This window comes from Ziziphus jujuba, chromosome 4 (assembly GCF_031755915.1).
Source record: "Ziziphus jujuba cultivar Dongzao chromosome 4, ASM3175591v1".
In the NCBI taxonomy this organism is placed as follows: domain Eukaryota; kingdom Viridiplantae; phylum Streptophyta; class Magnoliopsida; order Rosales; family Rhamnaceae; genus Ziziphus; species Ziziphus jujuba.
In genome coordinates this window covers 4,890,401-4,997,388 of record NC_083382.1, presented here as the reverse complement: position 1 = coordinate 4,997,388, position 106,988 = coordinate 4,890,401, and the positions used below count along the sequence as shown (strand labels likewise).

Genomic DNA, 106,988 nt, shown 5'->3' with positions numbered 1-106,988 from the left:
TGTATATTGCATGTTGCCCGGAGCAATTGCAAGCCTGAGGGGTTATGCAGTGAGAGAAGCATCAGCACTCGTTTTTCTTGCAACATATTTTTGCTCTTGCACATTTCTACAAATGGTTTACCTGGAAATATTGTACTTTTAGAAATGGGGTTAGTAAAGTTTTTTAATAAATTGAGAAAGGAGATTTCATTACTAAACCTTAAATCCAGGATACGATATATGGGTTGGTAAAACTTGAATAAAAAACAAAATTTGACCAAAGTTTGGTTTCTCGAATGGAATTTAGAAATTTGCCAGAAATAATTGGTGCAAATCAACAAAAATCAGACAAAATTTTTCAGTTAAAAACATCTGTGATCATCTAACTTTTCTATATATGATGCCAAAATTTACAAACTGAAGTTTAACAATCTATAAAAACAAGATGGATTGCTGGGAGGTTAATCATGTGCCTTAAAGCTATTCATTGGGTTGTTAAAATTGCTCGAAGCAAAAATCTTTTATCTGGATGGGATATTGTTTTACCTAATGTTTTTAAAATCAATATCTAAATCTCATTTAAAAAAAAAAAAAAAAAGGTCCAAACCTTTTTTGAAATCGGGACCATCTGACTTTTTTAAAATCAATATCTAAATCTTACCTCTTTATTTTTTACATTTGATTTTAGTATTTTGTATTTAAAGTCATAATTTAAAATCTCATTTTATAAAAAAGGTCCAAACCTAGCGCTAACTGAAAAAACAAGAAAAAAATTGGGCTGTTTCATAAGTTGGATCCTATTAGATAGACCTTTGGGCTTGAAAACAAAATTACAAACAAAATAAATAAATAAAAATAAAAAACGCGTAAAACCTGAAATTCGAAAAATAAGGGTAGAGCGGGAACGCTAACGGCAAACCGCGTAATAAAGAGGACGGAATTCAGAGCCCAAAAAAAGGGCATTCTATCAGATACTCTTCTCTCTCTGATTCTCTCTCTCTCTCTCTCTCGCTCTTAAATCTTCATTCTAAAAAAAAAAAAAAAAAGGGAAAAAAATGTGTTCCACAAAAATGTGTTTTCCTTCTGAGACATTAAAGAGAATTTTGGTGCTAATTTCTGAGAAGCAAGCAATTAGCTGCGGAGGCGTAGATTATTACGTTCCAAGGGAGAGAATTCTTCTCCACTACATCGATTCCATGCAGAAGATCGTGATCAAAGAGTTGCAAGGCCTCTAGAAAACTCCCTCCGCCATCGCCGCCGAGAGACGCAGAAAGATTCCCAATCTTATGTCCATGCGCTAGTTTCCATCATCCATGGCGGTGATTTGAAATCAGACATGCGCATAGATAAGCAACGCCGTTTTGTTTCTCAGTAACTTGCTGATGAAGAAATCGCACTTACGCGTATTAAAATTCGCCTTTCTTCTTCTTCCAATCGAAGAAGCAATCCCAAACCTTAATATATATATTTTTTTGTTCGTTTAAATCTCTAGTTTTTTTTTTTTTTTTTTGAATTGTTTCTTGTTGATGCAGGGTTGTGAAAGGGTTAAAAGATATGCAAGAAGATTAAGACTCCATTAATGGAAACTAATTAAGGAAGCGGGCCATTAAAACCCCAATATTTTAACGGCAGAGAATTTCTATTCATGCCCTTCAGGCACCGACACGTCTATTTCTTTGAACCTTGCTCAAGATCCTTATTCAATATGATCCTTATTCAATTCCCCATCAACAAAGCCCTCTTTTTTTATTATTATTATTATTTTTGGTTTTATGATTATTATTATTATTTTATTTGCAAGCTTTAGGGAATCAAACACATCATATTGACTGATTAATTAAAAATTCGTAATTACAGGCATTAAAATCCAACTGTGCAAACTTCAACAAAGTTTTGCTGTGGGAATTTTCTTTGAGATAGAAAGAGAGATAAAGTCTTATCTCTGACCTCGGTATGTTTTTACGGATGGACCGGTTGAGAGCGAAGGTGACCTTTCTAGCGAGGTCGGAGTTCATATTACTCAGCTTTGGCTGAATATGAGTGATGGTGAAAACTAGGGCTTCATTAAGAATTTCTTCCCCATGCATGCGAAGGTGTGCTGTAACACCCCGTCCCAAACCATATCGGAATTCGTGCACGTTAACCGAGGTTGACCGTTGATCGAGTGGGTCAAAAGTTGACTTTTTGTTCCAGTTGAAATTTCTAGTTGACCATGGTACCGTGGCGAAGTGCATGGTGCCCCGAGTTCGTAGACTAGTAGCACGTCAAAAACGGAGCTACGGTTTGAAAGTTATGGGCAAAACAAGTCGAGGTACAAACTGTCCAAAAGGTGCCGGGAGTTGACTTTTTATAGTTGTATAATTTTGTTTTGACTTTGTATGGTTGTAAAGCACTCGTCGATATGAGTTCATAGACTAGTGGCACGCTTAAATTGGACATCTGGTTAAAAAGTTATGAACGTATGAAGTTTTCCGAATACCGTAATATTTTATTATATCTGGCTCAAATGCACAGTAACGCCACATGTCGACACCTGATTGGTCCACGTGGGTGAACAGTGTCACCCACAGTGGCTTTTATTTGGCAAAAACGACGGGGGAGGAGAGAGAAAGAGAGAGAGGAGAGAGAGAGGGAGAGAGAGAATTGCCAGCCATCGGAGTTGTCAAAATTTTCGGCCGATTCTTGCTACACGCGCCGGCCAGACGGGAGCGCCTCCTCATTCCCGGCTGAACCCCAAAATCTCACGGCCAACCAACTGGCGACGCGCCCGGATCGGGGCTTTTTCAGGCGGCACCGCCGAATCCTTCAACCGCCGAGATCTCCACATTCCAACCTCCGTTCTTGTCATCGCCAGTACCGTTGGAACCCTCTCCCTTCAAGCTACAAAACCTCCAAAAATCACAGCCATCAACCACTGCACGCGCCGGCTGCTGCGACGATTGCCCGTGACCGCCACGGCTCGCCGGAGAAATCCCTGTTCCAGCTAGTACCCAGTCCTGTCTCCGGTCCCTCTCCACTAATTTCGACCCCCTGAATCCAAATCTGGCGTCTTTTTCCTCCAATTTACGATGGTTTGAGAGAATCGAAGAGTTGAATACCGAAAGCTTTCCGGCGAGATTTCGGCCACCTCGGGTCCGATCTCCGGGAAATGAGACCGGATTTGTAATCCTCGTCATTCAAGCTTCGATTCGGTATATTACTCGTAATTTTTGGTTGTCGTTTGTGTTCGCTCCCCGAGTACCCAATTGGGAGTTACCCGATTAAAATATTAATATATTTGGTTTGGTGTATTGTGGATGTTTTAAGTGCACGTAAGGGTAGTGGAGTTGATCCTGCGGAGGATCTTAGCTGATATACGTGCTTAAGGTGAGTGATCCACCTTTAAAAATATTTTGGGGTAATTAATTATATTTATTTGGTGTTTAATTGGTATCTGCAATTATGCTCATGTGGTGAAATTTAATTATAATTATGGAAAAATATTATTTTATAAATACGTGTATGTTTATTGGTGCTAAATGGAATTTTAGGTTATTCAGAAACCCCGATTTTTATTATGGTGATTTAATTTTATTTATTACGCATGAGCAAGGTATTTTCAGTAATAAATCGTGTGTGGTTTTAATATTATTTTTGGGCCTAATTCGTTTAAATATTTTAAGGAAATTATTTGTTTAAATTGGTGGTTGAAATTTTATAATTATGCCCGTGGAATATTATTTGTTGGACCTCGTGTTACGAGAAAAATTATTTTTATATTGTTATCGATGTTTTCGTACCAGGTATGTTAAAGGAAAATGTGGGATGGTGAAATTGAAAACTGGTATATTTTCCACAGTGATTTTTGGAAAATAGGTATGGTAATAATTAAATTAATAATTATTTTAAACGCACTCATGCAGTATTGGTGTTCCGGTGTATATGTGGTTAGCGCGCAAGTTATTATGTCTCCCGTGAGTTGCCATTGGACCGAGGGCAGGCAAGTTTTATATAGTGCACATAGCCGCCCCCCTCCTTGGCCGGGATGAAGGTTTCAGCAGCGGTACTGTCGGGACGCCGAAGTGCCATATGCAAGTTTCTCTCTTTAATCTCCCGCCAGTCGGTGCTCGGGACGTTGGGTATCGGAGGGCATCACTGGTATATGGTACGGTGCGTCAAGTATAAATTTTTGGATGGAAATTTCAAACCCTAAAGTGTTCAAAAATTATTTATTATATTTTATTACATTTTATTTATATTTGGGGTATTTATTTATTGTTTATTAAATTATTTGATCCCTTGGTTTTCGGGAAATACGAATATCGGATTTTGTGAAAATGTTTTAAAAAGGGAACATTTCCAACGGAGTGAATAGTGAGAGTTTTGAGAGAAATTATTATTTTCAATTGTTTATTATTTATTTATTTATTTAATTGTTGGTATTAATTAAATTCCTTTATTCGTTATATTATTAATATTAAAAGTGTTTAGTAGATAGGGTCACTCACTGAGATTATTAGCATCTCACGTTTTTAAATTCCGTTCCCTTAGGTGCAAGGGGTGGTAGACGTTCTTCCGGAGCGAACCAAATCTCCGTCGCTGTCTTAGTTCGAGAAGTACCTTTTGTCTTCGTTTATTTCAATTGTAATATTTCTTTCCTCCTTGTTGTATTCTATGTTTAATAGTATTTCATGAAGCTCTGTATACTGTTCTGGACACTTATGTATTATTTATGCACTGGATTACTGTTATTCATGTGAAGTGCTGTAAATTTGTGGAATCAATTTGTAGTATTGTGGGAGAAATAAGGGGATGGTAGAAGTGTGTTTTCAGTGCAGAAAATTTGTGGTAAGTCCGACCCTTAGGGGAGGTTCTGCCGGATTTTCCATTAGAGGGTCCGGTAGGGTTTTCCTGGGATCAGGGCTTGTCTAGGATTCCGGTGGGGAATTTTGGACGGGTCCTGACAGTTGGTATCAGAGCATATGTTCTTATAATCCTAAGGGACTGTGTATTGCTGTACAGCCCATCCGTAAATTTCTCCTTTTTTTTTGTAATCGTGTTTGTTTCTAAACTCTTGTTCGTAGGCGGGATGCACGTAGTACTCGGGAACACTCGGCTGAGAGTTTCGAGAGTCGATCGAGCCTTAGGCAACTTGTCTCTCAACTAACTCGAGCTTTAAGGGGTTCAAGCTCTAGTAATCAATCCGTGGATCAGGCTTGATGATTGGGAGCCGTGAATTTCGATGGAAGCCAAGGCCCAGCTGCGGCCATGAATTGGCTATCCAACATGGAGAAAATCCTAGAAGAGGGGATGCAGTGCCCCGACGAGGATATGGTGAGAATCTCTGGTTTCATGTTAGAAGGAGACGCCCGGAAGTGGTGGAAAGTAGAAAAGACTTGCAGAAGGCATACATGGGATCAGTTTAAGGTTGCCTTCACTACCGAATATTGTCCTCCTGCCTACCGTGAGGCAAGAAGGAGAGAGGTCGAGGAACTGCGACAGGGGAACATGACTGTGTCCGAGTACGAGAGAAGATTTCGGGAACTATCCGAATTCTGCATGCACATGATTCCCGACGATCATACGAAGAAGGTGAGGTTCATAGATGGCTTGAACGAAAACATAGCCCTCACCCTTGCTGGATCAGTACATCCCACTTATCAGTCCGCCAGGGATGCAGCGCTGGAACTAGAGAGACAGGTGGAGATGCGCAAACCCTCGAGACGTAGATCATTCGAAGGTTCATATAGTGGAGCACCTAGTCAAGGAGCATCCAAGAAGAGCCATAGTTCAGGCTCATCGGGTTGTGGTGGATCGAGCCCACGAGGCAGATTTCAGCGGAGAGGCAGTTATCGTATGCCTCAGACAGCTCGCCATTCGATCAGTGGGGATACAAGCTCGTATCAGCAGTCACACTTTGGTTCTACGCGGATTTGTCCAATTTGTAAGAGGAAGCATTCCGGGCAGTGTCAGATGGATGGTTTATGTTTTCAGTGTGGGCAGCCAGGCCACATAAGGAGGGAGTGCCCTTATGGTAGTGGCAGTATGCCAGGGGCAGGTCGGCGAGCACAGCATACTGGTGTATTTCAGGGTCAAAGTTCCCAGGGGAGTCAAGCAGTAGGAGGTTCTTCGGGATCGGCCCAACTATCTGCAGGATCGAGTCGAGGTATAGGAAGGAAGCCCCAACAGACAGGTCAAGGTCGAGTGTTTGCTATGACGCAGCAGGAAGCCCGGGCCACACCTGACGTTGTTACAGGTACTTTGAATATTTTTGGTAATGACGCACGTATGCTTATAGACCCGGGAGCAACACATTCGTTCATCTCAAGGGAATTTGTCACTCGGGTCGGTATGACCCCTACTCCTTTAGAATGTCTATTAGAAATAGCCACTCCTGCAGGAGAATCCTTGTGGCCCAGCCAGTTGATCATGGAGTGTTTCTTCTGCATCGAAGATTAAGTGATGGAAGCGGACTTGATCCTGTTAGATCTATCCGGACTTGATGTAATCTTGGGCATGGATTGGTTGGCAAGGAACCATGCATCTGTAGATTGTTTTAGCAAAAAAGTTACATTCAGGAGGCCAGGTTTGCCTGAAGTGGTATTCCGTGGGGAAGTTAGGAGGCCTTTCTCGAGATTGATATCTACCCTCATCGCCAAGAAGCTACTGAATAAGGGTTGTCAAGGGTATTTAGCTCATGTGATAGATACCCGAGTAAGTGGGGTCAGGTTGGAAGACATGCCCGTTATGAGGGATTTTTCGGATGTGTTTCCTGAGGAGTTACCGGGATTGCCTCCGAAAAGAGAAGTTGACTTTCCCATTGAATTAATTTCGGGTACCGTGCCTATTTCTCTACCACCGTATCGGATGGCTCCAGCGGAGTTAAGGGAGCTAAAGGTCCAATTGCAAGATTTGCTAGATAAGGGGTTTATTAGACCAACATATCGCCATGGGGAGCTCCAGTGATGTTTGTGAAGAAGAAAGATGGTAGTCTAAGACTGTGCATCGACTACCGACAACTTAATAAGGTAACCATCCCTAATCGCTATCCGTTGCCAAGGATAGATGATCTATTTGACCAACTCCAAGGTGCCAAAGTGTTTTCCAAGATCGACTTGAGATCTGGATATCATCAGTTAAGGATCCGAGAGTTGGATATTCCTAAGACTGCCTTTAGGACGAGGTACGGACATTATGAATTCCTAGTGATGTCGTTCGGACTCACCAATGCCCCAGCAGCTTTTATGGATTTGATGAACCGGGTGTTTCGTCCGTACTTGGATCGTTTTGTCATTGTATTTATAGATGACATCCTGATCTATTCTAGGAGCCAAGACGAGCACGTGAGGCATTTGAAGAGAGTGCTCCAAACTCTAAGGCAGCATCAGCTATATGCTAAATTCGACAAGTGCGAGTTCTGGTTAAATCAAATGGGTTTTCTCAGACGTATCGTGTCAGCCGAAGGCATCTATGTGGATCCTGATAAGGTGAAGGTAGTGTTGAATTGGGAGCGCCCTACCACTGTGAGGGAAGTACGAAGTTTTCTTGGATTAGCGGGATATTACCGTCGTTTTATAGAAGGGTTTTCGAGAATTGCTGGACCGCTTCATAACTTAACCCGGAAGAAGGTTGAATTTAGCTGGACGGACAGGTGTGAGCAGAGTTTTCAGGAATTGAGGCAAAGGTTAACATCCGCACCTGTCTTAACTTTACCTAGTGGGAATGAAGGTTTTGAAGTCTATTGTGATGCATCCCATCAAGGGTTGGGTTGCGTGCTAATGCAGAATCAAAGGGTGGTAGCGTACGCATCACGGCAATTGACGCAGCACGAACAAAATTACCCTACGCATGACTCAGAATTGGCGGCGGTAGTCTTTGCTCTAAAGAAGTGGAGACACTACTTGTATGGGGCCACATGCCAAATTTATACCGACCACAAAAGCCTCAAGTACATTTTCACTCAAAAGGAATTAAATATGAGGCAAAGGAGATGGATGGAGTTCTTGAAGGATTATGACTGTGTGATTGATTATCACCCAGGCAAGGCGAATGTAGTGGTAGATGCTTTGAGTAGGAAGGCTATTGGATCTTTTGCTCACATCCAAGCCATCCAACTACCTCTCATGGTGGAGTTGAAGAAGATGGGGGTGTTAATGCATATGCATCCCTTGGGAGTTCTTATGGCTAGTTTTCAGGTGCGACCGGTGTTAGTGGATCGTATATTGGAGACTCAAATGGAAGATCCTAAATTGAGAACAATTAAGAGCAAGGTACAAGAAGGTCTTGATCCGGAGTTTTCCATAAGGAGGGATGGAGCCCTCGTGTATAAAGGACGACTTTGCGTTCCTGATATCCCAGAACTTAAGAAGGAGATCTTTGAAGAGGCACATAGCTCGATGTATGCGATGCATCCTGGAAGTACCAAAATGTACCGAATGCTTGTTAAGTATTATTGGTGGATTGGCATGAAGAGAGAAGTGGTAGATTTTGTATCAAAATGCTTAATTTGTCAACAAGTAAAGGCAGAAAGACAGAAGCCTTCAGGACTACTCCAATCCTTACCTATTCCCGTGTGGAAGTGGGAGGAACTCAATATGGATTTTGTGTTCAAGCTTCCCTCTATGCCCAGGAGATATGATGGTGTTTGGGTGATCATTGATCGTCTTACCAAGTCGGCACACTTCTTATCGGTACGAGAACATTTTTCACCCGAGAAGTTAGCCCAGTTGTTCGTGCAGCGTATTGTGAGTCTTCATGGAGTACCGCTAGCTATCGTATCGGATCGAGATCCACGTTTTACTTCACGACTATGGCGGAAGTTGGCTGATGCATTAGGAGCAAGACTTAACTACAGCACCGCCTTTCATCTGCAATCTGATGGACAAGCTGAGCGCACAATTTAGACATTAGAAGACATGCTAAGGTCTTGTGTTATGCAATTTCGTGGTAGCTGGGATGAACAATTTCCATTAATAAAATTTGTCTATAACAACAGTTATCAGGCGAGTATTGGGATGTCCCCGTATGAGGCTTTATATGGGAGGTAATGTCGGACACCTTTGTGCTGGAATGAAGTAGGAGAAGAGAGACTCCTTGCAACGAATAATGCAGTTGGATCTGAGTATTTACGGATGACCTTGGACAAGGTGAAGATCATTAAGGATCGGTTGAAGGTTACCCAAGATCGACAGAAGAGTTACGCCGATGTGCGTATGAAGGATTTGGAATTCGAAGTAGGAGATTGGGTATTCCTAAAGTTATCTCCATGGAAAGGAGTGGTACGCTTTGGTCGACGAGGCAATTTGGGTCCTCGTTCTATCGGGCCTTACAAGATTACGGAGAAGATTGGCCCCGTGGCTTATAGATTGGCATTACCGGAAGAGCTAGCCCGAGTGCACAACGTATTTCATGTTTCGATGCTACAGAAATATATTGCAGACCCATCACACGTACTCGAGACTCCTGACATAGAATTAAGGGAAGATCTTTCATATGCAGAGCAACCAGTGCAGATTTTGGATTGCGAGGAACGGGTGCTACGTAACAAGACTATTCCTTTAGTTAAAGTTTTATGGCGGAATCATTTAATCGAGGAAGCAACGTGGGAGCCCGAAGTGCAGATGCGTGATCAGTATCCCTATCTGTTCCAGTGACGTGCAGAATTTCGAGGACGAAATTCTTATAAGGGGGGAAGGTTGTAACACCCCGTCCCAAACCACATTGGAATTCGTGCATGTTAACCGAGGTTGACCGTTGACCGAGTGGGTCAAAAGTTGACTTTTTGTTCCAGTTTAAATTTCTAGTTGACCATGGTACCGTGGCGAAGTGCATGATGCCCCGAGTTCGTAGACTAGTAGCACATCGAAAACGGAGCTACGGTTTGAAAGTTATGGGCAAAACAAGTCGAGGTGCAAACTGTCCAAAAGGTGCCGGGAGTTGACTTTTTATAGTTGTATAATTTTGTTTTGACTTTTGTATGGTTGTAAAGTACTCGTCGATACGAGTTCATAGACTAGCGGCACGCTTAAATTGGACATCTGGTTAAAATGTTATGGACGTGTAAAGTTTTCCGGATACCGTAATATTTTATTATATCTGGCTTAAGTGCACAGTAACGCCACATGTCGACACCTGATTGGTCCATGTGGGTGAACAGTGTCACCCACAGTGGCTTTTATTTGGTAAAAACGATGGGGGAGGAGAGAGAAAGAGAAAGAGGAGAGAGAGAGGGAAAGAGAGAATCGCCGACCACCGGAGTTGTCAAAATTTCCGGCCGATCCCCAAAATCTCCGGCCAACCAACCGGCGACGCGCCCGGATCGGGGCTTTTTCCGGCGGCGGCCCCGAATCCTTCAACCGCCGAGATCTCCACATTCCGGCCTCCGTTCTTGTCACCGCCAGTACCGTTGGAACCCTCTCCCTTCAACCTACAAAACCTCCAAAAATCACGGCCATCAACCACCGCATGCGCCGGCGGCGGCGACGGTTGCCGGTGACCGCGACTGCTCGCCGGAGAAATCCATGTTCCGGCAAGTACCCAGTCCTGTCTCCGGTCCCTCTCCACTAATTCCGACCCCTTGAATCCAAATCCGGCGTTTTTTTCCTCCAATTCGCGACGGTTTGAGAGAATCGAAGAGTTGAATCCCGAAAGCTTTCCGGCGAGATTCCGGCCACCTCGGGTTCGATCTCCCGGAAGTGAGACCCGATTTGTAATCCTCGTCATTCAAGCTTCGATTCAGTATATTACTCGTAATTTTTGGTTGTCGTTTGTGTTCGCTCCCCGGGTACCCATTTGTGAGTTACCCGATTAAAATATTAATATATTTGGTTTGGTGTATTGTGGATATTTTAGGTGCACGTGTGGGTAGTGGAGTTGATCCTGCGGAGGATCTTAGCTGATATACGTGCTTAAGGTGAGTGACCCATCTTTAAAAATATTTTGGGGTAATTAATTATATTTATTTGGTGTTTAATTGGTATCTGCAATTATGCTCATGTGGTGAAATTTAATTATAATTATGGAAAAAAAATTATTTTATAAGTACGTGTATGTTTATTGGTGCTAAATGGAATTTTGGGTTATTCAGAAACCCCAATTTTTATTATGGTGATTTAATTTTATTTATTACGCATGAGCAAGGTATTTTCAGTAATAAATCGTGTGTGGTTTTAATATTATTTTTGGGCCTAATTCGTTTAAATATTTTAAGGAAATTATTTGTTTAAATTGGTGGTTGAAATTTTATAATTATGCCCGTGGAATATTATTTGTTGGACCTCGTGTTACGAGAAAAATTATTTTTGTATTGTTATCGATGTTTTCGTACCGGGTATGTTAAAGGAAAATGTGGGATGGTGAAATTGGAAACTGGTATATTTCCCACGGTGATTTTTGGAAAATCGGTACGGTAATAATTAAATTAATAATTATTTTAGACGCACTCATACAGTATTGGTGTTCCGGTGTATATGTGGTTAGCGCGCAAGTTATTATGTCTCCCGTGAGTTGCCATTGGACCGAGGGCAGGCAAGTTTTATATAGTGCACATAGCCGCCCCCCTCCTTGGGCTGGATGACGGTTTCAGCAGTGGTACTGTCGGGACGCCGAAGTGTCGTATGGAAGTTTCTCTCTTTAATCTCCCGCCAGTCGGTGCTCGGGACGCTGGGTATCGGAGGGCATCACTGGTATATGGTGTGGTGCGTCAAGTATAAATTTTTGGATGGAAATTTCAAACCCTAAAGTGTTCAAAAATTATTTATTATATTTTATTACATTTTATTTATATTTGGGGTATTTATTTATTGTTTATTAAATTATTTGATCCCTTGGTTTTCGGAAAATACGAATGTCGGGTTTTGTGAAAATGTTTTAAAAAGGGAACATTTCCAACGGAGTGAATAGTGAGAGTTTTGAGAGAAATTATTATTTTCAATTGTTTATTATTTATTTATTTATTTAATTGTTGGTATTAATTAAATTCCTTTATTCGTTATATTATTAATATTAAAAGTGTTTAGTAGATAGGGTCACTCACTGAGATGATTAGCGTCTCACGTTTTTAAATTCCGTTCCCTTAGGTGCAAGGGGTGGTAGACGTTCTTCCAGAGCGAACCAAATCTCTGTCGCTGTCTTAGTTCGAGAAGTACCTTTTGTCTTCGTTTATTTCAATTGTAATATTTCTTTCCTCCTTGTTGTATTCTATATTTAATAGTATTTCATAAAGCTCTGTATACTGTTCTGGATACTTATGTATTATTTATGCACTGGATTACTGTTATTCATGTGAAGTGCTGTAAATTTGTGGAATCAATTTGTAGTATTGTGGAAGGAATAAGGGGATGGATATAGAAGTGTGTTTTCAGTGCAGGAAATTTGTGGTAAGTCCAACCCTTAGGGGAGGTTCTGCCGGATTTTCCATTGGAGGGTCCGGTGGGGAATTTTGGACGGGTCCTGACATGTGCTGCCTCATTCAGACTTAGCATGGAAGGAATATCAACAGTTAAGGATGCCTTAAACTCACCATTTCCGTCCTTGAACTTCTTAAATGCATCTTTTACAAAATAAACAACCAAAAATCCAATTGATCTTAAGATGGTAGACCAACCAAAAACAATTTATATATAAACTTTCAAAAGCTCAATAGAAAACGGTAGTTTTGATTATATGAAAATATATAATTAAAAACTGGTTTAAAAATAATAATAAAAAAGATAAGAAGGCAATATGAAAATCATCGTAGTTTGGTTGATAGGTAAAATACAGAAAGTAATTTAGTTTGGGAGTAAAATGATATTAGTCTAATTATATCTTTAGATAGTAACAATTAGATATATATATATATATATATACATATATAAATACAACCTTATGGGAGGTAATGTCATTCATCAATCTGCCAATAAGTGAAGCAGCTTTAATGATTTTTGGTTTATTAGAGGCCCAAATGAATGCTTCTTCTGTTGCAATTGTAACAACCCGTCCCGAATAACATCGGAATTTTCTTCATGTTGACTGGGTTTGACCGTCGTTGACCGAGAGGGGTCAAAATTTGACTTTTTGATTTGGATGGAATTTCTCTTTGACCGGGGTATCGTTGCAAAGTATGCATTGATCCAAATCCATAGACTAGTTGCACATTGAAAACGGAGCTGCAGTTTGAAAGTTACGAGCAAGACAAGTTGAGGTCCGAACTATCAAATGGGTGCCGGAGTTGACTTTTTGTTCGTGTAAAGTTGAGCTTTGAATCATGCATGGTTGTGAAGTACTCGTCGATATGAGTTCATAGACTAGTGGCACACCCGAAACGAATATGTAGTTTAAAAGTTCTGGATCTGCAAAGTTTTCTAATATATCATTATTTTATTATTATTATTTTATTTTACATTATTTTATTAATTTCTTTTGCTTTTCTTTTTTTTTTCTTTTTCTTTTTCTTTTTCCTTTATTTTTCTTTCTTTTTCTTTTCTTTCCGGAACATGAAGGAAAAAAAGGGGGAAAAAGGGGAAACACTATTCATCATCCTTTCCCTCTCTCTCTCTCTCCTTCTCCTTCTCCCTCTCGGGCCTTCCCGTTTCTGTTTTCTCCGGCCATCGAAATGAGGCACGCTCCGGCAAGCGTGACCACCCAGCCATGGGCGACTTTGGCAGCCAAGTTTATGGCCAAATGGCTGGCGGACGCTCAGGGATCGGCGCCTCAAAGTTGGCGGCCGACGGTTCTCCAGTCGGCCATTTTTCGGCTGTTCTTGGCCGTGAGACCAGTCCATCCCCCTAGATTTCAACCCCCTGGTTCCAAAAATAACCTCCATTTGCCCAAATTATGAGCCGTTTGTGAAATAGAAGAAGGGAAAGTTCGGTCGAAACCTTCTGTCCACTTTTTGATCACCTCCGATCGAGTTGAGTCTAACAAAGATCGATAACGTATTCCTCGTCCCCTTAGCTTTCCGTTGATACGTTATTTGCAAATTTTGGACACCGTTTGTGTTAAACCCCCTCCCCCCCACGGGTACCGGGTATTATTTATCCGAATAAAATATTAATTTATTTGACACTATGTAATATTGTTATTCTAAGAGCACATGTAAGTCATAGAATTAATCCTATGAATGATCTTGGTTGGATTGCGTGCTCAAGGTGAGTGACCCACCTTCAATATTATTTTCAGGTGGTAAATTATATTTATTTTGTGATAATTAAATGTTTGGATTTAATATTTAGTAAATTTTTATTTGAAATTTTGATGGCACAATTTGAATAAATTGAAATGTATACGTGCATTAAAGCATATTTTGATTTTGATAAATTATGGAGATTTTATTTTTATGAAATCCAATTTTAAAGAAATTTTGAATTTAATTTTATTTGAATTGTTGTTGAATTTAATTGTGAATTTATTTGTGTTTAATAAAAATGTATTTGTCTATTTATGAATTGTGGAATTTAATTATATTTTGAATTTTGAGGAATTGAAGGAATATTTATTTTTGATTATTGTTAATTTCATTGATAGATTTATTATGTGTTTGAAAATGTATATTTATGAGAATTTTGATTATTGTGGATTTTATGAGGTTTAAATGACATATTTGATTCAAATTGGTTTTACGAATATTTGAGAAAGAAATATTAATTTAAATTATTATGTTAAAAAAAAATATTTATACCATTGGAAAATTGTATATTAAAATTGATGAATTGAGAGTTGATGGATTTGAAATTGATGGAATTTATGCACATGTGGATTTCTATGCGGATTTCAATTCGGTTTTATTTGTATTAAATTTGGAGGATGTGAAGAAAATATTTATTTAAATGTTCTCACGCATTGAAACAATGGTAGGAAAATTATTTTATGGTATTAAAAAATATTGGATATATATATACCATTAGATATTAAGATGATGGATTATTTGATGACTTGAAGTCATGGGTGTTATCCCTTGTTTTATAAAAATTGGGAATTGGTATATATACATATATATATATATATATATGGTTTTTAGACGCACTCATACAATACCGGTATTCTGTAGTTGTGGATGTGATTAGCGTGCTGGTGGAGTGTGATGAGTGCGTAGGTTTATACTCTCCCATGGTTGCCATCGGACCAAGGGCAGGCAAATTTAATATTGGTCATAGTCGCCCCCCTCCATGGCCGGGATTGAGTTTTTAGCATCGGCGCTGCTAGGACGCCAGGGGGGCCTAGATGCATGTTTTCTCTTTATAACCTCTCCGCCAGACGGTGCCTTGGGACACTGGGAACTGTAGGGCAGCACTGGTATATAGTATGGTGCATCAAGTTATTTTTCTCCCACCTGATTATCAAAGTTAAATGTTTTTCAAAATGGTAATTGAAATAAAAAGTGTATATTGTGTTAAATCTTGCTTGGTTAATTTGATTGTGTTGAATTTTTCTAATATGAAATTTGTTATTTATTTATTTAGATGTGATCTTATTTATCTTATGGTAATTATTGTTATTAATATATTCTCAAGGTAAATTTCAATTCTTAATGTTTGTTGCTGTTTGCATTTATTCATTTATGATGTCCATACATTTCGGGGTATATAAATGTTGGGTTTTGTGAAATGCTTTAAAAGGGAAACTTTTTCAACTGAGTGAGTTGTGAGAATTTTGAGAGCAACATCATCTTCAAATAATTACTATTATTATTATTTTAGCATTATTAATATTATGGGATAGTAGATCAGATCACTCATTGAGATAATTAGCATCTCACGTTTTTAAATTCGTTCCCCTAGGCCCAGGTAAGTAGACGTTGACGTCCGAGGCGAGCTCGACATCTTTTTGTTGCGGATAATTCGAGGAGTTCTGTCTTTCTTCATTTTCCTATTCCCTATCTTGTAATATTTCTTTCTTTTCTCTGTTGTCACAACTTTTATTTTCATGTTGTAACTCAAATGCTTTGTATACTGTATTGGACATTATTAAATAGTGTATTGCACGGATCCCCTGTTTATTATTTATGAAGTGCTGTAAATTGGTAGAATGAATTGTAGTAAGGTGGGAGAAATAAGGGGACATCTTTAGAAGTGCGTTTTTTGTACAGGGAATTTTGTAGTAAGTCCAACTCTTAGGGGAGATGCTGCCAGATTTTTTTTGGAAGGTTCGGTAAGGTTTCCCTGGGATCAGGACTTGTCTAGGGTTCCGGTGAGAAATTTCTGACGGGTCCTCACAGTAATCCCCTCACCCATGAATAGAAAGGAGGCCATTATGAGAGCATAATAAGTAGCACTTACTTCCCCATTGGATATGTAATCCTCCACCCTTGGAGTGTACTTATTATGAAACCAACCAACTTCTACAAAATAGGCTTGGACTAATTCTTTCATCTAAACTCATAAAAAAAAAAAATTATATAGTAAAAAAATAACATTTGTGGTATATAAGCATAACAGAACATGAAAATCATCGTAAACAAATAAATTTTGCTCAAATAAACAAAGGTTTATTTTTATCCCTTTAAGAAGTTATAAGAATATTTTTTTCTTTAATCTCCCTCTTCCATTTAAAGATCTTGATTATTAAATAATTTAAATAAAAAAGAAAAAAGATAAACTCAAGATTAATTGGGCTTATTGCTTATTTTGCATAAGCTAAACCATAGGATCTTCCTTCCTTGTCAATATGCTCCTCCAATTGACTATAAGTATCCAAAATTTTCTGATATATCAATTTCATGTAATCTGGAAGAACATCTTTGGCATTAATATCCCACATGAGAATCATTAATTAACAAAATATAACATCTTATCATATTTAAAGATCATAATTTTTACTAAAATGAATAAATAAATTGAAGATGATGGATTGGAAAAAAAAAAATACTACATCAACAAAATTCTAACCAATTCATATATGGGCTAAAAGAATAAGTTAAATCTAATTATATTACCTTATGACTGCTTCCGTAAAGAGTTTGATTTCCTTGTATGTACCATGAGCGTCAAAGGTATCATCTATGATGGAAACCATGGCTATTACTTTGGTAACTAACTCTCTTGCAAGGGAATATTTGGGTTCAAAAACATTGCACAAATCCAAAAGTATAATTCTACCAGTCTGTCTCTTGCATAAGGCAACTTCCTTTTAAAGTCCAAGTTTTTCCACCACCTAATTAAATCACGTATATAACACAACCATAATAATTTTCAGTAACATAAATATTTATAATATATAATAGCTATTTTGAATTAAATATACTAATTAAGTGGCAACATTAAAAACTCAATCTCTCTATAATATTGTCCTGGTCACATCTGAAGGATTTTATAAACAAAATACTAGAGATACTTTCAATTTGCTTTAGACATGCCTTGAAAGGTTGGCTACTTCCTTTTGAAGCAATGCTTGTAAAACATTAAAATCCAACTGTGCCAACTTCAACAAAGTTTCGCTGTGGGAATTTTCTTTAGGATAGAAAGAGATGTAATGTCTTGTCTCTGACCTCGGTATGTTTTTACGGATGGACTAGTTAAAGGCGAAGATGACCTTTCTAACAAGGTCGAAGTTCATATTACTCAGCTCTGACTGAAGATGAGTGGTGGTGAAAGTAGGGCTTCATCAAGAATTTCTTCCCCATGCATGCGAAGGTGTGCTGCCTCATACAAACTTAGCATGGAAGGAATATCAACAGTTAAGGATGCCTTAAACTCGCCATCTCCATCCTTGAACTTGTTAAATACATCTTTCATAAAATAAACAACAAAAAATCCAATTGATCTTAAGATGGTAAACCAACCAAAACCAATTTATATATAAACTTTCAAAAGCTCAATAGAAAATAGTAGTTTTGATTATGTGAAAATATATAATTAATTATATATAGGTAGTTTGTCTATGTTTTTTTTTTATGTCTAAATCTTGTTTTTATCCTCTTTTTTCTTTTTATCATTGCTTTAATCCTCCATAAAAAAAAAAAAATTACTTACGCCAAAAAAAAAAACAATAATAATGATGATGATGATAATAACAATAATAAATCTAAGCACATATAAAAAAAAAATTTAAAAAAAAAACATGAATTGAAGTGTATAGAGACAAAAACATACCACACGAAATATAATAACCATGTTGCCTAAACCAAAGTGAAATAGTGTAAAGGCCATCATCCTCTTCATCATGAAATCCATAAGAGTTATAGATCTTTTCTAATACTTCACTAATCTCCCTCTCAAAATGGTAAGACACACCTAAACGTTGGATTGCATCAATCAACTCCAACTTTTGCAAAGGTTTTTTCTGAGAATATTTCATTACCAACCCTTTAACTTCTTCCTTCAGTTCTTCAATCTGTTGCTGCATTTTTTCGATGTGCTCCTTTTGCTGCAAGGGCATATACATATTGGTTAATTATTATTATGGGTACCAAGCTGTGTAACTTGTTTATAACATATTATTATTTTATTGGTTTATATTGAGTTACACGTATCTCTTTTAACTTTTATTTATATTTGGATTATATTAGTTTTCAACTTATCAAATAATATAAACATGTTTTTTATTTTTTAATGAATGTATAACAAGAAATGCATTTTAATCATCTCATATGGTAAACAGGTAGATGGCTACAGCACTACTAGTTATTATTTATCACAATTGACGAAATATATATATGTGTGTGTGTGTGTGTGTGTGTGTGTGTGTGTGTGTGTGTGTTAGTAATTTAATTGTCCGACTCGAGTTATGTCTATAAACAAGTAAATCTATAAAGGGTTATTAAGAGTCAATTATTTTTATGGGATGAAATAATCACCCCAAATGGTGGGATGAAAATCTGCAGAGGGACGGTTTTTATTTTGGTTAAAGGCTTCAGGAGCTGCTGAAGCTTGGATCGACATTTTGTTTTAAACGATGTGGAAAATGAGTTGCCTATCTGCTTAATTAGCGTGTGATTATAATGCTTATTTAGGTAAAGATTTTATAGCGGGAGTTGAGTGCATGTGTGACATCATGTGCATGACATCATGTGCATGCATGATTCCAAGTGGGACCTGTAAGGAGTTGTGGTAGAATAACGGTAGCATGTGGGACCCGTGAGGAGTTATTGTAGAATGAGGGACATGTAGTATGTGACCTGTGAGGACTTTTTGTAGAATGAGGGTAGCATGTAGTATGTGACCTGTGAGGAGTCGCCGTAGAACGAGGGTAGCATGTGGGACCCGTGAGGACTATTTGTAGAATTAGGGAAGAATGAGGGACATGTAGTGTGTGAGACAGTGCGTAGTTGTTGTAGAATTGAATTCTTCTACCGTGTTGTGATCTGACAAGACAGGAGGAGTACTCTTCAAAGACGCTGCTAAGGACAGCAAAATGTGGACTGGACCATCGTGGCTTAGCGTGCAGAGAAGAAATTTGATGGAACAGGGAGCTACAGTTAGAGTGACCAGATTTAATAGTTTTTGAAATGTGGGATCCGGTTGAATAAGCAAAAAAAATGGTAATTTTCATTAAAAATTACATTTGGGATGATATAAATTTTATCCATGATTGAACTTAAATATTTATATTCTTTATGAGATGAATTATATTCAATAAAAATATATCGTTCAGAATGAAAATTAATTTTTTTTTTATTTCTATAGGATCTAAAGAAAAAAAAAAACACTCATAGCCAAAATTTTTTTAAAAAAATTTAATTTTTTTTGAATAATTTTTCAAAAAGAGATTGAAAATTTAATAATTTAGTAGGAAATCTATTAATTAAAATTAATAAAGTTGCAGTAGAGCAAGCATTCCAATAGTGGGTAAAAGGCATTAAATTTTGTGTGGGCAAAGTTAGAGTAGTTTCAGTAATATGACAGTATTTTCTTTCCACTTTTCCATTCTGATTGTGACTATGAAGATAAAGATTTTGAAAAATTATACCAAAATTATGTAGAATTGCTTTGAGGGATCGATATTCACCTCCCCAGTCTGCTTGAAAGACTCTAATTCTTTTATGAGTTAAATTTTCAACCAATGCAAAAATATTGTTAATACGTCTAATCTTAATCTCATGGGATATATCCAAGAAAAATGTGTATAATTATCCACGAATAACAAATAGTACTTCTATCCAGTGTTAAAAATATCGGTATCAATGGAAATGTCGAAGGTATGATTTTATAGAAATATCGATGGAAATATCTATAGAGGTGAAAATATCGATAAAATTACGAAAACTGTAAATATTTAATTTAGAATATAAATTTTTATATATGAAATAATTAATATAATTAAATAATATAAAAATACAATAATTAGAATATAATGATAATAACATAAATAAGAAATTTATAATTTATATTGTAATATGTGTTGATTGTTGATAAAAAAAAAAATGTAGCATTAAAATTCTATACTTCCTAACATGCTTACAAGTTTTAAACATAAATACATAACTTATTTTGAAATTTTTAGAATCTATTTTAACGAGTATCTATTTTTTTCTTTATTTATTAATTTGATTTTATCATTTTTTAAAATGATATTGGTACGTTTATACTTATTATATTTAAACTTATTTATATATTTTTGTTACCAAATTAATTTATATAGTTTAAAATTTTACAATATTGAAACCTTTTTAAAAGTACTAAATCTATTAATAATGCATTATTCACAACATAAGCTTTATATAATAACAAAAAAAATGATAACTTTATAATATATAGGAATACCGATGATAAAGATGACCAAGTAAATTTAATAGATACTTAAAAAAAAAAAAAAACACATTAACTATAGATATAAAACCATATTTTCTTTTAAATTATAATGTATCGAAAAGTTTAAATATAAATAGTAAGTATTGCAATATAATTGAGATAACAGGAGTTAATTAAATATTATTGAGTGGTTAATTATTTATTTGGTTTGCTAATTTATGTGTATAATTTTATTAGTCATTATTCATTTGTTTTATCATCGTTCATCCTTTTTTCAAATTTATTTCATTAAATTAAAAAAGATCCAAAATTTATTATTTTAACTAAATCAAAACCCAGTAGTCCGGCCCATTCTCAAATTCCAACAGCCCAACAAAATATTTTTAGGTTTAAACCAAAGATCATCTCCTTCTTTATCTTGCCTCCATGGCTTCCTACATGGATATGCAGAGCAATGGGATTTTATCATGATATCTTCGAAAAATGATTGAGATTTCGACAAAATGCCCATAAAATTGAAACTATTGACCGCTATTCAAGTATCTCGCTAACAAATCGGGGAAACCAAGAAATATGTTCCTGTCGTCCCTCTATCGTTGCCGGACTTGTAAAAATTCCGATATACCTTTAATATTTTTTATGGTTTTGTCGATTTTTGCCAATATTCATCGACAACGATGATATTTCCACTAGAATTCAAACAAACATTTCTTTCCCCCTCTATCGATGTCGATGCTCATCAAAATCTGATATTATTGTCGATATTTCAGTGAAATTGTCGATATTTTCTTCACTGCTTCTATCTTTTTAGAGAGTCAACTGGAGCTGGACCCCACACATTAGAAAAAGTTAATTCTAATGGTGCATGACTAATAGTGAAAGATGGTGAAGTAAATAGGCATTTACTTTTGCCTAATTGGCAGGTTTATTTTTCTCTAGTTGGCAGGCAATGCAGGAAGATGTCCTAATTGTGATGCTACTTTATTCATAATAACATAACTAGGATGTCCTAAGCGATAGTGCCTATGTAGGGGAAGTTTAGAACTAACACATGATAAAGAATATGAGGCATTAGACAAACAAGAAACAAAAGTCATAGGAGAAACATAAAATGATTTTGGTGGTAGCACTTGATAGAGCCCATCCTTGAGCAGTCCAACTGAAAAAAATCCTCTCTGCAGCCTTGTCCTTCATAAAAATAGACTGATTAGTAAATTGTACAATAACATTTTTATCAACATTGAGCTTGAAAATACTTAATTGTAACACCCTGTCCCGAACAACATCGGAATTTTCTTCACGTTGACCGAGGTTGACCGGGTTTGACCGCCATTGACCGAGAGGGGTCAAAATTTAACTTTTTGATCTTGATAGAATTTCTCTTTGATTAGGGTATCATTGCAAAGTATGTATCAACTTGAGTCCATAGACTAGTAGTACGTCGAAAATGGAGCTACAGTTTGAAAGATATGAGCAAAACAAATTAAGCTTTGAATTGCCCAAGGGGTGCCCAGTTGACTTTTTGTTCGCGCAAAGTTGAGCTTTGACTCGTGCATGGTTGTGAAGTACTCGTCGATGGGAGTTCATAGACTAGTGGCATGTCCAAAATAAATATGTGGTTTAAAAGTTATGGATCTGCAAATTTTTCTAATACATCATTATTTTATTGTTATTGTTATTTTACATTATTTTATTAATTTCTTTTCCTTTTTTTTTCTTTTTCTTTTTCCTTTATTTTTCTTTCTTTTTCTTTTCTTTCGGGCACGTGAAAAAGAAGGGGGAAGGGGTACTATTCATCATCACCTCCCTCTCCCTCTCTCTCTCTCTCTCTCTCTCTCTCTCCCCCCCCCCCCCGGTCAGTATCTCTCTCTCTCGGTCTGCAACATTTTCGGCCACATGTGTGGGCCATCGATGAAGCCCAATCGTCAGCAAGCTCAGTTGCCAAGTTTGGCAGTCGGTCAACCGGCGACGCGCCCAGATCAGCGAATGAAGCCGGCGGCAGCCTATTTTGATTCTTCGGTGATTTCGCTGTTTTTCGGCCAACCCAGTCCAATTTCATACTCTTTTTCCCATATTTTAGACCTCCTGAGCTCAATTTTGAGGTCCATCCAGCTCAATTCCTTGCCATTTGGGAGACACGACAAGTTGAAGTTCGGCCAAAACCTTCCGTCCACTTTCCGGCCACCTCCGGTCAAGTTGAGTCCAACGGAGGTCGGAATGTGATCCTCGTTTCATTAGCTTTCCATAGACACCTCATTTGCAAATTTTGAATACCGTTTCCGTTAGCTTCTCGGGGTACTGGGTATTATTTACCCGAAGAAAATATTAATGTATTTGATCTTGTGTAATATTGTTATTCTAGGAGCATGTGTGAGTCATAGAATTGATCCTACGGAGGATCTTGGTTGGATTGCGTGCTCGAGGTGAGTGACCCACCTTCAAACTTAATTTTGGGTGTTTAATTATATGTATTTTGTGATAATTGATTATTTGAAAATGTGATATTTCATGTGTTAATTGTTTAGTAAAATTATATTTGGAATTTTAATGGCACAATTTAAATAAATTTAAATAAATTGAAATGTATATGTGTATTAAAGCATAATTTGATTTGACAAATTATGAAGATTTTATTTTTATGAAATTCAATTTTAAAGAAATTGTGAATTTGAATTGTTGTTGAATTTAATTGTGAATTTATTTATGTTTTATAAAAATGTATTTATATATTGATGAATTGTGGAATTTAATTATATTTTGAATTTTGAGGAATTGAAGGAATATTTATTTTAAATTATTGTTAATTTCATTGATGGATTTGAAATTGATGGAATTTATGTGATGGATTTATGATGATGATTTATAAAGGAATTGTGGAAACTTTACGAGTTTAATTGGATGGAATAAACCTGGTGATACTTATGAAATTTTTGAGATTTTGAAAATGTACGAATTTTATGATTTTTAGATGCACCGTATACGTACTGATGTTCTGTATATATGGATATGATTAGTGCACAGGTGGATGTGGTTAGTGCGCAGGTGGGTGTGAGTAGCACACAGGTGATTTATGGGGTTGTCCTATGGTTGCCATCGGATGAGGATAGATCGCCCCTCCATGGCCGGGACGCCTGTTTGCAGCGGCGCGGTGGGACGCCACGTGACTGTATGCCGGTTTTTCTCTTTAACCTTCTATCTGGCGGTGGTTGAGACGCTGGGTACTGTTGGCGCCACTGGTATATAGTGGATGCATCAGATGGTTTTTGCGATGTGCTTTTGATCATAAAATATTTTAGAAATTTATGTAAATTAAAGTGTATTTAATAGTGCTTTATAAATTAAATTGTTTTGGTATTTTAAATTAGATTTTATAAAATTTATCGGTTTATTTTATTTTTACCCTATATTTTAAACAGGTATTTTAGATTATTTTAAACATTTCTTTTAGAAATAAATTGATTTACTTTATTTATTTAAATATTCCTTGGATCATTTTAGTATAAACTTTATTGTGATTTTGTATTATTTGTTATGATATCTTATTTATAATTTAATAGTTGTTATTAGCATTATTTTTATATTTTTACCTCTCACTATAAATTTTGGATTGTTAATTTATTGCCTTTTAATTAAATACATTCTGGATTTTGGGGCTTAAAATATCGGGTTTTGTGAAATGTTTTAAAAATGGAACATTTCAAACTGAGTGAATCGTAAGGGTTTTGAGAGAAAATATTATTTTCAAATACTTAATAATTAATTGCTTACTTATTTATTATTGATTAGTCAAGTTTATAATATTGTTATATTATTATTATTTATTTCCCTGATTAGTAGATTGGGTCACTTACTGAGATGATTAGTATCTCATGTTTTTAAATTCCGTTCCATTAGGCCCAGATTAGTCGATGTTGATCATTCGAGGGCGAGCTCGATATCTTGGTTCGTTGCCAAAAGTCCAAGAGGCTTTTCCTTTCCTTTATATCTTGTATTGTTTCTTGTTATCTTGTATTGTATTAAATTTCATATTCAGTTGTACTGATAATGCTCTGTATGCTATTTGGACGATTATTTATTTAATTCTGCATTGGTTCCCAATCATTTATTTGAAGTCCTGCAAACTTGTGGAAGTAAATTGTAGTAAGGTGGGAGGAATAAGGTGGTGTATATAGAAGTGTATTTCCATGCAGGGAAATTGTTGTAAGTCCAACCCTTATGGGAGGTTCTGCCGAATTTTCCATTGGAGGGTCCGGTAGGATTTTTCTCGTATCAGAATTTGTCTGGGGTTCCGGTGAGAGATCTTCGACAGGTCCTGACATAATAGTTTTTTTTTTTTTTAATCCAAGGAACATGTAACATATTATTCAACTTCGTGGTTCTTGAACTTGTATAAAAAAAAGATCAACCAATATGAGATATAGGCAAACCTTAACCATTCCCAAAAATTAATTTATCATAACCATAATATTCACTTCATTTTGCAATGTTTAAGGGATCAAAAGTGACATATTTAGTGGCTTCACTATCAAGTAACCATTCAAAATTAGTAGTGACACCCAGTGAAGCATAAAAGGTATTGATATTTTGTGGACTTGTATAGTTTTCATCAAATTGGTACCAACAACATTCTACACTATGGCCAGGAACTTTTCAGATTTGATAATAAATCCTATTGTTGGATCCGCTACGACCTCGTCCCTCATTGAAGGAGGACCCACAACCATGTAATTGATTTGTTGACGACGAGACACGGTTTTGGTTGTTGCCATGTCTAGAAGTGAAACCACGGCTAGGCTCAGGCTGTTTGGGTTGCTTAGTTGCAACATTTGCAGATATAATATCATTTGGTGTAGCTTGTTGAATCCGCACTTCTTGGCTCAAGAGGAGAGATTGTACTTCTTCCACTGCCATGGTGGTGCGACTAGCATGAATATTAGCTATGACATCATCATATTCCAAATGTAAACCTGCAAGCAACTGCATTATGAAGTCTTCATCGGAGACGTAGAAACCTGCTATTGTTAAGGAATCAGCAATATTTTTCATTTTTGAAAAGTAAAAACTGATGAATAGAGATTCTTTTTTTGTGATCTAAAACTGTATCTTCAACTGCATTATTTTAGCCTTTGATTGGCTACCAAATAATTGTTCAAGAGCACTCCAAAGTTGAAGGGCAATGATTGGATTTAAAGCTTTGGTGATCTGTGTTTGAATGTTTGGTGAGATGGAAGAAAGAATCTAACTAACAAGAGCTCGATCAAGGCTTTTCCAATGATGATAGGCTATATTTGGCACTGTCATACCTACAGATTGACCGTCACTGGTTGTGCTAATGATAGAAGTGAGAGGAGGTGCCTGAAAGGTACCATCAACAAACCCTTCCAAGTTACACCCAATAATTGCCAGTAGAAGTTGTGATCTCCAAATTATATAATTATTTTGATGTAATTGAAAAGGAAATGTAAAGTTGGGTAGAGTAACTTTTCATAGAGAAGGAAAAGATGATGCATCCACTACTGTAGATGAATTAGAAGAAGAGTTGACCATGTAGATCGAAAAACTCGTTTGAGTATATCATTGCTCTGATACCATGAAAGCACAGATGTATGAACAAGAGAAAGATGTGCTTTTTTATTTCTTTTTTTAATTACATGAATAGTTCAGATATAAATACATGATGTGGACTTGACTTTCAATACTGCAAGGTATCTGATATACACAATGGTTCACATACTAATATGGCTAGATATAACCAGGTGCAACAGTTATCTATTATTGCTAGTGGGACACCTATCTAAAACTATCTTTAAAAACCTTTATGACACCTTGGTTATCAATTATGAATTACAAAATTTTAAATAACTGTTAGTGGTTAAATTTACCGAAAGAGTTAGTTTACCACTATAGCCTTTAAAGGGTTCATCAAATGACAAATTATTATCCCGTCTTAGCTTATGATTCTAAATATGAATTATACCAACCTTAGATTAAAAATGAAAAGGGAATAAAAACTTATATAATTGATCGTATATTAGGTCAATTTGACTAGTTAAACAGAAAAAAAATATTGTTGGTTTAATGTTTTCCTGCACCTAGTTTAGCGCAAATAGGGCAGCACTTTTTTTTTTCTAAATAAATTGGGAAGGAGTATTTTAAAGCACAATAGTTTAGTGCAAATAGGGCGGCTTTCTTTCTTTCTTTCTTTCATTTTTTTTTTAAATAAATTGGGAAGGGGTATTTTAAAGCATACATGGTGAAAAGAGTGTACTATCATAAGCGGTTATTATTATTTACATTGTTCCAAGATGACAGTGTAAATCAGGCTTAATATTATGTGCACATAATATTCAATACACTTGAATATTATTGTCCCTGTAGGGACAATCATTTGATAAATTCACTGTTTTTTTTTTTTTTTTTTTTTACAAGTCATACAACAATATCAAATTTAAAAAAAAAAAAAAAACTGTTAAGTGGGATGATTAAACACAAAGATAGAAATATGTAGGAAGTGTGTATTAATTATTTAGTTGTTATTGATGATGAGTTAATTTATACAAGTTAGTAGCCAAGCACTGGTACACAAGATAAGCAAGCCTTTAGGCTATCTAATACAACTCATCAAATATACTAACATACATAAAATTAGACAATATACAGATAAATGATAAGAATTATATACCCAACTATACAACCTAATGATCCTTAGCGTATCCACATGGCAGATACAAACTAGGTAGAATTTTTAGCTCTAACATTATGGATTTTTAAATAGTATTTGTTTCCATGGATCGACTTGGAACAAATATGTGTGTTGGAATAATGTTGGGAAACTTTCCAACAATTTGTTGTCCCTTAAAAATACGGGCATGCTACTTCAAACATGCAATAGTTCAAAAAAAAAAGAAAAATGTGTGCCAAGACATGCCACTTCAAACATGCAACAATTCAAAAAAAAGAAAAATGTGCGCCAAGACATACCACTTCGAATCTCCACTCCAGACTTGCAACCAAAATGTGCACCAAGGCGTACCACTTCGAATCTCCACCCCAAACCTGCAACAACTCAAGGAAAGAAAAATATGTGCCAAGGCGTGCCATTTCGAATCTCCACTTTAAACTTGTAATGGTTCAAAAAAAGGAAAAAAAATATGCTCCAATTAAAGCAAATTAGTCAGACAATTGTATTAATTATTGAAGAACAAAATAATCACAAATTTCAATTGCCTTAATGATTAAAGGACTTTTAAAAAAATAAATTTTCAACTAAGAACAATAGACTAAAGAAAGTAAATTCTAAAAAAACAATAAATTTAATAGTCTGGTATCTTGTAGTTGTATGTATAGAGGTGTCCCAATAAGTAAATGGAGCTTCAATATATAGGTAAGACTCAACATACTTGTTGTATTTTTACTGTGGGATTTTTCACTTTACATTTGTACTTATGACTATTCAAAGTTTTTCACTTCTAAACCATATGGGACTATGCTTTCTTATACAATGTTTAACCATTTTTTTAATCCAATAATTAAAAATAAAATTTGGGTAAAAAAATATTAAATTAATAGAAAAAATCAAATTAAATAATGGTCCAAACAATGTGCTAAGGGTTGTTCTACACACCAAAATCTTTGTGGTTGAGTTGGTAATTTTAAATAATAATTTGCTAATGCTTGTCACATTTGGTAATGGTTTTTTATTTTTTCTAGTTATTTTTGCTTATTTCAAATGTTTTTTAGTGTTCTAGGAAATGGTATTAGAATTTGTTATGAAATAACAATAAATTTAAGAGTTGATAAAAAAAAAATTTAAGAGAGAGAAAAAAAAAAATTTAGTTGCCCCTTGTGACCAATTGTTTGAATTTGTTTTTTTGCTGCAATATACAAGACCAAGTGCTATATATTGTTGTTCAGAACAATTGCAAGCCTGATGGGTTATGCTGTTAGAGAAGCTTTAGCACTCGTTTTCTAGCAGCATAATTTTGGTGTTGCACATCTTTTCATTTTTACAGATGTTTTACTTGAAAATATACTTTCAAAATGGGTTTAGTAAATTTTTTTAATAAATTGGAAAAAAGGATTTCATCACTAAACCTTAAATTCAGGATATGTGGGTTTGGCAATATTTGAATACAACAACAAAATTTGACCAAAGTTTGGTTGCTCGAATGGAATTGAGAAATTTGCCAGAAATAATTGGCTTAAATCAACAACTATCAGCCACAATTTCAGAGTTAAAAACTTTTGTGACCATCTAAGTTTTCTATAAATGATGCCAAAATTTACAAAGTGAAGTTTGACAATCGATAAAACAAGATGGATTGCTGGGAGGTTAATCATGTGCCTTGAAGCTATTAACCGGCTTGTTAAAATTGCTCGAAGCAAAAATCTTTTATCTGGATGGGATATTGTTTTGCCTAATATTTATCAACTGACTTTAAGAGCTTGATGTTTTTAATTCCAGTTAAAATATCTATTTTCAACCACAAAAATCTATAAAAAGAAGAATAATAACCTCTCTTTCTCTCTCTCTCTCTATATATATATACACACATATATTGTCAGGACCCGTCCAAAACTCCATAATATATCTATAGGTTATCCTTAGGAAGCAATGTATAATGTACACTACTAATGTATAATGTATTATACGCTGGTTCGAAAAGATTCTTTAGCCATTTTCATTATATTGTTGCACAAATCCCGTTAGGTGTATGTTATTTAGGTTCTGGAAAATTTTCCACTCGGAGGAAAATATTTCCTCTTTTTTTCCTCCAGGAGGAAATTTTTTTACTCCAGGCGGAAAATGTTTTCCTCCTGGAGGAAGATTTTTCCTCCAGGCGGAAAACCTTTTCCTCCAGGCGGAAAAATTGTCCTCCAGGCTTTCCTCGTGTCGGAAAAAACGTTTCCTCCATCTGTTATGCTTTGTTGTATTTGATTTGCAGATAAATGGATTCAGATTACCAACGAAGGTTTTGGGACTCGGAGATATCGAGGGCAAAGGTTAATTGTAGATCGAACTTCTGGAAAGCCGTGTCGGATATTAAGATCAAGCTGACTCCAGCCCAAATAAAGAAGTTTGAGGATAGCTGTTTTGGCCACTTTTTGAAGGCCAACGAGATACAATTTAGTGGCCACATCGTCAACAGCATGCTGTATAGGCAGTGTGTTTGCAACGACAAGGATTCTATGGTATTCAATTTTGGAGGGCGTGGTGTTAGATTTACATGGAGAGACTTTACCATAATTATAGGTCTACGGTTTGGTTACGAACCCAATAGGCGAGTTAACATCTCTACTCGTATTAGTGACATGTATTTTGGCGGAAAGCGAAAGGTCACTAACTCGGAGATAACCGAAGCTTTCATGACCGTACAGTGTCAAGACGATGATGAAGTCGACGATGATAGATTGAAGTTGGCTTTATTATATTTCCTAGAGACGGTTCTTCTAGGCAAAGAAAGCATGGCCACCACACCTCATAATCACTTGGAGATGGTGAACGATTTAGAGTACTTCAATAACTATCCATGGGGTACTTTATCATATACTACCACCATTAGATCGTTGAAGAGTGCTTTTGAGAATAGAGAGTCCATGGCTTTAAAAAAGTCAAAGAGTTATAGTCTTTGTGGGTTTCCTTTGGTTTTCATGGTAAGTTTGTTACACTATTATTTAAAGTTTGTTACACTTGTATTTATGGTGTGTATTTCTTTACTTATTCATTATTAATTAATTGTTTGACAGATTTGGGGTTTTGAGACAATTCCTTCGTTGGGTCAAGCATTCGGAAAGAAGTTGCCGGATATGGCATTCCCTCGAATTCTTAATTAGCATATTTCACAAGTGCCAAGATTTGAGAAGGCCACTGAACTCTTCGATCATCGTGATGTAAGTATATGAGTTCTTCCACTTATATGTACAAATATATATATATATATATATAAATATACATTTCAACATAGTAATATTATTTATACACTTTTGCAGTATTTGTAGGAATATTAGTATTACTTACTAATCACTTGATGATAATCCATTTTGTCTTTTGCAGTATCCCGTTCATGGCTTAATGAATGTGACTGAATTTGAGCATGCATATATCGGCAACTTGGCATGGGATGTACGTCATGACAGTACTCCATACAATGTTGCACCTGCTGTTCGAAACAAGCCACCACAGGTATGTCATGATGAAAAAGATTAAGGTCTTCCACTTACAAGAAGTGGAAGAAGTAAGAAACGGAAAAAGGCGTCTGTGGAAATTATGGGAAAAGGAGGGAGGCGACGAATGGGACATAAGGCGACAGACCAGCCTTCATCATCGACTGCAGGAGTTGCTGCTCATGTTCATGTTGAACCATCGACTCCATCCCAACCTCCAACGACTCCATCCCATGATGAGGTTTGAATAAATTGTATGAATGTTTATCTTTTTTATTATTGCAAGTATTAATCATTATTGTTTCTTTTAGGTACCTTTGAGAGAGAGATTAACAATCCTTGAAGGCGAAGTGGCTAGTGTACGGCAAGACGTTAAGGATTTAAGAATCGCCATGCTTAGAGAGTTTGCAAGTTTGGACACCAAGCTTGATAAGTTAATGAAGCACCAAGGAGTGGGAGTTAGTGCTGACGGGTTGGGAGATGAGATGGATGTGGACGTTGAAGGGGATGAAAATAAAGAAGAGTTTGGTCCCGATGCGACCCCTGTTGATAGACAGTCACATCCATCTGTTGTAGATGATGCAGGACCAAGTGTTACGATTATCGATAAAGTGTCTCCATCAAAGTTTCCTGCCGGGGGACATGCAAGAAAGGTAGCAGCTGCTAAGCAAAGTATAGATATTGGGAGGAGGGATAGGAAGGTAGCAGCAGCTATTACAACTCCTTATAGTGTTAGAGGCTTGCGGAAAAAACTATAGCGCACTTTACCCGGTGCATCTTCTACTTTGATGTTCGACCCATACAAACCAGTACCCACGCGACTTGTAAAAATTTTTGACCAATTTATGAAGTCCAGTTGGGCAGCAAAGGTTGATATGGCCATTTTGACTGCGGGTAAAGACTTTTTCCAGTTGCTTATAACCAGTGAGCAGTGGCTGAATCACGATGTAAGTATTTTTCAATCAAGATTTTTATTTTATAATTTGATAAATTCCATAGATAGTTGTTCAACTGCATGGATGTAATTTAAAATTAACTCATCTTTCAATGCAGCATATGGAAGTCCTGCCTTACTTATTTCGTGTACGTGCCAATCGATTTCCTGATATTTTTTATCCTAGTTTTGAGGTGATAGATGGAGGATTTTGGGTAAGTAACGGCCAGGTGTCCTATATGTGGCTATTGTGATTTTGGGTAACTAATAAATTATTTTGTTGTAGGTATACATTGAGCAGTGTTATGGAAAGTTCCTCGCCAATCCATCTAAGTTCAAATTCTCATACGCAATGTAAGAATATGTGCTGGGGATTGGAATGAAGGAGTCCAAGCCATGGAAATGCGTAAATCATGTAAAATATACATGTCCAAATTGTGTAATGTTAACTATTCATTTATTCATGTGCCTTCCTTTATTTGTTGCGCTAATTGAAATCCTGTAATATATTGACAGTTGTTGATTCCACTAAACAAGCGCAACATACATTGGCTGGTAGGGCACGTGGACTTGAAAGAGCGTCATATGACTGTAAATGACTCAGATAAGGCTGGTAACCGAAACAGGGGAGAAATTTATTTCCAGAAATTATGCATAATGTTACCATATTTACTGCGGTCTGCATCCTTTTATGAGCAGTGGCCGGATCTTGTAGACTCCGTTGATGAGTTTACATGTGAATTGGCACAAAATACCCCTCAGCAAAGTAATGAGACATTGTATTAAATCCTTTTTTGCCTCAATTTGCCCCATATAAAACTCAAAATCTTCAACCAAATATGCACTAGCTGCGAGCATGAAACATTGTATTATTAATTCATCTTTCGCATGTCCATTTGCTTTAATATTTCTGCTTATATGGTACGTGCACAACGCATGGTACGCATTGGGAAAAACTTTGCGTAATGCCCTTTCAATAGCGGGGTGTCTATCACTCACAAACACCAAATCCGGAAAATCTCCGATGGCATCCTTGAGGTTTTGGAAAAACCATACATATGCTTGCTCGTTCTCTCCATCTCCAATGCCGAAAGCCAAAGGATATATTTGCTTATTGCCATCCATGCCCGATGCAATATACATGTACCCTTTGTATTTCCTTTTCAATGTAGTTGCATCAACAGCCAACACGGGTCTTATGTGGGATTTAAATCCCCTAATGCTTGCTCCAATCGCCATAAAGAAATATACAAAATTGTTATTATCGTCTGTTTTGATACGTGTAACAGTCCCAGGGTTCTTCGACACTAACTCATAACAGTAGGCAGGTAACTTAGCAAAATTCTCCTCTGGAGATCCCCAACACTGTTAAGTGCATACTCTTTACCTCTCCATGTTTTGTTGTAGCTTATATTCACCCCATATTTCTGCAAAAAATCATGTTGAATTTCTTTGGGTTTGTAAACACGTGCAATACCTTCATATTTAGGTTTGATACATTGCCCGATAACCCGGCTACTGGCCTGCTTATGTTCTCGATGCACGATATCTAACGAGCAACTGTATACATTATCAAAAATTCTCACAACAAATATTTCTCCATTTTTAAATGTGGTTGCACGTAGTTGCCATTTACAAGTATTTTCCAAGCATACAACCTCAAACCGTTGTGTAGTTGACCGTGTCACCTTGAACTCCTTATTTTCTCGCATGCAATAGATACTCAGTTTATTCTGTAGGTCACGTTTGTTGCGTAATAATTGTCCAACTACTATGCTCTCACAGCCAGTGAACATTAATGAAAATATGGCCATAGAACCACTTCTGTTGCTCGATGATATGTGGTCACTTGTAGCACGATGAACCCTAACATCATCAACTCCTTCATTGTTCATTTCAGGATGCATATCATTATCATTGTCTGGCAACTCATGATCAAAATCTACATCATTATGATCAACATCATCCCCTGCTGCATTGTAATTCTCATCATGATCAATATGATGCAATTGCTCATACTCCTCATCGTTAGGAAACCGTTCAGCATAGTCACCTCCAACATCAAATCCTTCATGGATGTTAAATGATGTCCAGGCCCCACGAACATCAACTTGATCTCTGAACTGAGTTTCTTGAACCATAATTTCCTGAGATGTAGCCTGAATAGTTCAGTACTGGAAGCTTGTGGTAGACGAATGCCAATTGGAGGACAAGAAAAAGAATGAAGATTACTCCCACTATCCGAAGCAAATGCTGTTTGATGAACATTTCTACATACATGTTCAACTTTAGAAATTACCTCAACATACAATGGAGGCCGCATCATTGTCATCCCTCCATTCCTCACTTCTTAAAGAAAGCATTTCACATCCCTATCACATCATTTCTGTAGGATCCAACTTTTCTGCACATCGTCCATATATCCATTTTAGCTTTAGCAAATATTCATTTCAATCTATCTCAATAGAATTGAAAATCTCATCCTCTAACTCCGATTTTGTGCATCTCTTGCCGACGGAAACCATTATATTTTTACCATTTCGATATTCCCAATTACCACCATCATTTTGTACCAATGTTCCATTGTATAAAACCACAATTACAATGTCATCATCTTCCATTTTACTACAAAATTAAATGAATAACGTTAAACTAAATCAATAAATATATAAAATTTTGAATAATACTAAACAAACATATTAACTGTATTAAAAAAGTTGATTCTGTTTTTTTTTTTTCGGCCGAATATAGTTTTTTCCTACTGGCTGAAAACTGGCGGAAAATTGGCAGAAACTTGGTGAAAAATTGGCGGAAATTTTGTGAAAACTGACAAACTGGAGGAAATTGGCGGAAGTTCATCTTTTTCGCCAAATTTCCTCTGTTTTTACTATTCTTCGTAATTTTTCAGTTTTACACAAAATTTCCTCCATTTTCAAACCATATGCCACCTAAGTATCTTTAAAATCACATATAACAGCTCATAAATTAATTTCTTGCATACCCATATTAAATAAAAAGCTTAAAAAACCCTAAACTAATAAAAAATACAAGAAAAAAGAGAAAGAGAAAAAACAAAAAAAACACATATTTCCTTACTTTCATCTAATAAGAAAAAAGATAAAATTTTTACCTGAGTTTAGTTTGAGATATGAGAAAATACAAAAAAATGAGAGTGAGAGGAGATGAGATGCAAAGGGTGACCTTAGAGAAACCCCACGAACGGCTGTGTAGAGGAAGAAGGAAAGGGTAAAATAAAAAAACATTTTGCGTAATTTTCAATTTTATCAAGGGTATTTTTGTCCCAATGTGGCTATTTTTTAAAAAAAAATTGCTATTTTTCTAAAATGGAGTTGTAAAGTGGCTATTTTTAGAAATAACCCGAAAATAAATATTCAAAAATAAAATAAAATAAAAAATGCATAAAATCTGAAATTCAAAAACTAGGGGTTACAGCAGGAGCGCTAGCGGTAAACCGCGTAATAAAGACGACGGAATTCGGAGCCAATAAAAAGGGCATTCTCTCTCTCTCTCTCTCTCTCTCTTACTCTTAAATCTTCATTCTTCAATAAACGATCTACTTCACTATGTCGCGTTGAATCATCGAAACAAAAAAGGAAAAAAAAAATGTGTTCCTCAAAATTCTCACCGTTCTTTTCCTTCTAAGACGTTGAAGAGAATTTGGTGCTAATTTCTGAGAAGCAAGCGATTAGTTGCGGAGGCGTAGATTATTATGTTCCAAGGGAGAGAATTCTTCTCCACTACATCGATTCCGTGCAGAAGATCGTGATCAAAGAGTTGCAAGGCCTCCAGAAAACTCCCTCCGCCATCGCCGCATAGAGACGCAGAAAGATTTGCAATCTTATGTCCATGCGCTAGTTTCCATCATCCATGGTGGTGGTGCTTTGAAATAGGACACGCTCATAGATAAGCGACGCCGTTGTGTTTCTCAGTAACTTCTTGATGAAGAAATTGCACCGACGCATATTAAAATTCGCCTTTCTTCTGCTTCCAATCGAAGAACCAACCCCAAAACCTAACAGATATTCTTTTTTCGTTCGATTAAATCTCTGGGTTTTTTTTTTATATTAAATTATTTCTTGTTGATGCAGGGTTGTGAAAGGGTTAAAAGGTATGCAAGAAGATTAAGACTCCATTACTGGAAACTAATTAAGGAAGCGGGTCATTAAAACCCCGATATGTTAGCGGCAGAGAATTTCTATTCATGCCCTTCAGGCACCGACACGTCTATTTCTCTGAAACTCACTCAAGATCCTTATGTAAATATATATATATATATATATATATATATGTAATATGTATCAAGATATTGAAAAATATTTTCAGCAGATGACTTAAATTTTGCTCTGAATATGCCTACTTGATTGCACTTTATTGATACTAATTGATTATGAAAATTTATTTATATGAATTCAATCTCTCAGTTTTTTTCCTTTTTTTCTTTTTTTTACTAGACAATTAATGCACGTAATATGAAAAAGAGCAAGCAATTATTTTTATTGTTTGTAAATTAAATATACATTTAGAAAGTCATAAATATATATATATATATATATATATATATGTTCATGTGTAGGAAGATTTCACTATACGATTTCTATTTAATTATTATTTTTACACTAATTACTATATGGAAAAGAATTAAATATGCATATGCAACTTGCAATTTTACGAGTTTAAAGTAATAAAAACAAATTGAATCATATAGGTTATTAAAAATTTTATATATCATACGCAAATATGTTGTTGATTTCTTCTTCTTCTTCTTTTTTCTTTTTTTTTGTTGTGGGGGGTGAATGTACGCAAATATGTTGTTAATTATATATCATATATACCTTTCGTACGAACGGTAGTGTATATATTACTGCCTTTATGTCTTTGGAAAAAGCTTTGAGCAATACTTCGATATCCCCCTTAGCAATTAATGAACATCAAGAAAGAGGACAAAACCACCATTGCTGCAATATTTAAATGCCATTTCCATGCACTTAGCAAACGTCCCTGCAGCACCTAATTTCTTGATATCAGAAGGAAATTAATTTAACGTCAAATATTGGATTATTGTAAGGTGGAGGAAGAAGATCACGAAGCAAAGCTACTTGAGAAGGTCGTTGCATGTGCTACACGTGAGATATATTGCATTACGATCAATAATCGCATCATTAATTATTATTGCACAAAATCTTATTTTCATGAAAGGCATGCTACCTCAAAGTTTTATAATTAAACCAATTTTTTTTTTGTTCAAAATTAATATATTTCAGTATTTTAAAGTACACAAAACCATAACTTATAAATCAAGAGAGCTCACACTAGCTAGGATGTATTTGCTTATGTAGAAGTTATATTACAAGAAATCTCATATTTAAATTGTCAAGACCCGTCCAAAATTTTTCACCGGAACCCTAAACAAGACCTGATCCCAGGAAAACCCTACCGGACCTTCCAATGGAAAATCCGGCAGAACATCCCCTAAAGGTTGGACTTACCACAAATTCCCTGCACTGAAAACACACTTTTATATATATATCGCCTTATCCCTCCACTTTACTATAATTTAATTTCACAATAATCAGCATTTCCATAAATTAAACAGAAAACTAATGCAGTATTTAATAAAGTATATCCAATACAATATATAGAGCATCATAGGATACAACTAGGTATGGAAGTTATACAACAAAGGATGGAAAAAAAATGTTACAATAGAAATAAATGAAAAGAAAGAGAACTCCTCAAAATACGATGGCAACGAAGATCAAGCTCGCTCCAGACGAACGTCTATCAATCCTTGTACCTAGAAGAACGGATTTAAAAAAAAAAAATGAGATGCTAATCATCTCAGTGAGTGACCCTATCTACCATACAATTATAATAGTAACGATAGTTATAGTACACATGAATAATTGAGAATAAATAAGTAAATAATTAATAATTAATTGAAAATAATATTTTCTCTCAAAACCCTCACCATTCACTCCATTGGAAAAATTTTCCTTTTTAAAACATTTTCGCCCAATCTTTTATGCCCCAAAAATCAAGAAATAATTAATTTAATAAAAATTTAAATAATCCAAATACGAATAAAATACAATAAAATAATTTAAAATATTTGCATTAAAGAAATATAACGTAAAAGTGAAATTCAATATATAATTCGTAAAATTTGATTTAATAAATTAAAATAAACAGTGTCAAAAATATAATTTAAATAATTACAAACAATCATGTAAAATAAGTGGTAAAAATATTATAAAATTCATTTTGAAATATTCAATCAATCTATATAATAAAAATATGACAAGATGCATTTTAAAAAAAACATTTATTTAAAATATGTGACATAAAATATGAATAAATACATTTTAGAATATACCGTATAGTTTTTTGTTTTTTTAATGAATAAATAACAAAAATTAATTAATAGTTAGTATGCATTACATTTAAGTTCTAAACACAGGAAAAACTTTTTATAATAATATCATATATTGGAATAGTTTCTATTTAGTCATAAAAAGTTTTAGTCCTAATTTAGATTAGTTATAAATAAGAATAAATTCTAGATTATAATAAATTATAATTTTTTTAAGTCTCATATTAAGGAATTTTATCTCTACATAATGATAATTATCTATACATTGCAAAATATATATGGTATCTTATAGTAAAAATTCATGATGATATACAATATTTATGTAAAATCGCTTGAGACAATGATTTATTCATTAAAGTTATTATAATATCAATAAAATTGTTTATTCATTAAAGTTATTATAATATCAATAAAATTGCAAGGATATAATAACTCATTGAAATGGATACTATTCTTATTGAAGTCAAAATATTTTTCACTATAACTCCAGTAAATTATAATCTTTTTATAGTTATAAAATTAATTTTGTCTAAATAATATAACTATAAAGAGGTTTTGTAAGTAGTATTGAAGTATTAATAATATATGATATAATTTATATTTAAAAGATCTAATTATCTGTCATTAATTAAATATTTTCGATATGGATAATTGCATGTAAGCAATTAATTATGCCATTTTATTGTTAAACAAACAGTGCATATTCTTTTTGAAAGAACTAATGAAAAATGAAATTTTACTAATGATTAAAGTATATATTACAACAAAGTAAATAAGTCACTTTAAAAACATGAATATTCAAATTCACTTATTAATGCACTCACAATGTAGTCAAGAAACCAACAGGAAATCATAAGAGAAAATCATAGAACTAATTCTTTCTCTTTATTTTATAATAATTCTCTACATATAATATTTAAATTCACTTATTAATGCACTAGTAATACACTCAACAAACAAATAGGAGATCGAAAGAGAAAATACAAAGGACTAATTCTCCCTCTTTATTTTATAATTATTTTATATATATATATATATATAATATAATATAATGGAATTCCATTAATAGCATGATCTAATGGAGAAACCACAAAAATCTTACTTACTAGCTTTTGGATTGCTTTAAAGATCAATATTTGAGATTTTAAAATATATTTAATTTTGCTCGTTTAAAGTTTTAGTCTTTCAACAAACTCGTATAATTCACTAATTTTAAATTTTAACAGCAATCCAAAAACTAATAATAAAAGATTTAGTGGAAAATCCATTATGATGTTCTAATAGGAAATCATTATGATTATATATATAGAGCTAGGATAATATATTATGGAAGAAGATGCTCGTGAACGGGTACAGGATCGACAAGCAGCAAATTAATGGTGTCTTTGATCAAATGAGGATTGGTATAACTGTCACCGTCCTTATACATAACATCTGACATGCGTGCAAGATTCAGAACGCGGTCAAGAACAGGGGTTGCTACAGCAGTTGGCTTCATGAACTCCTGGTTTATATCTTTCCAAACATTTTCAATTTCTTGGTGCAACATTTTATATGCTTCTTCTTCTTCAACTCCATGTTGTTCCATGCAACATTCAACCGCTGATGCACAATGTTCTCTCTTCTGCTCGAACTATCAATTACAAAATACAAAAAACATAAATAAATATATAGTTTCACACGGCATAGACAGTATGAAATAATTATATCATTACTATCTGTATATATATAAGAGTGACATAAAAATACAATAAAGGAATTCAAATGACTTGAGATGAAATTAATTAACTAAACCATAAAAAAAAATTGAAAAAAAAAAAAAAACCTCTTGTTGTCTTATGAATTTGATGAACCATGCTAGTAATTTTGTTTTAAAAAATTTCATTTATGTAAGTGTGTAAGGCTAATTTTGTGAAATTCATTATAAAGAAATGCATAATTTTACAAAACTGGTTTTTTTATTTAAAAAAAAATATATATAAAAAGGCAATATGAAAATCTTCGCAGTTTGGTTGATAGGTAAAATACAAAAAGTAATTTAGTTTGGGAGTAAAATGATATAAGTCTAATTATATTTTTAGATAGTAACAATTAGATACATATATATATATATATAAAACAACCTTATGGGAGGTGATGTCATTCATCAGTCTGCCAATAAGTGAAGCAGCTTTAATGATTTTTGGTTTATTAGAGGCCCAAATGAACGCTTCTTCAGTTGCAGTCCCCTCACCCATGCATAGAAGCGAGGCCGTTGTGAGAGCATAATAACCAGCACTTACTTCGCCATTGCATATGTATTCCTCCACCCTTGGAGTGTACTTATGAAACCGATCAACTTCAGCAAAATAGGCTTGGACTAATTCTTTCATCTAAACTCATAAAAAAAAAAAAGTAAAAAAATAACATTTGTGGTATATAAGCATAACAGATCAGGAAAATTATCATAAACAAATAAATTTTGCTCAAATAAACAAAGATTTATCTTTATGAATTTAAGAAGTTATAAGAATATTTTTTTCCTTAATCTCCCTTTTCCATTTGAAGATTTTGATTATTAAATAATTTAAACAAAAAAGAAAAAAGATAAACTCAAGATTAATTGGGCTTACTGCTTGTTTCGCATAAGCTAAACCATAAGATCTTCCTTCCTTGTCAATATGCTCCTCCAATTGACTATAAGTGTCCAAAATTGTCTGATATATCAATTTCATGTAATCTGGAAGAACATCTTTGGCACTAATATCCCACCTGAGAATCATTAATTAACAAAAAATAACATCTTATCATATTTAAGGATCATAATTTTTACTGAAATAAGTAAATAAATTGAATATGATGGATTGGAAAAAAATAAATACTACATCAACTAAATTCTAACCAATTCATATATGAGCTAAAAGAGTAAGTTAAATATAATTATATTACCTTATGACTGCTTCCGTAAAGAGTTTGATTTCTTCGTATGTACCATGAGCATCAAAGGTATCATCTATGATGGAAGTCATGGCTATTACTTTGGTAACTAACTCTCTTGCAAGGGAATATTGGGGTTCAAAAAATATTGCATAAATCCAAAAGTATAATTCTACCAGTCTGTCTCTTGCATAAGGCAACTTCCTTTTGAAGTCCAAGTTTTTCCACCACCTAATTGAATCACATATGTATAACACAACCATAATAATTTTCAGTAACATAAAGATTTATAATATATAATAATTATTTTGAATTAAATATACTAATTAAAGTGTGAAAGAAACATCACAACTAATTAAGTGGCAACATTTAAAAAATCTCTCTATAATATTGTCCTGATCACATTTGAAGGATTTTTTAAACAAAATACTAGAGATACTTTCAAGTTGCTTTAGACATACCTTGAAAGGTTGGCTACTTCCTTTTGATGCAATGCTTGTAAAATATTAAAATCCAATTGTGCCAACTTCAACAAAGTTTTGTTGTGGGAATTTTCTTTAGGGTAGAAAGAGATGTAATGTCTTGTCTCTGACCTTGGTATGTTTTTACGATGGACCGGTTAAGGGCAAAGGTGACCTTTCCAGCGAGGTCGGAGTTCATATTACTCAACTCTAACTGAAGATGAATGGTGGTGAAAACTAGGGCTTCATCAAGAATTTCTTCCCCATGCATGCGAAGGTGTGCTGCCTCGTACAGACTTAGCATGGCAGGAACATCAACGGTTAAGGATGCCTTAAATTCACCATCTCCATCCTTGAACTTGTTAAGTACATCTTTCACAAAATAAACAAGCAAAAATCCAATTGAACTTAAGATGGTAGACCAACCAAAACCAATTTATATATAAACTTCCAAAGGAGCAATAGAAACAGTAGTTTTGATTATGTGAAAATATATAATTAATTATATATAGGTAGTTCATCTATGTTTTTTTTTATCTAAATCTTATTTTTATCCTCTTTTTTCTTTTTATCATTGCTTTAATCCTCCATAAAAAATAAAAAAAAAGTACTTACCACAAAAAAAAAAAAAAACACACAATAATAATGATGATGATGATAATAACAATAATAAATCTAAGCACATATTAAAAAAAATTTAAAAAAAAACACCAATTGAAGTGTATAGAGACAGAAACTTACCGCACGAAATATAATAACCATGTTGCCTAAGCAAACGAAACCAAAGTGAAATAGTGTAAAGGTCATCATCCTCTTCATCACGAAAGCCATAAGAGCTATAGATCTTTTCTAATACTTCATTAATCTCCCTCTCAAAATGGTAAGACACACCTAAACGTTGGATTGCATCAATCAACTCCAACTTTTGCAAAGGGTTTTTCTGAGAATATGTCATTACCAACCCTTTAACTTCTTCCTTCAATTCTTCAACCTTTTGCTGCATTTTTTCGATGTGCTCCTTTTGCTGCAAGGGCAAATACATATTGGTTAATTTTTATTATGGGTACCAAACTGTCTAACTTGTTTATAACATATTATTATTTTATTGGTTTATATTGAGTTGCACTTATCTCTTTTAACTTTTATTTATATTTAAATTATATTAGTTTTTCAACCTATCAAATAAAAAAAACATGTTTTTTTAGCCCATGAAATTTTTTCTGGATACTTTGGTCTTAAACTTTAATTTTTGATGTACTTTTGGTCCTCTAACAATTTTTAGTCTACTTTTTAACAATTTCGACATATATATGGGTTTTGTAGAAGTATCAGATTTTGTAATTTTATTATTTCCTTATCATAATAAATATAGAGTATGTTTCAAAACTATTAAAAGTTAAATTTAAAAAATAATTTAAGAATTAAAGTGCACAAACAATAAAATTTAGGAACAAAAATATCACAAAAAAGAGTTTATTTAAAGACCAAAAATAACAATTATGAATATAATTGAACGTACTTATAGAATCCATTAACCTACGCATACTAAGAATAGACCCAAAACAAAAAAAAAGTAGCATACCACACAGTGAGAGAGGAAATAATCACCCCAAATGGTGGGATGAAAATCTGCAGAGGGACGGTTTTTATTTTGGGTAAAGGCTTCAGAAGCTGCTGAAGCTTGGATCGACATTTTGTTTTAAACGATGTGGAAATTGAGTTGCCTATCTGCTTAATTTGAGTGTGATTACAATGCTTATTTAGCTCAAGGTTTTATAGAGGGAGTTAAGTGCATGCATGGCTCCAAGTAGAAATTGAGTTTCCTATCTGCTTAATTAGCGTGTGGTCATATCACGTGCATGCATGATTCCAGGTGGGACCCGTGGAGTTGTTGTAGAATGAGGGTAGCATGTCGGTGAGGACTTGTGGTAGAGTGAGGGACACGTAGTATGTGACCTGCGAGGAGCAGTTGCAGAATGAGTGTAGCATGTGGGACCCGTGAGGACTTATTGTAGAATGAGGGAAATGTAATGTGACAAGACAGGAGGAGTACTCTTCGAAGAGGCTGCTAAGGACGGCTAGGGATCGATATTCACCTCCCCCGGTATCCTTGAAAGACTTTGATCCAGTTAAATTTTCAACAAATGCAAAAATATTGTTAACACTTCTAATTTTAATCTTATGGGATATATAAAAAAATAGATATAATTATTCATAAATAATAAATAATATTTTTATTTAATAATAAAAATATCAATATCAATAAAAATATTAAAAATATAATTTTATAAAAATATCGATATCGATGAAAATATTAATAAAATTATAAAAATTATAAATATTTAATTTAAAATATAAATTTTTATATATGAAATAATTAATATAATAAAATAATATAAAAATATAATAATTAAAATATAATAATAATAACATAAATAAAAAAGTTATAATTTATATAGTAATATGTGTTGATTGTTGATAAAATATATTTATATACATATAGCATTAAAATTCTATACTTCCTAACATGCTTATAATACATAATTTGTTGTGAAATTTTTAGAATCTATTTTAACAAGTATCTATTTTTTTTCTTTATTTATTAATTTGATTTTATTATTTTTTACAATGATATTGGTATATTTATACTTATTTATATACTTATTTTATTTAAACTTATTTATATATTTTTGTTACCAAATTAATTTATATAGTTTAAAATTTTAGAATATTGAAACCTTTTTAAAAGTACTAAATCTATTAATAATGCATTATTCACAACATAAGCTTTATATAATAACAAAAAAATGATAACTTGATAATATATATGAATACTGCCGTTCGCATTCCTCAACAAATGTGTCGCCGTTCGCCTGTTCTTTTTTTTTTTTTTCAATTTTTTTGTTTAAACATTTAAAAAAAATAAAATCAAAATAAGACTATAACAAGAATTGAATCCAAAACCTCATACACTCTCATGAAATCACCACACCACTAGGCCAAATCACTTATATGTACTAATATAGCAAATATTGGCTAATATAGTGTTTGGCGACGCATTATTGAATCAATGCGTCGCCAAATACAAGAACAGGCGACGCATTCCTCAACAAATGCGTCGCCTGTTCCTTTTTTTTTTTAAAATTTTTTTGTTTAAACATTTAAAAAAAATAAAATCAAAATAGGACCATAACAAGAATTGAACCCAAGACCTCCTACACTCTCAAGAAATCACCACACCACAGGCAATCCTTCTTGAAGAGAATACGTTGCCTATTCTCTCAATTAACAAAAACAAAAATTTTGAAAGACATGCAAATTTTATAAAGAATAAAGGTGTACTTGAAAAACAGAAAAATAAGCAGCAATCTTCGATATTTTGCTTCGCATTTTTAAGAAATATTTTCAGTTTTTATTTGTAGTTGAAAAATAAAAATATTAATCAAAGAAAAAAAATGCAATTGGGAGAAAAGGCGCGTTCTTGCCATTTTTTGAAAATTTTTGGCGCGTTTTTAAATTTTTACGCGTTCCTTTAAATCCATTTTTTCTTTTTTAAAACTACATCAAGTACACCACCTAATCGATATTAGATTTGGAAGCAATCTAAGAGAGACTTGAAGAGTGAGATATTCCAGGTTTCATTTTTCATTTGCCTACGTTGTCGTCGGCCGAGAAGCTAGATTTCTCTTTGTCGCCCTCGTGATTTTTTGGTTTTCTTCTTTCTTTATCTCCATCGTTTAGGTGAGTTTATTTTTTCTTAACATGAGGTGGGTTGTTTTTTTTTTTTTTTTTTCATTTTAACTGCAGCTTAGGTTCATTGGGTTTTATTAATCTTGCTTTTTTAGAAATTATGTTTGTGATATTGCTTGACATTATTTTGCTAAGTTCAACAAGTATTTTGTGTTGAAGATTAACTTGAATCAAGATGGTCTATTATTTTAACTTCACCACAACATCGTACGGTTGTTGAAGAAGATGTTCTTGGAGATACAAAGATGGCTCACAATCCATTTGTCATATAGTTGCCAAGTGTCGATGAAAATGATAATGAGGATGAATGTGAGAGTGACTATGTTTGTAATGACTATGAGGGGAGAAATGTGATTCGTCAAATCTTAAGAACAATGGTAATATTTTTTAAATTTTCATTTATACTAAATTACAAATTTAATAATGATTAATATTTTATTTATTTTGCATAAGTGCATGCTAATAACTTTTTTAATGTTTCCATATGCAGTATGAGGATGTAATATCGTCAACAAGAGGTCAACTTCCATCTCAATGAATATGCATTCATGGAAGTTTAATTAATATTAAATTTGTTATGAAAAATACAATAGCTTACAAATTATGTAAAAATATATCAATGAGATGATATTTAATTTATTTGATAATTAATTTGTTATGACAAAATATTTATTTAAAATTTTTGTATTCTATTTATTTTGGATGAAGCTAGTTTTCATTTTTTTGTATTTTAATTATTTTTATATTTTTACTATTTTAATCACTTTTCACAAAATTTAAAAAAATTAAAAAAAAAAAGAAGGGGCGACGCATTAAGAAATAATGTGTCGCTAAAAGTGTCGATCCGTCGTTAAATAGGCGACTCTATTAATGCGTCTCTAAATAGGCAATTCTACTAATGCGTCGCTAAATAGTCAACTCTATTAATGCGTCACTAAATAGGCGACTCTATTAATGCGTCGCTAAATAGTCACTTTATTAATGCGTCGCTAAATAGACGACTCTACTAATGCGTCGCTAAATAGTAAAATGCGTCGCTAAATAGGCGACACTAATAATGCGTCTCTAAATAGTCAATGCGTCGCTAAATAGGCGACTCTATTAATGCGTCGCTAAAAGTAAATATGAGTCGCTAAAAAGTCAAAAATAGGCGACTCTTATAATGCGTCGCTTGTTGTCTTATAGATTTAGCGACAAGACATTAGGCGACACCGTGCGATACGTCGTTATTTATTTTGTGCGACGCATTTATTGCGTCAGTTATCAATGCGATTCTAGTAGTGACGACAAAATAAATTTAATAGATACTTTAAAAAAAAAACATTAGCTATAGATATAAATTCATATTTTCTATTAAATTATAATGTATCTAAAAATTTAAATATAAATGGTAAGTATTGCAATATAATTGAGATAGCGGGAGTTAATAAAATATTATTGAGTGGTTAATTATTTATTTGGTTCACTAATTTATGTGCATAATTTTATTATTCATTATTCATTTTTTTATATAAATTACTCAATATTCATTTGTTTATCATTGTTCATCCTTTTTTTAAAGTTATTTCATTAAATTAAAAAGGATCCAAAATTTATTATATTAAGTGAATCAAAACCCAGTCGTCCGACCCATTCTCAAATTCCAACAACCCAACAAAATGTTTTTAGGTTTAAACCAAAGATCATCTCCTTCTTCTTTATCTTGCCTCCATGGCTTCCTACATGGATATGCAGAGCAATGGGATTTTATCATGATATCTTCAAAAAATGATTGAGATTTCGACAAAATGCCCATAAAATCGAAACTATCACCGCTATTGAAGTATCTCACTGACAAATTAGGGAAACCAAGAAATATTTTCTTGTCGCCCCTCTATCGGTGCCGACCTTGTAAAAATTCCGATATACCTTCAATATTTTTTAAGGTTTCGTTGATTTTTGCCAATATTCATCGACAACGCCGATATTTCCATGAAAATTCAGATAGACATTTCTTTCCTTCTCTATCGATGTCAATGCTAGCCGAAATCCGATATTATCGTTGATATTTTCTTCACTGCTTCTACCCTTCTAGAGAGTCAATTGGAGCTGGACCCCACACATTAGAAAAAAGTTAATTCTAATGGTGTATGACTAACAGTGGAAGATGGTGAAGTAAATAGGCATTTAATTTTGCCTAATTGGCAGGTTTATTTTTCTCTAATTGGCAAGCAATGCAAGAAGAATCACTAGAAGATGGAATCGAAAAGGAGATATTACATTGTGATGCTACTTTATTCATAATAACATAACTAGGATGTCCTAAGCGATAGTGCCTATGTAGGGGAAATTTAGAACTAACACATGATAAAGAATATGAAGCATTAGACAAACAAGAAACAAAAGTCCTAAGAGAAACATAAAACATTTTTGGTAGCAGCACTTGATAGAGCCCATCCCTAAGCAGTCCAATTGAGAAAAATCCTCTTTGTAGCCTTGTCCTTCATAAAAATAGACTGCTTAGTAAATTGCACAATAACATTTTTATCAATAGTTAACTTGAAAATACCTAATAATTTTTTTTTTTTTAATCTGAGGAACATGTAACATATTATTCAACTTCATGGTTCTTGAACTTGTATCAAAAAAAGAGGAACCAATATGAGATATAGGAAAACCTTAACCATTTCCAACAATTAATTTATCACCACCATAGTATTCACTTCGTTTTGCAATGTTTAAGGGATAAGAAGTGACATAGTTAGTGGCTTCACTATCAAGTAACCATTCAGAATTAGTAGTGACACCCGATGAAGCATAAAAGGTATTGAGATTTTGTGGACTTATATAGTTTTCATCAAATCGATACCAACAATGTTCTACACCATGGCCAGGAACTTTTCAAATTTGACAGTAAATCCTGTTCTTGGATCCGCTACAACCACGTCCCCTATTGAAGGAGGACCACGAGCATGTAATTGATTTGTTGACGACGAGAAACAGTTTTGGTTGTTGCCACATCTAGAAGTGAAACCACAGCTAGGTTCAGGCTGTTTTGGCTGCTTAGTTGCAACATTTGCAGATATAATATCATTTGGTGTAACTTGTTGAATCCGCACTTCTTGGCTCAAGAGGAGAGATTGTACTTCTTCCACTGCCATGGTGGTGTGACTAGCATGAATATTAGCTATGACAGCATCATATTCCAAAGGTAAACCTGCGAGCAACTGCATTATGAAGTCTTCATCGGAGACAAAGAAACCTGTTATTGTTAAGGAATTAACAATGTTTTTCATTATTGAAAAGTAAAAGCTGATGGACAGAGATTCTTTTTTTGTGATCTGAAACTGTTTTCTCAACTGCATTATTTTAGCCTTTGATTGGCTACCAAATAATTGTTCAAGAGGACTCCAAAGTTGAAAGGCAGTGATTGGATTTGAAGCTTTAGTTGTAATAGCCCAGTCCACCCGTATGAGATATTGGCCGCTTTGGCACTGAGGAATCCTCTTACAACCCAACCCTCACGGGTTTAAAATGCATCTACAAGGAAAAGGTATCCACAGCCTTATAAGGCATGCTTCGTTCCCTTTTTCAACCGATGTGGGACTTCACAATCCACCCCCCCTTGGGGTCCAGCGTCCTCGCTGGCACACTGATCCGGGTCTGGCTCTGATACCAACTATAACAGCCCAGTCCACTCGCATGAGATATTTTCCGCTTTGATACTAAGGAATCCTCTTACAACCCAGCCTTCACGAGTTTAAAACGTGTCTATAAGGGAAATATATCCACAGCCTTATAAGGCATGCTTCCTTCTCCTTTATAATCGATGTGGGACTTCACATTGGTGATCTGTGTTTGAATGGTTGGTGAGGTGGAAGAAAGAATCCAGCTAACAAGAGCTTGATCAAGGTATCTCCACTGATGATAAGCCAGATTTGGAACTGTCATGCCTACAGATTGACAGTCACTGGTTGTGTTGATGACAGAAGTGAAAGAAGGTGCCTGAAAGGTACCATCAACGAACCTTTCCAAGTTACACCCAATAATTGCTAGTAGAATTTGTGATCTCTAGATTATATAATTATTTTGATCCAGTTGAAAAGGAAATGTATAGTTGGATAAAGTAACTTCTGACAGAGAAGGAAAAGATGATGCATCCAGTACAGTAGATGAATTAGAAGAAGAGTTGACCATGTGGATCGAAAAACTCATTTGAGTATATCACTGCTCTGATACCATGAAAGCACAGATGTATGAACAAGAGAAAGATGTGCTTTTTATTTCTATTTTTAATTGCCTGAATAGTTAAGATATAAATACATGATGTGGACTTGACTTTCGGTATTGGAAGGTTATCTGATATACACAATGATTCACATACTGATATGGCTAGATATAACCAGGTGCAACAGTTATCTATTATGGGTAGTGGGACACCTAGCCATATAACAAAGTGTAACAGTTATCTATTATTAGTAGTGGGACACCTATCTAAAACCTTATCATTAAAAACCTCTACGACACCTTGGTTATCAATTATGAATTAAAAAATTTTAAATAACTGTTAGTGGTTAAATTTACCGAAATAGTTAGTTTACCATTATAGCCTTTAAGGGGTTCGTCAAATGGAAAATAATTATCTCATCTGAGCTTATGGTTCTAAATATGAATTATACCAACCTTAGATTAAAAATGAAAAGGGAATCAAAACTTGTATAATTGATCATATATTAGGTCAATTTGACTAGTAAAATAGAATATATATATATATATATATATATATATTGTTGGTTTAATGTTTTCCTACACCTAGTTTAGTGCAAAAAGGGTAGCCCTTTTTTTTAAAATAAATTGGGAAGGCGTATTTTAAAGCAAACTAGTTTAGTGCAAATAGGGTGGCCTTCTTTCTTTTTTTTTTTCCTTTTTTTTTTTAATAAATTTGGAAGGAATATTTTGAAAAAGACATGGGCAAAAGAGTGTACCATCATAAGCGGTTATAATTATTTACATTGTTCCAAGATAACAGTGTAAATCAGGCTTAATATTATGTGCACATAATATTCAATACACTTGAACATTATTGTCCCTGCAGGGACAATCATTTGATAAATTCACTGTTTTTTTTTTTTTTGGTTTTTTACAAGTCATACAACAATATCAATTTTTTTTTATTAAAAAAAAAAAAACTGTTAAGCAGGATGATTAAACATAAAGATAGAAATATGTAGGAAGCGTGTATTAATTATCTAATTGTTATTGATCATGAGCTAATTTATACAAGTTAGTAGCCAAGCACTAGTACACATAAGCAAGCCTTTAGGCTATCTAATACAACTCATCAAATATATTGACATACATAAAATTAGACAACATACAGATAAATGATAAGAATTCCATACCCAACTATACAAGCCAATGATCCTCAGCGTATCCACGTAGTAGATACAAACTAGGTAGAATGTTTATCTCTAACATTATGGTTTTTAAATTGTATTTGTTTCCATGGATCGACTTGGAACAAATATGTAAGTTGGAATAATGTTGGAAAATTTTCCAACAATTTATTGTCTCCTAAAAATGTGGGTGTGCCACTTCAAACCTGCAACAGTTCAAAAAAAGAAAAATGTGTGCTAAGAAATGCCACTTTGAATCTCCACTCCAAACTTGAAACAAAAATGTGCGCCAAGGCCTGCCACTTCAAATCTCTATCCAAACTTGCAACAATTCAAAGAAAGAAAAATGTGTGTCCAGGCGTGCCACTTCGAATCTCCATTTTAAACCTGTAATGGTTCAAAAAAAGAAAAAAAATATGCTCCAATTGAAGCAAACTACAAAGACAATTATATTGATTATTGAAGAAAAAAATAATCTAAATTTTCAATTGCCTTAATGATTAAAGGACTTTTGAAAAAATAAAATTTCAACTAAGAACAATAAACTAAAGAAAATAAATTCTAGAACAAGAATAAATTAAATAGTCTAGTGTCTTGTAGTTGTATGTATAAAGGTGTCCCAATAAGTAAATGGAGCTTCTCAACATGCTTGTATTTTCAATGTGGGATTTTTCACTTTACATTTATAGTTATGACTATTCAAAGTTTTTCACTTCTAAACCGTGTGGGACTATGCTTTCTTCTCCAACGTCTAACCATTTTTTTATCTAATAAATAAAAATAAAATTTGAATAAAAAATATTAAATTAATAGAAAAATCAAATTAAATAATGGTCCAAGCAATGTGCTAAGGTTCGTTCTACACACCAAAATCTTTGTGGTTGAGTTAGTAATTTTAAATAGTAATTTGCTAATGCATGTCACATTTGGTAATGGTTTTTTATTTTTTATTTCTTATTTTTTCTAGTTAAATTTTCTTATTTCAAATGGTTTTTAGTGTTCTAGGAAATGGTATTATAATTTGTTAGGAAATAACAATAAATTTAAGAGTTGATAAAAAAATTAAAAATTTAAGAGAGAGGAAAAAAAGTATAGTTGTCCCTTGTGACCAATTGTATGAATTTGTTTTTTTGTTGCAATATACAAGACCAAGTGCTATATATTGTTGCTCGGAACAATTGGAAGCCTGAGGGGTTATGCAGTTAGAGAAGCTTCAGCACTCGTTTTCTAGCAGCATATTTGTGCTGTTGCACATTTTTACTGATGTTTTACTTGAAAATATACTTTTGAAATGGGTTTAGTAAATTTTTGTAATAAATTTGAAAAAAGGATTTCATCACTAAACCTTAAATTCAGGATATGTGGGTTTGGCAATATTTGAATACAAAAACATAATTTGACCAAAGTTTGGTTGCTCGAATGGAATTGAGAAATTTGCCAGAAATAATTGGTTTAAATCAACAACAATCAGCTAAAATTTTAGAGTTAAAAATTTTTGTGACCATCTAAGGTTCCTATAAATGATGCCAAAATTCACAAAGTGAAGTTTAACAACCGATGCACACACAAGGGTGTTTTTTTTTTTTTTTTTTTTTTTTTTGAAAAGTGGCTACTTCCCAGACCAAAAATTGAAAAATAGCAATTTCTTTTAAAAAAAATAAGCCGACTTTTAACACATCCATGCCAAAATATTCTTCATTATGTTTTTTTTTTTTTTTCCCTTTCCTTTTCAAAATGCAGCCTAGGGCTTTCCCTTTCTACTTTCCTATTTGAAAAACATCATCTCTATCACCACTTCAACCCAAATTCTCCTCCCATTCACATGCATCGCTCTCGCCCCATTGTCATCCCACCAAGAGTCGTTCGATGGTAATGCTTTTTTAAATATTTAAGTTTTGTTAATAATGTTGATTATCTTTCTAGCATTGGAGGAGCGAGTGAGGAACCAAGCAAATAAATGAAGCAGAAAATATAAGTTTGTAGACTTACAAGTGAATACAGAGAAAATTGAAGAAACAAGGATTTCAAGCTCACACAAACAAACAAACAAACACACACACAAAAACACACACATAGAGGATTCTTCAACAATATAACATTTTTTTTACTTCTCTGTTTTTGTTACTTTCTCATGTTCATAGATGCATCTTTTTCTTCTATTATTATCCTTTAAGGTTTGCTCAGTTCCAGCGTTTAGAAAATTTTCCACTTGCCAGAAAAATTTCCTCCAATCAGAAAAAATTTTCACCTATAGGAAATTAATTTCCTTTTATCGGAAAAAATTTTCTCCTATCGGAAATCAATTTTTTCCAGTGGAAAAATCATTTCCAATAGATGAATAAATTAATAATGGGTTAAAAAAATGGTTATTGTGTAGGATGTAAAAGAGTTGTCAAATTTGAAGCACCATTCAAAATTACACAAAAAAAGTAAAAAAATTTTAAAAAATAAAGGAAACAGGCTACACTTTTATGAAAAGGTTGCCTTTATGAAGAGCGTCACCATAAAGAAGAAAAGCTGACGTTTTTCAACAAAAGCATCAGCTATTATGTAGATTTTTTAGCAATACTTCTTTAAAAAGCATTGACTATTTTATAAGAATAGTCGCTAAAAACCTCTATAATAGTCCACGCTTTTGTTGAAAAGCATTGACTTTTCTCACTTTTAAGGATGCTATTCAAAAAAGCGTCACATTTTCCCCTTTTTTTTATTTTGTTACTTTTTTTATTTTTTGTTTTTTTTTTAATTTTTTGTGTAATTCTGAATAGTGCTTTAAATTTGTCAACCCTTTTGCATCCCATACAATAATCATTTTTTTCCCCATTATTAATTTATTCATCTAGCGAAAAACTGGTGGAAAAGAGCAGAAAACTAGAGAAAACTGGCAAACTAGCGGAAAATGGTTGAAATTCATCTTTTTTGCCAGTTTTCCTATGGTTTTATTGGTTTCGTAATTTTGCAGATCCACAAAATTTTTCTTCCATCTTCACACTATATGTAACCTAAGTACTTTTAAACTCAAATATAATAACTCATAAATAAATTTATTATATACTTATATTAAAAAACCTTTAAAAATATAAATTCATTTAACATAATGATGTAAAATTTAAGACAAAGAAAAAACAGAAAATTTTTATTTAATTTTAGTTTAAAAAATGAGAAAATACAAATAAAGAGGGTGAGAGCATATGCAAAGGCGAATAAACTTCATGTGAATTTTTTTTAGATAACTAGGCGTTTACGTAAGAAAGGAGGAAAAAGGAAACGAGGAAAAATATTTGATTATTTTCAATTTTAATAAAAGATATTTTTCTCCGTTGACTAGTATTTATAAAAAATTATGTTATTTTTCAATTTTTGATACTGTGACTATTTTGAGAAAAAAAACACACGATAATGTCGATTTTGGGTTTTGACTTTTCAAGCTGTACTGCAGGAAAAAAAGGAAAACAAAAAAAAAAAAAAAAAAAAAAAAGGAAAAGGGGAGTTTTACATAAGTTGGACCCCAGTAGATAACAGATAGGCCTTTAGGCCTGGGAGAAAAAATAAATAAATAAATAAATAATTAAAAATAAAATAAAATAAAAAATGCGTTAATCTGAAATTCAAAAAATAGGGGTAGAGAGGGAACACTAACAGTAAACCGCGCAATAATGGACTTCGGAGCTAATAAAAAAGGGCATTCTATCAGATATTCTTCTCTCTCTCTCTCTCTCTCTCTTCACTCTGTGGCTTTGAATCTTCAGAACCAAAAAAAAAAAAGGTGTTCCTCTAAATTGTCTCACCGCTCTTTTCCTTGTAAGACATGGAAGAGAATTTTGGTGCTAATTTCTAAGAAGCAAGCCATTAGCTGAGGAGGCAAAGATTACTACGTTCCAAGTAGAGAATTCTTCTCCAATACATCGAAAAAAGTAAAAAAAAAAAATATATATATATATATATATGAAAAATTGTATTTAGATTATTTTATTTTTTAAATTACTTTTAAACGTTATATTTTTTAAAAATCATCACTGATATACTTTTTTAAATTTTTTATATTATCAACAATATTTTAAATATAAAATTATAATCTTTAATAGGTAAAATTAATTAATAAAAACCAGTTTTTATTATTATAAATGATAAAAAAAAGTTTCGAAAATAGAAAATTAATGCAGAATGTTCCAAACCAACCATGAAAAATCTTAATGCAGTTACGTCCATTGATAACTAAGATATATAATACAATATATTAATAAATAAAATAAATTTTTTTTTTCAAAGAGAAAATAAGAATTAATTGAATCCTGATTAGACGATTAATATAGTGGAAAAATATATTTAACATTGGGAAAAAAAGTTGTGTAAATTTGAAAAGTATTTGAAAAGAAAAATCAAGTAGAAAGAGACGTACAGGATTAGAAAAATAAGTGATACAATATATTTATGTCATATGGTATATTCGACAAATTAGAAATTATTGGCCAATAGCCAATTGAATAAAAGTCTTTGGCAATAGTGTGTAAAATGATGGTTAACAAGGTCTAAAAATCATAAAAAGCTAGCTTTCTCATTACTCTTATAATGAAATCAGAACTAACTTGAAAAATATATATCTAATTTCCTGCTCTTTTTTATTTTTATGTAAAAATTAATTTACTTGTCTATAAATTTATATTAATATCTCAATCAATAAAATAATATAACATGCCGTTTTCTTACGTTATATTTGCCAGTTGCTTTCTAACAACTTGGTGGAGTTGTGGTTTACAAAGGTCTAAAATTCCAAAAGCATCTCCCCACTTTTATAAATGCACTATGTAAAAATTAAGATCTAGCGACACTAACTTAACGACATTAAGAAATAAAAGCATCTAAAAAAATTAAATCGCGACGCTGAAGCTAACGCGTTAGTTAAAATTCTATAAATATACAACGTGTTCAAAAATTGTTGAAATCAAAAAGTCGCTAAAAATAAAAATATGCGACGCTGCTTTTCGGCACCGCTGAATATGTGTCTAAAACGCATCGCTTTTAATAATGTGCTTATATTTTATCTGAATTGTAGTGTTTAAATGCTAGACCCATGCAAAATGATTAACCAACCACTTATCTATATTTACATAATCACAAAATTTAATTATATAAATACTAAAAAAACATATGAAAATAAGCGATGTTTATAATAGAAAATGCATCACTTAATATTTGATATGATAAAAAAAAAAAAAAATTTGAAACTCCTTAATTTAACAAACGAATTAGTTATTATTACCAAAATAAATTAAGTGAAAATTGCAAACAAAAAAATGGTAAACATTGCCTCGAAATTTTTTTTTTTTGTTTTGTTTCAAGTACAGCATATTTGCTATTAAAATTTGCAAGTTTGTTAAAAATAATTTTTTTTAAATTAAGGTAATAGGCGACGCATTCACATATAACCACGTCGCCTTTACCTTTAATCATAATTTTTATTTCTTTTGGTTTTTCAATTAGTTTTTTTCTTGTTCATCAACAAATAAACATTGAAAATATTTCTTAAAAATGTGAAGGAAAAATACTAAGGCGGTTGTTTAATATTTCTATTTTTCAAGTCAAGTTTATTTGCTTATAAATTTACAAGTCTCTTAAAAAAAATTATTTTATTTTTACAAAAGAAAACAAACGACGCATTACCTTAAAAATGTGTCACCTATTTTATGTGTAATTTTTTTTTTTTTTGGTTCATCTTCAAATAAATGCTTAAAATATTACTTAAAATGTTAAGAAAAATTAATAAGCTGGTTATTTAATTTCCTTGTTTCTCTAATACAGTTTGTTTGTTGTTAAAATTTGCAATTCTTTTAAATTTTTATTTTACAATAAACTTGAGGAACAGGCGACGCATTAGTAATATGACATGTCGCCTATTTTTATTTATTTATTTAGGTCTTTGATTGTTCATCTACAAATAAACACTAAAAATATTTCTTAAAAATGCGGAGCAAAGTTATTAAGGTGGTTGGTTAATTTTTGTGTTTTTCAAGTATATTTTATTTTCTTTTAAAATTTGCAAGTCTCTAGAATTGGTTTTTTTTTTTTTTTAATTTAGTGTATAGGCGACCCAATAATCTCAAAATGTGTCGCTTGTTTCGTACTTTATGAATTTTATTTTATTTTGTTAGTTCTTTAATTGTTCATCTACAAATACAATTTTAAAAAAATGAAAATACAAGTTAATAGATTTGCAAATTTAAACAGAAAATAAAATATATTTGGAAAAAAAAATTATTTAAAGAAAAAAGAAAAAAGAACAGGCGACCCTAAAAGAAGATATTGCATCGTCTATTCCCTTAATAAACATAGAACAGGCAATGCTAAATGAACTAATTGCATCGCCTTTTCACCCAACCAATTTTTTAATATTTTAATTTAATTTTAGTTTTTATCTTTTTTTATTTACCTTTTTCGATAAATATTTTCAATACTTATTTGTAGATAAAAAAATAATTAAAGAAAAATAAAAAAAAAAGATGGAACAGGCGATGCTTTTAAGAAAGAGTCACCAAATAGAGGAATAGGTGATGCATTTTTCAACAAATGCATCGCCTTTTCACCTAACCAATTTTTACTTTTTTTTTAACCTTTTTCAACAAATATTTTCAATACTTATTTGTAAATGAAAAAAATAATTAAAGAAAAAATAAAAGAAACATGGAACAAATGATACTTTTAAAAAAGAGTTGCTAAATATAGGAATAGGTGATGCATTTTTCAACAAATGAATCGCCTTTTCACCCAACCAATTTTCACCTTTTTTATATAATTTTAATTTTTAACTTTTTTTAATTTTGAAAGTTGTTTTTAGTACTTTTTTTTTAATTTTGCAAATATTCTTTTTTGAATTTGTAGATGAGCATTCAAAAAAACTAATTAAAAATAAATAAATAAAACATGGAATATGTCAGGTCCAAGATCCCTCACCGGAACCCCAGATAAGTCCCAATCCTAGTGAGAACCCTACCAGACCCTTCAATAGAAAATCTGGCAGAACCTCTCTTAAGGGTTGAACTTATCATAAATTCCCTACACAGAAAACACACTTTATCTACACGACCTTATTTCTCCCACCTTACTACAATTCATTTCCATAATAATCAGCACTTCAATAAATTAAATAAGGAACTAATGCAGTATTTGATAAAATATATCCAATATAGTATACAGCGCATCATAGGATACAATTAAGTATGAAAGTTAAACAACATAGGGTAGAAAGAAATATTGCAAATAAAAATAAATAAAAAGAAAGGGAACTCCTTGAAACACGACAGCAACAAAGGTCAAGCTCGCTCATATAATAGATGAGTGACCCCATCTACTACATGATGAATTAATAATAATAATAAAATATAACCAAATTTTAATTAATATTAAATAAGCATAAATATAATTAATAGTAATAATTTAAAATAATTTTCTCTCAAAACCCTTATACTCCGCTCCGTTGGAAAAGTTTCCATTTTTAAAACATTTTCACAAAACCCATTATTGTAACCCCAAAATAGAGAAAATAATTAAATAAGTAATTAAATAATCAAAATACAAATAAAATACAATAAAATAAATTTAAAATACTTGCATTAGAGGAATGTAACATAACAGTGAAATTCAATATATAATTCGTAAACTTTGATTTAATAATTCAATATAAACAGTGTCAAAAAAAAATTTAATAAGTTACAAACAATATTGTGAGATTCCACATCGGTTGGAAACGGGAACGAAACATACCTTATAAGGGTGTGAATACCTTTCCTTTGTAAATCGTTTTAAACCCGTGCGGGCGGGATCCAAAGAGTACAATATCACATGCGGGTGGACTGAGCTGTTACAGTTGGTATCAGAGCCAGTACCTGGATCAGTGTGCCTGCGAGGACACTAGATCCCAAAGGGGGTGGATTGTGAGATCTCACATCGGTTGGAAAGGGGAAGCATGCCTTATAACAGTGTGGATACCTTTCCATTGTAACGTGTTTTAAACCCGTGCGGACGGGACCCAAAACGGACAATATCACATGCAGGTGGACTAGTATAGCATCCCATCCCAAAGTACATCGAAATTTTTGCATGTTGATCGAGGTTGACCGTTGACCGAAAGGGTCAAAATTTTGACTTTTTGTTCTGGATGGAATTTGGCGTTGGCTGAGGTACCGTTGCGAAGTACACATCGATCTGAATCCGTAAACTAGTAGCACGTTGAAAACAGAATTATAGTTTGAAAATTATGAGCAAAACAAGTTGAGGTCCAAATTGTCCAAGGGTTGCCGGAGTTGAATTTTTGTTCGTGTAAAGTTGAGCTTTGACTTATGCATAGTTGTTAATTACTCATCGATACGAGTTCATAGACTAGTGGCACGCTCGATTTGGACATGTGGTTTGAAAGTTACGGACCTGTAAAGTTTTTTCGAGACAACATTTAATATTCATGGATCTGTATGTGTGTGAACAGTGATGCCACGTGTCATAAAAAATGGACCCATCCGTGAGTGCACAGTGGCACCCACAGGCATTTTGATTGGTTGAGAAGGGGAGGCAGGAGAGAGAAGGAGAAAGAGGAGAGAGAAAGAGGATAGAGAAAGAGAGAGAAAAAGGGGAAGGACCGGCCAACCGTCATTCATCCATTTCTGGCCACCAGAATAGTACATGCGCTTGACCACCGTGACCCACCCATGAAAACCGACCGGCCAGCCAAAAGTGCCCGGATCAGGGTGTTTTCCGGTGAGTGGCCTGTTTCCTTCTTCGGCCGCTTTCTCCCAAACCAGACCTCCATTTGCCTTACCATTGATCCCGTTGAGTCACCCGTTCTCCAATCTACCTTCCCACCAAAAATCACGACGAGTGGCCACCGGACATGCCACCGGCAGTGATGGGTTCCGGTGACTATGGCGGCTCGTCGAGAAATCGATTTCCGGCGAGTTCCTAGTTGTACCGCCTATCTTCTCCCACTAATTCTAACCCCCTGAACCCAAATCCGGTGTCCACTTTCCTCAATTCTTAACGGATTGTGAGAATCAAAGGCCTAAAATCCGAGAGCTTTTTGACGAGATTCCGGCCACCACGGGTCCGACCTCCGGGAAGTAAAACCATATTCATAATCCTCGCATCACAAGCATCGATTCGGTATATCATTCGTAAATTTTGGTTGTCATTTGTGTTCGGTCCCCCGGATACCGGGTATTATTTACCCGAATAAAATATTAATTTATTTAATCATGTGTAATATTGTTATTCTAGAAGTATGTGTGAGCCGTAGAATTGATCCTATGGAGGATCTTGGCTAGATTGCGTGCTCGAGGTAAGTGACCCATCTTCAAAATTATTTTGGGATGTTAAAATATATATATATATTTTGTGTTAATTGGTTATTTGAAGAATATGTTTTATGTGTTGAATATTTAGTAAATTTATATTTGGAATTTTGATGCCAAAATTGAATGAATTATAATTATTTATGCATCAAGAAATATTTTGAGTTCAAGAATTTTATGGAGATGGGATTTTGTTAATAATTGTTAAATTTTATTGTTGGAATATTGTGTAATTAGAAATGCTTTCATGTGAATTTTAATATATGTTTAATATTTGAATCCATTTAAGTTTACAATGCCGATTTATGATGGTTTTAATATATGTGTTGTTGCCAAAAATATATTTGGGATTTTAAAGGAATTATGGTTTAAGGTTTTTAATTAATTATTGTTGAGTTTGATGTTGATTTTATAATGCATAACAAATGCGTTTACATTATTTTAAGAATATATGAATTTCATGTGGTTTTAATAATATTTTTGGCATGATTTGATTTTAAAGATTTTAAGAAAAATATTGGTTTAAGTTATGGTGCTTTCAAAATATATATTTTTGTGCTTGAAATATTATATAGTGGATTTTATGATATGGGAAAAATTATATATTATCGATGGATTTATGCTGGTGATATTTAAGAAAAATGTGGGATTGTGAAATTGAAAAATGGTATAATTCCCATGGTGAATTTTGGAAAAATTGGATATTTTAATAATAAACTTGGTTATTTGTTTTAGACGCACTCATACAGTACTAGTATTTTGTATTGTATATGTGGATGAGCGCGCAAGTTGTAATGTCTTCCGTGAGTTGCCATCAGACCGTGGGCAGGCAAGTTCTATATGGTGCACATAAGCCGCCCTCTTCTATGGTCGGGATGACTGTTTAAGCAGCAGCGCTGTCGGGAAGCCGAAGTGACCGTATGCAAGTTTCTCTTTTTAACCGCCCGCCGGATGATGTTCGGGACGCTGGGTATCGTAGGGCATCACTGGTATATAGTGTGGTGCGTCAAGTATTATTTTTCAGATATAAATTTCAAATCCCAAAGTTTTAAAGTTGTATTTAAATTAAATATATTTAATTTGTTTTATCACCTATTTCCAATTAGTATTTTCTAAAATGTATTTATTCATATTTTATGTCACTTATTTTAAAACAATATTTTTAAAATGCATCTTACCATATTTTTATTATATAGATTGATTGAATATTTCAAAATAAATTTTATAATATTTTTTACCACTTATTTTACATGATTGTTTCTAATTATTTAAATTATATTTTTGACACTGTTTATTTTGATTTATTAAATCAAATTTTATGAATTATATATTGAATTTCACTTTTATGTTATATTTCTTTAATGTAAGTATTTTAAATTATTTTATTGTATTTTATTCGTATTTGGATTATTTAATTATTTATTAAATTAATTATTCCTTGATTTTTGGGGCATAAAAGATTGGGTTTTGCGAAAATGTTTTATAAGGGGAACCTTTCCAACGGAGTGAATGGTGAGGATTTTAAGAGAAAATATTATTTTCAATTAATTATTATTTATTTACTTATTTATTCTTAATTAATCAAGTCTACTATGATTATCGTTACTATTATAATTGTATAGTAGATAGGGTCACTCACTGAGATGATTAGCATCTCATATTTTTAAATCCATTCCCCTAGGTACAAAGATTGGTAGACGTTCGTCCGGAGTGAGCTTGACCTTCGTTGCTGTCGTATTTCGAGGAGTTCTCTTTCTTTTCATTTATTTCTATTGTAATATTTATTTCCATCCTTTGTTGTATAACTTTCATACTTAATTGTATCATATGATGCTCTGTATACTGTATTGGATATATTTTATTAAATGCTACATTAGTTCTATGTTTAATTTATGGAAGTGCTGATTATTGTGGAATTAAATTGTAGTAAGGTGGAGGAATAAGGCGGTATATAGAAGTGTGTTTTCAGTGCAGGGAATTGTGGTAAGTCCAACCCTTAGGGGAAGTTCTACTGGATTTTCCATTAGAGGGTCCGATAGGGTTTCCCTGGGATCAAGGCTTATCTAGGGTTCCAGTGTGGGATCTTGGATGGGTCCTGATAACTGGGCTGTTACAAATCCCACATCGGTTATAAAGGGGAATAAAGCATGCCTTATAAGGGTGTGGATACTTTTTCCTTGTGACGCATTTTAAACCCGTGCGGACGGAGCCCAAAGCAGATAATATCACATGCGGGTAGACTGGACTGTTATAGAATAGGCGACGCTTTTGGATGGAATTGAGTCGCCTGTTCCTTCAAGTTTTTTTTTTTATTTTTAAAAAAAGCAATTTAATAGACTTTCAAATTTTAAAAACAAGTAAGCTATCATTGAACACAAACACATGAAATTTAAGCTCATTTAACATACTTATGTAGATAAATTGGTCAATAAGTCCTTGTTGAATTAGAATTCTATATTTGGTACCCTATCTCAAATTAGGTGTTAAGATATTTTGTGTCTCATCTATACACATATATGTGAATAACTGAGAAGTGCATTGATAAAACTGTTTTCCGTTTTTAGATCAATGGAATTTATGTTCATTGGATTGCTACATGAATATATTTGTAGATGAAAGTTTAAAAAACTAATTAAAAAAAAAGGAAAATATAAAACACAGAACAGACGATGTTTTTTTTATCAAAATGCGTCACTTGTGTCCAAAAATTTATGAACAGGCAACGCCTTTCGCTAGAAATGCATCGCATGTACCCTCAATTTTAAAAAAAAAAAATTAGAACACTTGCAAATTTTAAAAACAAGCTGTACTTGAAAAATAGAAATATTAAACAACCAACTTAGTAATTTTACTTCACATTTTTAAGAAATATTTCAGTATTTATTTGTAAATGAATAATAAAAAACTAATTAAAGAACAAAAAAATTGATATTACAGGAACCAGCGATGCTTATATTGTAAAGGCGTTGCTTGTTCCCTTAATTTAAAAAAAAAAAAAAGTATTTATGAGACTTGCAAATTTTGAAAGCAAATAAATTGTACTTGAAAACACAAAAAAAAAAATAATAACTAACTAAAGAAAAAAAAAAAGAAAGGATCTGGCAACTCTTTTTCCTGTAAATGCGTCGCCTGTTCCTTCAAATTAAATAAAAAAACAAATTTATTTAATAGGCTTGCAAATTTAAAAAAAACAAATAAACTATTATTGAAACACAAACACCTAAAAGTTTAGCTCGTTTAACATACTTATATAGAAAAATTGGTTAATAAGTCCTTATTGAATTAAAATTCTACATTCGGTATACCCTCAAATTAGATCTTGAGGAATTTTATGTTTCGTGAATACATATATATGTGAATAATTGAAAAGAGTATTGACAAAACTGTTTTCTATTTTTAGATCAATGGATTTGATGTTCATTGGATTGCAATGTGAATATATTTGTAGATGAACAATTAAAAAACTATTTAAAGATTATAAAAAAATATAAAAAATGGAATAGGCGATGCTTTTCAACCCTAATGCGTCGCTTGATCCCACAATTCAAGAACAGGTGACCTTTATTGAAGAAAATGCGTAGCCTGTTCTCTCAATTAAAAAAGACAAAAAATTTAAAAGACACGCAAATTTTATAAAGAGTAAAGGTGTACTTGAAAAATAGAAAAATAAATAGCAATCTTCGATGTTTTGCTTTGCATTTTTAAGAAATATTTTCAGTGCTTATTTGTATATAAAAATAAAAAATTAATAAAAAAAATGAAATTAAGAGAAAAGACGATGATTTAAATTGTAAATGTGTTGCTTGTTCCCTTAATTTAAAAAAAATAAAAAAAACATTTTAATACTTGTAACTCTTAAAAGCAAATAAACTGTACTTCAAAAGCAAATTAATAACTATTAAAAAAGAAAAAAAATAAAAAGTATCTAGCGACTCTTTTTGCTTTTTATGCTTCACCTGTTCTATCAAATTAAGGAACAAATAATAAAATTTAGAATAGGCGATGCTTTCTATTGTAAATGCGTTGCTTATTCCCTTTCTTAAAAAAAATAAAAATAAAAATAAGAAATTTACAAGATTTTAAAGTAAATAAACCATACTTGGAAAACAAAATAATTAAACTATTACTTTGGTAATTTCATTTCACATATATAAGAAATATTTTCAGTATTTATTTGTAAATGAAGAATAAAAAATTAATTAAAAAAAAAATAATGACATTGATGGAACAGGCAACACTTTAAGATGTAAACGCATCACTTGTTCTCTTAATTTAAAAAAAAAAAAAAGGGAATCTTCAAAAGGGTCGCCTTTTTACCATTTTCTGAAAATTTTTGGTGCTTTTTAAAATTTTTACGTGCGCCTTTGAATCCCTTTTCTTTTCTAAAACTACATCAAGTACACTACCTAATAGATTAGATTTGGAAGCAATCTAATAGAGACTTGAAGAATGGGATATTTCGAGTTTCATTTTTCATTTGCCTATGTTGCTGTCGAGAAGTTAGGTTTCTTCTTTCTTCGTCTCCATCGTTTAGGTGAGTTTCTTTTTTCTTTGTGGTTGGCGAAGACATGTGGTGGTTTGGTGGTTTTTTTTTTTTTTTTTTTTTTAATTTTAACTGCAGGTTAGGTTCGTTGGGTTTTCTTAATCTTGCTTTTGTAGATATTTTGTTTGTAATATTGCTTGACATTGTTTTGCTAAGTTCAACAAATATCTTATGATGAAGATCAACTTGAGTCGAGATGGTCTGTTATTTTAACTTCACCACAACATCGTACTTTTGTTGAACAAGATGTTCTTGGCGATACTATGATAGCTCACAATCCATTTATCATACAGTTGCCAAATGTTGATGAAAATGATAATGAGGATGAATGTGAGAGTAGCTATGTTGGTAATGATTATGAGCGGATATGGATAAAAAATATCTTCTAAATAAATTGGTCTATAGATTTATTACTTAGGTTTTAAGTAATATTTATGGCATTTATTATTATTCATTTAATTAATTTTTTGATCCGCTTCATTATGGGTTTTCCACTTTTAATTAGGAGAAATGTACCTTGCCAAATCTTAAGAATAATGGTAATATTCTTTAAATTTTCATTTACTAAATTACTTAATAATGATAGTAACATTTTTTTATTTTGCTTAAGTGTTAATAATTTTTTAAATTTTTTCATATGCAGTATGAGGGTATAATATCGTCAACTTCCATCTCAATGACTATGCATTCATGGAAGTTTAATTAATATTGCTTTTACTTTTGCATATACAATAATTTACCAAATTGTAAAAATATTTCATGAGATAATATTTAATTTATTTGATAATTATTTTGTCATAAAAATGTTTATTTTAAAATTTTGTACTCTAATTATTTTGGATAAAACTAGTTTTAATTTTTTTTTTGTATTTTAATTATTTTGTATTTTTATTATTTAATCAATTTTCACAAAATTAAAATAAGCAAATTTTTTTTTTTCAAAAAGTGTCTTTAAAAACTTAAAAAATAAGGGATGCATTTGAAAAAATGTTGCTAAAAACTAAAAAAAAAAAGGCGATGCATTTCAAAAAGCGTCGCCAAAAACTCAAAAAATAGGCGACGTATTTTAACTCCGTTGGTTTTTTCTTTAAACTTTTAGTGACACATTTTGTACAACGTAGGATTTTCTTTAATATTAGGCGATATTATTAATACGTCGCCTTTTGTCTTATAGTTTTAGCGACAGAATATTAGACGACGCTTCATAAAACATCAGTTTTTATTTTGTGTGATGCATTAATTGTGTCGTTTGTCATTGCGATTCTTCTAATGATCTTGATGTCTGCATAAACTAACTTGGAATCATTTTCAAGTTTTATGTAAACCCAAAGAAGATGAGCCGGAGTTGGTTGAAGATGCCGTCCTCTGGTCCTCACTTGTATTCTTGCTTTTGGTGTCCTTTTTTCTTCTTCTTCTTCTTATTACCTCGCAATTCAGTAGCTTGAAACGCCACCATAGACCCTTCTGAAGGTTCTAACATCTTGCTCTTTTGTGTTTTTGTTCTTATTTTTTGTGTTTTAGTTTTCTTTTTGCCTATATTGCTTGATAAATTGTTTTTCTAGGATATGGTACGTTTTATATGTATTAATGTCCTCCATGAATGCTTTTAACATATGGTATTTCTATAAAACTATTGTGGATAGATATATAATTTTGTCGACGTTCAAATATTCATCACTTTAGCTATTAATTTTTATGTACAATTTGTAACTTCATATGAAAATATTTTATTACGAGGCTTATTGGTTATTGATTTTTTTTTCAAAAATTTATTTTTTAAAATTAAAAGCATGAATTTGTTTTTGACAAAATACCTTTTTTTTTTTTTTTTTGGGGTCACTTTTAAATCATGCTCAAACAAAACTTTTAAGATTTTCCATTGCAAATATTTAGACTCCCTCCCAAATTTTGTATATGGTTTCAAATGAAATTATAAATGTTATATATAATATATATTTATATATATATATATATGTATAAATATTTTTTTTAATGAAAATTTTGGTAAGATTTATCGAGGATTTCTAGAAATAGTTTTTAAACATTCAGTTCCATGTTACCACAAGACAACAAAATAGTATACTTTTACTTTATTTAATCTATTATGTTTTCTCTAAATTAGCATTTCATGATTTTGTTTGAAAATCGTTTTTAAATTTTATAATACATCTTTTCAAAACTATATATATATATAAAAATAATTATGTAGCATTCATAAAAAGAAAAATTACTTTTAATATATGAAATTCAATTTTATTGATATATTTACTATTATAAAACTCGTTTTTTCTTTCCCATATTTTTAAAATATCTTGGATCAAATATATATATATATATATATATATATATATGTACGGAAATTCTATGGTGAGAACGGTTCGCATGAGGACCGCAGTATTAGTGACGGTTTTTTATAGTATTAACGATGGTTTTTAAGAAAATCGTCACTAATACTATGAAAAACCGTCACCAATATTGTGGTCCACATGAGGACCGTCCGCACCATAGACGGACTGTATATATGTATATTGCTAATACTAGATCAGGTGTATATTTATTATATATCAAACATACACATTTTTCTCTCTCTACATCCATATTCAATATCAGCTTTTTGAAAGAGAAAAAAGCAGTTTATTTTTATTTCTTTTACTCTTTCTTTAAATTGATTTTTCTTTCTTTCACTCTTTCTTTAAATTGACTTTTTATTTTTTTAGTTAATTATATTATATATTTTATGTCCAACATAAAATTTTAAAATATTTGTATTAGACATATATATTTTATTCTATTCTACATGATAAGCGTTAATGATTGTTGCTTTGTTCTTCATGTTTTTAATTTAAATTAATAATTGATAATATATATAATAAATATTTTGATATATATGCACACCTTCGCTAGAACAAATAATGGGATTTGCAATTAGATCTACCCTTACGGGAACCACCATAATAATATTTAAATTTAAAAACGATACTTTTAAAAATTATTTAGAAGTGCAAGTGTGGGAAAGTTGAACTTTAAATATTTGCAATACTAAATAGTGACTTTTCCACCAAAATGTTCAAAAATCATGTCCCAATTATAATGTCATATTTGATGCATAAGTTTTTTATATAGTAGTTGCACTTTAGTATTTTAAACTTTCATAGTTTAAAGATTTAGGCATTCAACTTTAAAATGTGTGATTTTATTTGGTTCAATGCATTTTAATATCTTTTAGTTTTAAAATTTTACACTTTAATATTATTTAGTTGAAATTTGATATAACTTAATACCAATCATATGATTTGAAACAATTGTTAAACTTCGTTAATCAAAAGTTAAACAGAATTTAAATTGAAACAAATTGTTAATTGGGAGCCTAATTTATTCACATGTACAATTTTTGTTTTTTGTTTGTGTTTCTTTTTCTTATAAACTGTGAGTAGTTTGTCTATTTTAATTGTTTGTTAGTGTTAACTAATAATATTTACGTTTATTAAATATATCAATTAACTACAAATGTAAAAAAAATATAAATAAATAAATAAAAAATCAACACAATTTTGTTGTATTTTATTTTTTGTTTATATTTTTTTTATCTTACATTTATAGTTAATAAAAATGTCTAACTGCTATTAATTAACATTAACAAATCAATAAAGCAAGCAAACTACATAAAATTTAAAAGAAAAAGACAAAAAAAAAAAAATTGAACACGTTAGCACAGTACCTAAATTGCAACTTTTGAAATTGAAAACTTAAATTGTTAAACTATAAAAATCAAAGACATCAAAATATAATAAATTCTTCATTTATTTATTTTTTATCCGAAAAAAGATTGTAGAGTATTTTCAAAACCCTTATAATAAATGACAAACTATCCCAAGAAATAACCTTACTCATTGACTCAAAGGAAAGGAAAAAAAAAAAAAAAGTTACTGTCCTTGCCCAAATCCAATTATTTGACTTTTTTTTTTTTGCATTAACTATTTGACATCTTGAGCAAACTAATCAAACCAATACTAATTAATTGAATAAATAAAAGAAGCAAACAAATGCAAAATTAATCAAAATCCTATATCCTCATATTCTCAAGAACAGTTCACTATCTTTGATAAGATTGATAAGTTTAACATATACACTATTACTACAAGGCGGTAATTTATTAATTAATTAAGATATTTTAGCAAAATAATAATAATAATAATGACTAAGATATATTGTACTTTTGATGAAACAATGAGACAGTGAAGGTGTTGAACTCAATATTCAGACAATGGGATACACAAGCGGTGGAAAACCTGTGGAATATAAGTGGAGAGCCATGCAGTGGCTGTGGATCAGCTATAAATGGGACAGCCTTCAGGGACCCTGCTAAGAACCCCGCCATCAAATGTGACTGTACTTTTCAAAATGCCACCATTTGTCACATCACTCAAATGTATGTATCACTCCATTTCCATATTCATATAAATATATATATATATATATATATAGAGAGAGGCTAGCATGAGGACCGACCGCATGGGTTATATGCGGACCAAACATATGATGAAATTTCCTGCCCTTCGATTTGCACTACTGGCATCTACGGTCCAACTTCAAAGCAACTCTCACGTGAGAATGGCTGGCCAAATTTCCCCTGAGCCCTTCCCGCTCACATTCCCGCTCTCACCAGCTCGAAAGGACTTTGCCAAAATTCCCAATCGCACCAGCAGCAACCAGCCAAAATTCTCAATCGCACCAGCAGCAACCAGCATTGCCATCCTTGCAAACCCACCAGATCGCACCACCATTGCCACAGCATTGCCATCTTGCAAACGCACCTGCTTGCACCACGATTGCCACCCTTCTCTGTACCCACCAGCTCATAATCTTCTACTCTGCATGTCTGTATTCTGGCTCTTCATATCTGTGAGTGAGTGAGTCTATGTTTTGTAATTTTTTTTTCATTCTGTTTTTTATGTTGATGATTTTATGTAGTCTTGCATAGTTGAAATTGTTAAATGTGGGATTGTGATTTGGGTTGAGAAATAACTTGAACGAAGGCCAATCTTCATGATGATTTTTGAAAATTTAGAAAATGATACTTTTTGCAGAAAAAGCATGAATGTATGCATGTTGTTTTTCTTTCCTGGTGTATAAAAACCACTGTTGATGCATACTGTTCATTGTGTAATAATCAATTCACTTAGTCTATCATAATACTAACACGAAAGAGATATTTACACCACTTGTTTTTGGAGTATACGAATGGCCAATCCATGCATGCTATACAAGAGAAAATAAGTTTGTTATAATTGGAACACAAAGTAATTCTATTTTGTAATTCCTATATCTACACACACACACACACACATAAAGACATATGTATATATATCCTTGAATAAGAACTTTGAATAATTATAATCCCCTTAATATGCATGAAACATAGAGTTAATAGATTAAATTGATATCATTTCTTTTTATTTTTATTCTTTTAATAGCCTTTGCGTAGATTTGTTAACCTCTCATTGATTAAAGAGTTATGTATCAATATTTTTGTTTCCCTTTATCTAGCAAAGATGTAATTATTTCATTGTTTTGCAACTTATATTTTTCATTTTTATATGTACTATTAACCTTTTTGAACCCCATGATTCAGATTTATTTATTTATTTATTTTTTCTGTTGATGCACGGATATTTGTTTCTTTCATTATAGAGTGTGCTGGATCAACAACTATAATGCAAACTCGGCAGATTTTGGCTGAAGTGCTTTTATTTTTGCAATATTTTTCTCTTCTATTTAGAAACTAAACTTTCTTAAAATAAAAGATATTACCACCTCTCATGATGGTTTTGCTTTGCCATCTACCAGGTTACAAATTGATCAATAGGAAGCTGGTTTGAGTGTAGAATAGTTGGAAGCAAATTCAAATTGGAAACATGAGTGTAGAACAGTTGGAAGAAAATTCATATTGTAGACTAGTTGAAGACATATCCTTGCTATCACATTCAAAATCCATGGATGACGTTTACATTCCACAAGTGGCTGAAAACTGCAAACCAAAGGTTGGACAAGAGTTTGAATGATAAATGGGGCACATGAGTTCTACATTAAATATGCAAAAGAGGCGGGGTTTAGTGTTCGTAGCAGTTCGACTAAGAGATGTAAAGGTGCGAAAGAAGTTGTCAGGAAAGAATTTTTGTATTTTAAGGAAGGAGTATCTTCTATAAAGGACGGTGAGAGAAAAAGGTGTCGGGGGATGACAAGAGAAAATTGTAAAGCCAAACTTGCCGTGGTTAGGTCAAAAACGGGGAAACTTGTCATCACTGTATTTGTTGAAGAACAAAGTCATCCATTATCAACCCCTCGAAGAGTGCATTTATTGAGATCACATCGTAGTGTGTTTGAAGCCAAGAAGTCACTAACTTTGCAGTTTTCAGCAGATGATGTGCCAACTTATCAACAAATAAGCATTCTTGAATTTGAAGCTGGAGGTATAGAGAATATTAGGTGTACAAAGAAGGATATATATAACCATGAAGCTAAGGTGCGGAATGAATTAAGAGGACAAGATGCAGAACTTTTAAAGGAATATTTCCTAACCGAGCAAGAAAAGGATCCATGCTTCTTTTTTAAAATAGACGTAGATGATGATGGTAAATTGAAGCGTTGTTTTTGGGCTGATTCGGTGTCTAGAAGAGCTTATGGATGTTTTGGTGATGTAGTTGTATTTGATACAACTTACAACACTAATCAATATGGTATGATATTTGCACCCTTGGTGGGGGTGAACAATCATGGTCAAATGGTGCTTTTTGCATGTGCCTTTTTAAGTGATGAAAAAACAGAATCATTTGTTTGGTTGTTTGAGCTATTAAAGGATAGCATGCCGACGAACAACCCAAAAATGATCATTACCGATCAAGATCCTGTAATGACAAAGGCTATAGTTCAGAGCTTACCGAATACATTTCATAGGTATTGTAGTTGGCACATACTTGAGAAGTTCTCTACGTATTTAAATGCTATCACCTATAGAGATTTTTATAAGGATTTCCAACAATGCATTTGGGAATCAGAATGCCCTGAAGAGTTTGAAAGAAAATGGGTGACTACCATCGAGAAGGCAAGCCTAGATAACAATGATTGGTTAAAATCAATATTTGAGCTAAGTTCAAGATGGGTGCCTGCATATGTTAACCATATATTCTCAGCTGGAATGTCAAGTAGCCAACGTGCGGAAAGCTCCCATGCATTTTTCAAGAAATATGTTTCGAAGAGAAACTTATTGATAGATTTCATACTTCGATTTAATAGGGCGCTTGCACATCAACGTCACGAAGAGTTAGGGGCTGATCACGTTGATATTAATGAGAAGCTTGTTTTGAAATTGCCATTGGAAATGGAAAAGCAAATGGCTGAGATTTACACACGCAAGATTTTTCTTAAGTTTCAAGATAAGTTGTGGAATAGCTTAGTAATAATGCCACAATTTGTTCGTGAAAATGCTACACACAAAATGTATGCGGCCGAGAGTAGTCCAAAAGAACGTGTTCGTAGAGTGCGGGAAATTGCTTATGATAAAGAATTGGACTTTGCATCTTGTACATGTAAGAAGTTTGAGAGTGAAGGACTTCCCTGTAGACATATCTTGGCATTCTTGAGACTGTTTGGTAACATTCCTTTGCCAAATCAATATATAATGAAAAGGTGGACTAGAGGTGCAAAATGTCAAATAATAACCGATAAGCAAGGTGTTGAGATAGGTGGACAGCGTAGTTCAATGTTGACTTGGCGAGCTAAACTATTCCAACTTGCTTCGGAAGTCATTGATAAATCCATAATATATGAAGAGGCAAGTGTAATTGTGAATGATGGTCTTCAAAGTTTGCTAGGCAAGATTGAATCCATAGTTAGCAACACGAAAAGTGGAGGCATTTCTGAAAAAGGTAGCACTGCTCCTGACTATGAGGCTTTGAAAGACCCATCTGCTGTGAGGGCAAAGGGATGCGAACAAAGATTAAAAAGGGGAAAAGAGAAGGCAACAAATGCCGCAAAGTATAGAGGTCGACGTTGCAATGGATGTGGAAAAATTGGGCAATCGCACGACAAAAGAAACTGTCCACTCCTCAACAATCCGTAAGAAAATAATACATTTACTATTTATTATTCTTATGCAATTTGTATGATCATACTTTGTACAAACCATGCTGCTCATCTATACAGGTCCTCACAAAATGAGGAAAGTCCTCAGCACGCCTTGGAATATGATTCTAAAGCTGATAGTTTGTCTTCCACAGGTATGAAACTAAGTGGTATCGTATGGTCTTCGATATTTTATTGAACTAACATGCTGCTAATCTAAGGACTTGCTGGACTTTGGCAGGTCTGCATGAGAAAATGAAAGGATGACCTATCTTGCAACAGATTTGGGAGAAGAAGTTGTTTTTTTATTTTGGTGTGCTTGTATGGGATTTTCTATCTTATAGCAAGCACTATCAGCTAACTATATAAAATAGAGATGTGTTTTGATTATTGGATTGAATGTATACTGGTTTTGCCGTATATTCACGTGCTACTCTTTATGTTTGGAACGTTTAATTTATGTACATCATGATAAATGAAGAGAAGAGCAGCCATTTTTGCAACAGATTATCTTCTTCCACATACCATTGCCATTTTGCTCTACTTCAATATTCTAATCTGTCATGTTATTGATTTACTTCTAAAATGCCACATTGTAATTCACCACCTTAGTTTATTTGTTAGAAGGCTTATTGGCCTGTTTATTTCATCTTTCTCATGTTTTTTCTATGCCTGTTTATTGGACTTATGCTTATTAGGAATTTTCTGGCCTCTACTTAGGTATGTTTGTCAATGGATAGATTGGCATCTCAAAAAAAGATCTAAAAAGTCCTAAGCTAGATGAAGCACACAGAAATATCCTATGGGACATTAATAATCGAAACGAAAAAGGAAAGTGCTCTAAGGAATAGGATGCTCAATGCTGTGGTAAATTCTGCAGAGAACAAAAAGCTGATATTTTGTTCGTTGGTTTTGTAGAAAACTAGATTATTTTCATGGGATTCTGTCATTGGTTGGTATATTTGTTAACTAGGATAAAAAAGCCATAGTACAAACTAGTACAGAAAACTTAAGAAAGCAAGAAACTTAAGAAAGCAAGCTTCGTGATTACTGTTCACGCATACTGTTCACGTAAACTGTTTACCTGCGTTTAAACATTCGTCTTTTTCTTACATTTTTTTTCTTTTTTTGTCATATTGCAATAACTATCAGCTTAGTTACTAAAAGAGAGTTGAGTTATGATTATAGACTTCTTAAATTGCCATGTATTGGAAACATGAAGTCTTGTTTGATTATTTGACTAATGTATGCTAGTTTGCTTTTAGTCTAGTTTGCCGTTTATTTACCAATGTGGTTTACTTCAGTTAGCAGGAAAGAGAACCTGGAGATTGATGTTTATACACAGGTATTTTGGCAAAAAAAATAAAAAATAAAAAAAAATCTAAAAAAAAAAAGGATGTTTAAACACAGATGAACAGTCACGTGAACAGTATCTCGGCAGCAACACAAGCTGGAGATTGATGTTTATACACAGGTATTTTAGCCCCAAAAAAAAAAATCTAAAAAAAAAAGAAGGATGTTTAAACACAGATGAACAGTCCACGTGAACAGTGCACATGAACAGTCACATAAACAGTATCTCGGCAGCAACATAGCTCGGTAGCAACACAAGCTGGAGATTGATGTTTATACACAGGTATTTTAGCCCCAAAAAAAATAAAAATAAATCTAAAGAAAAAAAAAGGATGTTTAAACATAGGTGAACAGTGCACATGAACAGTGAACGTAAACAGTAGCTCGGCAACAACACAAGCTGGAGATTGATGTTTATACACAGGTATTTTAGCAAAATAAAAAATAAAAAAAAAATTTAAAAAAAAAATGTTTAAACACAAATGAACAGGGCACATAAACAGTACACGTAAACAGTAGCTCGGCAGCAACACAAGCTGGAGATTGATGTTTATACGCAGATATTTTAGCCAAAAAAAAAATCAAAAAGAAAAAAAAAGATATTTAAACACAGATAAACAGTGCACGTGAACAGTGCACGTGAACAGTAGCTCGGCAACAGCACTAATAGCAACACAACAAGCTCCGAGATAGCAAAAACAAGCTCGGCAACAACACAGTAGCTTGGCAACAGCACTAGCAGCAACACAGCAAGCTCGGCAGCACCAGCAACAGCACCAACAGCAATACAAAAGCACCAACAACAGCATCAGCAGCAACACAGCAAGCTCGACAGCACTAGCAACAGCACCAGCAGCAATACAGGAGCACCAGCAACAGCACCAGCAGCAACACAGCAAGCTCGGGAGCAGCTGTAACACCCCACCCCAAAGTACAACGGAAATTTTCCAACTTTGACCGTTGACCGTTGACCGAACAGGTCAAAAGTTGACTTTTTGACTCGGATGGAATTCTAGGTTGACTGAGGTACCGTTACGAAGTACACATTGGCACGAGTTCATAGACTAGTAGCACGTTGAAAACGGAGCTACGGTTTGAAAGTTATGAGCAAAACAAATTGAGGTCCAAACTGTCCAAGGGGTGCCGGAATTGACTTTTTATTCATGCAAAGTTGAGTTTTGACTCATGCATGGTTGTAAAGTACTCGTCGATACGAGTCCGTAGACTAGCGGCACGTTCGATTTGGACATGTGGTTTGAAAGTTATGGACCTATAGAGTTTTTCAAATACTATATTATTTTAATATTATTTTTAAACGTGTAACGATGTGCCACGTGTGAATTAATAAATGTGACCATGTGTCACCATGGTGAGATGCCACATGTCAACCATGTTTAATACCAAAGTATTATATTATTGTTATTTTATGTAATAATATTATTTTTAATATTATTTAATTATTTTTAATTTATTTCTTTTTATTTCTTTTTCTTTCCTTTTCTTTTTCTTTTCTTTTCTTTTTTCTTTTTTTTTCTTTTCCCCCACGTGGGAAAAAAAGGCCACGGGCCCCTTCCCCTTCTTCTTCTTCTTCTTCTTCTTCTTTTTTTCTTTAACAATTGCCTATGCAAGTTAAGGTATTTTAAACTAATTGGAATAATTTTCTTATTATTTATTATTCCATTGATTTAATTAGTAAATTTCATAAATTATATTTCGATTTTTGAAGAAGTTTGGAAATTTAATTTGGGTTGATAAATTGTATATATTTTAGGTTGGTGGTATATTTGAAAAATATATTTTATTATTAGTTTTATGTTATGGTTTTTCCAAGAGCGACTTAAGGTTTAAGTATCGTCAGTTGAGAATCTAAGATGTGATATCGTTGAGTTCAAAAAGGAGATCCTAAAGGAAGAACGTGATTCAATGTATGCGATACACCCCAAAGGTACAAAGATGTATGGAATGCTCACTAGATGACATTATGGTTTGGCATGATAAAGGAAGTTGCAGGATTCGAATAAAGGTACTTAAGTCACCGACAAGTAAAAGTGGGGAATAGAAACGTTTGAGGTAGTTTCAATCCTTGCCCATTTCCGTGTCGGGTGGGGAGATGTAAACATGGATTTCGTGCTTAAACTATCGTTCACAAAGAGAAGGTACGACAGCGTTTAGGGAATCAAACAAGATCTAGATAGCGATTAAAGTTCTACTTGGTTGTTGATTTAAGGATGCATGCTTCAGAAGTACTTTATGGTTAGCGTTCGACTATGACCAAGACTTGTAGATCGTGTTCTCGTGGCCTAGTTTGAATATCCTTAATTAGTGGGCATGAGAAGGAAAGTTGCACAAGAGGAAAGTTAAAAATTCACTATTAGGCGTGATGGTAGTGATAGTGGATGAGGTCTCTATTATACTTGCTAAGTTAAGCTGCTCAGGTTAGGAAGAAGAGCTATACGGTTGTGTGTAGACAGATACACTTGGAGCGAGACTTAATGACTGCATTGCCTTTCACCACAGGCCAATGGACAAGCAAAGTACAGAATTCACACTTGGAAGTTATGTTGAGACCGTGCATTATGCAATGTCGAAAGAAGCTGGATTGAGCAATTGGCATCGATAGAATTCGTTACGATATTAGCCACCAAGCGAGCATCGCGTTGTCTTCGTATGAGATTCTATATAGAAGGCAGTGTCGAACCCCACTATATTGGAGTGAAGTGGGTGAGGAGAAGCACCATACAACAACCAACCTAAATTGGATGCAAACACCTATGGATGACTATGAATAAGGAAAAGGCCTTCCGAGAGAGTTTGAAGACCGCTCAGGAATCGACAAATAAGTTAAGCTGATGTGCATGGAAAAGATGTGGAATTCGAAGTCCGAGATTAAAGTTTTGAAATTATCTCTGTAGAAGAGAGTCATATGTTTTGGTTGACAAAGGAAGTTAAGTTCTCATTACCTTAGTTTCTATGAGGTTATTGGCATAATTGGTTTTGTGGCATGCAAGTTAGTATTTTCGGGAAAGCAGACATGGGTATGCAGCGTAATTCACGTATTGTTACTATGAAAAGACGTCTAAGACCTGTCATGTAAAGAGCGACCAGTGCAGATTTTTAAATCATGAAGAATGCGTATGGGTCAATAAGACTACTTTCTCAGATCAAAAGTCTCGTGGTGAATTAATCTAGTCGAGAAAGCGACGTGGAAGCTCGAGGCACAAATCCGCAATCATTATTCTTATACGTTTCAACGATTTAAGAAATTTCGAGGATGAAATTTTGTAAGGGGAGAAGATTGTAACACCCCGCCCCAAAGTACAACGGAAATTTTCCAACTTTGACCGTTGACCGTTGACCGTTGGGGTCAAAAGTTGACTTTTTGACTCGGATGGAATTCTAGGTTGATTGAGGTATCATTATGAAGTACACGTTGGCACGAGTTCATAGACTAGTAGCACGTTGAAAACGGAGCTACGGTTTGAAAGTTATGAGCAAAACAAGTTGATGTCCAAACTGTCCAAGGGGTGCAGGAGTTGACTTTTCATTCATGCAAAGTTAATCTTTGACTCATGCATGGTTGTAAAGTTCTCGTCGATACGAGTCCATAGACTAGCGGCACGTCCGATTTGGACATGTGGTTTGAAAGTTATGGACCTGTAGAGTTTTTCAAATACTGTATTATTTTAATATTATTTTTAAACGTGTAACGATGTGCCACGTGTGACTTAATAAATGTGACCATGTGTCACCATGGTGAGATGCCACATGTCAACCATGTTTAATACCAAATTATTATATTATTGTTATTTTATGTAATAATATTATTTTTAATATTATTTCTTTTTCTTTCCTTTTCTTTTCTTTTTTCTTTTTTTTCTTTTCCTCCATGTGGGAAAAGAGGGCCACCGACCCCTTCCCCTTCTTCTTCTTCTTCTTCTTCTTCTTTCTTTCCTTCTTTCTTCCTTCCCACCGGCCATCTCTCTCTCTCCCGTGTTCATCTTTCTCCGGCCACCACAAGCCACACGCACCGGCCACTGTCCAAGACCACACGCCGGCGAGCTCACCAGCCAAATTTGGCGGGCGGGCGGCCAGCGACGCGCCCAGATCGGGCCGGTGAAGTCAGCAGCGGCGGGTTGAATTTTTCCGGTGATTCTCGCCGTTTCCGGCCAGCCCAGTCCAAATTGCCATGCCTTTCCCCCTATTTTGGGTCCTCTGAGTTCAATTATGGTCTCCAATCATTTAAATTCGAAGTGGTTCGTGAGATACGAGGAGATCAAGACCGGCCGAAGCTTTCCGACCAAATTCCGGCCACCGCCGGTCGAATTGAGCTCAATGGAGGTCGGTAATGTGATCCTCATCTCACAAGCTTTCCATAGACATATAATTTGCGTATTTTGGTTAACGTTTGTGTTAGACCCCCTGCGTACTGGGTATTATTTATCCGAATAAAATATTAATTTATTTGAGATGTGTAATGTTGTTGTTCTAGGGGCACGTGTGTGTCATGGAATTGATCCCATGGAGGATCTTAGGTTAATTGCGTGCTCCAGGTGAGTGACCCACCTTTAAAAATATTTTTGGGGTAATTAATTATATTTAATAGGTGTTGAATTGATATTTGAAATTATGCTCATGTGGTGCAATTTAATTATAATTGTGGAAAATTATTATTTTATAAGTGCGTATATGTTTGTTGGTGCTAAACGTAAATTTTGGGTTATTCAGAAACCCCGATTTTTATTATTGTGATTTAATTTTATTTATTACGCATGAGCAAGGTATTTTCAGTAATAAATCATATGTGGTTTTTATATTATTTTGTGGGCATAACTGGTTTAAATATTTTAAGGAAAATATTTGTTTAATTGGTGGTTTAAATTTTATAATTATGCCCGTGGAATATTATTTGTTGGACCTCGTGTTACGAGAAAAATTATTTTTTATATTGTTATCGATGGTTTCATACTGGGTATGTTAAAGGAAAATATGTAGAATGGTAAATTTGAAAACTGGTATATTTCCCACGGTGATTTTGGAAAATCGGTACGGTTATAATTAATTTAGTAATTATTTTAGACGCACTCATACAGTATTGGTGTTCCGGTGTATATGTGGTTAGCACGCAAGCTATTATGTCTCCCGTGAGTTGCCATTGGACCGAGGGCAGGCAAGTTTTATAGTGCACATAGCCCCCCCCCCCCTCCTTGGCCGGGATGACGGTTTCAGCAACGGTACTGTCGGGATGCCGAAGTGCCGTATGCAAGTTTCTCTCTTTAATCTCCCTCCAATCGGTGCTCGGGACGCTGGGTATCGGAGGGCATCACTGGTATATGGTGTGGTGCGTCAAGTATAAATTTTCAGATAGAAATTTCAAACCCCAAAGTGTTCAAAAATTATTTATTATATTTTATTACCTTTTATTTATATTTGGGGTATTTATCTATTGTTTATTAAATTAATTGATCACTTGGTTTTCGGGAAATACGAATATCGGGTTTTGTGAAAATGTTTTAAAAGGGGAACATTTCCAACAGAGTGAATAGTGAGGGTTTTGAGAGAAAATATTACTTCAATTGTTATTATTATTTATTTATCTAATTGTTAGTATTAATTAAATTCCTTTATTTGTTATATTATTAATATTAAAAGTGTTTAGTAGATAGGGTCATTCACTGAGATGATTAGCATCTCACGTTTTTAAATTTCGTTCCCCTAGGTCCAGGTTGGGAGAGGTTGATCGTCCGGGGCGAGCCCAACGTTTCGGTTCATTGCCGAAAGTCCGAGGAGCATTTCTTCCCTTTTTCCTCTCCATCTTGTATTACTTCTTTATCTGTCATCGTATTAATTTCATATTCATTTGTATAATGCTCTGTATACTGTATCGGACATTTATGTATTCATCATGCACTGAGTTACTGTTATTTATTTTGAAGTGCTGAAATTTGTGGAATCAATTTGTAGTAATGTGGGAGGAATAAGGGGATGTGTATAGAAATGTGTTTCAGTGCAGGAAATTTGTGGTAAGTCCAAGCCTTAGGGGAGGTTCTGCCGGATTTTCCATTGGAGGGTCCGGTAGAGTTTTCCTGGGATCAGGGCTTGTCTAGGGTTCCGGTGAGGAATTTTGGATGGGTCCTGACATCAGTAACAACAAGCTCGGCAGCACCAGCAGCAACACAGCAAGCTCAGGAGCACCAGCAACAGCACCAGCAGCAACATAGCAAGCTCAGCAGCACCAGCAACAGCACTAGCAGCAATACAGGAGCACCAGCAACAGCACCAACAGCAACACAGCAAGCTCAGCAGCACCAGCAACAGCACCAGCAGCAACACAGCAAGCTCGGCAACAGCAACAACCACTAAATATAAGGCAAAAGCATAAACATGTAATTCGACAGATGAATTCATACGGCGTGCCCAAGTTGCTCTTTTGTGTGTGCAAGAAGTCGCAGCAGATAGACCAAACATGGCAGATGTTGTGTCAATGCTTGGAGGATATGCAGTAACTCCCCCACATCCAAAACAACCAGCTTTCTCTATCCTCAAAAGAGCAAATAAAAAAAACATGTCAGAGAATCCAGGAGCCTACACTGTTAATGATATATCAATTTCAGGGATAGAAGCTCGATAGCATTCTATGATCATTCATGGACTTAACAATATATATATCATTGTTACATATCTTAGGGGACAAACTTGGTGTGGCAATACACAACACTTCCATGAACACAATATCGAATATCTTTCAAATTTCTTACAACATTTTATTGTTGTATAAGATGGAAAATACTATTTTCCAACTAAGCAACATGGATTCCATCATCCACAGAAATCTAACAAGCTTCTCAACTCTAGATATTGGAGCCACAATCTTAAAAAAGAAAGCAATTTCTTGAATATTTGCTCCCAGTAAACAATGAGATCCATAGAATAAACAAAATAATTCAAAAGAGTTTATTACATTATGATTTCTAGAAGCCTAAGTAAATAAGAATAACTATATACATTAAGTGATTACCCAAAAAAAATAATAAATAAAAACACTTTAAAAGCAATGAAACAAAAAGAGAAACATTATTATTATTTTTTTTTAAAAGAACAGAACTGAACCAGAATGAAAAAAAATATATATATATAAAACATAAAAACACAAACAGAGGTATAGAAAAATCAAAATGAAGGAGAGGAAGGAAGGAATGGCAAAGAACCCAGACTCCAACGGCAAGGCACTAACAGCAGCGACTCTTTCTGGTTCCGAAGGGTGGCTGGTTGGGCTGGGTTTGAGATTTTTGAAATAATCAGGTCGGTGGCTAGTTGGGCTGGTTCCGAACGGGGAGATGTGAGCGGGAAGGGGGTGGAAGCAGAAGAGAAGAGGAATTTTGGCAAAGGTGGTTCCAGCTGATGCTAGTGGGAATGCAAGCTGCTGTGAGCGGGAAGGGGAGATTTTGCCAAAATTCTCACGTGAGAGTTGCAATTCCATCTGGACCGTTGACGCCAGGTATGAAAATCCAATGGTCTTTATTCTCTCACGTTTTTGGTCCGTAAAGAATGCATGCGGTCGGTCCTTACTCTAGACTTTCCCTCTATATATATATATATATATGTATATATGTATATGTATATTTGATCATATTTCTATTTCTCTGAAACTCGCTCAAGCTTCTAATTCAATACCCCATCAACGAAGCCTCTTTTTTTTTTTTTAATTATGATTATTATTTTTTGGGTTTTATTATTATTATTATTTTTCGACTTGGTCCAAATTACACAATTAATTTTCAGTTATTGATTTCTTATTACATTCTTTTCGATCTTCCAAGTGGGAAACAGTAATCCAAATGCATTATAGAGCTCAACCATATTATAGTTTTCATATTTCATTTGATTTTTCAATGCTTTATATATATATATATATATTTTGCAAGCTTTAGGGAACCAAACACTTCATATTGACTAGTTAATTAAAATTAGTGATTACTGGCATTTAATTTTTGTAAATGCATATTTAAAATTCCATACAATATCTCACAAATGCTGGATTAAGTTTTCATAATAGCTTGGTTCTTCTATTTCCTGATTCATTGTAAAGGATACCATCTTTTTGTTTGAAGCTTTTTGTAGTTTAATTTCCTAATGCTTATTTATTGAGTAGGCTGTATTATGTTCTCTGTTTTCAAGTATTGAAAGATATATTACAGTTTTTTTCCTCATGTAATTATTTGTAATGGGTGAAGAGAAAGATGAATGTCTCCAATCCAAGTGAATTTGTATAGAGATGAAAATTTCATTCACAAATTGACAATTGGTTTAGGCATTAACTAGCGAACATAAATACCAAGGGATTAAAAGGTAGTTTCAAGTTTCAATATGTATACTCTAAGCGTAAATGAGACAGGCAACATAACATTTACCAATATTATATATTAAATAAATAAATTCTTAAACGAATATAAAAACGATTTAATTAAATATTATTATATTATTGATTATATTATTTGTCAACTACTTTGGTAATTTTAATATTTTTCATAAAAACATTTTAATTTTATTTTCCTATTTTGTGCAAAATATTTGGCTTTCCTATCTACCTTCTATTTAGAAAAAAAAAAATGATAAGACAATTATATTAACACAAGATGTTTTTTGAAGGCATATTAAGACAAGACTTAAAAGTTTGACTTTTTATGTGAAGTCCCATATTGGTTGGAAAGGGAAACGAAACACTTCTTATAAGTGGGCATAGATACCATTCCTTTACGAGGCATTTTAAATCTTGAGGGCTGGGTTGTAAGAGGATTCCCCAGGTCCAAAGAGGACAATATCGTATGCGGGTGGTCTGGGCTGTTACAGTTGGTATCAGAGTTGATTGCCCGAGCCAGTGGAATTGGTAGGTGAAGGAGTGGGACCCCTAACCCATGAAAGGCTTTTTAAAACCGTGCGGGTGGGGCCTAAAGTGGGGAAAGGGGAAAGAAACACTCCTTATAAGTGAGTATGGATACCTTTTCCTTGCGACGCCTTTTAAAACCTTGAGGGCTAGGTTGTAAGAGGATTTTCCAGGCCCAAAGAGGATAATATTGCATGCGGGTAGTTTGGGCTGTTACAGTTGGTATCAGAGCTGGTTGCCCAGGCCAGTGAGACTGGCAGGTGAAGGAGTGGGACCCCTAACCCTTAAGAGGCCTTTTAAAACAGTGCGGACGGGATCCAAAGCGGACAATATCTCATACAGGTGGACTGGACTGTTACAGTTGATATCAGAGCCAGTACCTGGATCGATGTGCTAGTGAGGACGTTGGGCCCCAAGGGGGGAGGAATGTAAGGTCCCACATCGGTTGAAAAGGGAAACAAAATACTTCTTATAAGTGGGTGTGGATACTTTTCCCTTAGAAGGCCTTTTAAAACCTTGAGGGCTGGGTTGTAAGAGGATTCCCCAGGCCCAAAGAGGACAATATCGCATGCGGGTGGTCTGAGCTGTTACATTTTAAATTATGGTTTCCTTATTTTATTTATTAAGCCATGATTTTTTTTTTTTAAGAAACAAAGATAATCAAAGAAAAAATTATTATTTTCCAATTAATGTTTAACAATACATAGAAACAAGCTGGATAGAAATGACAAAAAATTCTTGTAGTTTTTAATAAATTGGGAATGGGATTTCATCACTAAACCTTAAAGTCAGGATATGTGGATTGGAAAAATTTGAATACAAAAACAAAATTTGACCAAAGTTTGGTTGCTCGAATGGAATTGAGAAATTGCTCGAAATAATTGGTCCAAATCAACAACAATCAGCCAAAATTTTAGAGTTAAAAACTTATATGACCATCTAAGTTTCCTATACAAGATGCCAAAATTTACAAACTGAAGTTTAACAATCTATAAATACAAGATGGATTGCTGGGAGGTTAATCATGTGCCTTGAAGCTATTGACTAGGTTGTTAAAATTACTCGAAACAAAAATCTTTTATCTGGATGGGATATTATTTTACCTAATGTTTTTAGAAATATTTTATGTACTGACTTTAATAGTTTGATGTCTCTAATTCCAGTTAAAATATCTATTTTCAACCCACAAAAATAAAAACAAGAATAATAACCTCTCTCTCTATATATATATATTGTTTTGATAATTCTAAATTAAAAATTTTGGTGTTAAACATTTCCTTCCCAATTTAAAAAATATAGAGAGAGAGAAGAAAAAACTCAAATCGGGACTATCTAACTTTTAAAAAATCAGTATCTAAATTTTGACTCTTTATATTTTACATTTGATTTTACTATTTTGAATTTAAAGTAAACCTAGACTCTTTATATACACAGTCTTGTCAATTGGGTTGTGACTTTTCTAACGGTACTGGAGAAAAGGAAAAAGAAGAAAAAAAAAAATTGGGCTTGTCATTAGTTGGACCCCAATAGATACTAGTAGGCCTCTTGGGCCTGGAAAAAAAATTTACAAAGAAAATAAATATTCAAAAATAAAATAAAATAAAATAAAAAAGGCGTAAAATCTGAAATTCAAAAAATAGGGGTGCGGGAGCGCTAGCGGTAAACCGCGTAATAAAGACTACGGAATTCGGAGCCAATTAAAAGGGCATTCTATCACATATTCTTCTCTCTCTGATTCTCTCTCTCTCTCTCTTTTGCTCTTAAATCTTCGTTCTTCAATAAACGATCTACTTCACTATGTCGCGTTGAATCATCAAAACAAAAAAAAAAAATGTGTTCCTCAAAATTGGCTCACTGTTCTTTTCCTTCTAAGACGTTGAAGAGAATTTTGGTGCTAATTTCTGAGAAGCAAGCAATTAGCTGCGGAGGCGTAGATTGTTACGTTCCAAGGGAGAGAATTGTTCTCCACTACATCGATTCCGTGCAGAAGATCGTGATCAAAGAGTTGCAGGGCCTCCAGAAAACTCCCTCCGCCATCGCCGCAGAGAGACGCAGAAAGATTCGCAATCTTATGTCCATGCGCTAGTTTCCATCATCCATGGCAGTGGTGCTTTGAAATCGGACACGCTTATAGATAAGCGACGCCGTTGTGTTTCTCAGTAACTCGTTGACGAAGAAATCGCACCGACGCATATTCAAATTCGCCTTTCTTCTGCTTCTAATAGGAGAAGCAATCCCAAACCCTAACATATATTTTTTTTTTTGTTCGATTAAATCTCTGTTTTTTTTTTTTGAATTGTTTCTCGTTGATGCAGGGTTAAAAGGTATGCAAAAAGATTAAGACTCCATTAACGGAAACTAATTAAGGAAGCGGGCCATTAAAACCCCGATATGTTAGCGGCAGAGAATTTCTATTCATGCCCTTCAGGCACCGACACGTTTATTTCTCTGAAACTCGCTCAAGATCCTTATTCAATATCCCATCAACGAAGCTCTCTTTTTTTATTGTTATTATTATTATTTTTTGACAGAATATTATTATTTTTTGGTTTTATTATTATTATTATTTTTTTATTTTATTTTGTAAGCTTTAGTGAATCAAAACATCATATTGACTGGTTAATTAAAATTAATAATTACTACTATTACGTTCTGTAAATGCATATCAAAATTCCATATAATTTCTCACAAATGATAGATTAAGTTTTCATAATAATTTGGTTCTTTTGGATTAAATTAATACTCACTGTCCATCTTCGTTCGTATGATAGCATACTCTTATTTATATATATATATATATATATAGATATATATTTCCGCAACTCATTTGTAAGAACTAAAGCAATATTGTAGCTGATCAAAATATACATACACATATACATATATATATATATATATATACATAAAGCTCTAAGCATATACGACGATATACGAATGACTATTAAGTGCTCAAAAATCTAGGTAGATGACCCAAAAAAAATCTTCAAATATTATGAAACATATTTGTATTTGTAATTAATTGTTTTGTTATCCTAAATGTAAAAACTTGTTATCATCAATTAAGAAGTAATAGCAATTTTTTTTTTTTTCATATAAGAGGGAACCATGGTTTCTTTTTTTTAAAAAAATATATATATATATATATAATACAATTAATAATAATGTGGAAAAAATAAATATATCATAGTAGATAATCAAGTTTAGGCATTATATATAAATATATATATATATATATATGTAATGTGTCTCAAGATATTGAAAAATATTATCAGCATATGACTTGAATTTTGCTCTGAATATGCTATTGATTGCACTTTATTGGTACTAATTGATTATGAAAATTTATTTATATGAATTCAATCTCTCAGGTTTTTTCCTTTTTTTTTTTTTTTTTACTAGACAATTAATGCATGTAATATGAAAAAGAGCAAGCAACTACTTTTATTGTTTGTAAATTAAATATACATTTAGAAAGTCATAAATATATATATATATATATATATATATATGTTCATGTGTAGGAAGATTTCACTATACGATTTCTATTTAATTATTATTTTTACACTAATTACTATATGGAAAAGAATTAAATATGCATATGCAACTTGCAATTTTACGAGTTTAAAGTAATAAAAACAAATTGAATCATATAGGTTATTAAGAATTTTATATATCATATGCAAATATGTTGTTGATTTCTTTTTTTTTTTTTTGGGTGAATGTACGCAAATATGTTGTTAATTATATATCATATATACCTTTCGTACGACCAATAGTGTATATATTACTGGCTTTATGTCTTTGGAAAAAGCTTTGAGCAATACTTCGATATCCCCCTTAGCAATTAATGATCATCAAGAAAAAGGACAAAACCACCATTGCTGCAATATTTCAATGCCATTTCCATGCACTTAGCAAACGTCCCTGCAGCACCTAATTTCTTGACATAAAAAGGAAATTAATTTAACGTCAAATATTGGATTATTGTAAGGTGGAGGAAGAAGATAATGAAGCAAAGCTACTTGAGAAGGTCGAGAGTTTGCATGTGCCACACATGAGATATATTGCATTACGATCAACAATCGCATCATTAATTATTATTGCACAAAATCTTGTTTTTATGGAAGACATGCTACCTCAAAGTTTTATAATTAAACTTTTTTTTTTTCTGTTCAAAATTAATATATTTCAGTATTTTAAAGTACACAAAACCATAACTTATAAATAAAGAGAGCTCACACTAGCTAGGATGTATTTGTTTATGTAGAAGTTATTTTACAAGAAATCTCATATTTAAATATTCTTTTTTTTAATAATTAACTAAAAGTGCAATATATTTTAATGTCTAATTGTACATAGGTTTTGAAGGTTGAAGACTTTTGATGAAGCTTAATGGCTTTACAATTCGAGGATTAATGGACTATTTCTTTCTTTTGGTAATAATAATGACAATAAATAGGATAAACAGGATCAATGTGTATATACCCTTTCATGATACCCAAAAGCCATTAATTTGATTTATGGCTCTAAGGTAGCTACAACATTTTATTATAATTTCTTCTCTGTCATGTTATAAACTTTTGGACAACAAAGAAGTTGCAATGGGGACAAGATATCTAGTTCTAAATGTGACACATAACTTAGGCCTTTTGAATTGAGATGCAGCATATTGTTCAACAGTACTTTTACAGCATTTTATTCCAACTCCTACAATTAATTGGCCCTAATTAATCAATATATAAACAATGCATCGTTTCATTGATGAAATGTTAGAAAAATTGATCACTTTCCCACGGAATCTTTTTAGAAAAATCGATCATGTTCTCACAAAATCCTTTTTTTAAAAAAAAAAAATTGCAGGTAGGTCCTTAAAGACCCAATAATTCCATGACTTTGACAATCTTGTTAACAAGTAGTTGCTAATTCAGCCTCCACGCCTGATCCAATTATTTCAATCAGAAAAGGAAGTAGGAAGGAGTTTCATCTTTGGAATTTCAAAAAACAGATCAAGAACACGAGGAGGGAAAAAAAAAAAAAAAAAAAAAAAAAAAAAAAAGAACAAATGGAGTTCAACATCCTTGCCGTTATGAAGCAAGGAGATATAAAATCTGAAGGTGGAGGTGTGCTTAATGCAGTACTTCCATTGTTAAAGCTCCTCTCTCTTGCTGTGATTGGCTTGCTTATTGCCCATCTAAAAATCCAACTTGTCCCAAAAGCAACTCTCAAGCTTCTAAGCAAACTTGTCTTTGCTCTGTTTTTGCCCTGCCTCATTTTTACCAACCTCGGTCCATCCATTACTCTCGAGAATTTAACCCTCTGGTAGTTCATCCCTATCAATGTTCTCCTCAGCACTACCATTGGCTGCATATTGGGATTGCTGGTGGCCATCATTTGCCAGTGCCGCCTCAATATTTCCCGTTCACCATCATCGTGATGGCATTCGGGAACACGGTAATCTCCCTCTATCCATTGTTACATCTGTGTGCCACAGCCAGGACAACCCATTTGGTCCAAAATGCCATGTCTCTGGTGTGGCTTATGTTGCTTTCTCTCAATGGGCTTCTGCTATCCTTGTTTACACCCTTGTTTACCATATGATGGAGCCGCCATTGGAGTACTACGAAATCATCGAGGAAGAGGTTCAGATAGAGATTGAGGAACTTCCTGTTAATGATATTAGCAGGCGACTCCTTGTTGAAGCTGAATGGCCTGGAATGGAAGATAACGAAACCGAACACTGCAAGACACCCTTTATAGCCAGGCTTTTCAATAACATCTCAGGTGTTTCGAATATGAATAACCCAGAATTCGAATCCTTGGACGACGAAAATCTGGTTGTAACACTGAATCCATTAGATGTTTGGCACAGGCCCAAGATGGTGAGAAAGATAAGGATAGTTGCGGAAAGCACTCCAATCCGTCACATTCTTCAGCCTTCGATAATTGTTTCTCTGTTGGCCATTGTCATCGGAGTATTTCCCGGATTGAAAGCATTTGTTTTCGGAGATGATGCTGTGCTTTCTTTCATCATGGATAGTCTAGCGATTCTAGCAGATGCAATGGTGCCTTCTGCTATGGTTGTTCTTGGAGGAATGCTTGCTGAGGGACCAAATGAATCTAATCTTGGAATAAGGACAACAATTGGTATCATTGTTGCAAGGCTTTTGGTGCTTCCTTTGGTTGGAATTGCAGTGGTACATTTGGCTGACAGATTGAATTTGTCGGTACCTGGTGACCAATTGTATAAATATGTTCTCTTGCTGCATCACACAACACCAAGTGCTATATCGTTGGGAGCAATTGCGAGCCTGGGGGGTTATGCAGTGAGAGAAGCTTCAGCGCTGCTTTTCTGGCAGCATGTTTTTGCTGTTTTCTCTCTTTCATTGTATATGATTCTTTACTTTAAAGGGTAGCTTACATTTAATGGATATGCTTAATAGTGACAAACTTTTCTGTCTTGTTTAATTTCTTTGATTATTAAATGCTTATATTCTTTCTATTTTTCCCTTCCACTTTTTCTTCATCTTTCTAGTTTCTAATCCCTGTTTTTAAATACTATATAGAGTTTCCATATATATATATATATATATATATATAGGGAAAATGGTCTACATTCTGTTTTTTTTTTTTGGGGGGGGGGGGAAGGTCTCGGTATCTCCAATTGAGAGGCAGTATAATGGATGATTAAATATAAAATTATTTTTCAATAATAATGCATATAAAAGACATTTATAACTATCAATTAATTAAATATTTTATTAATTTATTTTTTTTGAAAGAGCTCACATTTTAAGAAAAATTTTACTTTTTAAAAAATTTTAAAATGTCTCAGGTCTCTAATAAATATTCATTTTGATAATATTTGGGTCAAACTAATTTGATATTTATTTTAAAAATTACAGTTAAATAGGAATTTTTTTTAAAATACTTTTCGTATTGCTTATGCTGTATGTTTATTTCTATAATTCGCATCTCTGCCGAAGATGCTTTTATACTTTAATTGTACAATATATATATATATATATATATATATATTCCTTTCTGATTTAAAGTTAACCTTCTTCTTGTTTTTTGGAATTTACAATTCCTTTATTCATGCCAATCAATTTTTTGTCAACTATTGATACATATCGTATAGTTTTTTTGTTTTAATGAATAAATAACAAAAATTAATTAATAGTTAGTATGCATTACATTTAAGTTCTAAACACAGTAAATTCTTTTTTATAATAATATCATATATCAGAATAATCTCTATTTAGTCATAAAAAAATTTTGTCTTAATTTGGGTTGGTTATAAATAAGAATAACCTCTACATTATAATAAATTATAATTTTTTAAAGTCTCATATTAAGGAATTTTATCTCTATATAATGAAATTATCCATTGCAAAATATATATGGTATCTTATAGTAAAAATTCATGATGATATAAAGTATTTATGTTAAATCGCTTGAGACAATGATTTATTCATTAAAGTTATTATAATATCAATAAAATTGCAAGGATATAATAACTCATCAAAATGGATACTATTCTTATTGAAGTCAAGATATTTTTCACTGTAACTTCCGTAAATTATAATCTTTTTATAGTTATAAAATTAATTTTGTCCAAATGGTATAACTATAAAGAGGTTTTGTAAGTATTGTTGAAGTATTAATAATATATGATATAATTTATATTTAAAAGACCTAATTATCCGTCATTAATAAAATATTTTGAATATGGATAATTGCATGTAAGCAATTAATTATGTCATTTTATTGTTAAACAAACAGTACATATTCTTTTTGAAAGAACTAATTAAATCACATAAAAAATGAAATTTTACTAATGATTAAAGTATATATTACAACAAAGTAAATAAGTCACTTTAAAAACATGAATATTCAAATTCACTTATTAATGCACTCATAATATAGTCAAGAAACCAATAGGAAATCATAAGAGAAAATCAGAGAACTAATTCTCTCTCTTTATTTTATAATAATTCTATATATATAGTATTTAAATTCACTTATTATTGCACTCTTAATGCACTCAACAAACAAACAGGAGATTGAAAGAGAAAATACAGAGGACTAATTCTCCTTCTTTATTTTATAATTATAATTATTATTATTATATATATATATATATATATATATATATATAACATAATATAATATAATGGAATTAAGTTATTAGTACATCGTAATGGAAAAACCATGAAAATCTTATTTATTAGCTTTTGGATTGCTTTAAAGGTCAATAATTAAGATTTAAAAATATATTTCATTTTGCTTTTTAGAGTTTTATTATTTTACCAAACTTATATAATTCACCAATTTTAAATTTTAACAGCAATCCAAAAACTAATAATACAAGATTTAATGGAAAATCCATTATGATATTCTAATAGGAAATCATTATGATTATATATATATAGAGCTAGGATAATATATTATGGAAGAAGATGCTCGTGAATGGGTATAGGATCGACAAGCAGCAAAGTAATGGTGTCTTTGATCAAATGAGAATTGCTATAACCGTCACCGTTCTTATAAATAACATCTAATACTCGTGCAAGATTTAGAGCGCAGTCAAGAATAGGGGTTGCTACAGCAGTTGGCTTCATGAACTCCTGGTTTATATCTTTCCAAGCATTTTCAATTTCTTGGTGCAACATTTTTTTTGCATCTTCTTCTTCAACTCCATGTTGTTCCATGCAACATTCAACCGCTGATGCACAATGTCCTCTCTCTTTCTCGAACTGCCAATTACAAAATACAAAAAACACAAATAAATATACAGTTGCACACAGCATAGACAGTATGAAATAATTATATCAATGCTATCTGTATATTTATAAGAGCGATGTAAAAATATAATAAAGCAATTCAAAGATTAAATTAATTAACTAAACCATATAAAAATTTTTTTAAAAAAAAATCCTCTTGTTGTCTTATGAATTTGATGAACCATGCCAGTAATTTTGTTTTAAAAACTTTCATTAATGTAAGTGTGTAAGGCTAATTTTGTCAAATTCATTATAAAGAAATGCATAATTTTACAAAACTGGTTAAAAAAAAAAAAAGATAAAAAGGCAATATGAAAATCTTCGTAGTTTGGTTTATAGGTAAAATACAAAAAGTAATTTAGTTTGGGAGTAAAATGATATTCTAATTATATCTTTAGATAGTAACAATTAGATATATATATATATATATATAGATATATAACAACCTTATGGGAGTTAATGTCATTAATCAGTCTGCCAATAAGTGAAGCAGCTTTAATGATTTTTGGTTTTTTAGAGGCCCAACACTTTTTCAGTTGCATCCTCACCCATGCATAGAAGCGAGGTCGTTGTGAGAGCATAATAACCACCACTTACTTCCCCATTGGATATGTATTCCTCCACCCTTGGAGTGTAATTATTATGAAACCAATCAACCTCAGCAAAATAGGCTCGGACTAATTTTTTTCATCTAAACTCATTAAAAAAAAAAAAGTAAAAAATTAACATTTGTGATATATAAGCATAAAAGATCAAGAAAATTATCATAAACAAATAAATTTTGCTCAAATAAACAAAGATTATTTTTAACCCTTTAAGAAGCTATAAGAATATCTTTTTCTTTAACCTCCCTTTTCCATTTGAAGATTTTGATTATTATATAATTTAAACAAAAAGGAAAAAGGATAAACTCAAGATTAATTGGGCTCACCGCTTGTTTTGCATAAGCTAAACCATAGGATCTTCCTTCCTTGCCAGTATGCTCCTCAAATTGACTATAAATATCCAAAAATTCCTGATATATCATTTTCATGTAATCTGGAAGAACATCTTTGGCACTAATATCCCACCTGAGAATCATTAATTAACAAAAAGTAACATCTTATCATATTTAAGGATCACAAGTTTAATTATAATAAATAAATAAATTGAATATGATGGATTGAGGGGAAAAAAAAAAACACTAGATCGAAGAAATTCTAATCAATTCATATATGAGCTAAAAACATAAATTAATTATAATTATATTACCTCATGATTGCTTCAGTGAAGAGTTTGATTTCTTCATATGTACCATGAGCATCAAAGGTATCATCTATGATGGATACCATGGCTAGTAATTTGGTAACTAACACTCTTGCAAGGGAATATTGTGGTTCAAAAAACATTGCATAAATCCAAAAGTATAATTCTACCAGTCTGTCTCTTGCATAAGGCAACTTCCTTTTAAAGTCCAAGTTTTTCCACCACCTAATTAAATCATATATGTATAAAACCATGATAATTTTCAGTAACATAAAAATTTATAATATATAATAATTATTTTGAATTAAATATACTAATTAAAGTGTGAAAGAAACAGCACAACCCATTAAGTGGCAACATTAAAAACTTAGTCTCTCTATAATATTTTCCTTATCACATTTGAAGGATTTTATAAATAAAATACTAGAGATACTTTCAAGTTGCTTTAGACATACCTTGAAAGGTTGGCTACTTCCTTTTGATGCAATGCTTGTAAAACATTAAAATCCAACTGTGCCAACTTCAACAAATTTTCGCTATGGGAATTTTCTTTAGGATAGAAAGAGATGTAATTTCTTGTCTCTGACCTCGGTATGTTTTTACAGATGGACCGGTTAAGAGCAAAGGTGACCTTTTCCGTAAGGTCGGAGGTCATATTACTCAGCTCTAACTGAAGATGAGTGGTGGTGAAAACTAGGGCTTCATCAAGAATTTCTTCCCCATGCATGCGAAGGTGTGCTGCCTCATACAGACTTAGCATGGAAGGAATATCAACAATTAAGGATGCCTTAAACTCACCATCTCCATCCTTGAACTTGTTAAATACATCTTTCACAAAATAAACAACCAAAAATCCAATTGATCTTAAGATGGTAGACCAACCAAAACCAATTTATATATAAACTTTCCAAAGCTCAATAGAAAACAGTGGTTTTGATTATGTGAAAATATATAATAAATTATATATAGGTAGTTTGTCTTTTTTTTTTTTAATCTAAATCTTGTTTTTATCCTCTTTTTTCTTTTTATCATTGCTTTAATCCTCCATAAAAAAAAAATTACTTACCACAAAATAAAAATAATACTAATAATGATGATGATGATAATAACAATAATAAATCTAAGCACATATAAAAAAATAAAAATTAAAAATTAAAAAAAATTTAAAAAAAAAAAAAAAAACATGAATTGAAGTGTATAGAGACAGAAACTTACCGCACGAAATATAATAACCATGTTGCCTAAGCAAACGAAACCAAAGTGAAATAGTGTAAAGGTCATCATCCTCTTCATCATGAAAGCCATAAGAGCTATAGATCTTTTCTAATACTTCATTAATCTACCTCTCAAAATGGTAAGACACACCTAAACGTTGGATTACATCAATCAACTCCAACTTTTGCGAAGGTTTTTTCTGAGAATATTTCATTACGAACCCTTTAACTTCTTCCTTCAATTCTTCAACCTATTCCTACATTTTTTCGATGTGCTCCTTTTGCTGCAGGGACAAATACATATTAGTTAATTATTATTATGGGTACCAAGCTGTTTAACTTGTTTATAACATATATTATTTTATTGGTTTATATTGAGCTGCATTAGTTTTTCAACGTATCAAATAATATAAACATGTTTTTTTAGCCCATGAAATTTTTTCTGGATACTTTGGTCTTGAAATTTTGATGTACTTTTGGTCCTTTAACAATTTTTGCTCTGCCTTTTAACAATTTCGACACATATATGGGGTCTTGTAGAAGTACCTGATTTTGTAATTTTATTATTTCCTTATAATAATAAATATAGTGTATGATTCAAAACTATTAAAAGTTAAATTTAAAAAATAATTTAAGAATTAAAGTGCATAAAACAATAAAATTTAGAAACAAAAATGTCAAAAAAGAGAGTTTATTTAAAAACAAAAATAACAAATATGAATATAATTGAACGACTAATAGAATCCAATAACCTACGTATACTTAAAAAAAAAAAAGAAAAAAAATAAAAGCAGTAGCATACCACACAGTGAGAGAGGAAATAATCACCCCAAATGGTGGGATGAAAATCTGCAGAGGGACGGTTTTTATTTTGGGTAAAGGCTACGGGAACTGCTGAAGCTTGGATCGACATTTTGTTTTAAACAATGTGGAAATTGAGTTGCCTATCTGCTTAATTTGCGTGTGATTAAAATGCTTTATTTAGCTCAAGGTTTTATAGAGGGAGTTGAGTGCCTGCATGACACCATGTGCATGCATCATTCCAAGTGGGACCTGTGAGCAGTTGTTGTAGAATAACGTTAGCATATGGGATCCGTAACGAGTTGTTGTAGAATGAGGGATATGTAGTATGCGACCTGTGAAGAGTCGTCGTAGAATGAGGGGTAGCATGTGGGACCCGTGAGGACTTTTTGTAGAATGAGGGTAGTATGTGAGACAGTGGGTAGTTGCTGTAGAATTGAGAGGGAGAATAAAGAGGGTGAGAGCATACGCATAGGAGAATAAATTTGATGAGAAATTTTTTTGATAAATAGGCGTTTACGTAAGAAAGGAGGAAAAATATTTGATTATTTTCAATTTTAATAAAAGATATTTTTTGTCCGTTGACTAGTATTCAAAAAAAAAAAATGTTATTTTTCAATTTTTGATACTGTGACTATTTCGAGGGGAGTTTTTCGTAAGTTAGACCCCAATAGATATCAGATAGGCCTTTGGGCCTGGGAGGAAAAAATAAATAAATAAATAAATAAATAAAATAAAAAATAAAAAATGCGTTAATCTGAAATTCAAAAAATAGGGGTAGAGAGGGAACGCTAATGGTGGACCGCATAATAAAGACGATGGACTACGGAGCCAATAAAAAAGGGCATTCTATCGGATATATATATATATATATATATATATATATATATATATGAAAATTTTTATTTAGATTATTTTATTTTTTAAATTACTTTTAAACGTTATATTTTTTAAAAATTATCACTGATATATTTTTTTAATTTTTTATATTTATCAACAATATTTTAAATATAAAATTATAATCTTTAAGAGGTAAAATTAATTAATAAAAACCATTTTTATTATTATAAATAATAAAAAAAAGTTTCAAAAATAGAAAATTAATGCAGAATGTTCCAAACCAACCATGAAAAATCTTAATGTAGTTACATCCATTGATAGCTAAGATATATAATACAATATATTAATAAATAAAATAAATAAAATTTTAAAGAGAAAATGAGAATTAGTTGAATCTTGATTAGACAATTAATATAGTGGAAAAATATATTTAACATTGGGAGAAAAGTTTTTGAAATTTGAAAAGTATTTCAAAAGAAAAATCAAGTAGAAAAAGACGTACAAGATTAGAAAAATAAGTGATAAAATATATTTATGTCATATGGTATATGGTATATTCGACAAATTAGAAATTATTGGCCAATAGCCAATTGAATAAAAGTCTTTGGCAATACTGTGTAAAATGATGGTTAACAAGGTCTAAAAATCATAAAAAGCTAGCTTTCTTATTACTCTTATAATGAAATCATAACTAATTTGGAAAACATATATCTAATTTCCTGCTCTTTTTTATTTTTATGTAAAAATTAATTTACTTGTCTATAAATTTATATTAATATTTCAATCAATAAAATAATATAATATATCATTTTCTTATATTTGCCTGTTGCTTTCTAACAACTTGGTGGAGTTGTGGTTTACAAAGGTCTAAAATTCCAAAAGCATCTCCCCACTCTTATAAATGCACTATGCAAAAATTGAGATATAATGATACTAACTTAGCAACGCTAAAAAACAAAAACGTTTAAAAAAATAAAACCGCGACACTGAAGCAAACACGTAAGTTAAAATTCTACAAATATACGATCTGTTCAAAAATTATCAAAGTCAAAAAGTCGCTAAAAACAAAAATACGCGATGCTATTTTTTGATGTCGTTAAATATGTGTCTGAAACGTATCACCTTTAATAATGTGCTTATATTTTATCTGAATTGTATTGTTTAAATGTTAGACCCATGCAAAATGATTAACCAACCACTTATCTATGTTTACATAATCACAAAATTTAATTATACTAATACTAAAAAACACAGATGAAAATATGCGATGTTTATAATCGAAAATGCATCGCTTAATATTTGATATGCTAAAAAAAAAAAAAATTTGAAACTCCTTAATTTAACAAACGAATTAGTTATCATTACAAAAATAAATTAAGTGGAAATTGCAAACAAAAAAATGGTAAACATTGCCCCAAAATTAATTTTCTTTTTGTTTCAAGTACAGCATATTTGCTATTAAAATTTGCAAGTTTGTTAAAAATAATGTTTTTAAATTAAGATAATAGGCAACACATTCACATATAACCACATCGCTTGTACTTTTAATCATAATTTTTTTTTGGGATTTTTCAATTAGTTTTTTTATTGTTCATCAACAAATAAACACTGAAAATATTTCTTAAAAATGTAAAGGAAAAATAATAAGGCGGTTGTTTAATATTTTTGTTTTTCAAATCAAGTTTATTTGCTTATAAACGCGTCACCTGTTTTATGTGTAATTTTTTATTTTTTTTTTATTGTTTATCTTCAAATAAACACTTAAAATGTTAAGAAACATTAATAAGCTGGTTATTTAATTTTCTTGTCTCTCTAGTACAGTTTATTTGTTGTTAACATTTGCAATTCTTTTAAATTTTTATTTTACAATAAACTTGAGGAACAAACGACACATTAATAATATGACGTGTCGCCTTTTTTTTTTTTTTTTAATTTAGATCTTTGATTGTTCATCTACGAATAAACACTAAAAATATTTTTTAAAAATGTAGAGCAAAATTACTAAGGTGGTTGGTTAATTTTTGTGTTTTTCAAGTATAGTTTATTTTCTTTTAAAATTTGCAAGTCTCTAGAATTGTTTTTTTTTTTTTTTAATTTAGTGTGTAGGCGACACAATAATCTCAAAATATGTCGCCTGTTTCGTACTTTATGAATTTTATTTTATTTTATTAGTTTTTTTATTGTTCATCTACAAATTCAATTTAAAAAAATATGAAAATACAAGTTAATAAATTTGCAAGTTTAAACAGAAAATAAAATGTATTTGGAAAAAAAATTATTTAAAGAAAAACAAAAAGAATAGGCAGCACTAAAAGAAGATATTAGGTCACCTATTCCCTTGATAAGCATAGAATAAGTGACACTAAATGAAGTAATTGCATCGCCTTTTCACCCAACCAATTTTTATATTTTTTTATTTAATTTTAATTTTTACCTTTTTCAACAAATATTTTCAATACTTATTTGTAGATAAAAAAAATAATTAAAGAAAAAATAAAAAAACATGGAACGGGTGATGCTTTTAAAAAAGAATCACTAAATATAGGAATAGGTGATACATTTTTCAACAAATGCTTCGCTTTTTCAACTAACCAATTTTTATCTTTTTTTTTTTCTTTAATTCTAATTTTTACTTTTTTTTTAACCTTTTTCCACAAATATTTTTAGTACTTATTTGTCGATAAAAAATAATTAAAAAAAATAAAAGAAACATGGAACAGCAATGCTTTTAAAAAAGAGTCGCCAAATATAGGAATAGGTGATGCATTTTTCAACAAATGCATCGCCTTTTCACCTAACCAATTTTTACCCTTTTTTTATTTAATTTTAATTTTTACTTTTTTTTTATAACCTTTTTCAACAAATATTTTCAGTACTTATTTGTAGATGAAAAAAATAATTAAAAAAATAAAAGAAATATGGAACAAGCAATGCTTTTAAAAAAGAGTCGCCAAATATAAGAATAGGTGATGCATTTTTCAACAAATGCATCGCCTTTTCACCTAACCAATTTTTACCTTTTTATATAATTTTAATTTTTAACCTTTTTTTTTTAATTTTGAAAGTTGTTTTTAGTAATTTTTTTAATTTTGCAAATATGCTTTTTTTAATTTATAGATGAGCATTCAAAAAAACTAATTAAAGATAAAAAAAAAAAACAAAACAAAACAAAACATGGAATAAGCGACGCTTTTGGATGGAATTGCGTCCTTTATTCCTTCAATTTTTTTTTTAAAAAAAAAAGCAATTTAATAGACTTTCATATTTTAAAAACAAGTAAGCTATTTGTGAAGTCCCATATCGGTTGGAAAGGGAAACGAAACACTCCTTATAAGTGGATGTTGACACCTTTCCCTTAAAAGGCATTCCTGATAGAGAACATAAAACTGTGAGGGGTAGGATTGAGCTTACCACCTAGCTTCCAAAGAAGACAATATCTCATGCGGGTGGTCTGGGCTGTTACAGATGGTATCAGAGCCAGTTCCCAACTCGGTGTGCTAGCGAGGATGCTGGCCCCCTAAGGAGGAGGATTGTTAAGTCCCACATCGGTTGGAAATGGGAACGAAACATTTCTTATAAGTGGGTGTGTATACCTTTCCCTTAAAAGGTCTTCCTGATAGGGAACATAAAATCGTGAGAAGTAGGATTGGGCTCACCACCTAGCTTACAAAGAGAACAATATCTCATGCGGGTAGTCTGGGCTATTACACTATGATTGAACACAAACACATGAAATTTAAGCTCATTTAACATACTTATGTAGATAAATTGATCAATAAGTCCTTGTTGCATTAGAATTCTATATTTGGTACCCTATCTCAAATTAAGTTTTAAGATATTTTGTATCTCGTCTATACACATACATGTGAATAATTGAGAAGAGCATGGACAAAACTGTTTTTTTGTTTTTAGATCAATGAAATTTATGTTAATTGGATTGCTACATGAATATATTTGTAGATGAAAGTTCAAAAAACTAATTAAAGAAAAAAGAAAAATATAAAACACAGAACAGACAACGTTTTTTTTTTTTATCAAAATGCATCACTTGTGCCCAAAAATTTATGAATAGGCAACGCCTTTCGCTAGAAATACATCGCATGTACCCTCAATTTTTAAAAAAAATAAAATTAAAAGACTTGCAAATTTTAAAAACAAGCTGTACTTGAAAAGCAGAAAAATTAAACAACCAACTTAGTAATTTTACTTCACAATTTTAAGAAATATTTTCAACATTTATTTGTAATTGAATAATAAAAAACTAATTAAAGAACAAACAAATTGATATTACAGGAACCGGCGATGCTTTATATTGTAAAGGCGTCGCTTGTTCCCTTAACATTTTTTTTTTTAAAGTATTTATGAGACTTGCAAATTTTGAAAGCAAATAAATTGTACTTGAAAACACACACAAAAAAAATAATAATAATAATAACTAACTAAAGAAAAAAAAAAGGATCTGGTAATTCTTTTCTTGTAAATGCGTCGTCTATTCCTTCAAATTAAATAAAAAAAAACAAATTTATTTAATAGGCTTGCAAATTTTAAAAAAGCAAATAAACTATTATTGAAATATAAACACCTGAAAGTTTAGCTCGTTTAACATACTTATGTCGAAAAATTGGTCAATAAGTTCTTGTTCAATTAGAATTCTACATTTGGTATACTCTCAAATTAGATATTAAGAAATTTTATGTTTCGTGAATACATATATATGTGAATAATTGATAAGAGTATTGACAAAACTGTTTTATGTTTTTAGATCAATGGATTTGATGTTCATTGGATTGCTACATGAATATATTTGTAGATGAACAATTAAAAAACTATTTAAAGATTATAAAGAAAATATAAAAAATGGAACAGGCGACGCTTTTCGACCATAATGCGTTGCTTGATCCCACAATTCAAGAACAGACAACCCTTTTTGAAGAAAATAGGTCGCATGTTCTCTCAATTAAAAAAGACAGAAAATTTAAAAGACACGTAAATTTTATAAAGAATAAAGGTGTACTTGAAAATAGAAATATAAACAGCAATTTTTGATATTTTGCTTCGCATTTTAAGAAATATTTTCAGTGTTTATTTATATATAAAAAATAAAAAAATTAATCAAAGAAATTAAAAAAATGAAATTAAGAGATAAAGTGACGATTTAAATTGTAAATGCATTGCCTGTTCTCTTAATTTAAAAAAAAAAACATTTTAATACTTATAACTCTTAAAAGCAAATAAATTGTACTTTAAAGGCAAATTAATAACTATTAAAAAAATAAAAAATAAAAAGTATCTGGCGACTCTTTTTGCTTTTGATGCTTCGCCTATTCCATCAAATTAAGAAACAAATAATAAAATTTAGAATAGGCGATGCTTTCTATTGTAAATGCGTTGCTTATTCCCTTTCTTTAAAAATAAAAAATAAAAAATTAGAAATTTACAAGATTTTAAATTAAATAAACCGTACTTGTAAAACAAAATAATTAAACTACCGTTTTGGTAATTTCATTTCACATATATAAGAAATATTTTCAATATTTATTTTTAGATCATATATAAGAAATATTTTCAGTATTTATTTTTAGATGAAGAATAAAAAACTAAGTAAAAAAGAAAAAAAAAATAATGACATTAATGGAATAGGTGACGCTTTAAAATTTAAATGCATCACCTGTTCTCTTAATTTAACAAAAAGAAAAAAACAATTCTTCAAAAGGATTGCATTTTTACCATTTTCCGAAAATTTTTGGTGCTTTTTAAAATTTTTACGTGCGTCTTAAAACCACTTTTTTTTTTTTTTCTAAAACTACATCAAGTACACTACCTAATAGATATTAGACTTGGAAGTAATGTAATATAGACTTGAAGAATAGGATATTTCGGATTTCATTTTTCATTTGCCTATATTGCTGTCAAGAAGCTAGGTTTCTCTGTATCACCCTCATGGTTAGCTGGGTTTCTTCTTTCTTCGTCTCCATTGTTTAGGTGAGTTTCTTTTTTCTTTGTGGTTGGCGGAGACATGTGGTGGGTTGTTTTTTTTTTTTTTTTTTTTTTTAACTGCAGGTTAGGTTCGTTGGGTTTTCTTAATCTTGCTTTTATAGATATTTTATTTGTAATATTGCTTGACATTGTTTTGCTAAGTTCAACAAATATCTTATGATGAAGATCAACTTGATTCGAGATGGTCTGTTATTTTAACTTCACCATAACATCTTACTTTTGTTAAAGAAGATGTTCTTACTACGATGACTCACAATCCATTTGTCATACAGTTGCCAAGTGTTTATGAAAATGATAATGAGGATGAATGTGAAAGTGGCTATGTTCGTAATGATCGTGAGGTGATATGGATAAAAAATATCTTCTAAATAAATTGATTTGTAGATTTATTACTTAGGTTTTAAGTAATATTTATGACATTTATTATTTTTCATTTAATTAATTTTTTGATCTGCTTCATTATGAGTTTTTCACTTTTAATTAGGAGAAATGTACCTCATCAAATCTTAAGAATAATGGTAATATTTTTTAAATTTTCATTCACTAAATTACTTATTAATGATAATTAATATTTATTTATTTTACATAAGTGTTAATAATTTTTAAAATTTTTCCATATGCAGTATAAGGGTGTAATATCGTCAACTTCCATCTCAATAACTATGCATTCATGGAATTTAATTAATATTGCTTTTGCTTTTACATATACATTAGTTTACCAAATTGTAAAAATATTTCATGAGATAATATTTAATTTATTTGATAATTATTTTGTTATAAAAATGTTTATTTTAAAATTTTGTACTGTAATTATTTTGGACGAAGCTAGTTTTAATTTTTTTTATATTTTATTATATTTTATTTTTATTATTTTAATCAATTTTCACAAAATTAAAATAAGCAATTTTTTTTTTCTAAAAAAAAAAAAGCGACGCATTACAAAAAGTGTCGCTAAAAATTAATATAAAAGTCCCTAAAAACTCGAAAAATAGGCTACACAATTCGAAAAGCATCTCTAAAAACTAAAAAAAATAGGGGATGCATTTGAAAAAATGTTTCTAAAAACTAAAAAAATAGGCGACGCATTTTAAAAAGCATTGCTAAAAACTCAAAAAATAGGCGATGTATTTTAACTTCGTTAGTTTTTTTTTTTAACTTTTAGTGACACATTTTGTACAACGTCGGCTTTTCTTTAATATTAGGCGATACTATTAATGTGTCACCTTTTGTCTTATAGTTTTAGCAATAGGATATTAGGCGACGCTTCATAAAACGTCGATTTTTATTTTGTGCGACGCATTAATTACGTCGTTTATCATTGCGATTCTTGTAATGATGTCTGCATAAACTAACTTGGAATCATTTTTAAGTTTTATGTAAACCTAAAGAAGATGAGCCAGAGTTGGTTGAAGATGTCATCCTCTGGTCCTCGCTTGTATTCTTGCTTTTGGTGGCCTTCTTTCTTCTTCTTCTTCTTCTTACCTCGCAATTCAGTAGCTCAAAACGCCACCACAGACACTTCTGAAAGTTCTAACATCTTGATCTTTTGTGTTTTTGTTCTTATTTTTTGTGTTTTATTTTTCTTTTTGCCTATATTGCTTGATAATTTTTTTTTCTAGGATATGGTACGTTTTATATGTATTAATGTCCTCCATGAATGCTTTTAACATATGGTATTTCTATAAAACCATTGTGGATAGATATATAAGTTTGACGACGTTCAAATGTTCATCACTTTAGCTATTAATTTTTATGTACAATTTGTAACTTCATATGAAAATATTTGATTACGAGGCTTATTGGTTATTGATTTTTTTTTCAAAAATTTATTTTTTAAAATTAAAAGCATGAATTTGTTTTTGACAAAATATCTTTTTTTTTTTTTTTTTTTTGGGGATCACTTTTAAATCATGCCCAAACAAAACTTTTAATATTTTCCCTTACACATATTTAGAATCCCTCCCAAATTTTGTATATTGTTTCAAATGAAATTATAAATGTTATATATGATATATATATATATTTTTTTTAATGAAAATTTTGGTAAGATTTATCGAGGATTTCTAGAAATAGTTTTTAAACATTCAGTTCCGTGTTACAACAAGTCAACAAAATAGTATACTTTTACTTTATTTAATCTATTATGTTTTCTCTATATTAGCGTTTCATGATTTTGTTTGAAAATTGTTTTTAAATTTTATAACACATCTTTTCAAAACTATATTAAAAAAATAATAATTGTGTAGCATTTAGAAAAAGAAAAATTACTTTTAATATATGAAATTCAATTTTATTGATATATTGACTATTATAAAACTGATTTTTTCTTTCCCAAAATTTTAAAATATCTTAGATCAAATAATAAATATATATATATATTGCTAATACTAGATCAGGTGTATATTTATTATATATCAAACATACACATTTTTCTCTCTCCACATCCATATTCAATATAAGCTTTTGGGAAAAAAAAAAACAAGTTTATTTTTATTTCTTTTACTCTTTCTTTAAATTGATTTTTCTTTCTTTCACTCTTTCTTTAAATTGACTTTTTATTTTTTTTAGTTAATTATATTATATATTTTATGTCCAACATAAAATTTTAAAATATTTGTATTAGACATATATATTTTATTCTATTCTACATGATAAGCGTTAATGATTGTTGCTTTGTTCTTCATGTTTTTAATTTAAATTAATAACTGATAATGTATATAATAAATATTTTGATATATCTGCACACCTTCGCTAGAACAAATAATGGGATTTGCAACTAGATCTACCCTTACGGGAACCACCACAATAATATTTAAATTTAAAAACCATACTTTTAAAAATTATTTAGAAGTGCAAGAGTGGAAAAGTTGAACTTTAAATATTTGCAATACTAAATAGTGACTTTTCCACCAAAATGTTCAAAAATGATGTCCCAATTGTAATGTCATATTCGATGCATAAGTTTTTTATATAATAGTTGCACTTTTAGTATTTCAAACTTTCATAGTTTAAAGATTTAGGCATTCAACTTTTAAATGTGTGATTTTATTTGTTTAAATGCATTTTAATACCTTCTAGTTTTAAAATTTTACACTTTAATATTATTTAGTTGAGATGTGATATAGCTTAGTACCAATCATATGATTCCAAACAATTGTTAAAACTCGTTAATCAAATGTTAAACAGAGTTTAAATTGCAACAAATTGTTAATTGGGAGCCTAATTTATTAATATGTATAATTTTTGTTTTTTGTTTGTGTTTCTTTTTTTTTTTTTTTTTAATAAACTGTGTGTAGTTTGTGTATTTTAATTGTTTGTTAGTGTTAATTACATGAAAAAAAATAAGAAAAAATAAACAAAAAATCAACACAATTTTGTTGTATTTTATTTTTTGTTCGTGTTTTTTTATCTTACATTTATAGTTAATAAAAACATCTAACTACTATTAATTAATATTAAAAAATTAATAAAGCAAGCAAACTACATAAAATTTAAAAAAAACAAAAATTAAAAATTAAAAAATAAAATTTTAACACGTTAGCACAGTACCTAGACTGCAACTTTTGAAATTGAAAACTTAAATTGCAAAACTATAAAAATCAAATATATCAAAATATAATAAATTCTTCATTTATTTATTTTTTATCCCAAAAAAGATTGCAGAGTATTTTCAAAACCCTTATAATAAATGACAACCTATCCCAAGAAATAAGCTTACTCATTGACGCAAACGAAAAAAAAAAAAAAAAGAAGAAAACAAATGCAAAATTAATCAAAATCCTATATCCTCATATTCCCAAGAACAGTTCACTATCTTTGATATGATTGATAAGTTTAACATATACACTATTACCAAAAGATAAGTTTAATATATATGCTGCTCAAATAAGTTTACCGTTTACCAAAAGATTGCAAATTAATGAACGAATATATAAGACTCGTGGCTTCATATTACTAGGCAGTAATTTATTAATTAATTAAGATATTTTAGCAAAATAATAATAATAATAATGACTAAGATATATTGTACTTGTAATGAACCAGTGAGACAGTGAAGGCGTTGAACTCAATATTCAGACAATGGAATACACAAGCGGTGGAAAACCTGTGGAATATAAGTGAAGAGCTAGCAGTGGCTGTGGATCAGCTATAAATGGGACAGCCTTCGAGGACCCTGCTAACAACCCCGCCATCAAATGTGACTGTACTTTTCAAAATGCCACCATTTGTCACATCACTCAAATGTATGTATCACTCTCTTTCCATATTCATATATGTATATATATATGTATGTTTATTTGATTCATATTTCTATTTCTCTGAAACTCGCTCAAGCTCCTCATTCAATAACCCCATCAACGAAGCCTCTTTTTTTTTTTTTTTTTTTTTTTTTTTTTTTTTTAAATATGAATATTATTTTTTGACGGAATATTATTATTTTTTGGGTTTTATTATTATTATTATTTTTGACTTGGTCCAAATTATACAATCAATTTCACTTATTGATTTATTACATTCTTTTCAATCTTCCAAGTGGGAAACAGTAGTCCAAATGCATTATAGAGCTCAACCATATTATAGTTTTCATATTTCATTTTATTTTTGAATGCTTTATATATATATATATATATATATATATATTTATTTATTTTTTTTGCAAGCTTTAGAGAACGAAAAACTTCATATTGACTAGTTAATTAAAATTAGTGATTACTGGCATTTAAGTTCTGTAAATGCATATTTAAAATTTTATACAATATCTCACAAATGCTGGATTAAGTTTTCATAATAGCTTGGTTCTTCTATTGCCTGATTCATTGTAAAGGATACCATCATTTTGTTTGAAGCTTTTTGTAGTTTAATTTCCTAATGCTTATCTATTGAGTAGGCTGTATTTCGTTCTCTTTTTTCAAGTATTGAAAGATATATTACAGTTTTCTTCCTCATGTAATTATTTGTAATGGGTGAAGAGAAAGATGAATGTCTCCAATCCGAGTGAATTTGTATAGAGATGGAAACTTCATTCGCAAATTGACAATCGGTTTAGGCATTAACTAGCGAACATAAATACCAAGGGATTAAAAGGTAGTTTCAAGTTTCAATATGTATAGTCTAAGCGTAAATGAGACAGGCAACATAACATTTACCAATATTATATATTAAATAAATAAATTCTTAAACGAATATAAAAATGATTTAATTAAATATTATTATATTATTGATTATATTATTTGTCAAATATTTTGGTAATTTTAATATT

General features: G+C 32.1%; 5 protein-coding genes and 1 pseudogene across 5 annotated transcripts; 2 read left to right on the top strand and 4 right to left on the bottom strand.

Moving 5' to 3' along the window:
* Positions 1-17,193: 17,193 nt before the first annotated feature.
* On the bottom strand, positions 17,194-18,347 carry LOC132803485 (sesquiterpene synthase 2-like). The gene is made up of 2 exons (XM_060816637.1): positions 18,027-18,347; positions 17,194-17,662 (listed from the first exon to the last, which is right to left on the bottom strand). The coding sequence occupies exons 1-2, from the start codon at positions 18,316-18,318 to the stop codon at positions 17,496-17,498; spliced, it is 459 nt and encodes a 152-aa protein (XP_060672620.1). The 5' UTR covers positions 18,319-18,347; the 3' UTR covers positions 17,194-17,495.
* Positions 18,348-39,263: 20,916 nt separating this feature from the next.
* LOC132803483 (sesquiterpene synthase 2-like) lies at positions 39,264-41,174 on the bottom strand. Its single transcript, XM_060816635.1, has 4 exons — positions 41,042-41,174; positions 40,726-40,864; positions 40,237-40,485; positions 39,264-39,746 (listed from the first exon to the last, which is right to left on the bottom strand). Exons 1-4 carry the CDS (start codon positions 41,119-41,121, stop codon positions 39,438-39,440), a joined length of 777 nt encoding a protein of 258 aa, XP_060672618.1. The 5' UTR covers positions 41,122-41,174; the 3' UTR covers positions 39,264-39,437.
* LOC132803484 (valencene synthase-like) lies at positions 41,122-43,222 on the bottom strand. The gene is made up of 4 exons (XM_060816636.1): positions 43,073-43,222; positions 42,232-42,514; positions 41,491-41,862; positions 41,122-41,260 (listed from the first exon to the last, which is right to left on the bottom strand). Exons 1-3 carry the CDS (start codon positions 43,181-43,183, stop codon positions 41,558-41,560), a joined length of 699 nt encoding a protein of 232 aa, XP_060672619.1. The 5' UTR covers positions 43,184-43,222; the 3' UTR covers positions 41,122-41,260; positions 41,491-41,557.
* Positions 43,223-70,551: 27,329 nt separating this feature from the next.
* LOC107433567 (protein FAR1-RELATED SEQUENCE 5-like) lies at positions 70,552-72,881 on the top strand. Its single transcript, XM_060816695.1, has 4 exons — positions 70,552-71,829; positions 71,920-72,608; positions 72,696-72,769; positions 72,856-72,881. The coding sequence occupies exons 1-4, from the start codon at positions 70,552-70,554 to the stop codon at positions 72,879-72,881; spliced, it is 2,067 nt and encodes a 688-aa protein (XP_060672678.1).
* A 7,578-nt stretch (positions 72,882-80,459) lies between these two features.
* Positions 80,460-89,261, top strand: LOC132803506 (protein PIN-LIKES 2-like; annotated as a pseudogene).
* A 1,741-nt stretch (positions 89,262-91,002) lies between these two features.
* LOC112491222 (sesquiterpene synthase 2-like) lies at positions 91,003-95,077 on the bottom strand. Its single transcript, XM_048471128.2, is given in 6 exon segments — positions 91,003-91,604; positions 92,563-92,701; positions 92,883-93,101; positions 93,332-93,704; positions 94,092-94,374; positions 94,893-95,077. Coding segments are annotated over 5 exon segments (1,254 nt in total). The 5' UTR covers positions 94,306-94,374; positions 94,893-95,077; the 3' UTR covers positions 91,003-91,295.
* Between the last annotated feature and the right edge of the window lie 11,911 nt (positions 95,078-106,988).

Bases quoted from the DNA above. Each gene is read 5' to 3' on its own strand.
- LOC132803485 (XM_060816637.1), bottom strand. From the start codon at position 18,318: ATGTATATGCCCTTGCAGCAAAAGGAGCACATCGAAAAAATGCAGCAA. The intron at 17,663-18,026 runs GTATGTTTTTGT...ATTTTATGAAAG, and splicing joins TGGTTATTATATTTCGTGTG to ATGTATTTAACAAGTTCAAG.
- LOC132803483 (XM_060816635.1), bottom strand. From the start codon at position 41,121: ATGACTTCCATCATAGATGATACCTTTGATGCTCATGGTACATACGAA. The intron at 40,865-41,041 runs GTAATATAATTA...AATGATTCTCAG, and splicing joins TTTACGGAAGCAGTCATAAG to GTGGGATATTAGTGCCAAAG. The intron at 39,747-40,236 runs GTTGTTTTATAT...TGTAATTGATAG, and splicing joins ATGACATCACCTCCCATAAG to TTCGAGCAGAAGAGAGAACA.
- LOC132803484 (XM_060816636.1), bottom strand. From the start codon at position 43,183: ATGTCGATCCAAGCTTCAGCAGCTTCTGAAGCCTTTACCCAAAATAAA. The intron at 42,515-43,072 runs GTATGCTACTTT...TTGCCCTTGCAG, and splicing joins ATTTCCTCTCTCACTGTGTG to CAAAAGGAGCACATCGAAAA. The intron at 41,863-42,231 runs GTAAGTTTCTGT...ATTTTGTGAAAG, and splicing joins TGGTTATTATATTTCGTGCG to ATGTACTTAACAAGTTCAAG.
- LOC107433567 (XM_060816695.1), top strand. From the start codon at position 70,552: ATGATAAATGGGGCACATGAGTTCTACATTAAATATGCAAAAGAGGCG. The intron at 71,830-71,919 runs GTTGATATTAAT...ATTTTTCTTAAG, and splicing joins AAGAGTTAGGGGCTGATCAC to TTTCAAGATAAGTTGTGGAA. The intron at 72,609-72,695 runs GTAAGAAAATAA...TCATCTATACAG, and splicing joins TGTCCACTCCTCAACAATCC to GTCCTCACAAAATGAGGAAA.